Genomic DNA, 119,356 nt, shown 5'->3' with positions numbered 1-119,356 from the left:
TACACAACTAGAGTTCCAATAAGGTCTGTGGAACCCACCACAACACAGAATCCCTCCAGTCTCCCAGCCAGAGACAGCTCATGAATGTGACCCAGCCTAGACCTTACTAGTGTGAACCTACTACTAAAGACTGCAGGACAGGGATGTGCAGTGATCCTTCCATGTCCCCACACACCAGAAGTAACCAAGAGGCCGCTCCTTGAGAATCTACTCACGGCTGCTATGAGGCCAGTGCTCAGGAGGGACACTGGGACTCTGGCTCGTCAACCGCTGGATCCACACAGCTGGTTAGTAAGGAACCCGTTGATATTTCAGACCAATCTTTTTTTTTTTTGGTTGTTTTTGTTTTTCAAGGTAGGGTCTCACTCTAGCCCAGGCTGACCTGGAATTCGCTATGGAGTCTCAGGGTGGCCTTGACCTCACAGCAATCCTCCTACCTCTGCCTCCCGAGTGCTGGGATTAAAGGCATGCGCCACCAGGCCTGCTCAGACCAATCTTAAAATGAGTAATATACTGACATATCTTGCTGTAAAAGGTGACAATCTCCAGGGAAAGAATTATACATGTACCATGTGGAACACATTTTTATTCCTAATTTATACTCTGTAAGATATTTGACAATGTACAAAAATACCCAATTCTAGGTGGTGGTTACTCTGTATTATGATTTATTTACAAAATTTCACCACATAATAAGGACTTTATTAAAAAACAAAATCAGCATTGGTCCTCTACAGGCTCTTAGATAAACAAGCCTCAAGAAGCCTCAGTCTCCTGCTCCCAGGCTTGCTCCTGTGAACTAAAATCTGATACAGGCCCAGATATGCTTTCTCAAAGAATCTAATCTGATCGGCAGGGGACAGTGAGGACTCAAGCAGTCCTACCAACCTCTATAAGAGGTGCACGAGAGCCGACTGGCTTCACTCTTCTAGTTGTACCATCCTTTATAATGGGACCACCAGCTCATCCCATTGTGCTACACGTGGTTCCTCCGGGAAAACAAGGCTTGCTCTAAACCAGCTAGACTGGTCAGGAGGGCGAGTTAAAGTGACCGTTGGTACTGGAAAATGGCTTTATTTCTTGGAACTTTTTCCTTTTCCTTTTCTGGACTCCTTTTCTGGTTTTGAAGGCTTTGATGATTTCGTCTTTTTCTGTTGAGGGGAAAGAGGCACAAAACAGTTAATAGCTGTGTTGAGTAAAGTTTGACTCTACAATTCCCCAATCTTTACCTGCGGCTGAATTAGAAAAGATGACTTCTACCTCTGATGACTTGACCTTTTAGAACATCAACTGCAAAGTGGCGCTGGGGAGACGGTTCAGCAGTAAAGATGCTTGATTGTAAGCCTGATAGGCTGGATTTGATTCCTTAGTACTACTGTAAAGCCAGATACACTAAGTGGCATATGCGTCTGGAGTTCATGTGCAGCAACTGGAGGCCCTGGCATGCCCACTTTATGTCTGTCTCTCCTCTGTCTCTCTGCTTGCAAATTAAAAAAAAAAAAATTATTAAAAATAACTGTCTTTCTAGGGGCTGGAGAGATGGCTGAGCAGTTAAAGGAGCTTGCCTACAAGCCCGTGAGCCCAAGTTCAATTCCAAGCACCCACATAAAAGCCAAACGTAAAGTGGCACATGCACCAGTAATCCAAAAGTGCGCCTCCAACAATGGGAGGCAGAGTCAGGAGAATCCAAAAGCTCAGGACAGCCAGCCTGGAGCACCGTGACAAAACAAGAGACCCTGTCTCTAAAAGAAGGTGGGGGCTAGAGAGATGATGCTATTTGGACGCTTGCCAGTATAGTCTAAGAACCCAGGTTCAATTCCCCAGTACCCAAATAAAGCCAGATGCATAAGGGGGCACATGCATCTGGAGTTTGTTTGCAGTAGCTGGAGACCCTGACGCGCCCATTCTCATCAGTCCTCCCTCTCTCTCTCTTTGCAAATAGATAAATAAAAACATCCCAGGTCACCATGGGTTAGAGTGAAACCTTGCCTCAAAAGAATTTCTTTTCCTGTGTGTGTGTGAGACAGTACACAATGGTGAGCACGCGGGTTCTTGGAGCACATTGGCCGTAATGTGACCACTGTTTTCACGCTGCGTGGCTCTTCCACTGTGGTAAGAGGCTCTGTGCATGTGTTCTGCCCCTTGGCCTCCTTCAGTCACGGAAGTGTTGAACAAGACATGCAAGTACTTTCAGCTAGCTACTTGCACAGGCATGTTACAGAGAAGAAAAGCACATCTACTTTGGGTTCTCCTGTCCACAGCTTAAAATACCACCTTGATCATGGCATCGGTCTCTATTGCATCCTGGTCCTTCTCATCCGACTGAGAGTCCTCGTCCTGCAGCTCTTCGCTGTACTCGGATTCCAGGGCCGGGCCTGTGCTGGCTCTCGGTGTCTTCACCGTCTGAAGTGAATACGGGGTGAGGTGGGCCTCCTTATTGTAAGCCCTTGTGAAGGCCGCCTTCACCTGCAGGAACAGAGCAGAGGGAGGCTGGTAAACATCCGAGTACTAAAGACTCTCCCTAAGTCCCCTGGAACTGTTCCTACCATGTTTATGACACACATTTTTCTATGGAGAAGCCCCATGTTTTCCATGGTGTGCGTTTCTAGAGATTAAACATTAGGCCTCATGCATGCTAGGCAAGCTCACTACCATTGAGCTGTATCCCCGAGTCTTGGCATTCATAACAAAACCAGTAGTTCAAAAGAAGATGTAAGAATCCATATTTGAAACCATTTATTTTATTTTATTTTTTATTTGAGAGCAACAGACATAGAGAGAGAGAGGGAGAATGAGCACCAGGGCCTCCAGCCACTGCAAACGAACTCCAGATCATGTGCCACCTTGTGCACCTGGCTTACATGGGAACTGAGCCTCAACCCAGGGTCCTTAGGCTTCACAGGCAAGCACTTAACCACTGAGCCATCTCTCCAGCCCCACTCCCACCCCTTTTTTTGTTGTTTTTCAAGATACAGTCTCACTCTAGCGCAGGCTGACCTGGAATGCACTATATACTCTCAGGCTGACTTTGAATTTACAGTGACCCTCCTACCTCTGCCTCCTGAACACTGGGATTAAAGGCATGGGTCACCAGCTTGTTGCACTTGTTTCTTGTGCTTGCCATAAAAAGAAAAGGAATACAGCTTTAGAGTATCCAATTGTAATGACTGCTAGGTCATCAGGTAGGTTAGATAATGGGCTGATAAGATAGATGGCTGGCTGGTAAAGTGTTTGCCTTTAAGGAACATGGACCTGAGCCTGTATTCCAGAACCATTTAAAAGCAAGGCATGGTGGTGTGCACTTCTCATCTGTGCCCTGAGGAGACAGACAGGAGGGTTCCTGGGGCTCACTGGCCAGCCAGGACACAGAAAGGCCTTATCTCAAAAAAAACAACCCAGCAGGCAGCACTTGAGCAATGACTCCTAAGGTTGGTTCTCTGGCCTCCACACACATGCATGCATGTAGGCACACTCACACACAAATGCATTAAGTAAAAGCATTATCTCCTTGTCTCTGTAGAACAAGAATAAACAAACTAGAGTGATGTAACATGAATATGTGTTAATAAGTGTGTAGACTGTGGCTGAGAACCAACAGGCTACACAATCTACCTTGGGATCCAGCTTTGAAAACACACTGGGTTTGCCTCCCCAGCTGCTGATTTCCATAATATTGTCAAAGTCTTCTTTCATCAAATAGTATGTGTCCATAAGTGCAACAACATGCTGGACCCCTTCTGGCCCCTGTGAGGCCAAGGGCTGTACAAGTGCATCCCGTAAATGAGACAGATACTCCAAGTTCACAGTCCTTTTGCTGCAGTAAGTTCTGAAACAGAACAGACAGTAAACACACCTTCACTCGTGTTGCTGCTTTTTCAAGGGAGGGTCTCACTCTAGCCCGGCTTAGCTGGAACTCACTCTGTAATCCCACGCTGTCCACCGACTCAAGGCCATCCTCCTACCTCTGCCCCCAGTGCCACACTGACAACTCAGATGCTCAGCAACACTGAACCAAGCAGGCAGCATGTAAGCTCTTTCCTCTACATGTCACTACAACAAGGGTCAGTTTTTTCACAGGCCCTTTTAATGAACAGTCCTTTGTCCTTAAGAGAACAGTTCTTTAAACGGTGGCAGAATACTGTACTCTAAGTAAACCATTACTAAATACATACACACATTATCAATACACGAGACATCATGAAAAGTAGAGCGAGAACATACAGAAGGTTAGTTTTTGCTTGTGTGTGTCATGATGTGGATCAGGGGACCAAATACTAACATTCCACATATTAGGAAGGGAAGAAAATACAATTGCTTAAGTAGTTCTCATGGTTATAAATGAGTCCTTAAATTTAACATACTCGCTGCATGCACACTTAACTTTTTAAACTTTAACAACATTGTACCAAACCCCTGTTTCCAAGTGTGCTAGTTTTCAATTATCTGAGTGGTCTCCCCCGGTTACATGTTAATCTGTGTTCCTTACCCCATATAACTAGATCAGTTTACTGCTAAAACAAGTTTAAAAACTAACTCATGGGCAGGAGAGGTGGCTCAGTGGTTAAAGGTTCTTGTTTTCATAAGCTGGATGCCCAAGTATAATTTCTGATACCCTCATGAAGCCAGCTGCACAAGGTGGTGCGTGTGTCTGGGGTTCAGCTGCAGTGGCAGGAGGCCCTGGTGCACTCGCACTCACTTTCTGCTCTCTCAAATGAGTAAATAAATTATAATTAATCTTTAAAATTGTTCTTCAAAGTAGGGTCTTAGTCTAGCCCAGGCTGACCTGGAATCAGGGTGGCCTCAAACTCATGGTAATCCTCCTACCGCTGCCTCTTGAGTGCTTGGATTAAAGGTGTGAGCTACTATGCCCAGCTTAATAAAAAAGTATCTTTTAAATATTTTAGATTTTTTAAAGTTGAGAGAAGAATGGACACACCAGGGCCTCTAGCCACTGCAAACGAATTCCAAACACATGTGCCACCTTGTGCAGCTGGCTTTACATGGGTTCTAGGGAATTGACCTATATCCTTTGGTGTTGCTGGCAAGTATTTTAAAGAACTTTTTTTGTTTTTGTTTTTTAATTAACTTGCAAGCACAGAGAGACAGGGTGGGGGAAGAGAACGAGTGTGTGTGTGTGTGAGACAGAGAGGGAGGGAGGGAGGGAGGGAGGGAGGGAGGGAGGGAGGATGGGCACATAGGGTCTCTAGACACTGCAAATGAACTCCAGAAACATGAACCACTTTGTGCATCTGGCTTTATGTGGGTATTGGGGAATCAAACCCAGGTCATTGGGCTTTGCAGGCAGGTGCCTTAACTGCTAAGCCACCTCTCCAGCCCAATACTTTTGTTTTTTAAAATAAACTCATTTCATCAAAACCTTCCATTTTCTCCTGCTTATACTCTGAAGCAGAGAAGTAATTCCTACTAGCAGTGGGCACATATCCAGTAACAATAAACAACAGCACACCCTCGGATGGTTTGTAAATGTATCTCAAAATCATGACACAGCTGCCATCTGGCTTTAGTCTCTAAATTATTATGCTGACTATACATGGTTAATGCAGGCCACCTAGAAGGAACTTATCCAGGATCATTTATATAGTTACCAATAAAACCAACACTAAAATCTTCAGACTCCTGATACCTTTATTAGAGAAAGGCTAATGCTCCCATCAAAAAAATGCCAGAAATGGCCTTCATTCTGCTTACCTAAGACTCATGTGCAAGGCTAGGTCCTGAACAGTCCGATCATGTTTACCTGTAGATGAGTACTTCCCCAGCCAGCTGGGGAAGCTGGGAAACTGGGTCATGTACCCCCTCATCAGCTCTCCAGGAAGAACACTGGCATAAATGGCCTGAAAAATACCGAGTGAGTTCCAAATTTAAGTGTGGTACAGTTATTTCTTCAACAGCTGTTACCTTCTAAGCAGGATGCTGTGGTCTGAGTGTGTCCCAAAGCCTTCATGTTAACAGCTCATCCCCACTGTGAGCTAGTTAAGAGGACATAAAAGGTCCCGTTTAGAGGTGGCACCACTTCACGATGATCTGGACGAGACAGAGTCATGATGGTGGAACCCCATAACTGAACCCTGTGGATTCATAAGACACAAAGAGAAGCATACATCCACATACATGTGCATGTTCTGCCTCTGGACTCGTGAGGCCTTGTGCTAGCTCAGGACTCTGCTGGCAGAGACCACCACCAGATACAGGCCTTTCCTCTTCCACACGGGGAGCCCAACAAGCGCCTCGCCTTTGTCAGCCTGCAGCTACTGCTTCATCCGCAGCCAAAGCCAGACTAGCAGAGCCCAGGCTGGCTGAGGCAAGGCCGCACTCTGCCCAAGAGCCCTGGCTCTCACTCTAGCCTGGACGGGCCTCAAACTCAGGGCAGCCATCCTCTCTCTGCTGGGATTAAAGGTGTGACCCACCATGTGCAGCTTGGCTTCTCCACTTCTAATTTTACAAGTAAGAAGTGATCATGAGCAGGGCTAGGGAGATGGCTCCGTGGTTAAAAGATGCTTGCTTGCCAGTCTGGGTTAAATGCCCCTTTACTTGCATGTAAAGCCAGATACATAAAGTGGCGCATGTGCCCAGAGTTCATTTGTAGTGACAAGAGGCCATGGTGTGCCCATACTAACAACTAACTAACTCACTCACTCACTCACACACACTGTCTCTCTCACACATACACACTCACTCAACACAAATAAACAAATACTTTTGTTTTTTGTTTTTCAAGGTAGAGTCTCACTCTAGCCCAGACTGACTGGGAATTAGACTCAGGCTGGCCAGCAATCCTAACCTCAGTCTCCAAAATGCTGGGATTGAATGCATGTGCCGCCATGCCCAGCATAAAAATATTTTTTTAAAAAGGATTCTTAGGGCTGGAGAGATGACTTAGCGGTTAAGCGCTTGCCTGTGAAGCCTAAGGACCCCAGTTCAAGGCTTGATTCCCCAGGACCCACGTTAGCCAGATGCACAAGGGGGCGTACACATCTGGAATTCGTCTGTAGTGGCTGGAGGCCCTGGTGTGCCCATTCTCTCTCTCTGCCTCTTTCTCTGTCTGTTGCTCTCAAGTAAATAAATAAAAATAAATCAAAAAATTTTTAAAAAATAAAAAAGGAATCTTAACCTTTAGTGCATGTGTAGAACCAGACACACAAAATGGTGCATGTGTCTAAACTTGTTTACAGTGGCAGGAAGCCCTGGGGACCCCATACTCTCTCAAATAAAACTACTTAAAATAATTTTTTTTTGAGCCGGACGTGGTGGTGCATACCTTTAATCCCAGCACTTGGGAGGCACAGGTAGGAAGATCACCATGAGTTCGAAGCTACCCTGAGACTACATAGTGAATTCCAGGTCAGCCTGGGCCAGAGTGAGACCCTACCTCGAAAAACTAAAAAAAAAAAAAAAAATTTGACCAAGTGTGGTAGGTAGCACCTACTTTTAATCCCAGCACTCAAGAGGCAGAGGCAGGATGGCTGCTGTGAGTCTGAGGCCAGCCTGGGGCAAGTGTGAGGTCCAGGTCAGCCTGGGCTAGAGTGAGACCCTACCTTGGGCGGGAAACAAAACATTTTTGAAACACTGGACAGTACGGCCAGATTAATGAACATGCAATAGTGACCACAGAATATTTTCATCTATAATAGACTATATTTTTGCCACAAAAGACACAGCGCTCATGTGGTATTTCAAATAGCAACAGGAGCCACAAGCAATGCTGTTCTCTTTAGCTGAAGCAGATCCCACATTGTGGAGAGCCCTGTGCTTACCTGTGTGGGCAGAAGGCTCCAGTTTTGTTTACTCCGGATCTGGCTGTCCACCAAGTCACCATCACATATGCTATCCGCTGCCCGGCTCAAAAGCATCAGGTGCTTTTTCATATCACCCCTGCAGGAAAGAGTGAGTCTGGATTACGGCACTACCCACATTACGCTGCTCCTTGCCAAGCACGTGGCCTCTGCAACGCCAGGAAGGGCCAGTCCCACCCTCCCTGGCTCACATTGCTCACCCTGCTGCCACAGGTTTCACATGTACATAGTTCTCCTGTACAAAGAGGGGTGCAATTGAATAGTCATGGAAGAAGAGATCCGATTTGTCCATTAGGGACATGTGAGCGGTCTCATCTCCAGCTGCAAACACTTTCCGGGCAACATCAAATGGGCCCTGCAAAGAGGGAGGGACACACACATTAGAGTGACCAAAATCTACACACTGACCTCGCTAAATGCTGGTGAGCAAGTGAAATTAGAGGGGCTCTGGAGAGGTGGAGACAAGAGGACCCTCCAGAATTACTGGCTAAATTGTCTAGCTGGTAAATCAGTGACGATTCCCTACCTTTAAAAAAAAATAAAAAAAAACACTAAGCAGGGCTGGAAAGATGGCTCAGTGGTTAAATGCACTTGCTCACAAAGCCTGACAGTCCAAGTTTGACTCCCCAGTACCCAGGTGAACACAGAGAGACAGATGCACAAACTTGAGCATGTGTCTGCAGTTCATGTGCGCTGGCAAGAGGCTCATTCTAATTTCTCTCTCTCTATCCTTGCAAATAAATGAATTTTTTTTAAAAAATTAAACATACCATGAATAATCATATTTCTTGGTTATTTATCTAAATGTGTTAAATATTATGTAAACCATTGCAAACCTTAAGTTTGGCCAGCCAGGCCAAATGAGGCAACAGGTGCAATAGTGACTCGTCTGTTACAGGGGAAACCAGCCACTCTCTAAGTGGACTGGAGGCCTGCCTCACAGAAGGAAATACATCCCTGATACTGAAAACCTAGGACAGGGAAAGTCCTGAGCCCTAGGGGTGTAATACCTGCTGGTGCCTGGCTAAATGCATATACTATGCTCACCAAACTGCCCAGTAAGCACGCTCTTAATGTTCATATCCTTATATTAACACTACTCTCACTTTTGGTTAGTGAAACTTCTCTTTTCAGATAGTGGTGACCTTGGGGTGACTCAGAAGGCATCAATGGTACTAAGAAGTGACAGAGGAGTGCTCAGCACTGAAACATCTCTATCACACCTTCCAAGGTTCAGGGTCCATTGCAGAAGAGATGGCAGAAAGAATGTAAGAGCTAAAGGAAGGGTAGGACTCCTTACAACGTGCTCCTCCAGACACAAAATGGCCTGGATATCCATGACCTTGCAGTGCCTGGTATGACCTACACCATTACCTACCTATTACCATCATAACAGAAAAAGATGGTGACATCAAAATAAAAGACCGAGAGAGGGAGGGGATATGATGGAGGGTGGAGTTGTGAAAGGGAAAGTGAGGAGGGAGGGAATTATCATGGTTTATTGTCTATAATTATGGAAGTTGTCAATAATAAAAATAATAAATAGCTGGGTGTGATGGCGCATGCCTTTTAATCCCAGCATTGGGAGGCAGATCACTGTGAGGTCAGGGCCACCCTAAAACTACTGAGTGAATTCCAGGTCAGCTTGGGCTAGAGTGAAACCTTACCTCAAAAAACCAAAAAAAAAAAACAACCCTCCAAAACAATTAAAATAATCAATTCTAAAACTTATGTCCACACAAATCCTATACTTTAATTTGTAACTACCAAAAATTGGAAAAGACCAAGATATCCTTCAGTAACTGAACTGGTAAAATGGTATATCCAGACCAGTGGTTCTGGGTTGTTGCAGGGGGCAGGGAGCAATGTTTTTAAAAACTTTTAAAAAATATTTTTGTTTATTTGAAAACACAAAGGGTGGAAAGGAAGGGAAAAAATAGAGAAACCAGGGCCTCCTGCCACTGCAAACTCCAGATGCATGCACCACTTTGTACATCTGGCTTTTTATGGGTACTGGGGAATCAAACCCGGGTCATTAGACTTTGCCAGCACGTGCCTCAACTGCTGAGCCATCTCTGCAGCCCAGGCTCACCTGACACTCACTATGTAGCCCATGTTGGCTACATATCAGAAATACTCCTACCTTAGCCTCCTGAGTGACAGGATTAAAGGTATGCATCACCACACCCTGCCTCAATACATTTTTGAAAGAAGAGTTATGAAACCAGGCGTGGTGGCGCACACCTTTAATCCCAGTACTTGGGAGGCAGAGGTAGGAGGATCACTGTGAGTTCAAGGCTACCCTCAGACTACATAGTGAATTCGAAGTTAGCTTGGACTATAGTGAGACCCTACCTCAAAAATTAAAAAACAGGGCTGGAGAGATGCCTTAGCAATTAAGAGCTTGCCTGTGAAGCCTAAGGACCCGGGTTCGAGGCTCAATTCCCCAAGACCCACGTTAGCCAGATGCACAAGGGGGCGCATGCGTCTGGAGTTTGTTTGCAGTGGCTGGAGGCCCTGGCGCACCCATTCTTTCTCTCTCTCTGCCTCTTTCTCTGTGTGTTGCTCTCAAATAAATAAAAATGAACAACAAAAAAAATTTTTTTAATTAAAAAACGTTGGGCTGGAGAGAAGGCTAAGCAGTTAATCGCTCGCCTGTGAAGCCTAAGGACCCCAGTTCGAGGCTCAATTCCCCAGGACCCATGTTAGCCAGATGCACAAGGTGGTGCATACATCTGTAGTTCATTTGCAGTGGTTGGAGGTCCTGGCACGTCCATTCTCTCTCTCTCTCTCTTACTCTCAAATAGATAAATAAAAATAAACAAAAATATTTTTAAAAATAAATTAAATTAAAAAGTTAAAAAGAGCTATCAGATTGAAACTGGTCTGGATATACCAGTTTACCAGTTCAGATCAGGTGTTTATCAGATTGTGATAAACACCTATAATCACAACTCTTGGGAGGTGGGAGAGGAAAATGATTTCAGGGTCAGCCTCAGCTATACAGACAACTTCAAAGCCAACCTGAGCTACATGAGATGCTTCATAAATGGCAAAAATAGGGGCTGGAGAGATGGCTTAGTGGTTAAGCGCTTGCCTGTGAAGCCTAACGACCTCGGTTCAAGGCTCAATTCCCCAGGACCCACGTTAGCCAGATGCACAAGGGGGCGCACGTGTCTGGAGTTCGTTTGCAGTAGCTGGAAGCCCTGGCGCGCCCATTCCCCCCCACCTCTCATCTGCCTCTTTGTCTCTGTCGCTCTTGAATAAAAGAAAAAAATTGCAAAAATATAAAACAAAAGACATGAGATCCAAAGGAGCCTTAAATGCATGTTATTGTGTGAAAGATGATTCCAACGTTCTGACACCTTGGAAAAGAGTTAAGAGGAAGGAAAAGGTAAGGAGGACTTTGGGGAGAGAAACGCCTCTGTAGGAGATTACAATAGTAGAGATATGCCCTTATCCAATGCCAGAAACTGTATCGCACACTGGACGACAGGATGTGCCGGTGTGGGCTAGCCACGGTAACAAGCGCACGGCTCTGGTGCAGAATGCTGGGAACGCAAGAGGCACATATGTATGTTGGAGGTAAGTTACAAGGAAAACCTCTTGTATCTTTTATTCATTTTTGCTGTGAACCTAAAACTGCTATGCCAAAATACAAATTTATTTGTTTTGATTTTTAAATTTTTTTTATTTTTAGCAAGAGAGACAGAGACAGAGGGAAAGGGAGAATTGGCGTGCCAGGGCCTCAGCCACACAATCAAACTCCAGATGCTTGCGCCACCTGCTGGGCATGTGCAACCTTGTGCTTGCCTCACCTTTGTGCGTCTGGCTTACATAGGATCAGCAGAATCAAACATGGGTCCTTAGGCTTCAAGGCAAGTGCCTTAACCACTAAGCCATCTCTCCAGCCCATTTTTGTTTTTTTTATTTGTGGGCAATGTCTCTCTTTAGCCCAGGCTGACCTGGAATTCATATTGATCCTCCTATCTCAGCCTCCCAAGTACTGTATAAATTACCATTTCCATCTATTAAAAAAAAAAAACAAAAAAAAAAACTTAGTCATGAATCCAACTACAATAAATTTCAACTAGGAAACTGGAGTAAAGAGGCTACTGATAAAGATCTCTGGCTTCAGATAAACCAAACAGATTAAATCCTAACAATGCAAAACAAGAATGTTATTCAGACGGGACCCTGGAAAAACCATTTTGTAATTATTGATACATGAGTATAATTTAAAACTTAGCCCTCCTCAGAATTTCTAAGATAATGACAATGTCTGAGAAGGAATACCCTTGACAGGGGGTCTGACAAGTCTCCCCAGGCTCTTTAGGTGTCCAAGGAACGTCTATGAAATGTCTACAGAAGTGTCTAGACTTCATACAGTAACTAAGAATTGGAACTTTATGTTACCAGTTTCAGGTCTTTCTTGGCCCTGTGAGATTCAGCCTTGGCCTGATCATAGGTCAGCGCCTTACTCCGTGCACACCACATGCTCAGGTTGTGTAACACCTGCCAGGGGCACAGAGAAGACAACGTCAAGATGAGAAAACACCCCTGCCCGCCGCCCTGCAAGTTCCAAGTAGGGAGACGAAAGAATCAACAACTGTCGCATAACATATGTTTAATTTACCTGTCTGATATCTTGGTTAGCTCCCAAAATTATTTCATTCATAGCAGGAGGGGGAATCTTCAAACCCTCTTTATATGCAATAGACAGCATGGCACTCTGAAATTGGAGGGGAAATGTTGATTTTATTAAAATCATATAACCTGGTATTGCAAAAATATCAGACTTTTAAAAACTGATCCTTAAATAAGCAGGAGACATACTTTAATCTGCTCAACCCGAGGTCTTTGGAAACGAAGGTCAAAGCAGTAGTGAACCAGAGAGCGCATCTTGGGGTGGTTTCTATCATTGCACATACAAATAATGGGGATTTTAGTATGCTTAATCAGGCCAATCAACTCCTGAAAGGCAAACATGCAAGAGATAGACAATTATTTACAAAACAGATACCATACAATGTAAAAAATAAAATAAAAATAAACCTCAGCAATATGCCTTATTTGCTATGAGTATCAGTGCACAATTTGCTTTTCTTTTTAAATCTAAAGCCCAAGAGTAAAAGGAAAAGGCACAGTGCTTGTTACCTGGACTCCGCCTCGGTCCTCATTGCCCGCCATGCCATCTACTTCATCCATGATGAGAGCATGTTTCATGGGCACTGACAGGGCTGCTCCACCTGAGCCAGAACATGGCAAGACAAAAACATACTGCTCATAAACCACTACTTGATAAATAAAAAAGTATCACATAAATTTAAACTCAAGCTTTTTTTGAGGTAGGGTCTTACTCTGGCTCATGACCTGGAATTCACTATGTAGTCTCAAGGTGGCCTCGAACTCATGGCGATCCTCCTACCTCTGCCTCCTGAGGGCTGGGACTAAAGACATGTGCTGCCACAACTGGCTAATTTTAAAGTTCTAAAGCTGCCAGAGTTAAATCATAAAAATATGTTCTCCCACCCCTTCTCCTGCATTGCTAATTTCCCTTGCCAGTCTCAACTGTCCATTAGGAGATAGTGGATCGTATTTAAAACATGAGCACAGGACCTGGGGCCACGGTTCAGCAGAGAAAGCACTCACGGCATGACGTAACCTTAGCACCCACTCAGAGTGGAGGTGGTGGCAGGGATCCCCGGGCAAGCTCATTTGAGCAGACTAGCTAAACCCACAAGCTCTGGATGGTCTCAAGAAACAGCGCAATGCAATCAAGGAGATCCCCGTGTCCATCTCTCGCCTCTATATGCACACACGTGCTACTACACATGTGAACATGCACACACACCAAATAAAAGCTAACCCTATGTGTGGAAAAATGCGTGCCATGGATTTTTCAGTTAAATGTATTTTGGTGACTGGTTTTTTCATTAAACTTTAAACCTTCATTTCTAGTGTAAGTATTTTAATTTAAATGTGTATCACAATTAAATCATTGATTAGGAACTATTAAGACTCATCTGGATACCCCATATGTGTATGTGTGTGTCTCATTCTGTACACAGAAGGATAATAATACCTAAATTTTTTTTAAAATGGATTTATTAGATGTTAACATTAACCAATTCTTTTTTTTTTTCAACTTTTTTTTGTTGTTCATTTTTATTTATTTATTTGAGTGACACAGAGAGAAAGAGTCAGATAGCGGGAGAGAGAGAATGGGCGCACTAGGGCTTCAGCCACTGCAAATGAAAGCGTGCGCCCCCTTGAACATCTGGCTAATGTGGGTCCTGGAGAATCAAGCCTCGAACCAGGGTCCTTAGGCTTCACAGGCAAGTGCTTAACCGCTAAGCCATCTCTCCAGCCCTAACATTAACCAATTCTTTATTAGTATTTATTAAGTGGTGTGGGGGGGCAGATAGAGAGAATGGGCACACCAGGGCCCTTAGCCATTGCAGACAAATTCCAAATGCATGTGCCAACTTGTGCATCTGACTTATGTGGGTCCTGGGGAATCGAACCATGGTCCTTTGGCTTTTCAAGTAAATGCCTTAACTGCTAAGCCCAATAATAGCTAAATTTCAAGAAGTGGCAGTTCTGGATTAGACAGTGCTGGGTAACTTAGCTTGAGCAACACTGCCGGATGCTCTTTAGGGTTGCACTAACTTACACTCCCACCAGCTGTATGCAAGTACACATAACTTATGTATAAGTAGCATTTCCTGAGCAATTTTTTTTTTTTTTTTTTTTTTTTTTTTTTTTTGCTTTTTTGAGGTAGGATACCACTCTAGCTCAGGCTGACCTGGAATTCACTCTGCAGTCTCAGGGTGGCCTAGAACTCATGGCGATCCTCCTACCTCTGCCTCCCAAGTGCTGGGATTAAAGGTGTGCGCCACCACACCTGGCTTAAATTCTTCTTTTGAACAATGCTTTCTCCCACCAGAAGCACCAAAACTTCAGGTGACTAGGCTGTGCCTCCAGCATTGGTCCTAATTTGGTGCATCTTCATTTTTCCATACAGTCTGGCTTTCCAGGACCACCAGTCACAAGCAGAGCCACCATGGGCACTTTCACACTGGGTCTCCTACTTTTGCCTATGATAGCATCTTCTGTCTCCAAATGGGTGTCTCTCATCCTTGTACTGATAGCTTGCAGAATGCCCAAACACAATTGCTTCTTTGTCTAACAGGCCTTATTGTCTCACTTAACACAGTAACACAGTAAATCATGTTTCTTTTTCCAGACTTTTTTTTTTTTTTTCTTTCTTTCTTTTTGGTAGGGTCTCGCTCTAGCCCAGACTGACCTGGAACTCACTATGTAGTTTCAGGCTGGCCTTGACCTCACAACGATCATTCTGCCTCTGCCTTGCAAGTGTTGGGATTAAAGATGTGCACCACCACGACCAGGAGAGAAAGAGAATGGATAAGCCAGGACCTCTAGCCACTGCAAACAAACTCCAAACACATGCATCACTTTGTGCATCTGGCTTTAAGTGGACACTGTGGGATTCGGGTCGTTAGGCTATGCAGGCAGGCACCTTAGTCATCTCTCCAGCCTCGTCTTTTTCCTTACTGCTTTATAGGAATCACCTGTGAATCCTCTGAAGTCATATATGAAATGAAAAATATGTGCATGTACACATCCTGATCAGTCTCAAACCTAAAACGGGTGGTGGCTGCTGCCCCAGAAGTCAGAGGCCAATTCTAGTTCTCTGATAGCCCCAGGATTAGAATGCTGTGTACCACTCAGCAGTGCTCAGTTTTATTTACAGAACATTGAGGGGACTCCTTTTTCCTACAAAACAACAACAGGTCAAAAAGCCACATACTTGTGTAAAAGCCTTTGATGCTGGTATTATTCAGAGATTCAGCAACAACCGCCTTCAAGCTGTTCTTACTCCGAGTGTCACTTGCATTTAGTTCCACGTAGCTATATCCCAATTCCTAGTCAAGACATTGGAAATCATTACTATCACAATGCAAACTGACTCCCTTCCCTCCAGAAGAAGCTAGTTAAGGAATACAAAGGGTACAAAAATCACTTAAGAACCATGGGGGGGGGGGGATGTGAATAAGAATACTAACAGACCATGAATGTAACTTTAATACAACTCACTCATAATATTAGAAAATTTCAAAACATCATGCAGGCACTATAAACATACAAAAGATTAGTCTTAAGTCTAGGAAGATGGATTAGGGGCCAAAGGTGCTTGCTAGCAAAGCCGTCAAGGCCAGGAATCAGCCACCCACGTAAGCCAGATGCAGAAAGTGGCACAAGCATCTAATCTTCGTTTGCAGTGGCAAGAGGCACACACACACACACAAATACAAAATAAAAACAACACTATTGTCACACCTGGCATGAACAAAGTATGCAAATTGTGGGTTGCTTAAAAAAAATATTAGTCAGGGCTGGAGAGATGACTTAGCGGTTAAGGTGTTTGCCTACAAAGCCAAAGGACCCAGGTTCAATACCCCAGGACCGACATCGGCCGGATACATAAGGTGGTGCATGGGTCTGGAGTTCACATGCAATGGCTGGAGGCCTTGGCGTGCCCATCCTCTCTCTACCTCTTTCTCGCTTGCTCTCTCAAATAAATAATAAATAAAATTTAAAAAAATATATTAGTCTTAAAACCTCAGCTAAGCGGGTGTCGTGGTGCACACCTTTCATTCCAGCACTCAGGAGGCTGAAGTAGGAGGATTGCTGTGAGTTCAAAGCCACCCTGAGAATATATAGTGAATTCCAGGTCAGCCTGGGCGACAGTGAGACCGTGCCTCAAAAAAATAAAACTTAAAAACCCTCAGCTAGTAAGCTGGGTATATTTGAAAAACCTAGTTTAGTAAATTTGCTTCTTAGACCTTAAAAAAAATTAAATACACAATTTCCAATAAGTCAGTAACATGCACAGAGTCAATCTACTGTAAAATGCCAAAATATGTGAGGTGTTGTGTATCTGTAATCCCAACTACTCAGGAGGCTCAGGAGGCTGGAGCAGGACTATCACAAGTTCAAGGCCAGCCTGTCTCAAAATAAAAATTAGAAACTCGGGGTGTAGCTCGGTGACAAGTGTTTGCTTGGCATGCACAAGTCCATGGGCTCAATCATCAGCATCACAAAAATGAATAAATAACCAAAAAGCAGCCATTCATCTACAAGGTAAACTGCATAACTCAGTCATTACCAGATTATTTCAGTAACAATTTTCCTCTCTAACCAGGACTTCATGTTATTGAGCCATTTTCTAAAGCTATCAGCTTTTAAGATGCCCTGAACTTTAATTACCAGAAAGAGCAACACTAGTAAGACAAGGAAGGAGGGATGCCTGCAATCCCAATCACCAGTCTGCACCAGAGACCAGTCACCACCACCACCTCACGTGGCAGAGGACTGAGAACCGCAGACATAAAGACAACTCTTATCATTCCAGGTACAGCACAGGATCAGATGGGCTCTGGTGACCAAGCTAATCAAGTGCTGACTGTCTGGAGTCCAGCAGTGGCAGACACGATCAGCAAAGTGGTGAAGAGCAGAAGCCCTGAGTCAGACTGCCTGGGGTCAAACCACACATCGCCCTCCTCTCTACGTCTGTTTCACGTGTCACAGGAGAATGGCGACAGGACATAGAGTTAGCGTACAGAATGACTGCATGTGTATGGTAGCTGTGTCTCGTTCACATCTTATATAGCACTTAGCGATGACTGGAATGTGCGTGTCCCCCTATAGCTCATGTGTTTTGAACACCTGGTCCACACTGGTGGCAGTTTGGGAGGTGGGGCCTTGCTGGAGGAGCTGTGTCTCTAGAGGCAGACCTTGAAGTTTATTAGCCCATCCCCTTGGGTATTCAGGGCTAGCTCACTCAGAATACTTCCTCCCAAATGATGTCACAAGATGTGACACCTTGCTATTTTGCTTGTGCCTTCTATCATGCTTTCCCTGCCATGACAAAACTTCTCCTTGAAACTATAAGTGGAGGGCTGGAGAGATGGCTCAATGGTTAAGGCACTTGCCTACAAAGCCTAATGACCTGGGTTCGATTCCCCAGTACCCATGTAAAGCCAGATGCACAAAGCAGTGCATGTGTCTGGAGTTCATTGCAGCAGCTAGAGACCCTGGCATACCCATTCTCTCTCTCTCACTCTGTCTTCTGTCTCTCTCTGCTTGCAAATAAACAAAAAAAAATTTTTTTAGTTAAAAAAAAACTATAAATTGAAATAAAACTTTTCCTTCCATGTGCTGCTTTTGGTCAGGTGTTTTGTCCCAGCAACAAGAAGGTAACTGCCATGAAGAGAATCCCTCACCTGAACGCTGAGTAACTGCCACATACAGTAACCCTCACCTGAACGTCTACTAACTGCCATGAAGAGAATCCCTCACCTGAACGTTGAGTAACTGCCACATACAGTATCCCTCACCTGAACATCTAGTAACTGCCACGAAGAGAATCCCTCACCTGAACATCTAGTAACTGCCATGAAGAGAATCCCTCACCTGAACGCTGAGTAACTGCCACATACAGTATCCCTCACCTGAACATCTACTAACTGCCACAAAGAGAATCCCTCACCTGAACATCTAGTAACTGCCACATAGAGTATGCCTCACCTGAACATCTAGTGACGGCCAAATAGAGTATCCCTCACCTGGATGCTAAGGACCAGAGGTGTCCCAGATTTCAGAGTTTTCCAAGTTTAGATTTAGATTATTTGCATAGACTCTATTGAGTAAACATTCCTAACTATAAAATCCAAAATCAAATTCATGTTCAACAATCTAAAATTTTTGAGTGCGGACTTGATGGTCAAAATGTGCACGCCTTTAGTCCCAGCACTCAGGAGGCAGAGGTAGGAGGACTGATGTGAGTTCAGGCCACCCTGAGAATACATAGTGAATTGTACGAACCTGTAGTACCAGCACTGGAAAGGCAGGGACAAGAGATCACTTGCTGGCTAGCTAGCGTAGCCAAATTAGTGACAAAACTTATCTAAAAAAATATGGTAGAAGGGCTGGACATTGTAGTACACACCTTAAATCCCAGCACTCAGGGGGCAGAGGTAGGAGGACTGCTGTGAGTTCAAGGCCAGCCTGGGACTACAGAGTAAGTTCCAGGTCAGCCTGGACTAGAGACCCTGCCGTGAGAAAAAAAAATAAGATGGAGGAGTAAATGAGGAAGACACCTGCACACACACACATATGAACATGCACACCACACATGAACATGTGTGTGCGCGCACACACACACACACACACACACAGTTTTGGTTTAGAGACTGTGTGGTGGTGGCACACACCTCTAATCCCAGCACTCGGGGGGGGGGGGGTCTGAAGCAAGAGAATCATAAGTTCACAGGTTCTAGGCAAGCCTGTGCAATATGCAAAGATTTGCCTCTCAACAAGAAAAAGAAAAGAATTAGCAGTTTTAGAGCATTTCAAAGTTCAGATTTTTCTATCAGGGATGCTCAATCAGTTTCTCAAACATACCTCAAGCCCTGTAGCACCCTGACCAATCACAGGTAAACAGATTCCTATAACATTAGTCTCCCATCTATGATCTCACTTTCCAAGGTTTTAGTTACCCTGGCCAACCATGATCTAAAAATAATCAATGTAAAATTCTAAAAACAAACAATTCTTGAGTTTTTAGGGTGATGCCCTTCTGGGTGATGGAGAAGGCCTGGCGTCCTGCTCCGTCCTCCCCGCCCAGCACAGCTTCGCCTCACGCACTGCTTGCCTGCCTCCCGCTTACGGCGCCGTGGTTGTCACCTCAGCACCACGGTGAGAGGGAGAGCCAGGAGGATCAGGGAGGGTTCTTGGCCAGCCTCAACTCCATAGCAAGTTTGAGGCCAGTCACAATTACACAAGAGTGATTCTAAATAAACCACAACACAAAGGAAGAGAGGGAGGGAAGGAGAAATGAATAAATGAACAAACAAATGAACTACCTGACATACTCACTGACTCCTGTTTGACTTAATGGCCCCAAAGAACAAGGGCAGTGATATAAAGAAGGCGCCAGGGAAAATGCAAAGGTTAACTTTGGGACAGTAGGACTTTTGAAAGATGCACAGAGAAGAAGGCATACACAAACACACTCCCCAGACACCCAAAGCAGCAGCTTTCTTCTACGTGAGCCACCTGTGCATGAGCGCACCCACCTGACACACCAGGGAGGCTGTGGTGGTTTTGCCGACACCTGGAGGGCCGGACAGCAACGCTGCCTTGAAACTAGAGCCATCGTCTTTTCCGGCAAATTTACCAAACTTCGCTGCTGGGAGAAAGAAGTTGCAGAGCATTAACCAGTATCACTCAACAAACGCGGAAGCTGCAGGGAGCATGCGCACACTGCCCAGAGGGCAGTCCTGATGCGAAGGGGGCCTAGCAGGACAGGCCAACGAGGCCACCCCAAAGCAAAGCACACACGTGCCTGGGCTTTGAAACCACCCTCGCCAACGCAAGCCCCTGTGCGCACTCGTGCCTGTTCCTGCAGTGCCCGGATACTCAGGGGTCTCCCCATCGGTCTTTAGGCCTCGGGACTTGTCTGTTACCCACTCGGTATCTTGCCTTCCTTCACCTAGCAGCTATCTGCTTCTTGGGCCCCAATCTCATCACAGCTGCCCCCCCCCAGAGGACAGCGCACAACCCCTCTCCCCGACCACACACCTGCATCCCATCACGCCCTGATGTACCCCCCAAAACAGACCTGGATACGATGCATTTTGATGGCTCACAGTCTCCCCACTGCCTGGGCCTCCTGAGCGGCTGTGCTCATGGCAGCACCACAGGGCCCTGGAAGCGCCTGAGCTCACAGCTAGCTCTCAATAGACACTTGATGACACGGATGAAGCAACCACTAGCCTTCTGTACGTGTGTACACTGGAGAAAGGACATGCTGACACACAGAACTGTAAATTGCTCACCTTGTCTTTTCTCTTCGGGAGAACTCTGGTGCCAGTTTCGGAGCCAGCGCAGCAGTTTGTTGGCGCAGCTCTGGTCACCCTGCTGCCCAATGATGGTCTTGAGTGAGGTCGGCTTGTATTTGTCCACCCAGAGCAGGTTCTCCACTTTGTCCCCACGGCTGTCAGCTGAATGCCCGGCCTCTCGGTCATCTTCTGTCTCCCCGGCTGCCTGCTCCCTGAAGCCCAGGCCTCGCCGGGGGACACTGCCTTCCTTCGCGGCCTTCTTCGCCACCTTCAGGGGACTGTCCTTTTTTGGAGTCAGCTTACTCTTTTTAGATCCTGACTCTTTCTTGGTTGGACTAGTTTTTCTTTTCCCCATATCATTTTTTTGAGGTGTTCTCTCCAATCTGGACTTTTCTTTCTTCATCTGAAAAGCAGAAAAGAGAAAAAGAAACCTCATGAGATATAGGGAATTTCTAACCTGGTGAATGTACTGCTGAGGCAACCCAGCAAGACCCGGGAGCTACGCCATCCGGGCTGGTCTTGTCACAGTGGACCCTGCAGTGTGTGGAAATCACCTCTACAAAATTTACAGTTTTATAAACAAGCACACCCAAATCAAGACATACTAATTATTTTTAAAGTAATAAGTTCTCTAGTTTCAGTTCCAAACACCAGACTAATAAGGTAAGAGATTTCTGTTTTAATGTTTCCCAACTACCTGAAGGTAAATACCTGCACAGAGCGTGGACGTACATATTTACAGCAGCACTTTATTGCACACTGTACATGTACAGGACAGCCAGAGAACGGAACAACCCAAACGTCCAACCAAGGAACAGGTAACAAACACATGGCACAGAGACTCACAATGTAACACTGCTCAACCTGGGTGGGGGGGGCGCTAACACGCCACAGCACAGTGACCTGGAGGCTGCTGTGCTAAGTGAAAGAAGCCACACACTGCACGGCTCTATTGACATGGAATGTTCATGGTCAGCAGAGCCACAGAGCAAGACAGCAGCACAGTGACCGCCAGGCAGCGGGCATGATGGGCAACTGGGAATGAATGCACAATTTCCTTTGGGAGGGGAGAACAGGGTTTTGGAAGTTGAGCGATGTGATGACTACACACCATACCCAAAACCGCTTTAGAACAGTGAACTTTAAAGCATGCAAATAATATCTCAAGCTGGGCATGGTGGTGCACGCCTTTTATCCCAGCACTCGGGAGGCAGAGATAGGGGGATTGCCATGAGTTCGAGGCCACCCTGAGACTCCATAGTGAATTCAAGGTCAGACTGAGCTACAGTGAAACCCTACCTCGAAAAATACAACAAAATAAAAATAGTATCTCAATGACTTAAATAGGTAACGGTCTTCCAGTGGATGGCTAAAACTCATAAATGAATGTTTAAGGAGACTTAGCTACATAAAACAGCTGCCAATCCCCAGGGGGAAAGAAATCGTTTCACTCATGGAGAATAAATGAATCAGCCATCCTAACCAGGCAATTAAAAAACACCTATTAAGATCATAATACAGGACAAGGACATGGTGTCACTCCTGTCTTATTCTGGCCAAAACTACATAGTCTCCATCTCCTCATGAAACGCATCACACAAAACCATGAGACCTGCTACCACACTGACCAGAAGGAAACCAACAGACAGAACTGTCCTGGGTTGGAGGAGGCTCAGACAACCTGACAACTCAATTGCAGTGTGGGATCCTGGACGGGAAAGGGACAGAAAGGGAAAAATGTGAACTTTGACAGTTTAGTATGATAAACGATATGTACCAATGCTCATTTTCTCTGTTTTGTAATTTTACCGTAATCCAAATCATTGCCTAGGATTTTTTTCTGCTAGAAGAAACTGGGCAGAACATCTTGGTGACAGTACTGGGGGACATTAATCTTGGGCTGCCGGCACACTTGTGTCCTGCATGTTGAAAAGCAGGTACCTAGGAGACTGTGTGAGGAGGGAACCTGGAGAAGCAGAAACAGAGAGAGCTCTCTGGAAGCATGCCGTATCTGGATCCAGTAGTCCCTAGACAAGTCCCACCCTGCTCCTGACTAAGCTGTATCTGCCTTTATTTTTTTCTAAAGCCAATATGGCCTGGGTTTCCATCACAATTAAAAATCCTAATACAAGAGTGAGACCCTACCTCAAAAAACAACCAAACAAAAAAAAATCCTAATACAGTTCTCACGAAAAATTAACTTTTCATGCTAACAAACCCATTAAAGAAACTGACACAAACATTTGCAGTAAAGTCAGTGCAAAAATACAGAATATAAGGCAAGTATAACAAGTAGACACGTTCTATATATACACTGTCTCCCTCCCTCCCTCTCTCCCTCCCTTCCTCCTTCCTTCCTAAAGTAAGGAAACATACCAGACATCCTGAGACATGGTCTTCCAAGTCAAAAGCAAATAAGAAAAGCTCATCTGTGGTAGAAGGGGGGTTAATCTTTTAGCCAACAGGACTGTACCTATCCAACACAACCCCCTGAAACAAGAATTTCTATACACCAAAACTAAATTGGGTTAATTTTATACAAACCTCGGCTTCAACTGCTATTTCATACTTGGACTTCTTGCCTGGCATAGTTCGAATGAGATTCAGTAAGCCATCTTCATCAATAATTTTTGTCCCCAAAGCTGCTGCCTGTTGATTACAAACATTAATCATCAAAACTGCACCCTAACCATTTTTACATAGAGTTTAAAAAAAATTTCTAGCCAGGAGTGGTGGCGCATGCCTTTAATCCCAGGACCACTCGGGAAGCAGAGGTAGGAGGATTGCTGAGTGTGAGGGCCACCCTAAGACTACATAGTAAATTCCAAGTCAGCCTGGGCCAGAGTAATACCCTACCTCGAAAAGCAACAACAAAAATTCTGGGGCTACAGAGATGGCTTAGTGGTTAAGGCACTTGCCTGCAAAGCCTAAGGACCCATGTTCGACTCCCCAGATTCCATGTAAACCAGATGCACAAGGTGACCCAGGCTCACAAGGTAGCACATGAGTCTGGAGTTCAATTGCAGTGGCTGGAGGCCCTGGCATGCCAATTCTCTCTCTCTTATTTAAAAAAGAAGAAGAAGAAGAAGAAAAGAAAAAAGGGGCTGGAGGGATGGCTTAGTAGTTAAGATGTTTGCCTGCAAAGCCAAAGGACACAGGTTCAATTCCCCAGGACCCATGTTAGCCAGATGCAAAGTTCGTTTGCAGTGGCTGGAGGCCCTCATATGCCCATTCTCTCACCTCTGAGTGATACAAGATCCAGTCTCAAAAAAAAAAAAGAGAGCTGGGGATATATCACAGTGGTAGAATGGCTGCCTAACATGTGCATGGGCCTACATTCAGTGCCCAGCACCATCAAAAGAAAACCCAAGAGTGGACAGCCATGGTGTTATATACTGCTTATGTCATCTTCTGCCCCAGAAAGGACAGATAGCCTCCCTAAGAGCGGTGAGTGGACAGCTATGGTGTTAAATGTACTGCTGTGCCATCTTTACCTCTGCCCTCCGAAAGAGCACTAGTTCCAGCTCCTCATTCCCTCTCCTACTGGCAGACATTTCCTGTCAGTCACATCTTCCTCAAAGGACTCCAGTGCGTCCATCTCCAAGTAACAGACTGTCACTTGTGGCAGATCTACGGCAGAGAAGTCCTGCTCCCCTCAGCCCCCTTACGGCTCTGACTACCACGTGACAACTGTGGCCGAGAGAGGTGGAATGTCAGTGTTTCTGGGATAACACTTGTCAGGCCAGTCACAGCATCAGGACATCTTGCCTGCAATGTAGGCACCTTGCTACGAGAGAATATTTGTGACGACTACACTGGCCTAGGAATGGCGGACATGGGGGATGGTCTATCTGGAAGACTTACTGAGCTGCTGAACCATCCAGCAACTGTCTGCCTCTGGGATTCTTGTCAGGCGAGGAAAATAAGCAGCTGTTGGTATAAATCACTATTAGTCTGTTAGTTGAACCTAAACTCCATCCTGCCTCACATGACTCTGTTTCTTCTTCTTACAGCTTCCAATAAAAATAAACAAGAAAACCCTTAAGATGTGGTAAATATCAAAAAAGTGAAAACTTAGGACTAGGAAAAAACCCTACATTTGTTTCTAAGATTAAAAAAAAAAAAAAAATTTAAAGCCGGACGTGGTGGCTCACACCTTTAATCCCAGCACTCGGGAGGCAGAGGTAGGAGAATAGCCGTGAGTTCGAGGCCACCCTAAGACTATATAGTGAATTCCAGGTCAGCCTGGGCCAGAGTGAGACCCTACCTCAAAAAACAAAAAAAAAAAAATTAAGCCAGAAGACACAAATAGAGTCAAGTAAACAGGAACCATGCTCTTAATTGGAAAGCCAAAACCCTCGGGTCAAAGACAACAGCACTATGTGGCATGCAGGGTGACACTCTTCCCCAGCTGCATGTAAGAGCGTCACTGCCCACACTCACGCCGCACATGCCAAGTCAAGCAGGCACACCTGTGGTGACAGCACAGCAGGACCCACCTTGTCACTCTTGGACTGTCCACTATCACGACCCATGACAAGGTAGTTTGTTTTCTTGCTCACATTTCCAGTCACTTTCCCTCCATAACGTTCAATTAGAGACTTGGCCTCTTCTCGCTCAATGGACTCCAGCACTCCTGTGATCACAAATGTCAGGCCTTCCAAGCAATTTTCAGCTCCCTAAAAACACCACAATGTTCAAGCAGAGGAGAAATTACACGGTAGCCTCCCAAAGCAATACTTGGCATCAAGAAGTTACAAGCTGGCTTTTCTCCTTTGACATTTTAAATAACCTCATCACGGAAAACTGCTGGAAATTCACAGCAAATCAGGAGAATCTGTAACAGAATCCTGACTAATTCCTATGCAGCTAACATTGAATGAATGCAAAATGAGTAATGAAAAACACACACTCAATTACCCATTTATACTGTTCTCTTCTAGCTGTTTATAGTCAAGTAAGTAATTAACTTCCGTAACTTTAAGAAAGCAGACAGATGCAATCTGACCACAAAAACGCTTGCTACTGGGGCTGGAGAGATGGCTTAGTGGCTAAGGTGCTTGCCCGCAAAGACTAAGGACCCATGTTTGACTCTCCAGATCCCATGTAAGCCAGATGCACAAAGGTGAGGCAAGCGCAAGGTTGCCTGGCACAGCAATTCTCTGTGTGTATCTCTCTCTCTCTCTGTCTGTCTCACTTAAAAAAAAACAAAACTCTTGCTACTGTTGAAAAGGCCAAGTTTGAGTCTGAAAAGCTTACAGAGTTTGAACTGTCATTCTCTGCTACTACTAACAGTATGTCTAACAAACTGTGAGGAGCCTAAAGGGAAGAGCCCATTATCCCTTGATTGGAAAGATAACTAATGATCTAAGAAGCCACTGGCCAAAGCAAACTGGAAGGAGAAGACATGTACTCTAAAATGCAACTGTGTATGGCTACAAACTTTAATTTTTGCAATTCAACAGTAAAATTATACAACTAAGAAAAGTAAAAATTACACATGATATGTCATGGTCCTTACTAGTCTCTGAATAGAACTAAGACAATAATGACTTGAAACAGGCTTGAAAAGAAGCTAAACAAAAGTCCAAGCAGGCCGAACGCAAACCCAAGTGTTCCCCAAGCAGCTGAAGAATCTTTCTTGGAAGACAATAAAAAATTGTTACTATCTACTTGCAAAGAAAAAGAAACCCTGACAGCATCCTACATTCCTAGAGTTAAAATGATCGACTGTCACCAACATGTACTTAAATCCTTCTCAATAGACTCAAAGTCACCCTGAAAAATTCCATGAGCAAGCCCTGCATCGCACACCCAATCTTCCACTATTTCCTGGTGATCCCGCAACAAGGCCCAAGCTCAGCACCCGCAGCCTCCTCGGCAGCTCTTCCAGTCCTCCGCAGCTCTCTCCAGCAGCCTCAACATCTGCAACATTCCTCCACGGCTCTGTGGTCACACAACACAGCAGTCCCCTAAAGACACGTGGCCTGAAGTCCTCTCAAGCACAGACCTGTTTAGTGTGTCAGTGGCACCATGTACAAGAGGCTGAACTGCCATCTTCCTCTGCCCCTTGGGAACCCACTGCCCCTTTCCCTTCCCACTGCCAGCCAGCTAAACCATCCTGTCTTTTCTTCATTAGTGGGAATGCTAATCTCCCTAAGTTGTCATGTACAGCAAGCAAAATGAAAGTTCAACTTGCAGCATGTTGAAGATGTGTCCCTTGCCTCTCTTGGAGATCTCATACTGTATTTGATTATCCTATTCTTCATCTCTTGCTGGTAGGACCTATGCCCAACAGAAAAAGCATACACTAACTAGGCCCTCTCTTAAAAACATTTACCTTTTCCACCTAACCCTACCTAAAAACACTCTCCTCTCCACTTGAGAACCAGCACCCTAAATGCCAGCAGCCTGTGCTCTCTGTCGGTCACCCCACACTCCTCAGCCTTCTACTCCAGGCTGTCCCCCACGGAAAGTGCTCCTGCTGGTGCTATCAAGGACCAGCATCTGCTGTGAGAGGCAGCCGACAGCTTCTCTTCTTTCTTGGAACTGTAACACACAGACCTTACAATTACGTCCTCTTGCCTCGCTGCTCACACCTGCGCACGGCCTCACGGCCCTCTTGCCTTTCACTCTCCCCGACCTCACAAAGGCACTGGAGACAAGGCCTCCTCCTTTCATTCTGCCCGAGTTTCTCAGATGATAGTAATTCCCAAACATTAGCTCCATGCCCATAATGCCTAATTTACACGGAGTCTTTCTCAACCTCTGTCCTGAGCTCTGCTACCACGTAGCCACTTGTCTACTCAAATCGCCACATGGATGCCCCACACAGTACAGCCAACACCAACTCTTCCTATCTTTCCAAATAATTGTCTTGATTCCCCTCAATGCTCAAGCTGAAACCAGGTAACTCCCGATGTTCATTCATTCTTCCTCACTTTTTGGTTCTAATTATCACCAAATCCTGCAACTTCTTCCTCTGCCATGAAATCTACCACATTTCAGCACTTATACTTCCCACCCTGCCCCACAAACCCCCATCACTGCTCACCATCCCAGCGGATCTTCCTGTATCTTTTGCTGTCCCATTAAGCACAGTCTATGCTCCACAGCCAGCTTCCCAGCCCTGGCCACGTCTTCTCCCTACTTACAACCCCTCTCCTGGAGCCCCACAAGATAAAGTGCTGTTACCCAGCCAATCTTGGTCCTTGGTCACTCTGCTCTAACCGCACCACTTTGCTTTTAGTTCCTCACACATCGCACAAATGATTCTTCTCTTGATGATACCACACACTCTGCTGATGAGCACATCACCACGCCATTACAACCCCTTCAACACCTAATGAAGCCCCTTCATTCCTCAAGCCATTTCCATGTCACTTTTCCTTAATGGCTGACCCAGAGCCATGTTCCTCTATCATGTTCTCAGAGCACCTTGCATTTTCCTTTCATGACACATAAGTACTATTAAATAATGTATCTCTTTGCTTAAGCCCTAAGTCACAAAGAAAGGATATCAAACTTATCTCGGCACATTCTCAGAGCCCAGCCCTTCTAAAGCTACTTGTTAATTAAAGGAAAATGTTTTTATGTTGCAGCAGTGATTCGTAATGTGAATAAACACTCTTAATTCATCAACTTGGTGCTGGGACGTTTGTTGCTAGTATTAGTGATGCGTGCCAGGACCCACGAGGCAGGGGCCTCACAGAATGACACATCCTCTCCCCAGTCTTACCTTTGGGATCTCCTTAGAGCCCAGGGCTTTAGGACCTTCTCGATTTAAGTAGCTTCGATAAGCTTGATAATTCGTGCGTTTCTTTTCAGAATCTTCTGGACTCACAGACTTTGGGAGAGGGAACACAAATTGGACATTATATAAAGTTAAAAATACATACCTAGAAACAAACATTAAAGTCACTTCTGTATTTATCCTAAGGGTTGGTAAAATAGGTGTTCTCCAGCTTCCAGATAGAAGCCTAACTTACAAATACCCCTGCGTCAGTCTTTATCAATACTCCCACTCTTTCCAAAGGCAGCTTAGAAGGCATAATAAGCCAACTTGCTGACTCCAAGTGAAAAAAAAAATGGAAACAGTGCTTTAGTTGAGAAATAAACATGCATCTTATTTTTTTACTTTTTTGAGGTAGGGCCTCACTCAGGCTGACCCGGAACTCACTCTGTAGTCCCAGGCCTGCCTCAAACTCATAGCAATCCTCCTACCTCTGTCTCCTGAATGCTAGGATTAAAGGCATGCACCACCATGCTGGCTCACATGCATTTTAAATTCTATCCCATAATGAAACCCCCTTATCTGAACAACAACAACAAAAATGTGCCAATAAATCTGATTACGTGAGAAGATCCCCTACGTGTATCCTACAGCCTTGTCCACGTCCCCGGCGCTGTGCTACGCGCACTTCTGTCTGGTAATGAGCTACAGGCCTCCCTCATGCGCAGAGTACTCCCACAGACAGGGCCCGTGTGCCACTGCTCTCCCTTCTGTGTTTAATCTGACTCTATCTCATGGCATCACACCCTGATTTTTTTTAAAGAAAAAAGAGAGATTTTTTTTGTATGTGTGTGCACACGCGTGTGCATGTTTTATACCCTAAACATAGCTCAGAAAACCTAGAAACTTTTCAAACTATGTGTATCCACAGACCCACGGCCCAGAGCACATACCCGATGAAACATATAATTTAGAAATCAATACAAACCACCATGGGAATGTTATCCAACTGTATTTCTATGGGAAAAAAAAAAATCTGACCTATAAACAATTTACAACATAACTCTAGATTGTCTGCCTATCTATTCTGAGAAGTCTTATTATGTAGCTGAGCCAGACCTTGAACCCTCAACCCTCCTATCTCAGCCTCCCAAGTACTGGATTACAGGCATGAACCATGATACCTAGTTATAAAATAACCTTGAGTACACTCATTATTTGACAAAGATCAACTGTATTTACTGAACTTTAATGTTCCCAAATTAATTAAGTAAAAGTGCTCAGTTACTCCTATTCCAACTTTGAAAAACAATATGAAAAATAACCATACCATTTTAATTTTTTTTTTTTTTTGAGGTAGGGTCTCCTCAGGCTGGCATTGAACTCAAAGTTATCCTCCTACTTCTGCCTCCAGAGTGCTAGAATGAAAGGCATGCATCACCATGCCCAGGATCCAGCATTTTTCATGTTTTATTTTTTTTTGGGGGGGGGATAAGGTAGGATCTCACTCTAGCCCAGGCTGATCTGGATTCACTCTATTGTCTCAGAGTGTCCTCAAACTCACAGTGATCCTCCAACCTCAGCCTCCAAAGTACTGGAATCTTAAAAGGCATGTGCCACCATTTTTTAATTTCCATTTGTTTCATAAAAAATAGGTGGCACACACCTTTAATCCCGGCACTTGGGAGGCACAGGTATGAGGATTGCAGAGAGTTCAAGGCCACCCTGAGACTGTACAGTGAAGTCCAGGTCAGCCTGAGCTACAGTAAGACCCTGCCTCAAAAAAAAAAAAAAACAAAAAAAACAAGAAAAGAAAAAGACAACCTCTAACAAGAACAAATAAAAATTGAAAAAAAAATTAAAAATAGACATCCTCTGTAAATTCTCCTACATGATAGGAGTGCCTGAAGAAAAATATTCATTCCCCAGATAAGTATTTAGTGGAGAAAAATCTAATTGTTTCTTTAAGCATATTTATGAGCACTGCCTACAAATCAAAGTAGCTCCAAATCACCTTCATTTCATGGCTCTGCACTAAAAAATAATGGTGATGAGCAGAAAACACACAATAAGAAGTACCTAAGATGCATGAAGGCATAAGTAGTTTCTCATGAATCTAAAGTGCTTCCAAATTGCAGGTTCAAAAGACCCCAGCTTCTCAAATAGATCTGAAAACAAAGAAAACCCTTTGTGGAGCTGGAGCTGCAGCTGACCCCAAAGCCTGCTATAAGCAAGGCCAACACTCTACCACTATGCATGGCTCCAGCCAGCTTTCCTGTTCGTTTTGAGAGGCAGGGTCTCACTAAGTTTCCCAGGCTGGCTCTGAACTTGCTGCCTTGAATTTGTAGTCTTCCTACCTCATCTCCAGTAGCTGGGATCACAAGGACTGCACCACAAGGTTTACCAAAAACGACTACAGGAGCAGGAGGAAGAGGGGGAAGAGGAGGAGGGGAAGGAGAAGAGGAGGGGAGGGAGAAAAGAAGGGGAGGGAGAAGAGGAGGGGAGGGAGGGGAATAGGAGGAGGGCTCAATTCCCCAATAGCCACATAAAGCTAGAATCACAAGGTGGAGCATGCATCCACGGTTCATCTGCAGCAGCAAGAGGCCCTGGCATGCCCATTCTCAATCTCTCTCTTCTTGCAAATAAATATTTTTTAAAAAGGAGTAAATTCAGAATAAATCAAAATACCACCTCCTGCAATGGTGATAACTAAAACATCTACAGCTCTGATGTTCCAGGCGCCACTCTCAGTGGTTTCATAGCTCAATCAAGGACATTTTTGGGAGGAGGTGGGGTGGAGGGAGGGTCTCACTCGAGCTCAGGCTGACCTGGAATCCACTATGTAGTCTCAGGGTGGACTAGAACTCACGGTGCTGCTCCTACCTCAGCCTCCCGAGTGCTGGGATTAAAGGCTCATGCCACTTTACTAGTCGTTCTGAGCCCTGCACTACTACTGAGCACCAAGAGCAGTAACTAGACGGGAGCTACACATCTGCTCCGCGTCAAGGCCCTGGTGTGACAGGGAGCTGCCATAATGCCCTGCGACTTCTGTCTTCAGAGGGCCCGAGTTCAAGACTGCCACTTACTTCCTGAATAATCTTGGGAAAATTACTTAAAGTCAGCCTATTTCTTCATCTTTACAACTTAAAAGTAAATGTCTCAACTATCTCATACACTATATAATAAAAATTAGCTAATTTGGGGGTGGAGGGATGGCTTAGCAGTTAAGGCATTTGCCTGCAAAGCCAAAAGATCCTGGTTCAATTCCCCATGACCCACATAAGCCTGATGCACAAGATGGTGCATAAATCTGGAGTTTGTTTGCAGTGGCTGGAAACCCTGGCATGCCCATTCTCTCTCTCTCAAATAAATAAATAAAATATTTTTTTTTAATTAGCTAATTTACCTATATTAATGTATGTTTTTTTTTTCTTTTGGTTGTTCAAGGTAGGGTCTCACTGTAGCCCAGGCTGACCTGGAACTCTATAGTCCTAGGATGGCCTTGAACTCATGGTGATCCTCCTACCTCTGTCTCACAAGTGCTAAGATTAAACACCACTACACCTAGCTAATCTATATTCTTTAACAACTAAATGAAACAGCATCTTCTGGGAACTCAACCACAGGGATTAAAACATGTTAGGCAAGCTCTCTACCATGGGAAGTGAACTCCTAGCCCTTAAATCACGTCTTAAAAGAATCACAGTAACTTGGGAAGTTGAAAATAATGAAACCAGGCTGTCAAGATAACTGCAGGGATACAGCACTTGTCGCACAGCGTGAGTACCTGAGATCAGGTCCCCAGGCCCCACGTAACATCCAGAAGCTGTGGTGGCGTCTGCAGATGGGAAGTGAAGGCAGGCGAATTCCCCAGAAGCTCACACAGCACGCAGCCTGGTGAGCTGAGTGAACACTGAGACCCTGCCTCAAAACGAGGGGGAAGGTGAGGACCACCAGCACACCAGTGTCCTCTGACCGCAGCCTGCCTGCCGCGCTCACACACACCAGCACGCACACATCCACACATACGCGCACACGCCCCAAAGAAGAAAAGCCAGGCACGGCGGCTCAAACACGAGCTCCTGGGAGGCTGAGGACAGAGACGGGGAGACACACATGGGCATAAATTCCCTACCTCTTTTTTGGCTGGGGAACTTTTGGCTTTCTTAGGAGTTTTCTTCTCTCCTTTCAAGTCAGTGGTGTTTTCTCTTCTCTCTGGGGCCACGGGTGCTGTTTCTTTGTAAGAACTCTCTTCTTTTGATTTCATAAGTGCCAGCTTGGAACTGGCCTTTGGAGAAGGCTCTCCTGCTTGGTGAGCTGCTGATATGGGGTGCTGCTGAGATTCTCTTGAGCTTCCGCACTTAGCTTGTTTATTAGGACTGTAAGTCTTTCTTTCACTTGAAATTTGCTCTGTTTTTACTAGGAAGATAAGTTTATACTTGATGTTTTTGAAATACTCTGTACCAATACTTTTTCTCATTTTTCAACTGAGTGGCACACATTATCACATGCAGATTTCAAATCATGAATATTATTAAATCTTTAGCTTATATGGCACACTTATTTTTAATTAAATATTTTATTAAACATCGTTGTATAACTTGTTCAATCTCTTATGTCATTTAAAATATAAGCCACGGGCTGAAGAGATGGCTTAAGGCATTTGGCTACAAAGCCAAAGGACTCAGGTTCGATTCCCCAGGACAAGATGCACAAGATGGCGCATGTGTCTAGAATTCATTTGCAGTGGCTGGAGGGCCTGGCACATCCATTCTTTCTCTCAAATAAATAAATAATATTTTTAAAATATAAAATATAAGCCACACATTTCTTGATATAATATTGTAAACATTTAAAAACAGATTTCAAGCCAGGTGTGGTGGCACACACCTTTAACCCCAGCACTCGGAAGGCAGAGGTTGGAGGATCACTGGGAGTTCAAAGCCAGCCTGGACCTACAGAGTGAGATCCAGGTCAGCCTAGGATAGACTGAGACCCTACACCTAAACCCTACTCCACCCCACCCCCCAAAAATGAATTTCATTTCATAGATGTGCTCTAAAATTTACAGAGACAAAACTTGCTGAATGGATAAAAAATAAAAATTTCTATTTTATAATATAGCCATAAAAACTCTATTTGGTGAAGGCCACAAGGTATTGTATGAAGAAATCTGTTTGTAGGATGAAGACCATCTATTTAGTCTCCCCCACATCTCTAGGTTCCATATTCATGAATTCAACCAACCATGAACTGAAATTATTCTTTTTAGTTGTGCATGTACAAACCAAGTGCATTTCCTGCTGGTCACTATCCTGTACACAATGGAGAATAACAAGTTACAGAGCACTGCAGAGCATTAGGAACAAGTAAGCTAGTGATGATGAAGCTGTTACAAGTATACAGGAGGATATACATAGGCTATATGTGAAATCTACATTATTTTGCACAAAGAACGTTGAGTATCCATAGTTCTGAGAATTCCCTGGGGGTCTCAGAACCAACCAACCCTTTACAGAAATGGGGGAGGACTGCTGACCCACAGGCCTGAAACCCTAGCTACTCAGAAGGCTGGGGCAAGAAGATTTCAAGTTTAAGGCCTGGTTGGTCTACAGAGTAAGTTAAAGGACAGCTTGGGTAAAGACTTTCAAAATTAAAAGTGAGTGGGCTGGGGACAGAGCTCAGTAACAGATCACTTAAACAGCATGTGTAAACGCTAGGTTCAATCCCCAATACTGCTCCCCCTGCCCAAAAAGGAAGGGGGTGGGGGCGACTGAATATGCAGATGGTTGAAGAGCAGAACCATTAAAGAATAAACCAGCCAAGACGATCAGAAGAGCTTCAAATGATCTGCATAGCCAGCTCTGAGTTATCTCTTTGTCCTCATATAGTGAAAACTACACAATGCAATGTACTTGGAGGTCATCAAGCCAAGAGTACCATCAGAGTTCTCCCAACACTCATGGGCAGATGGGCACTCTCGACCAGGTACTATTCAAACCACTTTCAAAGAACATTTAGAAAGGGACTCCAACTTCCAATTTTCCAGCTTTATAATGATACAAAAGCAACATGCAGGCCGGAGAGACGGCTCACCAGTTAAAGGCACTTGCTTGCAAAGCCTAACGGCCTGGGTTCTACTCCCTAATACCCACATAAAGCCAGATGCACAAAGTGGTGCATGCATCTAGAGTTCTTTTGCAGTGGGAGGAGACCCTGGCACACCCACTCTGTACACTCTCTCACGCTTTCTTTCATAAATATTTTTTATCAAGCAACATGCAGGCTAGAGAGATGGATTAGCAGTTAAGACACCTGCCTGCAAACCTAAGGATCCAGGTTCAATTTCCCAGTACCCACACAGAGCCAGACGCACAATGTGGCACATGCACCTGCAGTTCGCTGGCAGTGACTCGAGGCCCCAGCATGCCCCTTCTCTGTCTTTCTCAATCTGCCTCTTTCTCTCTCAAATAATTTTTTAAAAAAAGCTTCATATTTTGAAGTCTGATGTTTCCCTGACATCGAAATGTGCAGTGCAGCAGTCACTAGAGATGTCCGTCTACAGTGTGCTGTAAGCTACGCCATCACCGCCCAAACATCAGCTATTAAATGCAACTTCACTACATTTTTCTACTTATGACAAGTTTTTGAGACCCAACCACATTGTAAGTCTAGGAGCATCTTTAAGTAGAACTTTTTTGTTGTTGTCTTTTTCAAGGTAGGGTCCAACTCTATCTAGCCCAGCTTGACCTGAAACTCACTCTGTAGTCCCAGGCTGGCTTTGAACTCAGGATAATGCTCCTACCTCTGCTTCCTAAGTGTTGGGATTAAAGGCATGTGCCACCATGCCCAGCTAGAACACACTTTGAACACTTCTCTGTAATAATGTCTACCAAACAACAGAATTATTGAACAAAATGTTTAAACACACTTAGCAAGAATTATCTCCTATAAATAAAGACAAGTATTCCATCTTACTTCCTTTTGATGATATTACCTTTGTGAGGATATTTATGTTTTTCTGCTTTATTTAAGTCAGCTTGGACAGATGAAAATGTTCCTCCTGCTTCAGGGTCCTTTCGGTTCTAAACAAATTTAAGAAGTGTCAGATGTTGTAAGTAACAGGAAAACTTACACAAAACTTTTCATTAAAACGATTACCGTTTAAGAATCACCTTCCAAACTAACAAGACACAACAAACTGTTATTCATTCATACATAAAACGTTCATAGCAAATGAAGCAGGCTTTATTACTTGATTTTGCTGATGGGGGAAAAAAATCAAAATTTTTAAAAAAATATATATCTATAGGGCTGAGTGTGGTGGTGCCTGCCTTTAATCCCAGCACTCATTACATCCCAATCTGCCAAACTGGAAATATGTAGGGTCTCGTTCTTACCCAAGCTAGCCTGGAATTCATTATGTAGTCTCGGGCTGGCCTCAAATTCACAGTGATCCTCCTATCTCTGCCTGCCCAGTGCTGGGATTAAAGGCAGGCACCACCACAACCAGCTTCCTACTTCTTTTATCTCAACTCTAAAGCTGTTAATATTACGCAGTTGAAAACTAAAATTTAATTCAAAGAAACAGACAGAGAGGAGGGAGGGGGGAGAGTGAAAGGGAGGGAAGGAAGGAAAGAACAATTATATCCCACCCCTTAAAAATAAATAAAAAGGGGCTGGAGAGATGGCTTAGTGGTTAAGCGCTTGCCTGTGAAGCCTAAGGACCCTGGTTCGAGGCTCGGTTCCCCAGGTCCTACGTTAGCCAGATGCACAAGGGGGCGCACGCGTCTGGAGTTCGTTTGCAGAGGCTGGAAGCCCTGGCGCGCCCATTCTCTCCCTCTCCCTCTATCTGTCTTTCTCTCTGTGTCTGTCGCTCTCAAATAAATAAATAAAAAATAAATAAATAAATAAATAAATAAATAAAAAGGGCTGGAGAAATGGCTTAGCAGTTAAACACTTGCCTGTGAAGCCTAGGGACCCCAGTTCAAGGCTTGATTCCCCAAGACCCACGTTAGCCAGATGCACAAGGGGGCACATGCTCTGGAGTTCCTTTGCAGTGGCTGGAGGCCCTGGCGCACCCATCATCTCTCTATCTCTCTCTGTCTAATAAATAAATAAAAAGCAGTATGAACGTTCACCACCATGGCAGTGGTTAAGTCAGTCATTCAGTTCTATGTTGTACCGTCAGTACATGTGAATTAAATCTACTTAAAGCTCTGTACTAGCTTGAAAAGGGATTATAGCAGTGTTAATTGAGGAAAATAGAATGTAAAATTGTGTGTGTGCCAAATTAAAGTTTATAAAATTGGGGGAAAAGTCCAAATAACAGTAGTGGTTATCTAAGAGGTGCTATCAGGAATGTTTCTCTTTCTAAATCTATAAATTTCCCCATCTATAGTTTTATTTTATTGCAAAAATAAAAGAAAATAATCATAATAGCAAATAAATAAATAGAGAGTAGCCAGGCGAGGTGGCGCAGACCTTTCACCTCAGCACTTGGGAGAGAGGCAGGAAGAGTATCACCAGTGCAGGCTGCATAGTGAGCATGATGCCAGCCAGGGCTACACAGCAAGACCCCGCCACAAAAACAATCTAATACTGCTCCCTCAAAACTCCATTTTCCAAGAAGAAAGCAATCTGAGGCATATAGCACTTAATAATTATACTGTGTGCATACATGCAGGTGGAATAAGGCTGTTCGAATGCCAAATTCCCACCATCCCCTTACTGCCAGAGATGTCTTGCTTAGTCTTGGCCACTGATAATAACTATGTTTACATCTTCCTACTTTAAAGCAGAATCTTTTAAAATTGTCAGACATTAATATGGACAATGACATTGACAGAAGGTAATTAGTCAGAAATAAAGCAATTTATTAGTGATAAGGAGCTTTAAAAGAAAAAAAGATAATCATGAGGGCATAGAGAGATGGCCACTGGGACCAAGCATTTGCCGTGAAGCCTGAGGACCAGAACTGGGTCCCAGCCCCCAAGTAAAGTGAGGCCTGTATACGCCTAAAAACTCAACACTGAGGAAAGCAAAAATGGGAGATCACTAGGGCTTCCTGGTAAGCCAGCTAAAAACAGTATGATCCACGCTCAGTGAGCCATGATCTCAAGGAAGTAAGGCAGAACAGCCATAGAGGAGGATACCCAATGTTCTCCCCTGGCCTCTGGACACCCATGTACACAGAAAGCACGTCTACATACCCACACACCAAAAAGTCAGAAATAGCCCAGCTTCTTGGGAGGCTGAGGCAGGAGGATCAGGAGTTCAAGACCAGCCTGGGCAAGGTAGCACCCTGTTTCTTAACTGGAAAAAAAAAAAAAAAAAAAACAGGGAGAGTGGTCTAAGATGTAGGACAGCTGTAGAGTGCTTGTTTAGCACGCCCCTGGCTTCCATATATGTACCACCACAAAAAGAAAATTTTTTCAAATTTAGGGCAGAAGACGATGGTTTAGTGGTTAAGGCATTTGCCTACAAGCCAAAGGATCCTGGTTTGATTCCCCAGGACCCACATAAGTCAGATGCACAAGGTGGTACACGCATCTGGAGTTCATCTGCAGGGGCCTGAGGCCCTGGCGCACCTATCCTTTCTCTCTCTCTAAATAAATAAATAAAATATATTTAAAATTTTTAAAAATAATTTGATGCCAAAAAACATATAGACAATTATTTAAGTCTTTTTTTTTTGAGGGGGAAGTAGTTTTCAAGGTATCCCAGGCTGACCTGGAATTTACTATGTAGTCTTAAGGTGGCCTCAAACTCATGGTGATCCTCCTACCTCTACCTCCCAAGTGCTGGGATTAAAGGTGTGTGTCACCACACCCAGCTATAGAGAATGGACACACTAGGGCCTCTAGCTGCTGCAAATAGACTCTAGATGCATGTGCCACTTTATGTATCTGGCTTTACATGGGTATTGGGGAATCTAACTCAGGTCATTAGGCTTTGCAGGCAAGTGCCTTAACTGCTGAGCTGTCTCTTCACCCAGTCTACTTAATATAATACAGATCTTAAAGTTAGCTAATTGGAAACAGTAAATTCTACTTCCCAAAAAGAGTAGTGTTAATTATTAAATTTGTGCCCTACAGGAAACTTTTTAAGATTTTATTTATTTGTAAGCAGAGAGATACAGACACAGAGACAGAAAGAGTGTATGTGCACATGCCAGGGTCTCTGGCCAATGCAAACAAATTCCAGATGCATGCGTCACTTTGTGCATCTGGCTTTATGTGGGTACTGGGGAACTGAACCTGAGTAGTTAGGCTTTGCAGGCAAGTGCCTTAACCACTGGCACATCTCTCCAGTTCCCAGAAAGTTTTATAAATATTATTCTCTGAACAGATAAATATGAGCCCTTTGGAGTAAAGAGCAAAGGTAAAACTGTTTTTGTGAAAAAGATTCTGGGTTGTTTCTTGAAACCTTATTTACGAAGATTTTTTTAAATGAAGTTCTCTAAAAACATTTTTATAAATTAAGACAATGTAGCTTCTTGCTGGAAGAGTTCTCAGGGCTGTCGTCTGGAGTCTGGCACACACCCAGCCATAAAAGGAACACTGGTCTAGACTGGACATTCTGAACGAAACAGCCTTGTCTACCTTTTTGGTCTTGGGTTCTTCATCCAACATGGCTAACGTTCTGGCAAACTCCTCATCTTCATGCAACTGCCTCTCCAGCTGAAAAAAGCACCAATACAATAGGACATATTTGTTCTTTTGCATCTGAAGGCTTATCATACACTTGAAAGAAAATGGAAAATCATTTCCTAGAAATAACAATGGCGTGGTTCCACTGAGCATTAATAGTCAAGGATCACAGTCTCGTTTCAACAAAACACATTAGATCTCGGAAAACGCGTCTGAGAACTTAAGACAACGCGTGTTCCTTGTACACAACAGCAGGCACGCACACACACACACACACACACCACTGACCCAAGTGCATGCGCTCTGATGTGTTCACGTCAGTCACCATGGCAGATTCCTAACCGACCAACGTAGCACTCCTAGTTATTTCTTGTTTCTAAAGGTTTCACCTTCAGCAAAACAGAGCTTTTTTTTTCTGTCTTTTATTTATTTATTTAATTGAGAGCGACAGACAAAGAGGCAGATAGAGACAGAGATTGGGCGCACCAGGGCCTCCAGCCATTGCCAATGAACTCCAGACGCGTGCGCCCCCTTGTGCATCTGGCTAACATGGGACCTGGGGAACCAAGCCTCGAACCAGGGTCCTTAGGCTTCACAGGCAAGTGCTTAACCGCTAAGCCATCTCTCCAGCCCTTTCTCTGTCTTTTAAAACAGAGCTTTTTGAGAATAGAGTGTAGAACAAGAAACATGCTTTTCATTGTAAACTAAAGGTCCTGATGCCTAACTGAATGTCAGACAAAAACTTTTCATATGTCTTTATATTATTCAAAGGAAATCCCTCAAAATGTACCCGACCTAAAAGGAACTTGGGATGAGCCTGATGAGAAGACAGTAAGCAAGCCTTTTCCTGATTACAAAATAAACTAATAGGGCATGGTACTGCACACCTTTAATCCCAGCACTTGGGACTCAGAGGTAGGAGGATCACTATGAATTCGAGGTTAGCCTGAACTAGAGAGACCCTACTTCAAAAAACAAAATAAAACAAAACAAAAAGCTGGGCTAGAAAGAGATGGCTTAGCAGTTAAGTGCTTGCCTGTGAAGCCTAAGAACCCCAGTTTGAGGCCTGGTTCCCCAGGACCCATGTAGGCCAGATGCACAAGGTGGCACATGCATGCAGTGGCTGGAGGCCCTGGTGCGTCCATTCTCTCTCTCTCTCTCGCTCTCAAATAAATAAAAAGCCAGGTGTGGTGGTGCACGTATTTAATCCCAGCACTCAGGAGGCAGAAATAGGAGGATCTCCATGAGTTCAAGGCCACCCTGAGACAACATAGTAAATTCCAGGTCAGCCTGGGCTGGAGTGAGACCCACCTCAAGAAATAAAAAATGAAAAACATGAACTAGCCTGGCCAGGGAAGTGGCTTAGGGGGCCAGCATATGCTTAGCATGTCCAAGGTCCTGGGTTTGATTCCCAGCACCAGAAAAAAAAAACAATCCCATGAACCCAAGGCAAGCACAACTACAAACCAGCGGGAGGAAGGAACACCACGACACAACGCTCCCATTTGCTAGTGTTTCTTAACCATACCTGAACTACACTTCCGACTGCTAACGTCAGCCCTAGTCCAGTTGCTGCAAACTCTACTCATGGCTGCTCACATTTACGGCTTCAGGTTCTGCCTGCCATGGTTGCCTGGGATTCACAGGGCTGACGGTAGTAGCTGGGACAGAGCAGAATTATGACTCTCCTTCATTTCATCAGCTGATGCTTTTCATTTTCAAAGTGTTTTTCTATCTATTTGATCATACTGAATTTCATTTTCTCCAAGCAGATATGCTCGTGACTTAGCTAGTACAAGTGGCCTAGGTCAAGCTATGAAGTAATTCTTGGCGACCTGACTTGTCCTTATCTGTCCCAAATAGTAGAGGATTACCTGGCTCTTTCCATAGAACAAAAGGGTATCATAATCCCCTGTTTTTCCATCTCTGTCACATTCTTTCAGAATCCTGTTTGGGTAATTTATTAAGCTGATAGAGAACTTTTAGGGTGTTAATAATTGATGGTGTCTTTTCCTTTTTAATTTAATTTAATTTTATTTTATTTTATTTTGGCTTTTCAAGGCAGGGTCTCGCTCTAGCCCAGGCTGACCTGGAATTCACTATGTAGACTCAGGCTTGCCTCAAACTCACAGCCATCCTCCTACCTCTGCCTCCCCAGTGCTGAGACGATAAGCATGCGCCACGACAGCCTGGCTCCAAAGTACCTTGTTTTTTAAAAAAATAAGAGCCAAATTTTTTTTGAACTAGTAGCTTGATACAGCATCCATAAAGTAGTGAGCACTCCTAATTCTCTACTTTACTAACCACTCTTAAGTCTCCTCTTCTTCATCTCTGAAGACCACCCCAGAGCTCAATCCTAAAATTTTTTTTTTCCCTTTTTCTGTTTCAATTCTCTCCCTATAGCTTCATCCAGATACACAGACATGAAGTACCACATAGTGGGGGATAGGGAAATGGCTCAGAGGTCAAAGGCATTTGCTTGCAAGCTTGATGGCCTGAGTTCAATTCCCCAGCCCCCAAGTGAAACAGGACACACAGTGGAGCATGGGAAGCAAAACCAGAATTCCAAAGCTTCTCAGAGGTAGTCTTCTGACCTCCACATGTGCACCATAGTGCAAGCACAACACACATGCATTTTTTAATGCCACACAAATGCTAACAACTCCTAAACATGTGTTCTGCTTTGACTTCTCCAGAGCTCGACTCTCCTCGGCCAGCTGCTGTGCATCTAAGCCTGGAAGTCCATCAGACACCTCCAACATCCTGTCCGAAACAACTCTTAGTTTCTTGGTGCCAACCTCCTCTGCTACCTGTGTTCCAGTTTTCGTAAAAGGAATCACCATTCATCCAGTGCTCAGGCCACCTCACATTCACTCTATCAACTATTTTAAAGGTTATACCACCTCTCACCACCTAATCCACTTCCTGTTTGATACACGCAACAGCTTTTCCCAGCCACCCTGCTGTAACAATCTCCAAGGCTGGTCTACTTTGGATCATGCTCACCATAAGAAAGATACCATTAATATCCTAACAGTAGAACAAAAGCCAAGGTACTTTCCTTTAACATTGGCCAAGTCATAGCACTTTTAAGAATACCAGCGGTGAGCTAGAGAGATGGCTGAGCAGCCAAGGCATGCCGGCAAAGCCTAATAACCTGAGTCCAATTTCCCAGTACCCACAAAAAGCCAGAGGCACAAAGTGGCACATGCATCTGGAGTTCATTTGTGGCAGCTGGAGGACCTAGTACATCCATTCTCTCTGTCTCTCTTCTCTCTCTGCTTGTAAATAAATAAATATTAAAAGAGAGAGAGAGAGAGAGAAGCACCAATGGCTTCCCACCTCATAGAAACTAAAACCTGAAGTTTATAATGGGAACCAAAAACCTACTGTGACCTACAGAATTTCCTACTGGCCGTTTCTCCAAAATCATCCCATGCTGTTCTCTTTCTCCCTGACTCCCCAGTCATGTTCATCTCTTGAACACTCTGAGCCTGTTTCTATCTCAGGACACTTACACTGCCATTTCCTCTGCTTGGGGGAAATCTCCTTTAAGCAATCAGCACCATGGCTCACTGTATCATCACTTCATTTTCTGCCGCAATGCCACTACTCCAGAGGGATATCCCAAACTTCTTGGAGGTAAAACACACATAATCCCACATACTCATGCCCAAACTATAGATTTGCTTCATTGCACCTATAATTAACTACCATTATATTTTCCTTTGTTGGCTTTTTTGGTTTTTCAACATAGGGTCTTAGACAGGCGTGGTGGTGCACGCCTTTAATCCCAACACTTGGGAGGCAGAGGTAGGAGAATCGCCATGAATTTGAGGCCACCCTGAGACTACATAATGAATTCCAGGTCAGCCTAGGCTAGAGCGAGACCTCAAGTTAAAAAAAAAAAAAGGGGGGGGGGGACTTGTTCTACTGGAATTCACCATGTAGTCTCAAGGTAGCCTCAAACTCATGGAGAACCTCTACCTCAGCCTTCCAAGTGCTGGGATTAAAGGTGTGCACCACCAAGCCCGGTTCACTTCTTTTTTAAACTACCATATACTTAATAGCTAGAACAGAGCTAGGCAAAGCCTACTGACCCGAATACAATTCCCAAGCCACCCAAGTAAACCAGACTCAAAAAGTGGCACAAGTGTCATTTCAAGCCATAGGAGGCCCTGGCACATGCATGTACACACACTCGCGCGCACACACATAAACAATTTTTAAATTTATTTTATTTTTTATTTATTTGAAAGAGAAAGAGGCAGAGAGAGAGAGAAAGGGCACACCAACACCCTCAACCACTGCAAACAAACTCCAGATGCATGCACCACTTTATGCATCTGGCTTATGTGAGTCCTGAGGAACTGAACCTGGGTCCTTTGGCTTTGCAGGCAAGTGCCTTAACCACTAAACCGTCTCTCCAGCCCCAAATAAACAATTTTTAAAAACAAAAATTAGACTAGAACAATCTTGACTATTTGCCTGGCTACAATATCAAGTCTGAATGCTATCTAAATGAAAAGCAATACCTCAATATTTTCATCAAAAAAAAAAAAAAAAATGTGGGCTGGAGAGATGGCTTAGTGGTTAAGGCACATGCCTGTGAAACCTGAGGACCCAGGTTTGACTCTCCACATCCCATGTAAGCCGGATGCACACGGTGGCACATGCATCTGGAGTTCGTTTGCAGTGGCTAGAAGCCCTGGTGTGGCCATTCTCTCTCTCTCCCTTTCTCTGTCTCTAATAAATAAATAAAAATAAACTCTCTTTTAAAAAAAAAGCTAGGAATGATATCTTCATGAAAGGCACTACCTCTGCATCTTCATCAAGTTAGGAGTAATATCTACATGAAAGGCACTACCTCTGCATCTTCATCAAGTTAGGAGTAATATCTACATGAAAGGCACTACCTCTGTATCTTCATCAAGTTAGGAGTGATATCTCCATGAAAGACACTACCTCTGCATCTTCATCAAGTTGCAGCTGCTTGGCAATGGCTTCATCATTTAATCTGGAATCATCTGCATTTTGAGGAGGCTATATTTCAAAGAAAATAAAACAAGACAAGCATAAATTCAACGTTAAAATAAGATATTTTTAACAGCAGATTATACACATCAATTAGAAGTCTATCAATAAGAGTCACAATATAGAATAGCTAGAAATTGCAGGTTTCGGCCATTCCCTGAAAAAAAGTCCAATCTTAATAAGTAACTATCCTAAAGTAGATGTCTCTTGCTGTTTTCAAAGCAGGGTCTTGCCCTAGCCCAGGCTGACCTGTAATTCACTGTGTAGTCTCAGGGTGGCCTCAAACTCAAAGCAGTCCTCCTACTTCAGCCTGCCGAGTGCTGGGATTAAAGGTGTGAAACACCACAACCGGCTCTTGTTTAGTTCTACTGATATGTTCTCCCAAAAAAGGAAAAATTCTATGGTTTGACGCCTCAGCTAGAGAAGTCATCGAGAACACTGGCAAATCAGTATGTAAGAGTGACTGCACTGTCCTGAAGAGGTGAATCCGATGGAGGCAGATCCGTGGGAGTGACTGCACTGTCAAATGGAAGCAGATGAAATCAACACCAACGAGCAACTCATTTAACTCAGACACCACGTTCACTATAATTTATCTGTGTATCTTCCCTACAGGGCCAAAGATGAATACAGTATGTAAAAGTATAAAAGGTCAAAAACATAAAACTGATGTTATATTTAAAAGGATTGTATGATTCACAAATAAAATTTTTATCTAATTTTTGTCTCATGAGGTCAACAGTAATATGCTTGTATTTTAAAAATGTGAGGGCTGGAGAGATGGCTTAGCGGTTAAGTGCTTGCCTGTGAAGCCTAAGGACCCCAGTTCAAGGCTCGATTCCCCAGGACCCATATAAGCCAGATGCACAAGGGGGCACACGCATCTGGAGTTCATTTGCAGTGGCTGGAGGCCCTGGCGCGCCCATTCTCTCTCTCTGCCCCCGTCTCTCTCTCCCCCCCTTTCTCTCTCTGTCTGTCGCTCTCAAATAAATGAACAAAAAAATTTTTTAAAAAAGAAAAATGTGGGCTGGAGAGATGGCCTAGCGGTTAAGCGCTTGCCTGTGAAGCCTAAGGACCCCGGTTCGAGGCTTGGTTCCCCAGGTCCCACGTTAGCCAGATGCACAAGGGGGCGCACGCGTCTGGAGTTCGTTTGCAGTGGCTAGAAGCCCTGGCGTGCCCATTCTCTCTCTCTCTCTCTACCTCTCTCCCTCTCTCTCTCTGTGTCACTCTCAATAAATAAATAAAAATGAACAACAACAAAAAAATTTTAAAAAAAAAGAAAAATGTGATTCAGGGGCTGAAGGGATGGCTTAGTGGTTAAGGCATTTGCCTGCAAAGCCAAAGGACCCAGGTTTGATTTCCCAGGACCCACATTAGCCAGATGCATAAGAGGGCGCACAAGTCTGGAGTTCGTCTGCAGTGACTAGAGGCCTTAGCACACCCATTCTCTCACACTCTCTCCCTCTTTCCTCTGTCAAATAAATAAGTATAAAATATAATAGTAAAAAAAGAATGTGATTCAGGGCTGAAGACATGGCTCAATAGTTAAGGCACTTGCCTGCAAAGCCTAAGGACCCATGTTCAATTTCCCAGTACCTGCAGATGCACAAAGTGGTGCATGCCTCTAAAGTTTGTTTGCAGTGGCTAGAAGCCCTAGAGTGCCCATTCTGTGTGTGTGTGTCTCTAATGAATAAATTTAAAAATTTTAGGGGCTGGAGAGATGGCTTAGCAGTTGAGGCACTTGCCTATGAAGCCTAAGAACTCATGTTCAAATCTCCAGGTCCCACATAAGACAGATGCACAGGGACACAAGTGCGCAATGTCACACATGCGCACGAGGGGGCGTGTGATCTGGAGTTCATCTGTAGCAGCTGAAGGCCCTGGTGACACACGCGCGCGCGCGCGCACACACACACACACACACCCTCCCTCCCTCCCTCCCTCCCTCTCTCTCTCAAAAAAAAATAAAAACAGAATTTTTTTTAATGTGATTCAGAAGCCAACCATGGTGGTACACACCTTTAATCCCAGCACTTGGGAGGCAAAGGTAGGAGAAACACCATGAGTTTGAGGCTACCCTAGGACTATATTTTGAATTCCAGGTCAGCCTAGGCTAGATCAAGACCCTACCTCAGAAAATGGAGGAAAACAAAAAACAACAATGTGTTTCAGAGAGCTGGTATACATCTCAGTTGGTAGAATACTTGCCGAGCATGCATGAAAGCCAGAGTTCAATCTCCAGCACAATAAACTTGGGAGGCAGAGGAGAATCAGAAGTTCAAGGTCATCCTCAGCTATAGTAGCAGTTCAACACAAGGATATATGAAACCCTAACTCAGAAAAAAAATTCAAATTAAATTCTTTTTTTTAAATTTTTTTGTTTTGTTTTGTTGTGTGTTCAACATAGGATCTTCCTCTATCCCAGGCTGTCAAATTAAATTCTAAGAACTCAGGCATGGTGGCACGCGCCTTTTATCCCAGCACTCGGGAGACAGAGATAGGTGGATGACTGTGAATTCAAGGCTACCCTGAAACCCCATAGTGAATTCCAGGTCAGCCTTTGCTAAAAAGTAAAACCCTATACCTCGTAAAACCAAAATAAATAAATTCTAAGAACTATATTCTAGGGCTACAGAGATGGCTGAGTAGTCAAAGGCGTTTGCTGGCAAAGCCTGATGCGCAGGGGTCAATCCCCCAGCGCCTATATCAAGCCAGATACACAAAGCGGTGCATGCATTTGGATTTCATCTGCAGTAGCAAGATTCCCTAGCATGCCCATTTTCTCTCTCCCACTCTCTGTCTCTGCTTGCAAATAAGTAAACAAAATCTTTTAAATTTTTAAACCTCTAAACATATATTCTGATTTCCTTATCTTCTAAAATGAGGGCAACACATTTGTATCCATCATCATAGGAAAATCATTTTCATTTATTTTTTTAAACTTTTTCATTGTAGGACCCAGCCTGGCCTAGAAGTCTCTCTGTAGTCCCAGGCTGGTCTTAAACTCACAGTGAGCCTCCTTCCCTGCCTCCAGAGTGCTAGCATTAAAGGCATGTGCCATAATACGCACCCCATTTTCATTATTATTAGTAAAACATGTCTACTCATTTGCAATATTTCAATTTCTCCTCTTTAAAAAAAAAACAAAAAACTTTTGGGGCTGGAGAGATGGCTTAGCAGTTAAGGCGTTTGCCTATAAAGCTAAAGGACCCAGGTTTGACTTCCCAGGACCCATATTAAGCCAGATGCACAAGGTGGTGCATGCATCTGGAGTTTGCAGTGGCTAGAGGCCCTGGTACGCCCATTCTCTCTCTCTATCTGCCTCTTTCTTTCTGCCTCTTTCAAATAATTAATAAAAATTTTAAAAAAATTAAGTTTAGCCAGGCGTGATGGCATACACCTTTAATCCTAGCACTCAGGAGGCAGAGGGAGGAGGATCACTATGAGTTCAAGGCCACCCTGAGACTACGCAGTGGATTCCAGGTCAGCCTGAACTAGAATGAGACACTACCTTGAAAAACCAAAATAAATAAATAAATAAATTTTTTAAAACTTTTATTTTTGAAAGGAAAAAAGAGGCAGAGAGAGAATAGGTGTACCAGGGTCTTTCTGCCTGTGAACGAGCTCCAGATGGACGTGCCCCTTGCAGCACATGTGTGACACTGCACGCTGTGTCAGTGTGTGTCTGTTACATGGGACCTGAAGATCCGAACATGCATTCTTGGGGTTTGCAGGCAAGCGCCTTAACCGCTAAGCCCACTAAGCTCGGGTGGATGCATTTTAATTGATATTAACAATAGGAGAATTTGAGGGCTACACAGATGGGTTGGCAGTTAAGGTGCTTGCCTGCAAGGACAAAGAACCCAGGTTTGATTCCCCAAGATCTGTGTAAGCCAGATGCATAAGGTAACACAGGCATCAGGAGTTCATGTGAAGCGGCTGAATGTCCTGGCACAGCCATCGTCTCTCTGTCTCTCTCTCTCTCTTGAATAAGTAAATAAAAATTAAATTAAAATTTTTAAATGTATGTACCCAAAACATTCTTTTTATTGAGAGTCTTGCTATGCAGGCAGGGTTGGCTTCCTGTGTCAGCCTCCCAAGTGCTGGCATCACAGGTGTGCCCTCATGCCCAGCACTGCTGGCATTCTTGACATATGTGACATACCCACCTCCTTCCTTTTGCTTGCCACCATCTTCTTCTCTGACCTCTGGACACTGGCAGTTCCAAAATAGTCAAGCACTGATGTTGGTGTGAGCTTTATCGGCGACAGGGGCTTGGTCTTAGTCTTAGCGCTCTCTTCATTCTTTTTCAGGTTTGATGCTCCAAGTGCACTATTTGTAGATACTCCATTCTCTTTTGATTTACAGGCAGCCTTTTTACACACAAAGTCATCGTCTTCATCTTAAACAGAAGAGAACACATTTGTTTGATTAAAAAAAAAAAATCAATCCTAATTTACAAAGCAATCACCTCTACCAACTTTATTAAAAATATACAAGAGCTTTGGGATGCAAATATTTTTTTTCTTACCTCCTAAATTCAACAGTCACTCTATGTTTACTATCTCCCCTCCTTACTAGCCAGGATGCACAAATATTTACTGAGCAGCATTACAGACCAAGCACTGAGGACATAGTAGCCTATACACTTGATCTTAGAAGTGTCACAAGAAGGAATAAAAAGGACACAAAGTCTGCCCTCCTGGAACTTGAGACCTACAAGAGGAAACAGACACATGGATAAATACACATTGCCGGGCTGCAAGTGTTATGAAGAAAAACAAGTGAGAGAATTTAAGAGTGACTAGGATGGGGCGTAACTCAGTAGGAGAGAGCTTGCCTAGTATACGTGAGAGCTCTAGATGCTCCCCAGAACCACAGGGGGAAAAAAGTAAAGGTTAAAAAAAGGAAATGGAAGCCGGTCATGGTGGCCTTTAATCCCAGCACTCGGAAGGCAGAGGTAGGAGGACCGCTGTGAGTTTGAGGTGATCCTGAGACTACATAGTGAATTCCAGGTCAGCCTGAGCTAGAGTGAGACCCTACCTCAAAAACAAAAGAAAAGAAAGAATGGGTGCACCAGGGCACCCAACCACTAGAAAAGAACTCCAGATGCACAGGGCATGGTGGCGCATACCTTTAATCCCACCACTAGGGAGGCTGAAGTTGGAGGATCACCGTGAGTTCGAGGCCACCCTGAGACTACATAGTGAATTCCAGGTCAGCCTGAGCTAGAGTAAGACTCCACAGTGAAAAACCAAAAAAAAAAAAAAAAAAAAAAAAAATCCACAAAAAAAAGCAAATGGGGTCTAAAGACATAGCCAAAGGACCCAAGTTCAATTCCCCAGTACCCATATAAGCCAGATACACAAAGTGGCACATGCACCTGGATTTCATTGGCAGTAAGGCCCTAGTGTGCCTGCCCATATTCATCCCCCCCTTCTCTTTCTCTCTCAAATAAATAAAATTTTAAAAAGGAAATGTTCTAAACTTAAAAGAAAATGAAGGGTGCTCTTTTGGATAACAGAAATCAAAGAAAGCCTCTTCATGGGATCAAAACCAGAGCTGTATGCATGCTAGATAATTGGTCGGCCACCGAGCTACATCCCAGCCTTGTTTTTTTGTTTTTCGGGCAGGCTTTATGTAGCTCAGACTAGTCTGCACCTCTCAAACCTCTTACCTCCACCCTACAAGTGCTGAGGTTACAAGAGTGCACCACCACGCCTGGCCAAAAGCCTCTCTGATAACCCACACTGCCCAGAGCCCTGAAATGCAGACACCTCGGCAAAGAACACGCAGACAAGCAAAAGCTCAAGGGCAAAGCCTGGCGGTGCCTGCAGCACAGTGAGACAGGCTTGCCACAAGAGCGCACGCGAAAGCAGTAGGAGTAATCACATTGAAACTGTGACTTCCAGGGGCCACAACCTACTACCAAATGCTCCAGATGCTAGACATCCATCTATAGGGATAAAGGCTATTCTCTTTTTCTTCCTTTAAAAAAAAATTATTATTAAAAGAGAATATACAGAAGTCAGACGTGGTGGCGCACGCCTTTAACCCCAGCGCTCGGGAGGCAGACGTAGGAGGATTGCCGTGAGTTCAAGACCACCCTGAGACTACATAGTGAATTCCAGGTCAGGCTGGGCTGGAGTGAGACCCTACCTCAAAAAACCAAAAAATAAATAAAGAGAATATATGGGTGTGCCAGGACCTCCTGCCACTGCAAATGAACTCCAAGTATGTCTGCCGCCTTGTGTATCTGGCTTTATGCTGAGTCTGGGGATTAGAACCTGAGCCACAGGCTTTCAAGCAAGTGCCTTAACTGCTAAGCCATCTCTTTAGCTCTGATTCCTCCTTTAACAAAATTGTTTATTTGAAGGTAATTAATACTTTCAGAGTTTGTGTATTTTTTTCTCTCTCAGTTTACTTGAAATTAAAACAATTTAATCATTGAAAGTATTTTTATGAACATATTTTTGGAAAAATAAATGATCATGCCTGATTTTAAAAAAAAATGTTTATTTGAGAGAGAGAGATGAAGATAGAACGAGACAGAGAGGCATGTACAAGCATGGGCAAATCAAGACCTCCTGCCATTACAAATGAGCTCCAGGCGCATGTGCCACTTTGGGCATCTGGCTTTACGTGTGTACTGGGAAATCAAACAATCAAGCAAGGCCCTTTAACCACTGAGGCATCTCTCCAGCCCTATTCCCTTTTTACAAAGGAAATACGTGCTCTGTGCCACTGTGCTGTAAAAGTATATAGCCTGATTTTATTCTTACGGGGCTTCACAACTAAGAGTTTCTCTTAAGTCTCAGTTTTGACTAGGGTTTTTCAGTGATGCTGAAACTGTTAAAGCTATGAGAACTCTTAAAAGGCAATTTGATGTTTCATACTGATGGTCATCTAGACAGGACCTAGAGTATCTGTGAGGGATTGTCTGGGTTAGGTTAGCTGCCATGGGATGACCCACCTTAACTGTGAGCAGCACCGTTTCATGGACAGGAGTCCTGAGGCAAACAGAATGAAGTGAAGAGCGGGCTGAACGTTTGGCGCTTTCTGCGTCCTCACCGAGGACTGAACGTGAGCAGCTGCCTCAAGCTCCTGCCACTGTGTCCTCTCGTCATGACAGACTGAAACCCTGAACTGGAAGATGAAATAAGCCCTACCTTAAACTCATCTTTGTCAGGTTTTTGTTTCGTTTTGTTTTCCCTTTTTGGTTTTTCAAGGTAGGGTCTGGCTCTAGCCCAGGCTGACCTAGAATTCACTATGTAGTCTCAGGCTGGCCTCAAACTCACAGCAATCCTCCTACCTCTGCCTCCTGAGTGCTGGGATCAAAGGCATGTGCCACCATGCCCAGCTTCTGTCAGGTATTTTGTCCCAGCAATGGCAAAGGTAACTAATACAGATAGACTAAGTAGAGATTACATTAAGAGCTAGACAAGAGTGTCTAGGGTAGAATATTAACTGATTATAAATGTCCCTCACGGATTTAGAAACTGGGGTTTGACTACCAGCTAAAGGACTAAATCTATTGGGAGCTGGAGAGATGACTTAGTGGTTAGACACTTGCCTGCCAAGCCAAAGAACCCAGATTCAATTCCCCAGGATTCATGTAAGCCAAATGTACAAAATGACACATCTGGAATTTGTTTGCAGCGACTGGAAGCCCTAGTGTACTCGTTCTCTCCTTTCTCTCTCAAACAAAAATAGTTAGCCAGGTGTGATGGCACACACTTTAATCCCACCACTCAGGAGGCATAGGTAGGAGGATCACCATGAGTTCAAGGCCAACTTGAGACTATATAGTGAATTCCAGGTCAGCCTGGACTAGAGTGAGACCCTACCTTAAAAAAATAACAACAAAATAATTAAAATAAAATAGTTAATTAAAAAGAAAAAAGAAAGAAAGGGAGAATGGGCATGCCAGGGCTTCTAGCCACTGCAAATGAACTCCAGATGTATGCACCACCTTGTGCATCTGGCTTCACATGGGTACTGAGAAATCGAACTCAGGTCCTTAGGCTTTTCAGGCAAGTGCCTTAACCACTGAGCGATCTCTCCAGCCCTAAAACCATTTTCATAATATCTGAGAGAAAATGTAATTATACAAAGCCGGGCGTGGTGGTGCACACCTTTAATCCCAGCACTCGGGAGGCAGAGGTAAGAGGATCACCGTGAGTTCGAGGCCACCCTGAGACTCCATAGTGAATTCCAGGTCAGCCTGAGCTAGAGTGAGACCCTACCTCAAAAAACCAAAAAACAAAAAACAACAAAAAAAAAGAAAATGGAGCCGGGCGTGGTGGCGCACGCCTTTAATCCCAGCACTCGGGAGGCAGAGGTAGGAGGATCGCCGAGAGTTTGAGGCCACCCTGAGACTCCATAGTGAATTCCAGGTCAGCCTGAGCCAGAGTGAGACCCTACCTTGAAAAACCAAAAAAAAAAAAAAAAAAAAGAAAAAAGAAAATGTAATTATACATGGAGCTCAAATGAAAAGATATGGAAATATCCACAAAAAATTTCAAGTCCGTTGTTTCTGTATTAAGCAAGAACTATACACACAATCCCTTCTTATCTGCTGGCCACAAAATAAACACCTCTCCATGGCGGAAAGAATGTAAGAGCCAGGGAAGGGTAGGACTCCTTACAACATGCTCCCTCCAGACACAAAATGGCCTGGATATCCATAACCTCACAGTGCCTGACACTACCTACACAAGACCATGATAAGAGGAGGAAAAGATGATGACATCAAAATTAAAAGAGAGACTGAATGAGATGGGGAGAGGGTATGATGGAGAATGGAGTTACAAAGGGGAAAGGAGGGGGAGGGAGGGTATTACCATGGGATATTTTTTATAATCATGGAAGTTGTTAATAAAAATTTGAAGAAAAAAAAAAGAAGTAACAACTTTACTGAAATAGTTAAAAAGAAAGAGAGAGAGAGAACTCGCCAGACATGGTAGCACACACCTGTAATCCCAGCACTCCGGAGGCAGAGGTAGGAGGATCGCCGAGAGTTGGAGGCCATCCTAAGACTACATAGTGAATTCCAGGTCAGCCTGGGCTAGGGCAAGACCCTACCTCAAAAAAAAAAAAAAAAAAAAAAAAGATAAGCCAGGCGTGGTGCACACCTTTAATCCAAGTACTTGGGAGGCAGAGGTAGGAGAATCACCGTGAGTTCAAGGCCACATAGTGAATTCCAGGTCAGCCTGAGCCAGAGTGAAACCCTACCTCAAAAAACCAAAAAAAAAAAAAAAAAAAAAAATTCATTATGGGCTGGAGAGGTGACTCAGTGGTTAAGGCGCTGCTTGCTTGTGAAAGCTAAGGACCCAGGTTTGACTCTTCAATACTCACCTAAGCCAGATGCAGATGGTGGTGTACACATCTGGAGTTTGTTTTACATTGGCTGAAGGACCTGGTACACCCATTCTCTATCTGCCCGTTTCTCTCACTATCTCCCAAATAATTAAATTTAAAATTTTTAAAAATAAAATAGGTGTCTTGCAATCCTACACAGTGTAGAGAGAGGAAGCATTTCTCTTCTTTAACATTTTTTTGTTTTCTAACAAGCCTAAATCTGTTTCTGTCTTGTCAGATGCCGAAGGCAAGCTATGTTCCTTTCTCCCCAGAAACTCATAGTGAAATACTGATAAACAGATCTAAGTCAGATTTCTGAGAACTACGTGAAAAATCACAGGCAACGGAACACTTGAAATTCCCCTCCAGGATATTTGTCTCCTCGTAAAAACACCATTAATTTTTATTTATAGACAACATGATCTCAAATGCGGTAACCACCACACCAAGTAAAATAGCATTTTCCAACACAGCAGAGGAGCTGCCTCAGAGAGGAGGATGTTTTGCCACTCTGAGGTAGATACATTCATTTATTTACAAGGACAATGGATGAAAGAGAAGGAAAATAATGTGAAGGTTTATAATGAAATCTATTTATAAGTCAGGAAAGAGAATAATCTAATTCTAGAGTTCCTCCTGCTAAGAGTACACACGGCACTATGGTCCTCCTCTCTGTGGACCCAGAGCACAACAACATAATAAAAGTACTGGGGAAGCCTCACTACAAAGACTTAAAAACTTACAACGTGAAAAACTAAAGCTGCTGCTTAAACCCTTTAAGGGAGAGACAGAGGTTAAGGCGCTTGCCATCACAGCCTGACAGTATGGGATCGGGTGGTCGGTACCACGTACAGTGAGAGAACGAAGTGGCACACGCATCTGGAGTTCATTTACAGCAGCAAGAGGCCCTGCACCCATGTGTTCTCTCTCTCTCTCTCTCTCTCTCTCTCTCTCTCCTTCCCTGTCCCACCTCTCTCCCTCTTTGCCAATTAATAAAATTTTTGTTTTGTTTTATTTTTTCAAGGTAGGGTTTCACTCTAGCCCGGGCTGATCTGGAATTCACTATGTAGTTAGTCTTAGAGTGCCCTTGAACTCAGTGATCCTACCTCTGCCTCCTGAGTGCTGTGATTAAAGGTGTGTGCCACCATGCCCATTTTAAAAGTACTTTTAAAAAAGAAATACCTGGGCTGGAGAGATGGCTTAGCGGTTAAGTGCTTGCCTGTGAAGCCTAAGGACCCCGGTTCGAGGCTCGGTTCCCCAGGTCCCACGTTAGCCAGATGCACAAGGGGGCGCACGCGTCTGGAGTTCGTTTGCAGAGGCTGGAAGCCCTGGCGCGCCCATTCTCTCTCTCTCCCTCTATCTGTCTTTCTCTCTGTGTCTGTCACTCTCAAATAAATAAATAAAAAAAAAATGAACAAAAAAGAAATACCTAAGTGGCACATGGTGGTGCATGCCTTTAATCCCATCACTGGGGAGACAGAGGTAGGAGGACGGCCTTGAGTTCGAGGCCACCCTGAGTCTACACAGTGAATTTCAGGTCAGTCTGAGCTAGAGTGAAACCCCTACCTCAAAAAACAAACAAAAAGCCGGGCGTGGTGTCGGCCTTTAATCCCAGCACTCGGGAGGCAGAGGTAGGAAGATCACTGTGAGTTCAAGGCCACCCTGAGACTACATAGTGAATCCCAGGCCAGCCGGGGATAGAGTGAGACCCTACCTCGAAAAACCAAACAAACAAACAAACAAAACATTCCTAAATGAGATCAGGAGAAGAAATTAAGTAAAGGAAGGGTGGGGGTAGACTTAATCAAAATCTAGGAGGGTATGAACAAGTCATATGGAAACCTACTTCTTAGACAATGGTGCATCCAGAAGCCATAGACTATTATTAAAAAATTTTCAATGCTAGGGATGGGATACCTTCCAGTGAGTTGTTGGCCAGGGAAGTCCCTGATGACCCCAAAACATTACAGGCCATTGCCAAGGCTATTGGTTTCTCTACAGGAATAGATGGTAAGACCCTACTGCTGAAGAATCCACATGCTTGGGCTGCAAGGTCACTGAAAAATCCTGCTGGAACTCAGCTGATAACCTCCTCCATGTAGACCAGCTGACAGAAAGCTGGAAAAAGTTACGTTCATACAGCTCCATGGGAGAAAAAGAAGTCATCAGTGGCGATAAACAACAATGGGCACTGCACGCCTTAAGTTGGACCAACCAGACCAAATGAGCCAACAGGTGCAACAGTGACATGTCTGTTATGGGGGAAACCAAAAACTCAGTAATTGGACTGACGGCCTGCTCCATGGGAGGGAATACATGCCTGGTACAGAAAACTATGATGGGAGGTCAGGAGCCCCAGTGCTGTCACGTGTGCTGGTGTCTGGCTAAACACGTATGTTATGCTCACCAAACTGAGAAGCTTCTCTTTTCAGATGGTGGTGACCTCTGGGATGACTCAAAAGGCATCGTAGTGCTGAGCAGTGACAGAAGAGTGTTCAGCACTGAAACATCTCTATCACACATTCCAAGGCTCAGAGTCCATTGAGGAAGAGGTGAAGAAAGACTATAAGAGCCAAAGGAAGGGTAAGACTGCTTACAATGCAATCTTCCAGACACAAAATGGCCTGTATATCTATGACCTCAATGCCTGATACTATCCTAGTACCATCATAATAAGAGAAAATGATGCTATCAAAATAAGAGACATGTTGAGTGAAAGGGGGAGGGGATATGATGGAGAGTGGAGTTATGACCGGGAAAGTGAAGGGGGAGAGAATTAGCATGGTTTATTGTCTATAATTAGGGAAGTTATCAATAATAAAAATTTAAATTTAAATTTAAATTTAAATTTTCAAAAGTTAAATTAAAAATTAAGTTAAAAATTTAAAATAGGGGCTAGAGGGATGGCTTAGTGTTTAAGGTGTTTGCCTACAAAGCCAAAGGACACAGGTTTGATTCCCTAGGACCCACATCAAACAAGATGCACAAGAGGATGCATGCATCTGGAGTCCATTTGCAGTGGCTGAAGGCCCTGGCATGCCCATTCTCTCTCTCTCCCCCTCCCTCTTTTTCTGTCAAATAAATAAATAAATAAATAAAACCTTTATCTATGAAAATCCATTTCAATACTTACTTGAGTCAGAAACTTAAACTGTCATTTTGATTTGGAAAAGTACTTGTTAGGCCTTCAATAAACATTAATTAAGTTAGTGGAAGAGAAAGTAAACAAACCACCTTCCATTTGTGTGGCAAATCGAACATTCCAAGCATAGAAGCACAAAAAATAAAGCTTCAAGGCCATTCATCTTTATCAAGAAACCAGATACCCCATGATTAATGACCAAAAAAATCCTATCAGAGTCAAACTCAGACAGTTATGCTGGCTCTTTCTCTGTAGTGCTAGAGTCACAACAGCATGCTGGGGGAAAAATAGACAGACAGGCTAACATATTAGATATTAAAAAGCAGCCAGGCATGGTGGTGCACGCCTTTAATCCCAGCACTCACGAAGCAGAGGTAGGAGGATCACCGTGAGTTCGAGGCCAGGCTGAGACTACAGAGTGAATTCCAGGTCAGCCTGAGCAAGAATGAGACCCTACCATAAAACACCAAAATAAAAAATTCTTTCAAACAGCCACTGGTGAAACTGAAACTGCACCTGTGGCAAATAAAACACAAGACTTCTCACTTCATTAAATAGCTAAAACTAAATAGATTTACCCGCTACAAGAAACATTTGGGGCTTTGCCAACTGAGAAGAACATTTGACTAGTCAATGGTTAGCTATGAAGATATTTGTTAAGAATATGTTTTTTCTAGGCTTGTTTTTTGAGGTAAGAGTCTCGCTCTAGTCCAAGCTGACCTAGAATTCATTATGTAGTCTCAGGGCTGAGGATGGCCTCAAACTCATGAGGATCCACCTACCTCCGCCTCCCCAGTGAGTGCTGGGATTAAAGGTGTGCATGCCTCCATGAAAATAAGAATATGTTCTTCCTATTTCTTATTGGATTCCATTCCCCAGCCACTAATGCAAAGTTGGATAGGCATTTGTTTGTAGCAGCAAGAGATGCTAGTGCGCGCATGCACACAGAGAAAGAGAGAAAGACAAAGATAGGTACTGGAAAAAATATATATTTTTCAAAAATGCAGAAAAGGAACTTGGAAGATAACTTAGTTGCTAGAGTGCTTCCCCAGTATGTAGAAATCCTAGGTGCCACCCCCAGCACCACATAAACCTCGAGTGAAGGTACTCACCCGTAAACCTGTGATCCCCACACTTAGGAAGTACACACAAGCAAAAAAAGAGAAAAGAAAAAAAATATTGCCTAATCATCATAGGAAGTTCAGTCAAAGCCAGGCAGCCTGTATTCCCACAGTCAGGAGGCAGAGGTAGGAGGATCACTATGAATTCGAGGCTAGCCTCAGACTACAGAGTGAATTTCAAGTCAGCCTGAGGTAACATTCTACTGAAATAAACAGTCCCTTGTTAAAGAAGTCTGGAATTACACCCTAAACTGTCTGAGCCCTTTGTGTACTCAAAATCACAAGATAAGAACAGCCTTGACCCTCAGTTGAAGGCCAGGGCTATGGACACTGACATGGCCAGGATGTCACTGGAAAGTCCAATCACACCACCTTCAGTTACATAATGAATCCATTACCATACTATTCTCCTTGGCCCTCCCACATTCAAAACTTCACCAAAGTAGCCAGATCTAAATAGGCCTCTCAAATAGTTCATTTGTACAATGTGTCTGAGCAGGTATTTAGCAACAGAGAACAGAAAGGATAAGTGTCAATCTTCCTAGGCACATGGGAGCTGAGGAAGGAAGACCACCATGAGTTAAAGGCCAGCCTGGGACTATAGGGTGAGTTTCAGGTCAGCCTGGACTGGAATAAGGCCCTGCCTCAGGGAAAAAAAAGAAAAAGAAAATCAATTTACCACTGTTTAAAAACTGTTCAGTGAGCATCAGATTACCACAATTTTCTGAAAACTATGCTCATACCATTGAAGCACTGCTAGATCAATTTGAACTTCATCAATAAATGTCTTACACAGCCTATGAAGTTCATCTGTGGGCTCACTGTTTAATAATTTATTTTCCTGTTCACTGCCTAGCAGTTTGTGTGTCAGAAACTGGGCCTGGCCCTTATGTGCACATCTCCCATATGACTCTCGTTATAGTCTCCTGGAGATAAGATGCTACAATAGGAGGGGGTATGAAGGAAAGTGGAGTTGCAAAGGGGAAAGTGGGGAAAGAGGAAATCATCATGGTTTATTGTCTATAATTATGGACGTTTTCAATAAATAAACAAGTAATTTTTTAAATGCTACAGTCAAAATGTCTTCACATTAACGTAAGTGGGTGTCTTCCTAAGATGATAATATATCCCAGAGATCCTCTCACAATAAAATACTTACTCATGTTTTTGTTCTTTTGGTTGGGTACTGAGGACCAAACCCAGGGACTCCAGCATGCTAGGTAAGCACTCTGCCATTGACCTACATCCCCAGACCAGAGAATACTGCCTAGAAAACAACTGGTTTCACTCTGAAACCTTAAAACAGGTTTACAATTATGAAATGTCTTTTGCTCATTGATCTTTCTTAAAACAGACCAAATACAATAAACTTAAGATTAAAACAATCTTTAAGAATGCTAAGTGAGAGACTGGGGAGATGGCTTAGCGGTTAAGCGCTTGCCTGTGAAACCTAAGGACCCCGGTTCGAGGCTCGGTTCCCCAGGTCCCACATTAGCCAGATGCACAAGGGGGCGCACGCGTCTGGAGTTCGTTTGCAGAGGCTGGAAGGCCTGGCGCGTCCATTCTCTCTCTCCCTCCCTCTATCTGTCTTTCTCTCTGTGTCTGTCGCTCTCAAATTTAAAAAAAAAAAAAAAATTAATTAAAAAAAAAGAATGCTAAGTGAGCTAGCCAGGCGTGGTGGCACATGCCTTTAATCCCAGCACTCAGGAGGCAGAGGTAGGAGGATGGCTGTGAGTTCAAGGCCACCCTGAGACTCCATAGTGAATTCCAGGTCAGCCTGGGCTAGAGTGAGACCCTACCTGGGGGTGGGGGGGAGAATACTAAATGAAGCCGGGCATGGCACGTGCCTTTAATCCCAGCACTTGGAAGGTAGAGGTAGGAGGATCACCATGAGTTCAAGGCCACCCTGAGCCTGTGTAGTGAATTCCAGGTCAGCCTGAGCTAGAGTGAGACCCTACCTCAGAAAAAAAAAATTAACACTAAATGAACCAGGCATGGTGGTGCACACCTTTAATCCCAGCACTGGAGCAGCAGAGGTAGGAGAACCACCATGAGTTTGAGGCTAACCTGAGACTAAATAGTTAATTCCAGATCAGCCTAGGCTACAGTAAAACCCTACCTCAAAAAAAAGAAAAAAAAAAAAAAGCTAAACTCTTCAGTATCATCAAGGAACAGAGCTCAAGTCATCTATGCTCTTCTAAATTGTGATGTGGGGCTGGAGAAATGGCTCATCACTTAAGGTGCTTGCCTGCAAATCCTAACAACCCGAGTTCAATTCTCCAGTAAAACCATGTAAAACCAGATGCACATGTATTTGGAGTGTTTGCAGCCCTAGCGCACCCACCTTCTGTCTGTCTGTCTGTTTCTCTACTTTCAAAAAATAAAGAAAAAAGTCTACACATTAAATATATATATAAGTGTGAATAATCACCATACACACTTAAAAGATTATGACTTCAGCAAAAACAAGCAAGACTTAAACTTACATAAAAATAGTTCTAAAGTAGCCCTCTAGTATTTTAACATGACTAAAGATAAAATTCAACAGATGTGAGTCAATATAGAGTATTTTTGGAAAAGTTCCCCCAGGGCTAAGAATGACCTCAATGGTGTAACACTTGCCTAACATGCATGAGGTCTAATTCCATCTTCAGTGCCACAAAAATAAAACCAAAACACAAGAAACACCTTTGACCAGCCCTTCAACCCACAGAAAATTCTGAAGATGATTCCTGCCTTCGTCCAGAACAAAAAGGGCAATAGAAATCCACCTCAATGTGAAGGAAATCCATTTAGACAAACAAAAAACATAACACTGTATATCTCAAAACTCCCAACTATCTTCAGCACCCTTACCTGTGTCTGAAACGTAAGTCACAGGATCCTGCCGTAGAATTTTACCAGGTTTGGAAGACACTTTCTCTGGTTGCTTCTTGGCATTTTTCACCTGCACTGTGCCCTCTGATTCTGAATCTACGTATGAGAGAAAAATGGAAGCTTTGAAAGGAAATTCTAAGAGGTAGGAGGACTGCTGAGAGTTCCAGGCCACACTGAGATTACATAGTAAATTTCAGATCAGCCTGGACCAGCGTGAGACCCTATCTTGAAAAAACATAAAAAAGGGGGGGGGGGGCTAGAGAGATGACTTAGCAGTTAAGGCGTTTGCCTGCAAAACCAAAGAATCCTGGTTTGATTCTCCAGGACCCACATAAGACAGACGCATAAAGGGGCACAAGCATCTGGAGTTCATCTGCAGTGGCTAAAGGTACTGGCCTGGCCATTCTCTCTCCCTCCCCCCCCCCTTTCTCTTTATAATATAGAATCTTTTCTCAAAGTAGTAACTGTAAACTACTTTCTTTACTGCTATCCAGAATAACTCTATGCATAATCAGTTTCCCACTGCCGCAGTGACACATCATCACAAGCCAAGGGGTTTAAGATACACGAATATTAACTATGTTAACAGTCAGGGACCAAGTCTGATATGGGTCTCATCAAGGTGTAAGCACGGCCAGGTTCCTTCCCAAATTTTCTACAGAAGAATGCATTCCCTTGCTGTTTCAGGTCAATAGTGGCTGTCAGCAATTCTTAACTCTTGACCCCCTGTCCCATGGTCAGAGCCAGGAAGCTGTGCTTGAGGTCACAGACCTGTCATCTCCGCTATTCAGGAGGCCGAGAGGCAGGAAGATAAAAAAGTTCAGGCCTGCTTGGGCTATAAAATGAGTCCAAGACTAGCCTGGGCAACTCAGTGAGACCCTCTCTCATAGTTTCAAATTGAAAAAGACACCGGGCGTGGTGGCGCACGCCTTTAATTTCAGCACTCGGGAGGCAGAGGTAGTAGGACTGCAGAGAATTCGAATCCACCCTGAGACTACATAGTGAATTCCAGGTCAGCCTGGGCCAAAGTGAGACCCTATCTCTGAGGAAGAAAAAGGGGGGGGTGGATAGGGGCTGGAGAGATGGCTTGGTGGTTAAGCATTTGCCTGTGAAACCTAAGGACCCTCAGTTCAAGGCTCATGTTAGCAAGATGTACAAGGGGGCGCACACATCTGGAGTTCGTTTGCAGTAGCTGGAGGCCCTGGCACGCCCATTCTCTCTCTCTCTCTCTCTCTCTCTCTCTCTCTCTCTCTTCCCCCCCCGTCTCCCTCTACCTCTACCTCTACCTCTGTCACTTTCAAATAAATAAATAAAGATAAACAAAAAAAGAAAAGATAAAAAATCACCATAGTACAGAGAAGAAGTGTTGAAGGAGTGCTCAGCACTGAAACATCTCTATCACTGCCTCCAAGGCTTACAGTACATTGCGAAAGAGGTGGCAGAAAGAATGTAAGAGCCAAAGGAAGGGTAAGACTGCTTACAATGCAATCTTCCAGACAGAAATTGGCCTTAATATCCATGACCTTGCAGTACCCAGCACTACACAAGATCATTGTAATAGGAGGAAAAGATAATGACATCAAAATAAAAGAGAGACTTATGGAGAGAGGGAGGGGATATGATCGAGAGTGGATTTGTGAAGGAGAAAGTGGAGGAGAGGAGGGAATTATTATGGTCTATTGTCCATAAGTATGGAAGTTGTTAATTAAAAAAAAAATGCCTGTGTGTGTGTATCTCATAGTCAAAGTGAACGAGACATGCTACATACTCACACCCTCTACACGCACAAACCTTCAGTACACTACAGAATTTAGGTTCTGCTAAGCTCTGCAGTTAACTGCTTTAAGCTTTACTTGAGCATAAAGCTCTTCTCATGCATATTAACATCAACAGAACTGGATGTCTCAGCCCTCAGTTTGGAAAACACTGTTACGAAGATATAAAATAATGTAAATCCTTTGAAGGTCCTTGGAAGGAATCGTACCTGAATCATAGATGACCCTCTTTTTCCTGTTTGGTGGCTTTTGTTTGGAGGCATCCTCTTTACTGGAGCTGTTGACCTACAGACACCACAATCAGAACAAGAAGAAGCCCATGTAACATCCTTTCTTGCTCATTAGACTTGAGCTTAGTGATTCTCAACAGGGACAATTTTGTCCCTATGGAGACATTTGTCAAGGTCTAGAGACAATGTTTATTAGAAATGGGAATGGGTTAAATAAATAAATAAAATTTAAAAAAACAAAGGTGGGCTCATGCCTTTAATCCCAGCACTCAGGAAGCTAAGGGAAGAGAACTAGCATGAGTTCAAAGCCAGCCTGGGCTCTAGAGTGAGTTCCAGGTCAGCCTAGGCTAGTGAGAGCCTGCCTCAAAAAAATAAAAATAAAAATACAGCTGGGATAATGGCTCAGTGGTAAAAGGTGTTTCCTTGCAAAGTCTGCTAGTTCGGGTTTTAATTCCCCAGTACCAACACAGAGTTGTTTTTGCAGTGACAAGATGCCATTGAGCACCCATAGTCAGTCCCTCCCTCTCAAATAAATAAATAAATGTTTCCTAACCAGGCATGGTGGTACACACCTTTAATCCCAGCACTAGGGAGGCAGGGGTAGGAGGACTGCTGTGAGTTCAAGGCCAGCCTGAGACTACATAGTGAATTCCAGGTCGGCCAGTGCTAGTGTAAGATTCTACCTCAAGAAAAGAAAAAAATATTTTTTTTTTCTGCACAAAATAAACAATTAAATAGCAGTCAGGCACATGCAGGTATAATATATATGATAGCTAGGGCATAAGGATGGAATGATAATAAATGGACTAGCAGAATTACAATATCCTTACATTTGCTGGGCATGGTGGTGCAAGATTTAATCTCACAACTCAAGAGGATGAGGTAGGAGGATTGCCATGAGTTCACAGCCAGCTTGGGATACAGAATGAATTCCACTTCAGCATGGGCTAGAATGAGACTCTGCTTCAAAAAACCAAAATAGGGCTGGAGAGAGGGCTTAGCAGTTAAGACACTTGCCTATGAAGCCTAAGGACCCAGGTTCAATTCCCCAGGACCCACATAAGCCAGATGCACATGGTGGCACATGCATCTGGAGTTCGTCTGCAGTGGCTAGGGGCCTTGCTATACCCATTCTCTCTCTCTTTGTCTCAAAAAAAAAAGATACTCATCCCTCTAAAACCCAATAAAAGAATATATAAACTTTTTTTAAAAAGTGGGGCATGGTGACACACACCTTTAATCCCAGCACTCGGGAGGCAGAGGTAGGAGGATCACCATTAGTTCGAGGCCAACCTGAGAATACACGGTATCTGAACTTCTCTGGGCCACAGGAGGACAGAAAAAAGAATAGAGCTTTCCTAAAAAGTCTTCACTCAACTTCAATCTAACACTGTTAACCTGAGGCTGGCTTCAAATTCAAGATCCTCCTGCCTCATCCCCTTCAGCTTGACTTTACCAACCACCATGTTGGCAAAGTCTAAATCAAGACAACAAAGACAAGCCAGGATTAGCAGTGCATACAAACAGAATATCCCAGCAGAGAGAGGCTGAGGCAGGAGACCAGTCTACACTGTAAAGTAATACTGACAGAGGGAAGGGGGTCAAAAGGCTATGAATGTGGCAAGCCACGCTAGTTAGAAACAAGCATTAGCCTCGCTACTTGATTCTGCCTCCACTAGCTGAGGTGAAGTGGACTCCGTACTCACTCAGGGCTCCCACCATACCAGGTTTGGGAGCTGAGTTTCTCTGACACTGTATACCATATAAGCTTGTACTTGGAACACTGACCTTGAGTTCCTTTATTCCTTTCTTTGCTTTTAAAGATTCATCAGATTTTGTTTTCTCATTCTTCTTGACTGTTTCACTTACAAGTTTTTTTCCACTTGGTATAACTCCAAAGAATTTCCGAATGTCCTAAAGGAAAAAAGGAGACTCATAAGTAAATAATAAAGGCATAAAACTAACCTCAATCACAAAAGAGAACAACTTTCCTCATAAAACTGGTCCACTCCAAATAATCTCTTGGAATCAAGACAGATTTGTATGCAGTACCATTCTTTTTGTGTGCAAAGGCTACCTGACAAAACTATCTGTTAAAAATAATCTGGGGCTGGAGAGATGGCTTAGTGGTTAAGGCACTTGCCTGCAAAGCCAAAGGACCTCGGTTCAATTCCCCAGGACCCATGTAAACCAGATGCACAAGGTGGCGCGTGTATCTGGAGTTCATTTGCAGTGGCTGGAAGCCTTGGTGCACCTATTCTCTTTCCCTCTCTCAAATAAATAAAAATATTTAAAAATAAATAAATAATTTGGTTCGGTGTGGTGATGCAAGACTTTAATCACAGCACCTGGGGGAGGCAGAGGTAAGTGGATTACTGTGAGTTCAAGGCCATCCTGATACTACAAAGTGAATTCTAGGTCAGCCTAGGCTAGAGAGTGAGAACCTACCTTGAAAAACAAACAAACAAAACAATTGTGCATGAGCAGGGTGGTGGCTCACACCTGTAATCCCAGCCTGGGCTAGAGAATGGGTTCTAGGCCAGCCTGGGCTACAACTACCTTTCAAAAAGCACAAAATAATAATTTACCTAATATAAAGTAATTCTCATGACATAGCTCAAAACAGGGCAAAAGTAAACAAGCAAAATTGTTCATAATGAGCACAATTATAAGGAGTAAGAAGTAGGTAGCTACTAATCATGCAAGCCCCACTGATAGTCATCCGTCCTAGCACAGCTGGGAATTAAAATGTATAGTCCAGAGGCTGGAGAGATGGTGTTGCAGTCAGCTTGTCATTGCTGCCAGAAAACACCCGACCGAGAGCAGCTTATGGGGAAAAAGGGTTTATTTTGTCTTATAGACTTGAGAGTAAGCCCCACAATGGCAGGAAAAAACGACGGCATGAGCAGAGGGTGGACATCACCTTCTGGCCAACAGCAGATGGACAGCAGCAACAGAAGAGTGGGCCAAACACTGGCAAGAGGAAGCTGGCTATAACACCCAGAAGCCCGCCCCCAACAATACACTGCCTCCAGGAAGCATTAATCCCCCAGTGGCCACCAGCTGGTGACCCAGCACTCACACCACCTAAGTTTATGGGAGACACCTGAACCAAATCACCACAGACTGCTTAGCAGTTAAGGCAATTCCCTGAAAAGCCTAACAACCCAGACTTGATTTCCCAGGACCCACATAGGCCAGATGCACAAGGGGGCTCATGCATCTGGAGTTTGTTTGCAGCAGCTGGATACACTGACACACCCATTCTCCCTCCCCATTACAAATAAATAGATTAAAAATGTAGTCCATCTCTATCACGGTTAAATTTCAGCTTGAGAGAAGAACGCTCACACCCCAATCACTCTGAGTAATCTGGAACCTTCAAAGATTTTTCCTTTATGATTCTCCTCAAATCCTAAAGAAAAAACTTGTTATTACAGTATCTCTCTTAATACTCTGCCCCTGTTTAAAACACTGAGTCCAAATCAAACATCATAAAACTTTGCAATATAATTTTTAATTATAACCACTCATTTTTCTTCATATTTAAATTTTCATTTTATTTATTTACACATGGATGTGTGTGTGTGTGTGTGTGTGTGTGTGTGTGTGTGCAGGCACCCATGTATGTGCCAGGGTCTCTTGCCACTGCAAATGAATGCCTGTCTGGCTTTATGTGGGTACGGAGGAACTGCACCTGGACTGGCAGGCTTTGCAAGCAAGTGCCTCTAACCATTGAGCCATCTCTCCCCAGCCCTACTGCTCATTTTTCTTATTCTTTGCAAGCATTTTTCCCTGTCTCTTTTTAACTTTCCTATGGTAGGGGATGTGAACATAGCTCAGTGGTTATGGGTACGTGTTTGCAAAGCCTGTCAGCCCAAGTCCAAAGCCCCCCAACACACATATAAAGTCAACTCTATGTGATCATCACACACCGACAATGGGAGGCAGAGTCAGGGGAATCTGAAGTTCACAGGCCCACTAGATTGGCATTCATCCGCAGCAGCAAGAGAACCTGCCTTAAAGAAGGTAGAAGAGGCTGAAGAGATGGCTTGCCTGTGAAGCCTAAGAATCCATGTTTAACTCCCCTGCTTCCACATAAACTAGACACACAAGGTAACGTATGTGCAAGGTCACACATGTGCACAAGGTGGTCAACGTGTCTGCAGTTCAATTGCAATGGCTGGAGGCCCTGGCGTGCCAATCCCCCTCCCTCTGTGTGTGACTCTCTCTCTCTCTCTCTCACACACACACAAAGACACACTCATTCTTGTTCTCTCTCTCATAAAATAAATTAATTAAATTTTTTTAAAAAAGAAGAAGGTAGAAGAGTGCAGACACCTTGACGTTGTCCTGAGCTCTATAAGTGCATGGTAAAGGTGCAGCCATATACACATATCTACCACACATATACATATGCAAACAGATGTAAAAAGTTAAAGAGGCTGAGGTAGGCTTGGTGGCACATGCCTTTAATCCCAACACTTGGAAGGCAGAGTTAAGAGGATCATCATGAGTTTGAGGGCACCCTGAGATACAAAGTGAATTCCAGGTCAGCCCGAGCTAGAGTGAGACCCTACCTCAGAAAATAAAAAAAAATTAAAGAGGCTACATTAGAGGGAAAAAAAAAATAGATCTGGGCTGGAGGGATGGCTTAGCAGTTAAGGCATTTGCCTGCAAAGCCAAAGGACCTAGGTTAGATTCCCCAGGACCCATGTTAACCAGATGCACAAGGGAGTGCATGCGTCTGGAGTTTGTTTGCAGTGGCTAGAGGCCCCGGCATGCCCTTTCTCTCTCTCCCCATCTTCCTCTAACAAATAAATAAATAAATAAATAATAAAATATTTTTTAAAAAAGAAATAGGTCTTAGTTTTAAAAGGCCTTGCGGGGTGTATGGTGGCACATACCTCTAATCCAAGCATTCAGGAGGCAGAGATAGGAGAATCACCATGAGTTAGAGGCCACCCTGAGACTACATAGTGAAATGCAGGTCAGCCTGGACTAGAGTGAGACCCTACCTCAAAAAAATAAACAAACAAACAAAAATAAAAGGCCTTGGTTTTCAGGACTGAGGAAATGGCTCTGCAGATAAAGAGGCTTGCAAAGCCTGCCAGCCTGGGTTCCATCAGCCACCCACGTAAAGCAAGATGCAGCCCATACATCTGAAGTTCATTTTCAAGGACAAGGGGCCCAGGTGTATACACTACGCATCCAGATGGATGGATGGATGGATGGAGAAATGATAGATGATGGATGGATGGTATACTGTTTACAGAATGGATACCTCAGCCATAAAACTCAGTCATCTGGGCAGGAAGTGAACAACAGGACAATAAAGCAAGCCACAGTCCTATTTTATAACTGGTGAAGAATTGAGGTTGAAGCTGACAGCTAGGTTATTGCCTCTGGAGGAAATGAGAGCTTCACTTTTTGAAATTGCACAGTGATTTTTCACCCTAATAGTGGTGATTACTTCAACACACAAAGGAATGAGAAACAGTGACAGGCAGAGATCATGAAATAGCAGGTTTTAATTATGTTTCCCAGGCATGGAAGAGCTAAGGTAGAAAGAGTTTGACGCCAGCCTGGACTACAAAGTGAGTTCCTGGTCAACCTGGACTAGAGTAAGACCCTGCTTAAAATAAATAAATATAAAAATTAATAATAATAATTAGGTTAAAATAGTGGTGTTCAGCCTGGTTTCAGGTGACAGAGGATTAAAACTGTGGAGAAATATGAGACAGTGAGGTCTTAAGTATAAACATTTAGTAGGCTGGAAAGGTGGCTCAATGGTGAAAGGCAAGGGCTTCCAAAGCCTGCCGACCTGGATCCAATTCCCTAGCCCAATAAATTTTATTTGTAAGAACTGTTTAGGAGGCTAGGGATGTAGCTCAGTTAGAAAAGTGCTTGCCTCCAATGCTCAAAGAACTGGGCTCAGTCCCCAACACTTTGTAAAACTGGCAATAGCTGGGCCTTTAATCCCAGCACCTGGAAGGCAGAGGTAGGAAGATCACTGTGAGTTTGAGGTCAGCACAGGACTACATAATGAGTTCCCGGTCAGCCCAGGCTACAGTGAGAGCCTACCTCAAGAAAAAAAAAAAGAAAAAACTGGGGCTGGAGAGATGGCTTAGTGGTTAAGTGCTTGCCTGTGAAGCCTAAGGACCCCGGTTTGAGGCTCGATTCCCCAGGACCCATGTTAGCCAGATGCATAAGGGGCCGCACACATCTGGAGTTCGTCTGCAGTAGCTGGAGGCCCTGGTGCGCCCATTCTCTCTCTCTCTCTACCTGCCTCTTTCTCTATCTGTCACTCTCAAATAAATTAATAAAAATAATAAACAAAAAAATTTAAAAAATAAATAAATATAAAAAAAAAGAAAAAACTATGCTGGGCGTGGTGGTGCGCGCCTGTAATCCCAGCACTTGGGAGGCAGAGGTAGGAGGATCGCCTTGAGTTCAAGGCCATCCTGAGACTACATAGTGAATTCCAGGTCAGCCTGAGCCAGAGTGAGACCCTACTTCAAAAAACAAAAACAAAAAAACTAGGTGTGGTAGCACACCTCAGCTACATTTGAGGACCACCAATGCTACAAATTAAAAACATGGCTGGGCATGGTGGCACTGGGGAGGCAGAGGCAGGAGAATCACCATGAGTTCGAGGCCACCCTGAGACTCCACAGTGAATTCCAGGTCAGCCTGGGCTAGGGTGAGCCCCCACCTGAGCAGACAGCAGCACAAGCATAAGCATGAGGAGAACAGAAGACTGTCAAGAGCTTGCTGATTAGCTAATCTAGTCCAATTAGTGACCTTTAACTCAGCGAGATACCCTGTCTCAAAAAATAAGATGGGGGGGGGCCTGGAGAAGTACATCAGTGGTCGAAGACATTTGCTTGCAAAGCCTGACATCCTAGGTACCCACATAAAGCCAGGTGCACAAAATAGCATATGCACCTGGAGTTCAAGTTTGTTGGAAACGGTATGAGGCCCTGGCAAACCCATACATTCCCTCCCTCCCTCTCCCTATCCCTCTCCCTCTCTCAAATAAATATTTTAAAAATAATAATAAGGTAGAGGGTTGGAGAGATGACTCAGTGGTTAAGAATGCTCACTTGTAAAGCCTGACAGCCCAGGTTCAATTCCCCAGTGCCCACGTAAGTCCAGATGCACAAAGTGGCACATGCGTCTGGAGCGTGTAGTAGCAAAAAGCCCTGACCACCCATACTCACTCGCCCACTCTCAAATAAATCACAGTGGATGGCAGCTTATGCCTTTAATCCCAGCACTGAGGAGGCTCTCTTTCTCTTTCTCACTCGCAAATAAATAAATATTTTAAATCCTCATCTGGGCAGCCTCTATATTGAGAGCACTCATGTCCTCACCAATTACAGAAACCAAATGCGTCTGTGTAAGACTGTCACAGAGCCACGGAAGCAAATCCTGATGTCACCCGGCCTGACAAGTGCCAAGGGAAAGTACACACACTGGGGGCCTTTAGGAAGCAACGGTCCATGCACGCCTGCCCTGCAAGATGGACAGGCGAAACCCACGGGCAGGCCCAGAAAATGACACGACACTGAAGGGGGAGTAAGTAAAATAGTGAACTGAGATCCAAAAGTGAACAGAGAGGGTTAAGAAAGTTCCAGAAAAAGAGAGCATGATGAAGATCAACTCCGAGTGCTTGTTCCCACAGGGCTTCTCTGGAGGAATTCCTGGAATGGGAGGGGCAGGCTTGGAATGGTAGGAATGCCTGGGCTCTACGAATTCTTAGTGAGCCAGACAGAGGCTCTAAGAGATCGGGTGGGGTACAGAGCTGGGGGAAATGCTCAAGTAACTGAGCAACCAAAGGCATGAGGCTGGTGCTCCACGGGAGTCAAAGCACAGAGAGCTTGTGACAAAGCCTGTGCGGAACCGAGAGCACCCACTGGATGTCTAAATGCCTGTGCCGTGAAGTTAGTTCCCACCGAGTGCACCAGGGTAGCGGAGACTTTTTGTTTGGTTGGTTTTTTGAGGTAGGGTCTCACGCTGACCTGGAATTCACTATGTATTCTTAGGGTGGCCTGGAACTCATGGTGATCCTCCTACCTCTGCCTCCCAAGTGCTGGGATTAAAGGCGTGCGCCACCACACCCGGCTTTTATGTAGCAGAAACTTTTACAGTAGTTTCCATAAGGACATTCATTCAGATCATGTTCCCTACTAGGAATTACAACTTTCAACACTTGTTTGCTGGTACTAGAGACTTAACCCAGTGCCTACCTAGGCAAGTGCTCTACCACCAATCGACATCCTCTGTCCACTGGTTTACTCTGGAGACAGGACCTCCCTAAACTGCCCAAGCTGTCCTCCTGCCCTCTTACAGCTGGATTTACAGATTTATACCATAGGCCTGACTCAACACTGTAAACTATAAAAATGTTTAAGCAATGTAAAATGGATGTTAATTCCTAAACTAAAAAAAAATGTATGAGGGCTGGAGAGATGGCTTAGCGTTTAAGCACTTGCCTGTGAAGCCTAAGGACCCGGGTTCGAGGCTTGGTTCCCCAGGTCCCACGTTAGCCAGATGCACAAGGGGGCGCACGCGTCTGGAGTTCGTTTGCAGAGGCTGGAAGCCCTGGCACGCCCATTCTCTCTCTCTCCATCTGTCTTTCTCTCTGTCTGTCGCTCTCCAATAAATAAATAAATAATTTTTTAAAAAAATGTATGAGGGTCTGGGGAGATATTTCAATGGTTAACGGTGCTTGCTTACAAAGCCTGACCACCTGGGTTAAATTCCCCAACCAACCAAGTAAAGCTGGATGGGAATTCATTGACAATAGCAAAAGACCATGGCATGCATGTGCACGCACATACAAACACACATGCAGATATTCATTAATTAATAAGTTCTGGGCTGGAGAGATGGCTCAAGAGTTAAGGCAAAACCTGCAAAGCCTAACAAATCAGGTTTGATTCCCCAGTACCCATGTAAAGCCAGATGCGCAAAGTGGTGTATGCGTGTGGAGTTCATTTGCAGCAGCCAAAGACCCTGGCTCACTGTCGCTCTCTCTGCTTGTAAATGGATAAATACAAATTTATTTAAAAAAAAGAGTTGGGTTGTATTTTAAGCCTCTTGAATTAGGAAACTAAAGCATTATGTACAGACAGCATGCTAGCAGAAATAGGTGCCTAAACATGAGAAGAATGCATCAGAAAACAAGTTTCTGGGCTGGAGAGATGGTATGGCCATTAAGGTCCTTCTTGCCTGTGAAGCCTACAGACCTAGATTCAATTCCCTCGTGCCCACATAAGCCAGATGCACAAGGGGATGCATGCATCTGGAGTTCATTTGCAAGGACTGGATACCCTAAATCACCCATTCTCTCTTCTATTTGCCTGTCTCTCTCACTTTCTCGAAAAGGATAAGATAAATAAAATGAAATTTAAAAAATAAAAAAGAATTGGGCAAGGTGGCACACATCTTTAATCTCAGCACTCAGGAGGCAGAGGTAGGAAGACTGCCATGAGTTCAAGGCCACCCTGAGACTACACAGTGAATTCCAGATCAGCCTGAGCTAGAATGAAACCCTACCTTCACAAAATATGTGTGTGAGTGGATGTATGTATGCAAATGTACATATACACATACATTTTTTAAAAAGGGGCCCAGCATGGTTGGTACAGGCGTTAATCCCAGCACTGGGGAGGCAGAGGTAGAACAATCGCTGTGAGTGTGAGGCCAGACTAGGATTACAGAGTGAATTCCACGTCAGCCTGGGCTAGAGTGAGACCCTACCTCAAAAAGCAAATAAAATGGGCTGGAGAGATGGCTTAGCGGTTAAGCGCTTGCCTGTGAAGCCTAAGGACCCCGGTTCGAGGCTCTGTTCCCCAGGTCCCACGTTAGCCAGATGCACAAGCTGGCGCACGCGTCTGGAGTTCGTTTGCAATGGCTGGAGGCCCTGGCGTGCCCATTCTCTCTCTCTCCCTCTATCTGTCTTTCTCTCTGTGTCTGTCACTCTCAAATAAATAAATAAAAAATTAACAAAAAAATTTTTTTTAAATACTTATAAAAAAAATCAAATAAAATAATAAAACGAAATGAAAAACAGATTCCTGATCCACACAACATCAGATGCATTTGGTTGGGTGTGGTGGCACCTGCATATGGAGCTCGTTTGCAGCGGGTGGAGGTCCTGGAGCATATACTCTGTCTGTCTGTCTCTCTCTTTTTCTTGTTGTTGGTTTTTTTTGTTGTTGTTTGTTTGTTTGTTTTGTTTCTGGTTTTGGTTTTTCAAGGAAAAGTCTCGCTCTAGCCCAGGCTGACATGGAATTCACTATGTAGTCACAGGATGGCCTTGAACTCATGGCAATCCTCTTACCTCTGGCTCCCGGGTCCTAGGATTAAAGGCGTGTGCCACCATGCCTGGCTCTCCTCTCCTGTCCTCTCCCCTCCCCCCCCCTCTGCTTGCAAATAAATAGATCAAAACTAACTAAATAAATAAGAACAACAATAAAACAAGTTTATAAATTGGAATTTTTATGACTTTACCTGACTTTTAAGAAATTTTATGAAGATATTAAGTTAACACTGAATTATTTCCAAGCTAAATCATTAAAGTTGGCTTTTGTTGTCCTGAGGGGAAGCTCCATGGTATCAGGAGAAAGCATGACATGAGCAGAGGCTGGACAACAGCAGGAGAGTGAACTAAACTCCACGGAGGAGGAGCTGGCTCTAACACCTCTCAGCCTGCCCCCAACAACACACCTCCTCCAGCAAGGCTCCACCTCCCAAACTGCCATCAGCTGAGGACCAAGTTTATGAGAGACATCTGGTTCAAACCACCCCAACTTTCTCTATTAGATCTTCATGTCATACTGTCATGTAATACTGTGGTTTCAAAAACAAAACTTTCAATTTGAGTAAAATACTTCCTCTTCTTCAATAGTAATTTTTAGCCAAACAAATTACGTTTTTAAAAAAATCAGAAATATCTTTACAGGGCTGGATAGATGGCTCAACAACTAAATGTGCTTCCTACGTAAGCATGAGGGCCTCAGGGCACCTGAGAGCAACTCAGCTCCAGCCTCCAGAACCCATGTACATCTATAAGCCCGGCCCTATAGTGACCGAAGACTGGAGAATCGGAGAATGGCAGTAAGAGGGATTGACGAGATGGTACAGCAGTGAAAGGCACTTGCTTACAAAGGTTGCTGCGCTGGATTTGATTCCCAGCCATATGCACAAAGTTACACATGCATCTGGATTTTGTATGCAGTGGCAAGAGGCCCTCCCTGGCATATCCACACTTTCTTCTCAAATAAATAAGTAAAAACATTTTTTAAACAGCACTAACAGATTTTGTTACCATCACTAACAGATTTTGTTACCACCACCTGCCAAAAAAAAAAAACAAAACAAAAAACAGGCAAATGAATAATGGAGGGGGACACCCTATTTTCTCCCCCAGCTGCCACAAGCCAGTGCACTGGCTCCGCATCAGCACATACAGGTGTGCACGCACACAGAAATACCTCTACGCACCAAAGCAACATTATGGGGGATGGGAAAATAGCTTCAGTTGGTAAAGGCCTTGCCTCCAAGCATGAAGACCTGAGTTCCATCCCCATTACCCATACAGAAGGGCAGGCATAGTGGCACATGCCTTTAACCCCAGCACTGGGAGGGCACAGACAAGAAGGTCCCTAGAGCTTGCTGGTGAGGCAGTCTGGCTGAGTGTGCAAGCTCTAAGCCAGTGACAGACCATGCCTCAAAAAGAGGTGGACAAGCCGGGCGTGCTGGCGCAAGCCTTTAATCCCAGCATTTGGGAGGCAGAGGTAGGAGGATCGCTGTGAGTTCGAGGCCACCCTGAGACTACATAGTGAATTCCAGGTCAGCCTGAGCTAGAGTGAGACCCTACCTTGAAAAAATAAAAGAGGGGGACAGCATACATGAGGAGTGACCACCAAGGCTGTCCTGTGGCCTCCACATGCACACACACAGACACATGTGCCCACACATATGAACATGCATACATGCACACATATCACACACACATGCCAAAAAACTGTTGTTATTGATATAACAAAGTCTAGCACCTGCCTCAAGCACTTCACTGAGGAAGTTACAAGTTCTAGTACCTAAAATCACCTTCCCTCATTCAATCACTATGCTATCGCTCAAAACTTGAACTATGCATGGCACTCCAGATTAAAAAAAAAAAAAAAATCTCTGCTCTCATGGAGCCTTCATCCTATTCTCTGCCTTTAAATCTTTGTCTTTAGAAAATAAAGGCTGAGGGGCTAGAGAGATGGTTTAGCACTTAGGCACCTGCCCACAAAGCTGAAAGACCCAGGTTCAATTTCCCAGGACCCACATAAGCCAGATGCACAAGGTGGCAAATACATCTGGAGTTCATTTGCAGTGGCTGGATGCCCTGGTGCACCCATTCTCTCTCTCCTCCTCAAATAAAAAAAAAAAAAAAACTATATTTAGAAATGTTTAAAAAGCTAAGCATGGGAAATAAAAACATATGAATTCAAGTCATAAGGATAAAATAAAATACGAGCCGGGCATGGTGGCGCACGTCTTTAATCCCAGCACTTGGGAGGCAGAGGTAGGAGGATCGCTGTCAGTTCGAGGCCACCCTGAGACTACATAGTGAATTCCAGGTCAGCCTGAGCTAGAGTGAGACCCTACCTCGAAAAAACAAATAAATAAAAATAAAATATGGTCTCCTTGCGCACCTGGGATAACTACCTGAGGCTGGTTATGCCTGATCCAATAACTATCTTCAGACTCTTCAGCACATCTGACATACTTTTTTGTGTGTTTGTGGGGTTTTTTTTGGGGGGGGTGGTTTGGGTTGTTTTGTTTTTTTGGATTTTTTCTTTTTTTTTTTGAGGTAGGGTCTCACTCTAGCTCAGACTGACCTGGAATTCACTATGTAGTCTCAGGCTGGCCTCAAACTCACAGCGATCCTCCTACCTCTGCCTCCCGAGTGCAGGAATTAAAGGTGTGCACCACCATGCCAGCACAGCTTACATACTTTGTGAATTTTATTCATCCAGAAATCAACATTTTACAATTGATTTCTGATCCAAACAAGCAAATTTCAACTACCATAAAACTTAAGTTGAAACCAAAAATAGACCTATAATGTAATATAATAGAACACTAGAGGCAGAGGTAGGAGGATCGCTGTGAGTTCGAGGCCACCCTCAGACTACATAGTGAATTCCAGGTCAGCCTGGGCTAGAGTGAGCCCCTACCTCGAAAAACCAAAACCACTGCATTTCTCCAGCCTACCTTATTCTTTGTCATGAAATACTTTAATAGCATAAAGTCATGCAGAAAGGGCTAGAGAAGGTATTTTCATGCCAGCAAGGATTACCTTTGCCATTTTTTTTTACTGGAAATACAAAGTTCTTTTGTAGAGTCACTCATCAAATATTTACAGAAGCTGAAGTGTACACCAGACACTCTCTACAGCAGTTCCCACCCTCGTGGCTCTTACAGAGCTTCACCAGTGAAGGGGACTGTTGCTAAAGGCTGCCCACTCACTAAAATAAACCAGCCTGTGGGCCAAGGAGACAAAACAGATAGCCTTTCACTAACCATACCAGTAGTTGTTTTTGATTTTTGTTTTTCGAGGTAGCACCTCACTCTAGCCCAAGCTGACCTGGAATTCACTATGTAGTCTCAGGGTAGCCTCAAACTCACGGTAATCCTCCTACCTCTGCCTCCCGAGTGCTGGAATTAAAGGCATGCACCAACACGGCCGGCCTTCATACCAGTAGTTTTGAAGATTTCACCCATCTAATAGGTTATATTTCCCCAAATATATATATAAAAACATGCACACAGAACTGTGAACCTAGGACTAGGGGTGCAACTCAGAGGCACGGCACTTGCCTAGCACATAAAGCCCTAGGTTCAATCCCTCACAACACAAAAGTAGTTGATAATAAAACCTGTATGCCTGGGCATGGTGGTGCACTCTATAATCCCAGCACTTGGGGTATGCGGTGGTTGGATTCAGGTGTCCCCCATAAACGTAGGTGTTCTGAATGCTAGGTTCCCAGCTGATGGAGATTTGGGAATTATGTCGCCTGGAGGCAGTGTATTGTTGGGGGCGGGCTTATGGGCGTTACAGTCAGTTTCCCCCTTGTCAGTGTTGGGCACACTCTCCTGTTGCTCACCTTATGTTGGCCAGGGGGTGATATCCACCCTCTGTTCATGCCATCATTTTCCTCTGCCATCGTGGAGCTTCCCCTCGAACCTGTAAGCCAAAATAAACCTCTTTTCCCCACAAGCTATTCTTGGTTGGGTGATTTCTACCAGCAATGCGAACCTGACTGCAACAGATTAGAAAGACAAGAATTCAAGAACTCAAAGACTTTGGGGAGGTGGATGTGGTAGCACATGCCTTTAATTCCAGCACTCTGGAGACTGAGGTAGAAGGACTGCCACAAGTTCAAGGCTGGTCTGGTACTACAGAGTGAGTTCAAGGTCAGTCTAGACCAGAGTAAAACCCTACCTCAGAAAAAAAAAAGAGGGCTGGAAAGATGGTTCAGTAGTTAAGGCACAAAGCCTAATAATGTGTGGGTGGGATTCCCTAGTACCCACATAAAGCCAGACACACAAAGTGGCACATGCATCTGGAGTTCATTTGCAGCAGCTAGAGGCCCTGGCAGCCCGTATTCATTCATTCTCTTTCCTTTTCTCCTTCTCCTTACAAATAAATAAATAAAGATGCTGCATGTAATTTTAGTTTTCCCGATGTACTCGTGATAGTTTAAATGGGATGGCCCCACTTCCTCATGTACTTTGTTTTGTTTTGCTTTGGTTTTTGTTTTCAAGGCAAGGTCTCACTCTAGCCCAGGCTGACCTAGAAATCACTCTGAAGTCCCAAGCTGGTCTTAAACTCATGGTGACCCTCTCACCTCTGCCTCCTGATTGCTGGAATCAGAGCATGTGCCACCACACGGGGCTATACCTCCTGTGCTTTTTGAATGCTTGGTCCCCAAGCTGATGGCAGTTTGGGAGGTGGAGCCTTGCTGGGGAGGGGTGTTATCAGCAGCAGGCTTTGGGGCGTTACAGCACAGCTTCTCCCTTGCCAGAGTTCAGCTCCCTTGCCTCTGCCAGCTGTTTGGCAGGAAGTAATGCCCAGCCTCTGCTCTACCCATCTTTTCCCTGTCATGATGAAGCTTCCTCTGATGACTAAGCCAAAATTAAACCCTTCTCTCTGACCAGCCGCTTTAGGTCAGGTGTTTGCCTCAGGGACACAATAGTTACTACAACAGAAAACTGGTACTAGAAGTGGGTCTGTTGCTGTTAGAAACCTGACTGTGTGGCTTTTGGTCTTTGGAAACTAATTTGTGGGAGGAATATGGAAGGATATGAAGCTTTAGACTAAGCCTTACAGTGCTGTAAGCAGACTTTGATGGACCATTTAAGTCTGAAAGACCTAAATGCGGAATAAACTTGGACTGGAAGCTTAGCTTATCAGGGAAACAGAACTTTGTCAGAACTGGGCTAGGAGGAGTTGGGAGGCTAGTTGCTCTGCCTGCGTTCTCAGACCTTGAGCAAAGTTGAACTGGTAACAAGCTGGTGTGTTTGACACAGCAAAGCAGCAGCAGGAGATGGCACAGAAAGAAATGAAAATGTCAGACAAGACAATGCAGCCCTGTTCAGCTGCAACTGTTTGAGAGACTACCACCACTGAGGTCTGGGCCAGATGCTCTGCTTCGGGACAGCAGGAGGAGTGCAGATTCTCTTTTGAAAGGAGGAAGCCGGAGATAACAATGCTCTTCTTCCTGCTCTTCAAAGTGAGCTTTACTCCTCCACTGGACTAACAAATTGGTAGCCCACCTGGTACTGGTTTTGGAAGCATGACAATTTCCGGAAAGAGAGGGTTACTGGATTCACAACACAGTTATTTTGAGATGGCCACTGGGCAATGTGAGAGGCTGAGTTGTCGAAGCCCTTCCTTGGAGGCCCTCAAAGGCCATGGTACGGAACCATGAAGATCAACCACAGGCTGCAATGAAGACCCAAGGTGACAAGACTGATTTCTATGCCAAAGAGAGCTGCTGGCTCAAGATGGGTTTTCCCAGGGCTGTCAGAAGCCCAAATGGAATGGCAGAACTCAGACCCCATGGATTTCATCACGGGTTCCAGATACCAAACATGGAGCTGCAAGATTTATGTTTGCCCTAGTGAGTTTTTACTCTTGCACTCAGCAGGCCAAGTTAGGAGGATCACTGTGAGTTGGAGGCCACCCTAAGACCACACAGTGAATTCCAAGTCAGCCTAGGATACAGCGAGATCCTACCTTGAAAAACCAAAAAGTTCTCTCTTTCTCTGCCTGCCTCCCTCCCTCCTTCTGTCCCCCCCTCCCTCCTTCTCTCTGTCAAATAAATTTTAAAAAAAAAGAAAGAAAATATTTTTTTTAGCCAGACATGGTGGTGCACACATTTAATCCCAGCACTCAGGAGGCAGAGGTAGGAGGACTGCCATGAGTTGGAGGCCACCCTAAGATTACATAGCGAATTTCAGGTCAATCTGGGCTAGAGTGAGACCCTACCTCAAAAAAAACAAAAATAAGCCTGGGCGTGGTGGCGCACACCTTTGATCCCAGCACTCAGGAGGCAGAGATAGGAAGATCACTGTGAGTTCAAGGCCAGCCTAGGACTATAGGGTGAGTTCCAGGTCAACCTGGACTACAGGTGAGACCCTACCTTGGAAAAACAAGGGAAAGGAAAAAAAAAAAAAAAAACTTCCAAATCTCATCAACTTTCCACAGTACCTTGGTGTCTAAATTTCAAAGTGTAATGCTGATCATTTCAGACAAATAGTACAGCAGCTAAGCCAGAAACATTTAGGCTCTAATCTAGTTCCACCAGCTATTAATTATATGACAAAACTGTTTTGTTGTTACATGTGTACTATGTATAGTGTAGTTTATGCATACATATGTGCAGATGCATGTAATCCAGAGAACATCAAAAGTCCTCTAGCCGGGGGCTGGGGAGATGGCTTAGTGGTTAAGGTGCTTGCCTGCAAAGCCAAAGGACCTAGGTTCAATTCCCCAGGACCCACATAAGCCAGATGCACAAGATAGTGCATGTGTCTGGAGTTCATGTGCAGCAGCTGGAGGCCTGGGGCACCCATTCTCATTCTCTCTCTCAAAGAATAAATAAAAATATTAAAAAAAAAAATTCCTCCAGCCGGGCATGGTGACACATGTCTTTAACACCAGCACTAGGAAGGCAGAGGTAAGAGGATTGCCTGAGTTCAAAGCCACCCTGAGACTACATAGTGAATTCCAGGTCAGCCTGGACTACAGTGAAACCCTACTTCAAAAAAAAACAGCACAAAAAAGTCCTTGTCTATCCTGTGTTTCCATGGGAAGGAGTCTCTTCTCTGAATGCTGAGTTGCAGTTTCTGTGAGCCACAGTGAACCTCTGGTCTCTGCTCCCCACAGGAATGGGGTTACAGATGTAGGCAACTACACTAGCAGTTGACATGAGCCCCTGGGAATCCAACTCAGGTCCTCCTGATTGTGCTACATGTTATTACCCACTGTGCCATCTCCTCAGATCATAACAAACTTTTTTAAAGGTGCCACTGTGGAGGCTAGAGAGATGGCTTGGCGGTTAAGGCACTTGCCTGCAAAGCGTAACAACCTGGGTTCAATTCCCCAACAACCACATAAAGCCATATGCATAAGGGGCACATGTATCTGGAGTTCATTTGAGACAGGAAGAGGCCCTGGTGTGCCTATTCTGGGTGTGTGTCTGTCTGTCTCTGCTTGCAAATAAACAAACAGGGCTGGAGAGAGGGCTCAGAGGTTAAGGTGCTTTCTTACAAAGCCAAAGGACCCAGATTTGATTCCCCAGTACCCATGTAAAGCCAGATGTACAAGGCAGTGCTTATGTCTGGAGTTCATTTGCAGTGGCCAGAGGCCGTGGTGCACCCATCCTCTCTGCCTCTATTTCTAATAAATAAATAAAATATTAAAAAATAAATAGTTAAGCCGGGCATGGTGGCGCACGCCTTTAATCCCAGCACTCAGGAGGCAAAGGTAGGAGGATACCGTGAGTTCATGAAACTACATAGTGAATTCCAGGTCAGCCTGAGCCAGAGTGAGACCCTACCTCGAAAAACAAAAAAAATAAATAAATAAATAAATAAGCAAGCAAGCCAGGTGGGGTGGCACACGCCTTCACTTCCAGCACTACAGAGGCAGAGGTACAAGGATTGTCATGAGTTTGAGGCCACCCTGAGACTACATAGTGAATTCCTGGTCAGCCTGGGCCAGAGTGAGACCCTACCTCAAAAAACCAAAAACTAAAATAAAATAAAAATAAAAAGGTGTCTTTGCTATGTATAAAACTGGGTTGCAGTCAGAGTACTTGAGAAGTGCAAGCAGGAGGATTAGGCGGAGGTCAAGGCCAGCTTTAATACACACATCACAAGTTCAAGTCTGGGCTACATGACACTGCCCCCCCCCCCCAAAAAAAAAACTCAATAAATTTCAGGTAAATTTTAAGCGGAGGAATGCTGTCAGTTAAAATATTGAAAAGAGGGACTGGAGAAATAGCTCAGGGGTTAAAGAAACTTGCTTGCAAGGTCTGACAGCTTGGGTTTGATTCCCTAGTACCCATATAAAGCCAGATGTACAAAGTGATGCATGTATCTGCAGTTCCATTTGCAGTGGCTGGGCCTCCTGTGCACCCATTCTCTCTCTCTCTCCTTGCAAGTAAATATATATATAGTATTTAAGACAATCAGCTTCACCTAGTGACCTGAAAAAGATGTTTGGCCCAGATAGCCACATTTCTATTCTCTTATTTTTCTTCTTAGAAAAAGCAAAAAAGGGCCGGGCATAGTGGCGCAAACCTTTAATCCCAGCACTCAGGAGGCAGAGGCAGGAGCATCACCGTGACTTCAAGACTACTCTGAGACTACATAGTGAATTCCAGGTCAGCCTGAGCTAGAGTGAGACCTTACCTCGAAAAACCAAAAAAAAAAAAAAAAAAAAAGGATTGCAAAGTTTCCAAATTTGGCATAAAACTTTTCCCCTGGAATCCTGGCACTCTGGCAAGGTGAAGAATGGTTCCACTGGCTTAAAATCACAACTTTTATTGTTCTTTAAATTAAAGATTGTTTCAAACACGTAAGAACTTCCACACCATCCCGAAGATCTCTTGCCAGCTATGTGACGCTCCATGTGTTTGAATGTTCTTTACACGGAAATATGCATTGACGTTTTAAGTTTTCCTTTTTAAAGGATGAGTTTTAACATCGTGATAAGAGATGACAGCTGTCAAATACATTGCATGTTTGTTACTCGCCCAAGCTGTATACCATGCGTGTTAACTCCTCTGAGCTCATCTGAACAAAGTGAAAAGGGTTGTGAGGAGCGTTGCAGAACGACGACGAAGGCCCGAGAAAACTTAAGTCCTGAGAAAGCCAAAGCGGTGGTGTTGCAGAGCTTGAAGCCAGCACTTTTTTTTTCTTTTTTTTTTTTTTTTTTAGGCAGTGCTCCAGCTGAGATTTAGGGGACAGCGCTGCACAGGACAAGAACTCTTTAACACCGCATGTCCCCACAAAAAAAAAAATCATCTTCGCTCGTCTGGCCTCCCTTCTCCATCCCCCCCCCCACACACACACACACCCAGAGCGAGGGTGAGCAAAGGTGCCAACGCCGTGCACAGCCCGGGCGTCGCAGAGCCGGGCGCCCGACGCCCCGAGCGCGGCCCCCGGGCACGCTCCCCCCCCTCCCCCGCCCCGCCCCGCCCGGCCCCGCACGCCACGACCACCCCGGTCCACACCCGGCCTCCCGCGGGGAGCTCACCATCGCAGCCGCACGCTCCGACAGCAGGTGGGCAGGCCGCCGAGGAGGTGGGGTGTAAGTGTGTGCGTGTGCGAGGGAGTGTGGGAGGGGGGGAGAGATCCGTTATCGCTGCTCGGACTCCATTGGCGCCAACAACTTCTCCCGCGAACTGGAAGGAGCGCAGGCGGCGGCGCGCGGCGATGACGTCAGAGGCGCGCGCTCTCCCCCCCCCTCCTCGGCCCCGCCCACCCCGGGCGAGAGGCGCGCTGGCCCCGGGGCCGCCTGCGCGCGGGGAGCCGGGCGGTGTGCGCGTGCGTGGACTGGGGAGCGGGGGGGCGGGGCCGGGGGGAGCGCCCAATTAGAGGGTCTGAGAGGTCGGTTTCCTCCACGCTAGGCGCGCACCGAGGTACTTCCGGTTACACGTCTGTCCCGGGCCGCGGCTTTGGGAAGTTTTCTTTCTTTTTTTTTTTTTTTACGACCACCCGCAGTGAGATTTAAAAAAAAAAAAAAAAAAAAAAAAGTACTTGTAAAAGTGTCGATTTCGCCGGGCAGCTCTAAATAACTCTTCCGGAGCAAGTCTCGCCAAACTATATGAACCCTCATTTTTTTTTTTTCTCGTTGCTTTTTTTATTGCTTGACTTTTTATTTGCAAGTAGAGAGAGAGAGAGAGAGAGACAGACGGAATGGGTGCGCCGTGGCTTCTAGCCGCTGCAAATGAACTCTAGGCGCGTGAGCCAGCTTGTGCATCTGGCTTCATGTGGGCACTGGGGAATCGAACCTGGGTCGTTAGGCTTTGCAGGCAAGCGCCTTAACCGCTGAGCCATCTCTCCAGGTCACCTGATATATATATATCATTGAGGCCAGACTGGGAATAAATGAGATCCCATCTAAAACAAACCCACAAATTATATATAATTTCCTTCATAGCTATACTGCATACATACATATATATATGTGTTTATGTGCATAGATACATATCCCAAGCCAATTCACCAAATACTTTTATGCTTTTTTTTTTTTTTTTTTTTTGGAGATAGGGTCTCATTCCAGCCCAGACTGACCTGGAATTCACTATATCTATCCAAAAAGAAAGAAAGAAGAAACAGCTCGTAGTACATTTCTGTAACCCTGGCAATCAACAGGCTGGGGCAGGATTGCCTTGAACTCCAGATCAGCATGGGCTCTAGAGAAACACCCTATTTTAAAAAAGAAGCTGGGCATGGTGGCGCACGCCTTTAATCCCAGCACTCGGGAGGCAGAGGTAGGAGGATCACAGTGAGTTCAAGGCCACCCTAAGACTACATAGTGAATTCTAGGCCAGCCTGAGCTAGAGTGAAACCCTACTTCAAAAAACCAAAATGAAGGAAGAGGAGGAGGAAGAGGGCTGGAGAGATGGCTTAGCAGTTAAATGCTTGCCTGTGAAGCGTAAGAACCCTGGTTTAAGTCTCGATTCCCCAGGTCCCATGTAAGCCAGATGCACAAAGTCACATGCATCTGGAGTTCGTTTGCAGTGGCTGAAGGTCCTGGTGCACCCATGCTTTATCTATCTGCCTCTTTCTCTCTCTCTCTCTCTCTCTCTCTCTCTCTCTCTCTGTCATTCTCAAATGAACAAATAAAAATAAAATTAAGAAGAAGAAGAAGACAGGCCACATTAGTCAATGGGTGCAATAGTGGCATGTCTGTTATGGGGAAAACCAACCACTCTCTAATTGGACTGGAGGCCTGCTCCATGGAAGGGAATACATCTGAAAATACTGATACTGAAAACCTACAACAGGGGTAGTCAAGAGCCCTAGGAGTGTAAATCTGCTGCTGTCTGCCTAAATGTACATATTATGCTTACCAAACTACCCAGAAAGTGCTTCTCTTAATGTTCATAACCATATATTAATGCTACTCTCACTTTTTTTCAGAGAAGCTTCTCTTTTCAGGTGGTGGTGACCTCTGGGATGACTGAAAAGGCACCATGGTGCTGGGAGGAAATGACAGGAGTGCTCAGCACTGAAACGTCTCTATCGAACCTTCCAAGGCTCAGGGTCCATTGCAGAAGAAGTGGTGGAAAGAATGTAAGAGCTAAAGGAAGGAAGGGTAGGACTCCTTACAACGTGCTCCTCCAGACACAGAATGGCCTGGATATCCATGACCTCACAGTGCCTGACACTACCTACACAAGACCATCATAAGAGGAGGAAAAGATGATGACAGCAAAATAAAAGAGAGACAGATGGGGGGAGGATAAGATGGAGAATGGAGTTGCAAAGGGGAAAGTGGGGGAGGTTACCATGGGTTATTGTCTATAATTATGGAAGTTGTCAATAAAAATTATTAATGAAAAATAAAAATAAAAGCCAGGTATGGTGGTGCACACCTTTAATACCAGCACTCGGGAGGCAGAGGTAGGAGGATCACCAAAAGTTCAAGGCCACCCTGAGACTACATAGTTAATGCCAGGTCAGCCTGGGCCAGAATGAGACCCAACCTCGAAAAACCAAAAGAATATAAATAAATAAGCCTGGCATGGTGGTGCACGCCTTTAATCCCAGCACTTGGGAGGCAGAGGTAGGAGGATTGCCATGAGTTCAAGGCCACCTGGAGACTACATAGTTAATTCCAGGTCAGCCTGGACCAGAGTGAGACCCTACCTTGAAAAACCAAAAATACACACACACACACATAGATAGATAGATAGATAGATAGATACATACATACATACATACATACATACATACATACATACATACATGGAAGTCAGGCTGGGGATATGGCTCAGCAATTAAAAGCACCTAATTGCAAGCTGACTGTTGAGTTCAATTCTTCACATAAAGCCTGACAGAAGCAAATGGTGCATGCATCTGTAATCCCAATGTGCTTTTGTCAATGAGAGGCAGCCAGAAGAATCTGGAAGCTCACCAGCCAGCTAGTCTGGGGCACAAGCAGAAAAGTGGCAAAAATAGAAGAGAGAGACCCAGTCTCTCTGTGTCTCCAGAGGGTGGAGGGAGAGGACAAACTTCAGATCTCCACACACGTGCAGGGGCATGTGTACATCGTACACACACACATACACTCACACACATACACATCCATACATATTACAGATATGCATCCAAATATATACATACGGATACACACTTTTTTATTGTTTGGTTTTTCAAGGTAGGGTCTTGCTCTAACCCAGGCTGACCTGGAATTCACTATGTAGTTTCAGGGTGGCTTTGAACTCACAGTGCTTCTCTGACCTCTGCCTCCTGAGTGCTGGGATTAAAGGCATGCACCACCATGCCTGCCTGGCTTAAGATACATGCATTTAAAAAGCCCCAAAACAGGGGAGGAGGGAGGGTATTACCATGGGATACTTTTTATAATCATGGAAAATATTAATAAAAATTGAGAATAAAATAAATAAATTAAAAAGCAATTGAAAAAAAAGCCCCAAAACAAAAGGTCAGGCATGGCAGCACAAAACTATAATTCTAGAGCTCACCAGGCTGAAGCAAGATGATTGCCATGAGTTTGAAATCAGCCTGTGCTATATAGTGAATGCCAGGAGAGCCTAAGCTACAAAATGAGACCCTGTCTCAAAAGAGCAAAACGTATAGAACAAGGGCTGGAGAGATGATGGCTTAGTGGTTAAGGCTCTTGCCTGTGAAGCCTAAGGACCCAGGTTCAATTCTCCAGGTCCCACATAAGCCAGATACACAATGGTGGTATGTGCATCTGGAGTTTGTTTGCAGTGGCTAGAGGCCCTGATGTGCCCATTCTCTCTCTCCCTCTCTAATAAATAAATAAACAATTTTAAAAAGTAAAGAACAAAAGATTAATATGTCTATTCTGGTAAAATATAATACTCATTTGTTTTCCATGACAGAGAAATCTTTAAGAGTACTAAAATATTTCTTTTTTTAAAATTTTTTGTTTTTTATTTATTTGAGAGCGACAGAGAGAGAGAGAAAGAGGAAATAAATAAATAAATAAATTGGTGTTTTGTTTTTCTGAGATAGGGTCTCACTCTAGCCCAGGCTGACCTGGAATTCACCATGTAGTCTCAGGCTGGCCTCGAACTCACGGCGATCCTCCTACCTCTGCCTCCCGAGTGCTGGGATTAAAGGCGTGCGCCACCATGCTCGGAGAATAAACTGTTTTTTAATTTATCTATAGGGTAGTAGGTGAGCCTCTTATTGAATTCACTTCTATATAAATAGATGTCATCTGGGTTTTAACCTCTGCTTGGTACTATTGGGTGAGAGCGTCTACTTTGAATTTTTTCCAAACAAAAGACTAATGAAAGGCCAGCCTGCATGGACTTTCCATTTCCACCTCTATGTGGCCATCCTTTTGCAATGAGAATAAAACTCTAATAGTTCACAACTAATAGTTCCATGTCTGGAGCGCTGCAGGAAGACTTTATTTCGTGATTCCACGAAATTAAAGACACACCAAAATGTAGCAGTCTCTCATAGAGGGACAGCAAAATCCTTTAGTGCTGATATAAAAATCAGCCAGTGAGGGCCTGGGGCGATGGCTCAGCGGTTAGAGAGGTCAATGAGTACAGAGTTCTTGCATGTTGTTCTTTTAATTTGGATCCATGGAATACTTTGCTATATCTAATTTAATAGCAAGTAGCTCAGCAGTAGTGTTTGTGTTTAAAGGGTAGATTTGATTTCTTTTTTTTTTTCCTTTGGTTTTTTGAGATAGGGTTTTGTTCTAGGCTGACCTGCAATTCACTATGTAGTCTCAGGGTGGCCTTGAACTCATGGTAATCCACATACCTCTGCCTCCCGAGTTCTGGGATTAAGGACGTGCACCACCACATCTGGCTTTAGGACTGGAGAGATGACTTAGCAGTTAAGCGCTTGCTTGTAAAGCCTAAGCACCCCAGTTCGAGACTCAATTCACCAGAACCCACTTTAGCCAGATGTACAAGGGGGTGCACACGTCTGGAGTTGGTTTGCAGCGGCTAGAGGCCCTGGCACCCCCATTCTCTCTGTCTCTCTTTCTATCTCTCTCTCTGCCTCTTTCTCCCTCTGACTTTCGCTCTCAAATAAATAAATAAAAATAAAGAAAAAATTTTTTTGGTTTTTCGAGGTAGGGTCTCACTTCAGCCCAGGCTGACCTGGAATTCACTATGGAGTCTCAGGGTGGCCTTGAACTCACAATGATCCCCCTATCTCTGCCTCCCAAGTGCTGGGATTAAAGGCGTGTGGCGTATGTCACCACAAATGGCTAAAAAATTTTTTTTAATTATCTATTTATTTGAAAAGGAGAGAGAGAGGCAGATAGAGAGAGAATGGCCTCTAGCTACTGCAAAGGAACTCCAGACACACGTGCCACCTTATGCATCTGGTTTTACGCGGGTACTGTGGAATTGAACCTGGGTCATTAGGCTTTACCAGCAAGTGTTTCAATGGCTGAGCCATCTCTCCAGCCCCCTGACATAGGTTCTTATGTCACTCAAGCTGACCTCAAACTCTACCTAGCTGAAAATGACCTTGAATTCCTCATCCTCCTGTCTTCCCCTCTTAAATACTAGGGTTATAGACATATGTCATCCCACCTAGCATTTTTCCCCCTGAGACAAGGATCTTACAGCCTTGAACTCAATGTAGTTCTCAACAGTGCTGTACTGGACAATGTAGACCAGTATGGCCCAAACTTGGGGTAATTCTACATCTGCCTCCTGAGCACTGAGGTTACAGGTATGTTCCACCACACCAGGCAAATATTTCTTTTTTTTTTCTTTTATAATGATTCAAGGCCTAGCCTAGAAAAGGTACATCTTAAGGTTAAGGGTTATATATTGAATCTGATTACATAGTGCTCACTGGCCTTGTCTTAATCCTTAAAAGAAAGGTTTCTGGGAAAATTTAACTTTATCAACAAAGCCAGTTTTGTGGAAAACAAGTCTGTTTTCCTTCCCACTTCGGAAAATTTCACTGGTGGAAAAAAAATAATTGCCTACATTCCGCGAAGAGGTCTTTATCCCAAAAGTTAAAATATTAACATAATTCATTCTATAATATATGTAGAGATAAATCACAGTTCTCCTGAAATGGCAAGAAAGGACCTGTTTGCAGGACAAGGACACAAACTGAATCTTGGTCTTCCTTTAAATTCTAATCACTGCTATGTGTAAGTAGAAAACAACTAAAATGGTCAAAATAAATTGTGTCACTATCTCTATCTTAGTAAACTTATCTGGATGATAGGATTCACTCTTGACTGGGAATCACTTTGAAATCACTTCCAGAAGCACAATAGTTGCATTGTCTTTCACTAAACTCTTAAAAGCCAGCAGAAATCAATTGCATTTTCACTGTGTAACAACAAATGTGACCTTCTGCCCTCTGGATAAATATTAGCATGTCCTGCATAGTCAGGGTTTATTAGAACATTTTCCTTATAAAAAAACAATCTGTTGGGCAGTTTATCCTTTTCTTTGTGGTAACTGCAGACCCACACAAGTGACATTGACCTTGTAATCCTTTGAAGAGCATCACCATCCCCACTGAGGGACACATGTTCTAAGTTAGGAACTCAGGTAGGACCTATGTCAGTTATATCAATTAAAAACCCATGACCTCATAGTGCCTGACACTACCTACACAAGACCATCATAAGAGGAGGGAAAGATCATGACATCAAAATAAAAGAGAGACTGATTGAGATGGGGAGGGGATATGATAGAGAATGGAATTTCAAGGGGGAAAGTGGGGGGAGGGAGGGTATTACCATGGGATATTTTTTATTATTATTATTTCGTTTTGAGAGTGACAGACACAGGGAGAAAGACAGATAGAGGTAGAGAGAGAGGATGGGCGCGCCAGGGCTTCCAGCCACTGCAAACGAACTCCAGACGCGTGCGCCCCCTTGTGCATCTGGCTAACGTGGGACCTGGGGAACCGAGCCTCGAACCGGGGTCCTTAGGCTTCACAGGCAAGCGCTTAACTGCTAAGCCATCTCTCCAGCCCCCATGGGATATTTTTTATAATCATGGAAAATGTTTTTAAAAATTGAGAAAAAATAAAATAAGATTTAAAAAAAAATTTTTTTTATTTATTTGAGAGAGACGGTGCCCCAGGGCCTCTTGTAGCTTCAAACAAACACCAGATGCATGTGCCACTTTGTGCATCTGGCTTTACATGGGTACTGGGGAACTGAATGCAAACTATCAGGTTTTGTAAGCAAGTGCCTTTAATGACTGAGCCATCTCCCCAGCTCCAGTTACCCCAATTCTTCAATAATATACAGTTAAACTTCTTTTTTTTAAAAAAAAATTTTATTTATTTATTTGAGAGTGACAGACACAGAGAGAAAGACAGATAGAGGGAGAGAGAGAGAATGGGCGCGCCAGGGCTTCCAGCCTCTGCAAACGAACTCCACACGCGTGAGCCCCCTTGTGCATCTGGCTAACGTGGGACCTGGGAACCAAGCCTCGAACCAGGGTCCTTAGGCTTCACAGGCAAGCGCTTAACCGCTAAGCCATCTCTCCAGCCCCAGTTAAACTTCTTAATGTGATTATGCTTGAGGGATCTTGGTATAAACAAACTCACCTCAGCTGGGCGTGGTGACTCAAGCCTCAATCCCAGCATTTGGGAGGCTGAAGTAGGAGGATGGCCATGAGTTCGAGGCTACCTTGAGACTATGGCATGAATTCCAGGCCAGCCTAAGCTACAACAAAACCTACCTCAAAATAAAAAATAAAATAAAGATAAAAAAGAAGCTGCATGTGGTGGCGCATGACTTTAATCCCAGCACTCGGGAGGCAGAGGTAGGAGGATCTCCAGAGTTCAAGGCCACCCTGAGACTCCATAGCGAATTCCAGGACAGCCTGAGCTAGAGTGAGACCCTACCTCGTAAAAACAAAATAAATAGATAAATACATAAACTCACCTCATAGTTTTGTTTGTTTGTTTGTTTGTTTTTTGTGGTAGGGTCTCACTCTAGCCGCAGCTGACCCGGAATTCACTATGTAATCTCAGGATGGCCTTGAACTCAGAGCAATCCTCCTACCTCTACCTCCTGAGTGCTAGAATTAAAGGCATGCACTACCACGCCCAGCTTCACCTCATAGTTTTTGTTGTTGTTGTTTTGTTTATATTTTATTTACTTATTTGAGAGCAACAGAGAGAAAGAGGCAGATAGAGAGAGAGAGAATGGGTACACCAGGGCCTCCAGACATTGCAGACAAACTCCAGATGCATGCACCCTCTTGTGCACCTGGCTAACATCAGTCCTGGGGAATTGTGCCTTGAACCGGGGTCCTTAGGCTTCACAGGCAAGCGCTTAACCGTTAAGCCACCTCTCCAGCCCTCACGTCATAGTTTTTATATCTTACAAATGATAGAAAATTTCTGTCATGTAAATCAGCAGATTCACTTAGGGGAAAAGAATATTTGCCTTTAAAATATTTTTTAAAAATAAGTATGCAGGGCTGGAGACATGGCTTAGCAGTTAAGGCATTTGCCTACAAAGCCAAAGGACCTAGATTCAATTCCCCAGGACCCACATTAGCCAGATGCACAAAGAGGCACAAGTGTCTGGAGTTTATTTGCACTGTCTGGAAGCCTTGGTGTGCCTATTCTCTCTCTCTCTCTTTCGCTCTCTCTCTCCCCCACCTTTCTCTCTGTCAAATAAATAAATAAAAATTAAATATGCAATTTTTCTGATGACATGTATATTTGATTATGTGTGTAATCTCAAATTGTAAACTAATTTCCTAAGATTAGCTTGGACATGGTAGTACACACCTTTAGGCCCAGCATTCAGGAGGTAGGAAAATCATTGTGAGTTCACGGCCAGCTCGGGGCTACAGAGTGAGTTCCAAGTCAGCCTGGGCTAGAGTGAGATCTGACTTTGGGGAAATTTTTTTTTTTCCTATGACACTCACTGGCTATTTATTTTATGTATTTATCTATTTGTTTATTTGTGATACTGGGAATTGGACCCAGGACCTTTCACCTGCTAGGCAAGCATTTGCCACTGAGCTATATCACCAGCCCCTCTGGGCTCCTTGATACTTGACTGGATCTTCCCTACTTTTGCTGTTTTGGGATCTCATCCAATCTCACAGAATTATGTAATACCCCAGTACTAACATAGACTGATTTTTCCCATTAACTTCAGACTTACACTTCTTGGGTTTTGTATGTTGTATTTAATTTTAATTTTTTGTGTTTTAAAATATTTTATTTTTAAATATTTATTTTATTTTTATATATTAGAAAGAGAGAGAAAGAGGCAGAGAGAAAGAATGGGTGCACCAGGGTCTTCAGCTACTGCTAACTAACTCGAGAAGCATGTACCATCTTGTGCATCTGGCTTACATAGGTACTGGGGGATTGAACCCAGGTTCTTAGCCTTCACAGGCAAGTGTCTTAACCGCTAAGCCATCTCCAGCCCTTATTTATTTATTTAATTGAGAGAGAGAGGCAGATACAGAAAAAAAGGATGCACCAGGGCCTCTAGCCACTGCAAACGAACTCCAGATGCATGCACCACCTTCTGCATCTGGCTTTATGTGGGTACTGGGGAATCCAACCTGAGTCCTCTGGCTTTGCAGGCAAGCACTTAAACTGCTGAACTATCTCTCCAGCCTTTTGTTTTGGTTTGGATTTTGAGGTAGGGTCTTGCTCTAACCCAGGCTGACCTTGAATTCCTATGTACTCTCAGGGTGGCCTCAAAATCACGGCAATCCTCCCGAGTGCTGGGGTTAAGGCATATGCCACCATGCACAACATGGTTTGGTCTTTTGAGACAAGGTCTTATGTAGCCCAGGCTAACCTCGAATTCCTATTCCTCCTGCCTCACCTCTCATGTGCCACCATAGCTACCTCAGACTTCCACTTTTCAACTTTACATCTCCACGTGGGTATCTTATGGAGACATCAGAGTTAAGTGTCCGACACTAAACTCTGATGTCTCACATATGTACATCTCAGCACGTATCCCAGGCTGCCAATGGCTTTGAACTTGCTATCCTCTTTTCTTGACCCCCACAGTAGGTGGTGTTACAGACCTGCACCAGGCCCAGCTATATTCTCATTTATAATAAGAGAAATTCAAAAGAATATAAAGATGATGGCAGGAGAGACGGCTTAACAGTTTGCCTGTGAAGCCTAAGGACCAAGGTTTGACTCCCAAGAACCCATGTAAGTCAGATGTACATGGTGGTGAATGTGCCTGGCACATCCATTCTTTCTCTAATTCATTACTCAATTAATTAAAAGAATATGAGGATGATGGGCTGGAGGGATGGCTTAGCAGTTAAGGCATTTGCCTGCAAAGCCAAAGGACCCAGGTTCAATTCTCCAGGTCCCACGTTAGCCAGATGCACAAGGGGGTGTGTGCACCTGGAGTTCGTTTGCAGTGGCTAGAGGCTCTGGAGTGCCCATTCTCTCTCTCTCCTCCTCTTTCTCTGTCAAATAAATAGATAAAATAAAATATTTTTAAAAAAGAATCTGAAGATGAAATGCCATTCCTTGCCATAGCAACAAAATGAGAAGAGCTTAAATGGATGCTGCCTTTGTAAAGGGAAGCCAGGAGGCATTCATGAACACAGAGAACATAATATGCACACCCTTTAACCCAGAAATTTCAATCCTGGGAGTATTTCATAAATCTCACAGGGCAAAGTTGTTCATTGAGCAATGGTAACTGCTGAGTTATTGTAACAGAAACAAGCTGAGAGAACACTGGTGATATAAACTAGAATGCCATGAAATGCTAGACATCTGTTGAAAAAGATTGAGCTAGACTCACGCACATTGATACAGAAATCCTTTGTAATAAATTATCAAGAGAATGAGCATCTTTATGCATAGTGTATTCACAATTATGTGGAGTTTTTGTTGTTGTTTTGTTTTTGTTGTTTTTCAAGGTAGGGCCTCACTCTAGCCTAGGCTTATCTGGAATTTACTTGGTAGTCTCAGGGTATCCTTGAACTCTAGGTGATCCTCCTACCTCTGCCTTCCAAGTGCTGGGATTAAAGGCATGCACCACCATGCCCAGCCTTTTTTGTTTATTTTTTGTTATTTTTCTTAGGTAGGGTCTCCCTCTAGCCCAGGCTGACTTGGAACTCACTCTGTTTCCCAGGCTGGCTTCAAACTCATATAGCAATCTTCCTTCCTCTGTCTCCTAAGTGAGAGGATTAAAGATGTGTACCACCACACCTGTCACACAATTGTGGGTTTTTTAATTTAATTAATCAATTTATTTATTTGAGAGACACAGAGAGAAAGAAGCAGATAGATAGAGACAATGGGCACACCAGGGCCTCTAGCCACTGCAAATGAACAAATGTATTCGTGGCTTACATCTGGCTTACATGGGTACTAGAGAATCAAATCCGGGTCCTTTTAGGCTTCGCAGGCAAGTGCCTTAACCACTAAACCATCTCTCTAGTCCATTAATAAAAAAAAAAAAATTACTTATTTATTTGAGGGAGAGAGAGAGAATGGGCACACCAGGACCTCTTGCCACTTCAAACCAACTCCAGTCACATGTGCCACCTTATGCAACTGGCTTTATGTGAGTACTGGGGAATCAAACCCCAGGCCATTGGGTTTTGCCATCAAGTGCCTTTAACTGCTGAGGTGTCTCTCCAGCCCTGAAATTCTTGTTCAATGGGAGTACAGAGTGTTCACTGGCATTGTATTGAACCTTTGGATCAAGCTGCAGAGAAAGTGGTTTTTGGATTTGTGTGTATGTGTGTGTGTGTTGGGGGGGATTCCATGTAACCCAGGATGGCCTTGAACTTGCTATGTAGCCAAGGATGACCTTAAACTGCTAACCCTCCCACCTTCACTTCCACAGGGCTGGGATTACAGGCATGTGCTACCGCTATGCTCAGTTTATGAGAGGCTGGGAATCAAACCCAGGTCTTCATGCATGCTAGGTAAGCACTGCAGGAACTGAACTAAATCCTCAGCCCCCAAAGTCGACAATATTTAATTTTTTTAAATCTATGTACCTAGAATATGTTTCCACGTATGTAGATATTTTCATTGGTGTTGGGAGATTTTTGTTTGTTTTTAAAAATCAAGTGCTTTTAACCACTAAACCCTCTCTCTAGCCCAGAGCTTTTTTTTTTTTTTTTTTCAACAAGATCTCATGTAGTTCAGGCTATGTAGCCAACAATAACCTTGAACTCCTGATCCTCCTGCCTCTACCTCCCAAGTGTTGTGATTATAGGTGTCCTAGCTTTGTCTTTTAGATATGGTTTAACATTTTCCGAGTTTATTATTAAGGATTTTTTTTTGGGGTGGGGGGGGTGTTCGAGGATGGGTCTTGCTCTAACCCAATATATCGTCTCAGGGTGGCCTCAAACTCACAGTGATCCTCCTACCATGGCCTCCTGAGTGCTGAGATTAGACACATGTGCCTGTGCATGGGCATGCCAGGATCTCTTGCCACTGCCAATGAAGGCCATATGCATAAGCCTTATTTTGTCTGTCTATACATGGGTGTCAGGGAATTGAACTCAGCTTGGCAGGCTTTGCAAGCAAGTGCATTTAAACACTGAGAAATCTTCCCAGCCTCTGCTTGAAAACTGTTTTAATTTTTTTGGTTTTCCATGGTAGGGTCTTACTCTAGGCCTACCTAGGATTCACTCTGCAGTCCCAGGATGGCCTTGAACTTAAAACAGTCCTCTTACATCTGCCTCCTGAGTGTTGGGATTCTTTGGCTTTGCAGGAGAGTGCCTTAACCACTAAAACATCTCTCTAGCCCCTGATTTTGTTGTTGTTTTTTTTCCTAAAAGTATTTTATTTACTTATTTGAGAGAGAGAGAAAGAGGCAGATAGAGAGAGAATGGGCATATCAGGGCCTCCAACCACTGCAAATGAACTCCAGACACATGTGCCACTGTTGCAGCCCGGTTCTCATTGCTGGTAGAAATCACCCAACCAAGAGCAGCTTCTGGGAAAAAGAGATTTATTTTGGCTTACAGGCTCGAGAGGAAACTCCACAATGGCAGGGGGAAACGATGGCATGAGCAGAGGGTGGACATCACCCCCTGGCCAACATAAGTTGGACCACAGCAACAGGAGGTATGCCAAACACTGGCATGGGGAAACTGGCTATAAAGCCCATAAGCCTGCCCCCAACAACACACTCCCTCGAGAAGGCATTAATTCCCAAATATCCATCAGCTGGGGAGCTAGCATTCAGAACACCTAAGGTTTTTTTTTTTTTGGTTTTTCGAGTTAGGGTCTCACTCTGGTCCAGACTGACCTGGAATTAACTCTGTAATCTCAGGGTGGCCTTGAACTCATGGCAATCCTCCTACCTCTGCCTCCCGAGTGCTGGGATTAAAGGCGTGCGCCACCACGCCCGGCTCCAGAACACCTAAGTTTATGGAGGACACCTGAATCAAACCACCACAGCCACCTTGTGCATCTGGCTTAACGGGTCCTGGAAACTGAACGTAGGTCCTATGGCTTTGCAGTGAGTCCACCAAATACTAAGCCATTTCTCTAGCTCCTCCTCTCTCTCCCATTTTTGTTTTTCAAGACAGGTATCTTATTAGGTTTCCCAGGTTGTACATGAACTCCTGGGCTCTAGGGATATCTCAGCCTCCGTAGTAGCTGTGACTGCTTACATGTAGCCCAAGTCACATGTTTGTTTTTTTAAGAGAAAGAAGAGAGAGGAGGCAAACTGTGAACACAGATAAATTTACTGATTTATTGAGTGACTAGTGTCATAACAGAAAAAACATGGGAGCCAGGCATGATGGCACATGCCTTTTGTGGTAGTTTGATTTGGGTATCCCTCATAAACTTAAGTGTTCTGAATGCTAGTCTCCCCAGCTGATGTTTGGATTCTGACTTAGGAAGCACTGGGACTTTAAAGGCAATTAAATGTACACAGAGGATTAGATCTTATTGTGGGTTGTTGATTTAGTTGGTTGCGATAATGATTTTGAGCTTATGTAATAAAAATGTCTCTTTTTTTAGAGGTAGAAATGAGAAGTAGAGGTGAATTAATGGGATTTTAAGGGGGGGGACATGGTAGATGCCAAGGAAGAATGACAAAATTGTATCACTACTGGATTAGCATATGGGGTGGGTAACTCGTGGTTCATTATACTCTCCTCCGTACTTACCTCCACATATGGATGGCATGGTGGTTTGATTCAGGTGTCCCCATAAACTGAGGTATTCTGAATGCTAGTCTCCCCAGCTGATAGCAATTGGAAATTAAAGCCTCCTGGAGGTGGTGTATTGTTGGGGGTGGGCTTATGAGTGTTATAGCCAGTTTCCCCCTTATCAGTGTTTGACACACTCTCCTATTGTCCACCTGATGTTGGCCAGTGGGTGATGCTCATGCTGTCTTTTCCCTGTCATCATGGAGCTTTCCCTCAAGCCTGTAAGCCAAAATAAACCTCTTTTCCCACAAGCTGCTCTTGGTTGGGTGATTTCTACCAGCAAAGTGAACCTGACTACAACAGCAAAGTGGTACCAGGAGTGGGGTTGCTGCTAGACACCTGACTGTGTGGCTTTGGTATTTTGGAGCTGATTTTCAAGAGGAATGTGAAAGGATTTGAAATCTTGGCCTAAGAGATGCCTTGCAGTGCTGTGAGTACATCTTGATGGACTATTCTGGTTAGAGTTGAAAGACCTGAATGCAGTAAGAACTGGGGACTGTGAGGTTTGGCGTATGAGGGTGAGAAAGAGCTTTGCCTGGACTGGGCTAGTAGTTTGTGTAGGAAGCTTTCTGCTATGCCTGGATCCTGAGAAGTTGTGCAGGGTTGCGTAGAAATGAACTGGTGTGAGCAGAGGGATATGGCATAGAAAAAATGAAATCTTTGGGCCTAAATTGCTGCTGATTCACCTGCAAATTGTTTGAGAAATAACAACCTTTCAGATTGGGCTAGCTGACCTGCACTGGGGCAACAGGAAGAATTATAGACTCTTTTGGAGGGTCCTGAGTACTTAAGGAGTGTCCTGTTCTTCAAAGTCTGCTTTATTCCTCCCTGGATTAAAAACTGGCACCCCATCTAGTATTAGGGAGTATAAGAAATGCGGGAAAGAGTGGGTCATTGAGTTTGCAATGTGGCCTTGTGATTTGGAAACAGCCATGGGCAGTGTGAAGCAGATTTGCTGGATGCCTGCATGGAGACCTGATGGAGCCATGAGGATGAACTGTGGGTTGCAGTGGAGACCCAGTGGAGATGCTGGGACCATGAGATGGCTGCTAAAGAGAGCTGCCCGCCCCGATGAAGTTTTCCAGGACTGTGAGTAGCCTAGCTGGAGGGGTGGAATTGGAATGCCAGAGACTTGTTGCTGGTTAGAATTATTGGACTTGGAGATTTGTTACTGGCTAGAGTTGTTGGACTTGGAGTTACAGAGTTTGATGATTGCCCTATTCAAATCTTGTATTGGTTGAATGTTTCTTTGCTATGCCCAATGCTATCTTTTGCAGTGTGAATGTTATTTCTGTGCCATTATGGGTTTGGAGAGGGATTTTTTTTGTATTATGGCTCAGTTAAAAGATCTTGAACTATGGGGATGTTTGAACATCACTGGGATTGATAAAAACTATGGGGACTTTTAAAATTGGGCTGAATGTATTGTATCATGTATGGATATCAGTTTATGGGGGCCAGGGGCAGAATGTGATTGTTTGACTCAGGTGTCCCCCATAAACTTAAGTATTCTGAATGCTAGGTTCCCAGCTGATGGAGACTTGGGAATTAACACCTCCAGGAGGCAGTGTATTGTTGGGGGCAGGTTTATGGGTGTTATAGCCAGTTTCCCCATGCCAGTGTTTGGCATACTCTCCTATTGCTATGGTCCACCTTATGTTGGCCAGGGGGTGATGTCCACCCTCTGCTCATGCCATTGTTTTCCCCTGCCATCGTGGAGCTTCCTGTCATGCCTGTAAGCCAAAATAAGCCCGTTTTCCCCACAAGCTGCTTGGTTGGGTGGTTTTACCAGCAATTGGAACCTGACTGTAACACCTTTTTTTAAAAAAAAAAAATTTATTTATTTATTAGAGACAGAGAGAGGGAAAGAGAGAGAGTGATAATGGGCACACCAGGCCTCTAGCCACTGCAGACAAGCTCCAGATGCATGTGCCACCATGTGCATCTGGCTTATGTAGGATCTGGAGAATTAAACCAGGGTCCTTAGGCTTCACAGGCAATCACCTTAACCACTAAACCATCTCTCCAGCCCTGTGACACTTTTTATCCCAGCACTTGGGAGGCAGAGGTAGGAGGATTGCCATGAGTTCAAAGCCACCCTGAGACTACATAGTGAATTCTAGGTCAGCCTGAGTTAGAGTGAGACCCTACCTCGAAAAACCAAAAAAAGAAGAACCATGGGCTGTCACAGAAACAGAGGAGATTCATCTACCTCCAATCAAATGTCAGAGTCAGAAAGGTTTTGCTGGGATTGGTGTGGTGGTTTGATTCAAGGATCCCCCATAAACTTAGGTGTTCTGAATGCTAGGTCACCAGCTGATGGAGATTTGGGAATTAACACCTACTGGAGGAGTGTATTGTTATGGGCAGGCTTATGGGTGTCATAACCAGTTTCCCCATGCCAGTGTTTGGCACACTCTCCTATTGCTATTGTCCACCTGATGTTGATGAAGAGGTGATGTCCACCCTCTGCTCATGCCATCATTTCCCCTGACATCATGGAGCTTCCCCTCCCCTCAAGTCTGTAAACCAAAATAAACCCTTCCTTTCACCCCAAAAGCTGCTCTTGGTTGGGTGATTTCTGCCAGCAATTGGACCCTGACTGCAACAATTGGGGACGCAGTTCAGCAGTGAAAGGTGCTTGCTTGCAAAGCCCACTGGTAGAGAATGGCCTTGAACTCTGGATCCTCCTACCTCTACCTCCCAAGTGCTGGGATTACAGGCATGTACCACTACACCACCAGGCTTTGTGAGGGGTAGTGTAGTGTAGGCAAATATATGTGCCCTTGTGGTGCCCCATCTGCCCACCTGTTACAGGGTACACTTGCCTATGGGCTTAGGTCCTCTCAGACTTTCATGCTTGTGCAGGAAGCACACTTAACTGCTGAACCATTTTCTCTCTCTCTCTTTCTTGTGGGGGGATGTTTCAAGATAGGGTCTCGCTCTATTCCCAGGCTAACCTGGACTTCAGTATGTAGTGTCAGGGTGGCCTTGAACTCATGGTGATCCTCCTACCTCTGCCTACATGTGCTGGGATTAAAGGCGTGCGCCACCATGCTCAGCCTGTTGAGCCAATTGTCCAGCCTGGGTATTTGGTTTTTTGAGACAAGGACTCACTATGTAGTCCAGTCTATCCTGAACTCACATCAGTCCTCCTGCCTCAGCCTCCCAATTGCAGGGATTACAGAGATGAGCCACCATAGCCAACTTTCTTTTCTTCTTTTTCTTTTTTAATTCTTCTTTTTTTTTTTTTTTTGTTTTGTTTTGTTTTGAGGCAGACTGTCACTCTAGCCTAGCTAACCTAGAACTTGCACCATAGCCCAGGCTAGCCTTGAATTCACAGTGATCCTCCTCTCTCACCCTTCTGATTGCTGAGATTAAAGGTGGGAACCACTTTAAAAAAAATGTTTTCATTTATTTATTTGCAAGCAGAAGGAGAAAGAGAGAATGGGCACCAGGGTCTCTTGGCGCTACATACAAACTCCAGACTCATGTGCCACTTTCTGCATTTGGCTTTATGTGGGCACTGAGGAATCAAACCTGAACAAGTAGGCTTTGCAAGCAAGTTTTTTTAACCACTTTAACCACTGAGCAATCCTTCCAGCTGCAATGACTAGTTTTCTGAAACTAGGTAACATTTACTTAGATTATTCTTAGATATGTTGTGATTTTGTGGCTTTGTGTAATGTCTTTTTTAATATTTTGATTTATTTGTGAGTGAGAAAGAAAGAGGCAGATAGAGAATGGGCATGCTATGACCTCATGTCACTGTATATTCCAAACACATACACTGCCTTGTGCATCTGGCATTACCTGGGTACCAGGGAATCAAACTTGGGTCCTTAGGCTTTGAAGGCAAGTGTCTTAACTGCTGAGCATTCTCTCCATCCCCTGATGTCTTTTATTATTATTATTATTATTATTTTATTATTATTATTATTATTATTCATTATGACTATCTAATGACTTGTATAGAAAATTGTTTTTCCTGAAATGTGAGATAATAAAATAATCCCTCCGAAGCTCTTAAAAATAGAAAAGCGCATCCCTTGTTTGATGACGCAAGTCTTTTCTGAATGTTTTGAATGTTAACAGGAGAGGTTACACAGGAAAAAAAAAAAATCTCTCTCTCATTCATTGTTTACATATGTTTACTTCCACATTCTAATTACTGTCCCGGGTGCATGCTCCTCTGTCTCACCCCAAGAAGATGACACACGCTGTTGACTGCCTTGGGGCCACCTCCCTCAAATTACGTGGCTCTCCACGAGCCATCCCGAGTCTCCCAGTTCAGGCTAATCATTGATAGGGCTTTACAATCACAGGCTTTTTTTTTTTTTTTTTTTGCAGTCCCTCCGGCAGTGACTGGCAAAGGCAGGCAGGGCTGGGCGGCAAAAGGGTCTCCAGGGAATGCACAAGCTTTCTTCAGCGCTGATGAAAGCTGCCCACGCCGTAGCAAGACCATGTCCAGCCGGGCGCTGCAGAGATCTGTCATGCTGTCAGCCTTGATTCTGCTGAGAGCCACCGCGGCGGGGGGACTCCCTGGAGATGGCAGCGCCGTGTGGGCTGAAAACCCCAGCGTGAGTCCGGTGGATGCGAGTCAGCTGTTCGTCTATGACACTTTCCCCGAAAACTTTCTCTGGGGCGTCGGGACTGGGGCGTTTCAAGTGGAAGGGAGCTGCGAGGAAGACGGGAAGGGCCCCTCGATATGGGATCGTTTCATCCACGCGCGCCCGAGACACGTCAACGGCATCAACGGCTCCAGTGACAGCTGCCTTTTCCTGGACAAGGACTTGTCGGCTCTGGATTTCCTAGGGGTTTCCTTTTACCAGTTTTCCATCTCGTGGCCCAGGCTCTTCCCCGATGGCACGGTGGCGGCGGCCAACCCCGACGGCGTGCGCTACTACCAGACCCTCCTGGACGCGCTGGCGCGCAGGAACATCGAGCCCGTGGTCACCCTGTTCCACTGGGACTTGCCCTGGGAGTTGCAGGAGAGGTACGGCGGGTGGCAGAACGAAAGCATGGTAGACCTCTTCAACAGCTACGCCACGTACTGCTTCCAGACGTTCGGGGACCGCGTCCGGTACTGGATTACAATTCACAACCCGTACCTGGTGGCTTGGCACGGGTACGGAACTGGCATGCACGCTCCGGGACAGAAGGGAAACTTAGCAGCTGTCTACACTGTGGGGCACAACCTGATCAAGGTACGGTACAGCTGGCTGCTCACCAGAGCTCCAGGACAGGCAGGCAGGGGAGCTGGGCTTCAGAGGGCTGCCTGCTGAAATCAACGCAGCCAAACGTGGGCGAACTCACAAGTTCCAGGCTCAGATGTTGCATTCAAAGTCAATGTTTTATTTTTCCTGTCATTATTAACATGTTAATTGATCCAATTCATTTCCTGCACCGTTGTGTATTGAGCCCGTTTTTATAAATATTTTATTTATTTATTTGACAAAGAAAAAGGAGGGGGGGAGAGAGAGAGAGAATGGGCACACTAGACCCTCCAGCCACTGCAAACAAACTCCAGACGCATGCACCCCCTTGTGCATCTAGCTAACGTGGGTCCTGGGGAATTGACCCTGAGTCCTTTGGCTTTGCAGGAAAATGCCTCAACGGCTAAACCATCCCTCCAGCCCGTTTTCAATTTTGATTAACCCTTCTCCCACCCTTCCTTTATTCAATCCCTTCCCCTGACCCCACTTAGGCCATTCCACTGCCGGGCAATCTTCTCCTTAACTTACATATATACAAGACTCTCTAAGCCTGATTTTAATATGTACAGCTATACATTTGAATGTGAGGATAGGAGTTTTATTCTGTGAGAAACCCGAACTTTACACATTAAAAAAAATGGGGACCTCGTTCATTTTTATTTTAGTTTTTTTGGTTTTTCGAAGTAGGGTCTCACTCTAGCCCAGACCGACCTGGAATTCACTATGGAGTCTCAGGGTGACCTCAAACTCACAGTGATCCTCCTACCGCTGCCTCCCAAGGGCTAGGATTAAAGGCATGCGCCACCACGCCCGGCAACATATTTTATTTTTTAAATATTTTATTTATTTATTTGAGAGAGCAAGAGAAAGGAAGGTACACATACACACACACACACAAGGGGGGGGCGAAATGGGTGCACCAGTGCCTCCAGACACTGATAAGAAAATCCAGACACATGCACCACCTTATGCATCTGGTTTATGTGGGTCCTGTGAACTCGAACCTGGGTCCTTTGGCTTTGCAGACAAATGCCTTAACCACTTAGCCATCTCTCCAGCCCTTAAATATTTTATTTTAATTAATTTATTTATGAGAGAGAATGGGTGCTCCAAGGCCTCTAGCCACTGCAAACGAATTCCAGACGCATGTACCACCACGTGCATCTGGCTTATGTGGGTCCTGGGGAATTGAACTTGGTCCTAAGGCTTCGCAGGTAAGTGAAGTGCCTTAACCATTAAGTCATTTCTCCAGCCCTAAAATCAGGATCTCTTTCTGACAACACATCACCTCAGTCATGTTAAGGCACCCCATGTCACTTAGGCATTTGTTGTGACTACTGCTACTCTTGGTGGCACTTAACTCTAAAAAAGTAAATCAACAATAATTAACCTGTCCATATGAAATACATAAATTAAAATAAATACACTCCACATTTGGCTTTATGTGTATCACAGAAAAAGAGGTGTGAGTAATTGTTCTCAGTGTTAAATCAGTAATATTAAAATCAGAGAATATTATGCTCTACTAGGTATTTTAAAGCAGTGTATTTCAAAACCTAGAGCCTATGCCAGGTAAATATTATGTTTATTAAAGCAGTAATGAACATGCAAGCAAAATAATGGCCAATATACATATTGGTTTTTCAAGGTAAGGTCTCCCTCTAGCTGAACTGGAATTCACTATGTAGTCTCAAGGTGGCCTTGAACTCACAGCGATCCTCCTACCTCTACCTCCCAAGTGCTGGGATTAAAGGCATGCACCACTATGCCTGGCCAATGGCTAATATTTTGAGTATTTATTATGCACCACAAATTATATAAAGTACCGGGCGTGGTGGCACACACCTTTAATCCTAGCATTCGGGAGGCAGAGGTAGGAGGATTGCCATGAGTTCAAGGCCACCCTGAGACTCCATAGTGAATTCCAGGTCAGCCTGGGCTAGAGTGAAACCCTACCTCAAAAAACCAAAAAAATAAAATAAAATTATATAAAGTGCTTTTCAGGCATTGACACACGTGACTCTCATAACTTAACAAAATAGGTCCTGTTACTTATTCTTGTTTTGAGGATAAGGAAACAGTGCAATGGATTTGAATAGCTTACCTTTCAGAACAAAATGCAATTGTGTGAATATTGAATATATAAGTGACAACATAACTAAAAACTGTCTTTTTTTTTCTTCCTGGTTTTTGGAGGTAGGGTCTTGCTGAGTTCGAGGCCATCCTGAGACTACAGAGTGAATTCCAGGTCAGCCTAGACTACAGTGAAACCCTACCTCAAAAAACCAAAAAATTTGCTTTAAAACCTTGTATTTTTATGTTTCCCATTTTTCTCTATGAACATAAATTCTATCTTTAAAACAAACTTAGCACTTCTAACAGTAGTGCAAATTTCACTGGGTTTTGGTGTGTTTGTGGGGAGGGATGGTTGTTGAGTGAGGCAAAGTAAATTTACTGAGAAAAAGGTGAAAAGCCCCAAAGTATCAGTCAGGGCAAGGATGCTTGGGATTTCAGCCAACATCCAAAGAAGAGAAAGAAAGGAGAAAACAGGAAAAGTTAGGCTTTTTGAATTAGAACTCAGTAAAGCAGGCAGGTTCAGCATCACAAATTAAGAGCAGCTACCAAAATTTCACTGCTTTAAACTGATGGCTGTGTTTTTAAGTAATTGTGGTTTCCAAATAATTTATCTTATGTCCTTAAAATTTCTAAATCAGTAGCCTAAGTACAAGGCATAATAAGGAGTCTCTTGACATCAGTGGGCAAGTAGAATACACTGTATAGCCCAGTGACCTATTACACCACAGAGAAATCTTGGAAGGCTTGCTCGGTAGCCTGAAGTGAACTTGTTTCCTTATTCTTCATTTTATTTTTTAATTTTTTTTGTCCGAAGTAGGGTCTCACTCTAGCCCAGGCTGACCTGGAATTCACTATGTAGTCCCAGGGTAGCCTCAACCCCATAGAGTTCCTCCTACCTCTGCCTCCCAAGTTCTGGGATTAAAGGCGTGCACCACCTTGCCCAACATGGCCCTTCCTTTAACATTAAAAAAAAGACTAATTTGGGGGCTGGAGAGATGGTTTAGCAGTTAAGGCTTTTGCCTGTAAAGCCAAAGGATCCCAGTTCGATTCTCCAGGACCCATGTAAGCCAGCTGCACAAGGGGACGCACGCATCTGGAGTTCATTTGCAGTGGCTGGAGGCCCTGGTGCGCCCATTCTCTCTCAAATAAATAAATATTTTTAAAAAGAGACTAATTTGATATTTTATGTTGTAATAGAATAGTTTTTCTTCTTGTTTCTCCTTGTAACCTAGAAGAAGCATTATTTAGGAGTTGTTTTCAGAAACATTTATTAAATTAAGGCTAACAGAGCTGGGGGAGGTGGTCTCAAAAAGAAAAAGCCAAAAAATAAAAATTAAGGCTAACATGACTCAATTGACATGTAATTATAGAGTACTTTATTTCCCAGTTGTCAGATACTGAAAAATTATATAGTAGCTATTGAAGTCCTTTTCATTTTGAATGATCTTGAAAACTCCATCTTGGTTTGAAATGTCCCAGTTTGGAGGGAACCTGAATAGTCCAGCTCACCTGAGACTGACCTGGAATTTGGACTCCAGGTCATTGAAGATATGGTGATTTCCTTAAAGCATGTTTAAACCTCTGACATTTTCCAGTAATCCTGCCTACGCACAGAAATTCTACTCTGAGTTTTAAACTGTATTTAGGATGGAATAAAAGTGCCTTTATTATTTTTTTTGGAGTAGCCATGTTTAATCATGCTAATCTCCACCTTAACTATTATGGGTAGTCTTTGCAGCAAGCTTAGGAGATAATTATCACCCCCCATCTTTTTTTTATTTTTTGGTTTTTTTTATTTTTTTGTTCATTTTTATTTATTTATTTGAGAGTGACAGAGAGAGAGAGGCAAATAGAGAGAGAGAGAGAGAATGGGCACGCCAGGGCCTCCAGCCACTGCAAATGAACTCCAGATGCGTGCGCCCCCTTGTGCATCTGGCTAACGTGGGTCCTGGGGAATAGAGCCTCGAACCGGGGTCCTCAGGCTTCACCGGCAAGTGCTTAACCACTAAGCCATCTCTCTAGCCCTTTTTTGTTTTTTTGAGGTAGGGTCTCACTCTGGTCCAGGCTGACCTGGAATTAACTCTGTAGTCTCAGGGTGGCCTTGAACTCCTGGCAATCCTCCTACCTCTGCCTCCCAAGTGCTGGGATTAAAGGCGTGTGCCACCACGCCCGGCTCACCCCCCATCTTGCAGAGTGGTATTTGAAATACATAGCATGATGCTTCCTTGCAGAAAAGTCTCTCTCTCTCTTTTTTTTCTTTTTGTTTTTCAAGGTAGGGTCTTACTCTGGCCCAGACTGACTAGCTATGTATTCTCAGGGTGGCCTCGAACTCACAGTGATCCTCCTACCTCTGCCTCCCGAGCCTTGCAAAAAAATTCTTTACTGACTCTCAAAACTTTTGGGCGGCTAACATGCTAATTTTTTTTCTTTTTTTTTTCATTTTTTTTTTTTTATTTGAGAGCGACAGACACAGAGAGAAAGACATACAGGAAGAGAGAGAATGGGCACGCCAGGGCTTCCAGCCTCTGCAAACGAACTCCAGACATGTGCGCCCCCTTGTGTATCTGGCTAACGTGGGACCTGGGGAACCGAGCCTCGAACCGGGGTCCTTAGGCTTCACAGGCAAGCGCTTAACTGCTAAGCCATCTCTCCAGCCCATAACATGCTAATTTTTCACCTATGCCCCCAAAACACAACTCCAGCCTCATTTCAGTCTCCTTTCTGGCTACTCCCTGCCCATCTTGAACCTCACATGTGTCATATATAATACGTTGCTGGCAGCTGCCTGCGTCTGCCTAGGTAGCCCTCTGCACCCAGCCATTCTAGCTTGACCTATGCAGCCAAAATGCCTTTCTTTTTCTGTTTCTGTTTATTTTGTTTAAATATTTTTATTTACTTGAGAGAGAGAGACAGATAGAGAATGGGTGTGCCAGGGCATCCAGCCACTGCAAACGAACTCCAGATGCATGTGCCACCTTGTGCATCTGGCTTACGTGGGTCCTGGGGAATCGAACCTGGGTCCTTTAGCTTTGCAGTCAAGGACCTTAACCACAAGCTATCTCCCCAGCTGTGTTCCTGTTTGTTTATTTGTAAGCAGAGACAGAAGAAAGGGAGAGGAAATGGGTATACCAGGACCTCTTCCCACTGCAAATAAATGGACTCCAGACACCTGCACAAGGTTTGCATCTGGCTTTCCATGGACACTAGGGAATTTAACCCAAGACATTATGCTCTGCAAGCAAATGCCTTTAACTGCTGAGCCATCTTCCCAGCCCCAAAATGCCTTTCTTTAGCCCTACAAACACTGGTGTGAGAGAGTCAACACCTCTAAACTATTCCTGAGCCCTTTAGGATTAAGTGAGCTCCCATAAGATGTCCTTGTTTCCCTCCAAACATTCACAACTTCTGGTACCTTTTCTTTTCTTTTTTCTTTTTTTTCGGTTTTTCGAGGTAGGGTCTCACTCTAGCCCAGGCTGACCTGGAATTCACTATGTAGTCTCAGGGTGGCCTCGAACTCACGGCAATCCTCCTACCTCTGCCTCCCAAGTGCTGGGATTAGAGGCATGCGCCACCACGCCCGGTTCCTCTTTTCTTTTAAATTATTTATTTTTATTTATTTCAGAGAGAGAAAGTGAGGGAGAGAAAGAAGCAGATATATAGAGAGGGAATGGGCATGCTAGGGCCTTCAGCCACTGTAAACGAACTCCAGGTGCATGTGCCCCCTTGTGCATCTGGCTTACATGGGTCCTGGGGAATTGAACCTGGGTCCTTTGGCTTTACAGGCAAATGCCTTGACCACTAAGCCGTCTCTCCAGCCTGAAACATTTTTTTTATTTTTATTTTAGTTATTTTAACATTTTTATTTGAGAGTGACAGAGAGGAAGAGGCAGATTGATAGAGAATGGGCACGCCAAGGCCTCCAGCCACTGCAAAGAAACCCCAGATGCTTGTGCCATCCTGTGCATCTGACTAACGTGGGTCCTGAGGAATTGAGCCTCGAACTGGGGTCCTTAGGCTTCTCAGACAAGTGCTTAACCACTAAGCCATCTCTCCAGCCCCCGAAACATTTCTTTTACACACACACACACACACACACACACGCACACACATGAAGGATAGGGTTGTGTTTTGGAGGCACAGGTGAGAAATTAGGACTTTAGCCAAAAGTTTTGGGAGCCAAAAAGAATTTTATTTATAGTGTAGAGAGATGGTTTAGTGGTTAAGGTGCTTGCCTGCAAAGCCTAAGGACCCAAGTTTGATTCCTCAATACCTATCTGTTGCAGTCTGGTTCACGTTGCTGGTAGAAATCACCCAACCAAGAGCAGCTTCTGGGAAAAAGATTTATTTTGGCTTACAGGCTCGAGGGGAAGCTCCACGATGGCAGGGGAAAACAATGGCATGAGCAGAGGGTGGACATCACCCCCTGGCCAACATAAGGTGGACAATAGCAACAGGAGAGTGTGCCAAACACTGGCATGGGGAAACTGGCTATAACACCCATAAGCCCGCCTCCAACAATATATATATAATTCCCAAATCTCCATCAGCTGGGAACCTAGCAGTCAGAACACCTAGGCTTATGGGGGACACCAGAATCAAAACACCACATTCTGCTCCTGGCCCCCATAAACTGATAACCATACATGATGTAAAATGCAATGTGTTCATCTGACTTTAAAAGTCCCCATAGTTTTTATCAATTCCCGTGATGTTCAAACATCCCCATAGTCCAAGATCTTTTAACCGAGCCATAATACCAAAAAATAAGCTCAAAAAACCCATAATGGCACAGAATAAATATTCACACTGCAAAAGATGGCATTGAGCATAGCAAAGAAACATGTAGCCAATACAAAATTTAAAACAACAAGGGAAAACATTAAACTCAATTCTAAGTCCAATAACTCTAGTCAGTGACAAGTCTCCAAGTCTGATAATTCTAACCAGCCACAAGTCTCTGGCATTCCAATTCCGCCCCTCCAGCTAGGCTACTCACAGTCCTGGGAAACTTCATCGGGCCGGCAGCTCCTCAGCAGCCATCTCATGGTCCCAGCATCTCCACTGGGTCTCCACTTCAAGCCATGGTTCATCCTCATGGCTCCATCAGGTCTCTATGCAGGCATCCAGCAAACCTGCTTCACACTGTCCGTGGCCATTTCCAAAACACAAGACTGTGTTGCAAACTCAATGATTCTCTTTTGCTTGCATTTCTTTTACTCTACAATACCAGGTAGGGTGCCAATTTGTTAATCCAGGGGGGAATAAAGCAGACTTTGAAGAACAGGACACTCCTTGAGCACTCAGGCCCCTTCAAAAGAATCTACATTCTTCCTATTGCCCCAGCACAGGTCAGCTAGCCCAGTCTTAAAGGTTGTAATCTCTCAGTTGCAGCTGAATGGGCAACAGTTCACCCAAAGATTTTTCTTTCTGTGCCATATCCCTCTGCTCACACCAGTTCATTTATATGCAAAGCAACCCTGCACAACTTCTCAGGACACGGGCATAAGAGCAAGCTTCTCACACAAACTGCTAGCTCAGTCCAAGCAAAGCTCTTTCTCACCCTCATAAGCCAAACCTCACAGTCCATAGTTCTTACTGCATTCAGGTCTTTCAGCTCTGACCAGAATAGTCCATCAAGCTGTACTTACAGCACTGCAAGGCGTCCCTTAGGCCAAGGTTTCAAATCCTTCCACATTCCTCTTGAAAATCAGCTCCAAAAGGCCAAAGCCACACAGTCAGGTGTCTAGCAGCAATCCCACTCCTCGGTACTACTTTACTGTTGCAGTCAGGTTTGCATTGCTGGTAGAAATCACTCAACCAAGAGCAGCTTGTGGGAAAAAGAGATTTATTTTGACTTACAGGCTCAAGGGGAAGCTCCACGATGGCAGGGGGAAATGATGGCATGAGCAGAGGGTGGACATCACCCCCTGGCCAACATAAGGTGGACAATAGCAACAGGAGAATGTGCCAAACACTGGCATGGGGAAACTGGCTATAACACCCATAAGCCCACCCCCAACAATACACTGCCTCCAGGAGGCCTTAATTCCCAAATATCCATCAGCTGGGAACCTAGCATTCAGAACACCTAAGTTTATGAGGGACACCTGAATCAAACCACCACACTATATAAGCCAGATGCACAAGGTGGTGCATGCATCTGGAGTTAGTTTGCAGTGGCTGAAGGCTCTGGTGTACCCATTCTTTCTCTCTCTCTCTCTCTCTCTCAAATAAATGGATAAAAATATTTTTAAAGAATTATATATATATATATATATATATATATATAATTTATTTATTTGAGAGAGACAGAGATAGAAAGAGTATCATCACAGCCTCTTGCTGCTGCAAATGAACTCCAGGTACATGTGCCATGTAAATAATGTTTTTCTTTGTTTTGACTTTTCAAGGTAGGATCTCGCTCTAGCCCAGACTGACCTGGAATTCACTCTAGTCTCAGGGTGGCCTCCTCCTACCTGTACTTCCGAAGTGCTAGGATTAAAGGCATGCACCACCATGCCTGGCAAAATATTTTAATTGATTTATTTATTTGAGAGAGATAAAGAGGCAGAGAGAGAGAGAGAGAGAATGGGTGCGCCAAGGCCTCCCAGCCACTGCAAACAAACTCCAGACGCATGTGCCACATTGTACATCTGGCTTATGTGGGTTCTGGGCAATTGAATCTGTATCCTTCATGGCAAGCACCTTAACCTCTAAGCCATCTCTTCAGCCCACATGCACCATTTTGAACTTTATGTGGGTATTGGGAAATCAAACCTGGGTCATCAGGCTTTGCAAGCAAGCGCCTTCAAGCACTAAGACATCAGCTGGACAAGGCATTGCCTGCCTATAATCCCAGCACTCAGGAAGCAGAAGCAGTATTGTGAGTTTGAAGCTTGTCTGGGTTACATAGTGTGACTCTGTCTAAATAAAATTTTATAACCACATTCAGTCTATATCCTTCTTCCTTGGATCAACAGAGTCCCAAAAATTCATACCAGTTAAGGTAGTAATAGCATCTATTTTCATTTTACTTTTCTTTCTTCATCTCCACCCCCCCCATTTTTTTTTTTTTTCTTTTTTGGTTTTTTGAGGTAGAGTCTCACTCTAACCCAGGATGGTCTGGAATTCACTATATAGTCTCAGGGTGGCCTCGAACTCACAGCGATTCTCCTACATCTGCCTCCTGAGTGCTGGGATTAAAGGCATGCACCACCACATCCAGCTTTTATTCATTTCTATTTACAAGCAGAGACAGAGGATGGAGAAAGAGTGTGAATGAGCTCACCAGGGCCTCTGGCACTGCAAATGAACGCCAGATACATGTGCCACTTGGTGCACCTGGCTTTGCCTGGGTACTGGAGAACTAAAGCCAGGCTGGCAGGCTTTGCAAGGAAGTGCCTTTAACCACTGAGCCATCTCTCCAGCCCTCACTTGATTTCTAAATCAGTAAGTACATATCATAATTTAAGCCTGTAGATTTCCCCCTTAAAATGGAATGTTTGTGGGCCTGTGAGGAAACGGGTACAGAGGTTTGAGAAAATGAGTTTGCTCTTGAGGCAGGAACTCACTGACTTTATTACTCCGTTAAATACTGCCAGCCTCCGTGTGCATTGTGACATTTCATGGTTTTGAAATGTTATCTTCCATAGACACACTGTTTACATGGTGCAAGGATTTCTCAACCCTGGCCCTGTTGACACTGAGGGCTGGATAACTCTGCTGTGGTGGGCTGCCCTGTGCATTAAAGGATGTTGAGCAGCCTTCCCTGACCTCTATCCCAGTAATAATCTCCCTGTCCTACCTAATTCCCCCACTCTCATCCCTGCTTCAGGGTCTTGACCACCAAAAATGTCTCCAGACATTGCCAAACATCCTATGGCAGTCAAGATTCAGTTCTCTTCTTTTTATTTTTATTTTTGATTTTTTTTTTTGTTCCATTTTTCGAGGTAGGGTCTCACTCTAGCCCAGGCTGACCTGGAATTCACTATGGAGTCTCAGGGTGGCCTCAAACTCATGGTGATCCTCCTACCTCTGCTTCCCAAGAGCTGGGATTAAAGGCGTGCGCCACCACGTCCCGCTAGACTATTATTATTTTTACTTACTTATTTATTTGCAAGGAGAGAAAGAGAGAGCGAGCAAGAGTGAATGGGCATGCCAGGCAGAGCCTCTTGCCACTGCCCACAAATGCCAGATGCCACTGGAAATGAACACCAAACTCTTATGCCAATCTTGGTGTCCAGCTATATGGATGGCTGGGGAATTTAACTGGGGCTGTCAGGGTTTTTGTCGTCATCATCGTTTTTAGGTAAAGTCTCGATGAGGCTCAGGCTGACCTGGAATTCACTATGTAGTTTTAGGCTGTCCTCAAGCTCATGGCGATCCTCCTACCTCCGCCTCCAAAGTGCTGGGATTAAAGACATGCGTTGCCACACCCAGCAGCTGTCAAGGTTTGCAAGCAAGCACCTTTAACTCCTAAGCCTCTTATTTTAGTTTTTTTAATTTTATTTTATTTACTTGAGAGAGAGAGGGAGAGAATGGGCATGCTAGGGCTTTAAGATGCTGCAAATGAACTCCAGATGCATGCACTACGTTGTGTACGTGGCCTACGTGGGTCCTGGGGAATCAAACCTGGGTCCTTTGGCTTTGTAGACAAGTGCCTGAACAGCTAAGCCATCCCTCCACCCTCTTATTAGCATTTTTAATGTTGGTAGTTTATTCTATGAATATTTTACATTTGTTTTATTCATACATACATATATATATATATAATTTTTTTTTTTTGAGATAGGGTCTCACTCTAGCCCAGGCTGACCTGGAATTCACTATGTAGTGTCAGACTAGCCTCAAACTCACAGCAATCCTCCTACTTCTGCCTCCTGATTGCTGAGATTAAAGGTGTGCACCAACACGCCCAGCTTACATTTATTTTAAATAAACCTTATAATACAATCCTCAGTAAAATAAACATATAAAACGAAACACTTGACATATTTTTCACACCACACACAAATGCTAAAGATTTTTCAATTCCTCAGGAATATAAGGGATTGCTTAATACTAGGAAAGAGGCTCTTATGACAAGAAATGTTAAGAAACTCTACTGTAGGTCAAGACTTTACCAACTTGTTCCTGAACTTGGAATGAATTTATGTTTCTTTCTTATTTTTCCACTTCCTTTTTATTTAATTATTTATTTATTTTTGAAACAGGGTCTCACGTAGCTCAGGATGTCCTCTTAATTTACGGTGTGTCCTTCTGCGTTCACCTCCCGAGTGCTAGGTTGGAGGTGTTTACTATCATGTTAGGTTTTATGAGGTGTAGGGTTGGAACCCAGGGTTTCACACATGCTAACCAAGCACTCTACCAACTGAGATACCAGCCCAGCCTTTTCCAACTTTTATTGTTGTTGTTTGTTTGAGGTAGGGTCTCACTCTAGCCCAGGCTGACCTGTCTCTGGGTAGCCTTGAACTCACAGCAATCCTCCTGCCTCTGCCTCCTGAGTGCTGGGATTACAGATGTGCGCCACCACAACCAGCATCTTTTCCACCTATTTAAGGAGTTTTCTTTTCTCAATATATTCATTGACAAGAAGTTCATATAACCCTGGGTAAGAGTTACATATTTGACAAATATTTTTTTTGTTTTTATTATTTTAATTTTTATTTATTTGAGAGCAACAGACAGAGAAAGAAAGAGGCAGAGAGAGGGAATGGGCACGCCAGGGCCTCCAGCCACTGCAAAGGAACTCCAGATGCATGTGCCAACTTGTGCATCTGGTTTATGTGGATCCTGGGGAATCGAACCTCAGACCGGGGTCCTTAGGCTTCACAGGCCAGCGCTTAACCACTTGGCCATTTCTCCAGTCCCTTTTTTTGGTTTTTGAAATAGTTTTGTTTATTTATCGGGGGGGGGGGGGGGAGAATGGACATATCAGGGCACTTTGTGCATCTGGCTTTACATGGGTACTGTGGAATTGAACCCAGGCCATCAGGCTTTGCAGGCAAGAGTCTGTAACTTCTAGACCAGCTCTCCAGCCCTCCTTATAACATTTTTTAACTTCTTTTATTGACAACTTCCATAACTACAGACAATAAACCATGATAATTCCCTCCCCTCCCCTACTCTCCCCTTCATAAATCTAATCTCCATTACACCCACTCCCTCTCTCTATCAGCCTCCTATTTATTTTTATTTTTGGTTTTTTGAGGTAGGGTCTCACTCTAGCCTAGGCTCACCTGAATTCACTTTGTAGTCTCAGGCTGGCCTTGAACTCATGGCGATCCTCCTACTTCTGCCTCCCGAGTGCTGGGATTAAAGGTGTGCACCAGCAGGGCCTGGATTCTCTTTCTCTCTCTTTTTTTTTTTTTTAGCTTTTTTTTTTTTTAGCTTTTTTTTTTTTTAGCTTTTTTTTTTTTTATTGACAAACTCCATAAATAATCCATGCTAATTCCTTCCCACCAACCCCCACTTTCCCATTTGAAATTCCACTCTCCACCATATCCCCTCCCCCTCTCAGTCAATCTCTTTTATTTTGATGTCATGATCTTTTCCTCCTCTTATGATGGTCTAGTGTAGGTAGTGTCAGGCACTGTGAGGTCATGGATATCCAGGCCATTCTGTGTCTGGAGGAGCACGTTGTAAGGAGTCCTACGCTTCCTTTGGCTCTTACATTCTTTCTGCCACCTCTTCCTCAACCCTGAGCCATGGAAGGTGTGATAGAGATATTTCAGTGATGAGCACTCCTCTGTCACTTCTTCTTAGTCATCCCAAGGTCACCTCCATATGAAAAGAGAAGGTTCTCTACCAAAAGTGAGAGTAACGTTAATATATGGTTATGAACATTAAGAGAAGTGCTTACCGGGCAGTTTGGTGAGCATAGTATATACATTTAGCCAGACACCAGCAGACATTACACTCCTAGGGCTCATGACTACCCCCCTTGTAGGTTTTCAGTATCAGGGATGTATTCCCTCCCATGGAGCAGGCCTCCAGTTCAATTAGATAGCAGTTGGTTCCCCCCACAACAGACATGCCACTATTGTACCTGTTGGCTCATTTGGCCTGGCTGGCCAAATTTAAGGCTTGCAGTGTTCACTGTTGAGTATCTTCACTGGTGATTTCTCTTTCTCCTATTGAACTGTATGCAGTATAGCTTTTTCCAGCTTTCTGTCAGCTCATCTATATGGCCTGTAATGTTTTGGAGGTATCAGGGACCTCCCTGGCCAACAACTTACTGGAAGGTATCCCATCCCTGGCACTGAAAATTTTCTAGTAACAATCTACAGATTTTGAGTATTTCATTGTCCAAAAAAGTAGGTTTCCATATGACTTATTTATATCCTCTTAGCTTTTGATTAGCCCTCTCTCCACCTTTCCTTTACTGAGTCTCTTCCCTTGACCTCACTTAGGCCTTTTCACCCCCATTAATCTATTCTACTTACATATATACAATACCATCCTATTCAGAACCCCCCTCCCTTCCTTTCTATTCCCTTTATAGCTCTTTTCTAGCTTACTGGCCTCTGCTACTGAGTTTTCTTCCTACTCACACAGAAGTCCAATCATCTATACTTAGGATCCACATATGAGAGAGAACATGTGACCAGCCCTAAATTTTTTTAATGTTTGTTTATTTATTTATTTAAGATATAGAGAAAAAAAGAAAGAATGAGCACACCAGTACCTCTAGCCTCTGCAAATGAATATCAGATATAGGTGCCACCATGTGCATCTGGCTTACATGGGTCCTGGGAATTGAACCTGGGTGCTTTGGCTTTGCAGGCAAACACATTAACCACTAAGGCCTCTTTCTAGCCCCCTTTATTGTTTTTTTGTTTTTTTTAATTAATTAATTTATTTATTTATTTATTTGAGAGCGACAGACACAGAGAGAAAGACAGATGGAGGGAGAGAGAGAGAATGGGCGCGCCAGGGCTTCCAGCCTCTGCAAACGAACTCCAGACGCGTGCGCCCCCTTGTGCATCTGGCTAACGTGGGACCTGGGGAACCGAGCCTTGAACCGGGGTCCTTAGGCTTCACAGGCAAGCGCTTAACCGCTAAGCCATCTCTCCAGCCCCCCTTTATTGTTTTTTGAGACAGCTCTGTCTATGTAGGCCAGACTGGCCTTGAACTCACAATCCTGCTACTGCTATCTCACAAGTGCTGGTATTTCAGATGAGTGCTACCATGCATGGCTTCAAAACTAGTATATTTTTAAATTTGATGCTGTTTATTACTCACAATGTGCACAGTCAAGTATTAAGTTGGCCAGGACAATGCATGGCTCCTAGGCAAAACCAGTATATTTTTTTAAGGAAGTTTTTTTGTTCATTTGTTTATTTATTTGAGAGTGACAGAGAAAGAGAGAAAGAGGCAGATAGGGAGAGAGGGAGAGGGAGAGAATGGGCGCGCCAGGGCTTCCAGCCACTGCAAATGAACTCCAGACACATGCGCCCCCTTGTGCATCTGGTTAATGTGGGTCCTGGGGTATGGAGCCTTGAACCGGGGTTCATAGGCAAGCGTTTAACCGCTAAGCCATCTCTCCAGCCCCAGCATTTTTTTTTATATGCATTAAATCAAATTTTAAAAAGTGATAAAACTTCTTGTAGAGAATTACTAAAGATAGTTTCTACAACCCCAATGCCTTTGTTAGTCATAAGAGTCACAAGTTGAAGGCTAACATTAGTATCAGAAAACCTTCAAGCCGGGCGTGGTGGCGCACGCCTTTAATCCCAGCACTCGGGAGGCAGAGGTAGGAGGATCGCCATGAGTTCAAGGCCACCCTGAGATGACAGAGTTAATTCCAGGTCAGCCTGGACCAGAGTGAGACCCTACCTTGAAAAACCAAAAAATATATGTTTGTTTGTTTTGTTTTTCGATGTAGGGCCCAGTTTTTTTTTTTATTTTTCATTTTTTTTATTTTTTGGTTTTTTGAGGTAGGGTCTCACTCTAGCCCAGGCTGACCTGAAATTCACTATGGAGTCTCAGGGTGGCCTCGAACTCATGGTGATCCTCTTACCTCTGCCTCTCGAGTGCTGGGAATAAAGGCGTGTGCCACCATGCCTCACTAAAAAAAAAAAAAAAAATTTAATTTATTTTATTTATTTGAGAGAGAGAGAGAAAGAAGCAGATAGACAGAGAAAGAGAGAAAATGGGTATGCCAGGGCCTCCAGCTACTGCAAACAAGCTCCAAATGTATGTGCCACATTGTGCATTTGGCTCACATGAATACTAGGGAATCAAACCTGGGTCCTTAGACTTCACAGACAAGCACCTTAACTGCTAAACCATCTCTCCAGCCCCTTAAATTTTTTTTTTCATTAAAATAATCTATGGTAAAAGAGAATATTTGGTCTCATTGAGCATGGTGGTATATGCCTTTAATTCCAGCACTCAAGAAGCAGAGGTAGGAGAATCACCATTAGTTCAAGACCAGCCTGAGACTACATAGGGAAGTCCAGGTCAGCCTGGACTAGAGTGAGACCCTTCCAGGAGAAAAAAAAACAAACAAAAAAAACACTGAGCATTCTCAGTCCTATCATTATATAGTACTAGGAATATGGAGCCTAGACCAGAACTTTCTAATTTATTTACCAATAATGAGTGACTCACAGAATTAACTAAAGCAGTCCTTTGGACTCTGAAAGTGCTACCTAAAAATGTTTTGGGGGAATACATAGGTCAGTGACAACCAGGACCTTTCATGATTCAAGGGTTTTAGTATTAAGGGAGCTCATTGCCAGGTATGGAATCCCAACACTTGGGAAGCAGAGGCAGGAGGAATCCTACAAATTTGAGAACAACCTGGTCTCTGTAGTCAGTTCCAAACCAGCCTAAGCTGTGTAGCTAAAGCCTGGCCTGTTTCAGAAAAGAAAGAAAGAAAGAAAGAAAGAAAGAAAGAAAGAAAGAAAGAAAGAAGGAAGGAAGGAAGGAAGGAAGGAAGGAAGGAAGGAAGGAAGGAAGGAAGGAAGGAAAGAAAGAAAGAAAGAAAGAAAGAAAGAAAGAAAGAAAGAAAGAAAGAAAGAAAGAAAGAAAGAAAAGAGTGAGTAGAGAGAGAGAGAGAATGCATTGCTTGGTGGTTCTTCATGTCCTGGCTGAACCAGAGATGGTGTCTCTAAGTCTTAAATAAAGGGCAAGGGTTTGCTGTTATCAGGTCTTCTTTCATGGTAATCCATCATGGATTTTACACCCCCTCCTCTTACCTGATCTCAAACGTCAGCAGGTATTATGAGGCAAAGAAAAATCTTTTCTCTCTCTCTCTCTCTTTTTAAATATGGAACACTTCATGAATTTGTGTATCATCCTTGCACAGGGGCCATGCTAATCTTCTCTGAATTGTTCCAGTTGTAGTATATGTGATGCTGAAGCAAGCACAAGAAAAATCTCAAACACAAAATGGAATTCAGTCAGGGGTGGTGACGCACGCCTTTAATCCCAATACTCAGGAGGCAGAGGTAGGAGGCTCGCCATGAGTTCGAGGCCACCCTAAGACTACACAGTGAATTCCAGGTCAGCCTCGAAAAACCAAAAAAAAAATTATTATTTTTTTTTTTTTGCAAGCAGAAAGAGAGAAAGAATATGGGCACGTCAGGGCCTCTTGCCACTGCACACAAGCTCCAGACAATTTATGCATCTGGTTTTACATGGGTACTGGGGGATCAAAACTGGGCCCAAGCTGGGCGTGGTGGCGCACGCCTTTAATCCCAGCACTCGGGAGGCAGAGGTAGGAGGATTGCCATGAGTTCGAGGCCACCCTGAGACTCCATAGTGAATTTCAGGTCAGCCTGGGCTAGAGTGAGACCCTACCTCGAAAAACCAAAAAATAAAAAAATAAAAAATAAACTGGGCCCAAGTGCCTTTAATGGCTGAGCCATCTCAACATCCCATGGAAAAAAATATTGGGTGGCTGAAGGGATAGTTCTGGGACCCACATAAGCCAGATGCACAACGGGGCACACATATCTGGAGTTCATTTGCAGTGGTTAGAAGCCCTGTCATACCCATTTTCTCTCTCCCTTTCTCTCTCCCTCTTTCTCTGTCAAATAAATAAAAATAAAATATTAAAAAAAATTATTTTTGGATTTTAGAGGTAAGGTTTCACTCTAGTCCAGGCTAACCTGAAATTCACTATGTAGTCTCAGACTGACCTCGAACTCATGTTGATCCTCCTGCCTTTGCCTCCCAAGTGCTGGGATTAAAGGTGTGCACCACCATGCAAGGCAAGCAATAATAATAATAATAATAATAATAATGATAGTAATAATAATAATAATTGGATAAACTGTTGTCTGAATGGTAAGCAATGGCCACACATGTAGACTATAGCCTGGGCTTGGTTCTTCAGGTGAACTAGACAGGTAAGCTCATTTCCTCACCCCCTGGCTCACTGTCTCTAGAGCGGGAATGAGTGCGCCTGCGCTAGAGGACGTGAGTTAGGAGGAGA

General features: G+C 44.2%; 2 protein-coding genes and 1 non-coding gene across 4 annotated transcripts in view; 1 reads left to right on the top strand and 2 right to left on the bottom strand.

Annotated features, from left to right (window-relative positions):
• Window positions 1-568: 568 nt before the first annotated feature.
• On the bottom strand, window positions 569-82,670 carry Rfc1 (replication factor C subunit 1). Of its 2 annotated transcripts, none has more exons than XM_045161678.1 (25): window positions 82,501-82,670; window positions 64,455-64,580; window positions 62,646-62,721; window positions 60,641-60,757; window positions 48,331-48,563; window positions 44,093-44,170; window positions 39,080-39,157; window positions 35,473-35,560; window positions 32,611-32,894; window positions 28,482-28,589; window positions 25,243-25,422; window positions 23,288-23,392; window positions 20,741-21,146; window positions 19,979-20,091; window positions 15,649-15,763; window positions 12,972-13,063; window positions 12,651-12,788; window positions 12,451-12,546; window positions 12,231-12,329; window positions 8,015-8,169; window positions 7,776-7,893; window positions 5,710-5,855; window positions 3,613-3,826; window positions 2,275-2,466; window positions 569-1,151 (listed from the first exon to the last, which is right to left on the bottom strand). In XM_045161678.1, the coding sequence occupies exons 1-25, from the start codon at window positions 82,501-82,503 to the stop codon at window positions 1,074-1,076; spliced, it is 3,438 nt and encodes a 1,145-aa protein (XP_045017613.1). In that variant the 5' UTR covers window positions 82,504-82,670; the 3' UTR covers window positions 569-1,073. The 2 variants fall into 2 exon arrangements, with proteins under 2 accessions (XP_045017613.1, XP_045017614.1); XM_045161679.1 differs by having other exon boundaries at window positions 19,979-20,088.
• An 18,397-nt stretch (window positions 82,671-101,067) lies between these two features.
• The window catches only part of Klb (klotho beta), a 54,355-nt gene continuing 36,066 nt past the window's right edge, over window positions 101,068-119,356 (top strand). The window contains exon 1 of the mRNA XM_045161170.1: window positions 101,068-101,826. Within this exon, the coding sequence (XP_045017105.1) occupies window positions 101,083-101,826 (744 nt within the window). The 5' untranslated portion in view covers window positions 101,068-101,082. The remainder of the gene's footprint in view (window positions 101,827-119,356) is intronic.
• Window positions 118,181-118,287, bottom strand: LOC123453395. The gene has a single exon (XR_006632788.1). It is a non-coding gene; the product is annotated as a U6 spliceosomal RNA (small nuclear RNA).

The sequence above is a fragment of the Jaculus jaculus genome, chromosome 11 (genome assembly GCF_020740685.1).
Source record: "Jaculus jaculus isolate mJacJac1 chromosome 11, mJacJac1.mat.Y.cur, whole genome shotgun sequence".
Classification (NCBI taxonomy): domain Eukaryota; kingdom Metazoa; phylum Chordata; class Mammalia; order Rodentia; family Dipodidae; genus Jaculus; species Jaculus jaculus.
The sequence above is the reverse complement of the archived record's forward strand: the minus strand, read 5'-3'. Positions and strand labels throughout refer to the sequence as shown.

Coding starts and splice junctions, on each gene's coding strand:
- Rfc1 (XM_045161678.1), bottom strand. Junction 62,722..64,454: donor AAGGAATAAAGGAACTCAAG/GTCAGTGTTCCA, acceptor TGGTGTCTGTAG/GTCAACAGCTCCAGTAAAGA. Junction 28,590..32,610: donor GTTCCCCAGCCAAAAAAGAG/GTAGGGAATTTA, acceptor CCTCTCCCAAAG/TCTGTGAGTCCAGAAGATTC.